Raw genomic sequence first — 122,118 nt, forward strand, 5'->3', positions numbered from 1 at the left:
GAGTCCATAGTCATCACCGGATCTTACAGTATAGAGTTCATAGTCTCACTGCTCTTACAGTATAGAGTCCATAGTCTCACCTGCTCCTTACAGTAATAGAGTCCATAGTCTCACCGCTCTTACAGTAAGAGTCACTAGTCACTGATCTTCAGTATAGAGTCCATAGTCTCACTGCTCTTACAGTACAGAGTCCATAGTCTCACTGCTCTTACAGTATAGAGTCTATAGTCTCACTGCTGTTACAGTAAAGAGTCCATAGTCTCACTGCTCTTACAGTAAGAGTCCATAGTCTCACTGCTCTTACAGTAAAGAGTCCATAGTCTCATGCTCTTTACAGTATAGAGTCCATAGTCTCACCGCTCTTACAGTATAGAGTTCCATAGTCTCACTGCTCTTACAGTATAGAGTCCATAGTCTCACTGCTCTTACAGTATAGAGTCCATAGTCTCACTGCTCTTACAGTAAAGAGTCCATAGTTTCTCACTGCTATTACAGTAAAGAGTCCATAGTCTCACTGCTCTTACAGTAAAGAGTCCATAGTCTCACTGCTCTTACAGTAAATAGTCCATAGTCTCACTGCTCTTACAGTAAAGAGTCCATAGTCTCACCGCTCTTACAGTAAAGAGTCCATAGTCTCACTGCTCTTACCGTAAAGAATCCTCTTCTATGTTTGTGTACAAACCTTCTTTCCTCCAGACGCAGAGGATGTCCCCTCGTCACAGTCACAGTCCTGGGGATAAATAGATGATGGGAGTGATCTCTGTACTGACCCCTGATATAATTATACATAGTTATTAGATCTCCCCTCAGTCGTCTTTATTTAATAAAACACGTAAACTTGTGATGCGATTCTTCTCCCTCCAACCCCAGCAATATAATGATGCAGGAAAGGCAGTAATATTTCTGTCTGTGGTGTAATTTGCGTTAAATTTCACTGGTCTAAAATGGCGATATTGTCATAAAATGCTTTAGCTATAATGCAACATGTTTAACCCCTTCAGTGCCAGGCCCCTTTTAAAACCTAGGCTAACCTTTTTGCTAATCTGACAAGTCACTTTTTTGTGGTAATAACTTTGGAATGCTTTTTCTTATCCAGGCCATTCTGAGACTGTTTTCTCATGACATATTGTACTTCATGTTAGAGATAAATTTGAGTCAATATGTTTTACCTTTATTTATTTAAAAAATCCCCAAATTACAGAAAATCAGGAAATATTCACTATTTTCTAAATATCAATTTCTCTTATTTTAAGGCCGATATTGATACCTCACAAAATAGTTATTACTTTACATTCTCCGTATGTCTACTTTATGTTTGCATCATTTTGTAAATGTCATTTTATTTTTTTATGACGTTAGAAGCCTTAGAATTTCATAAGCAATTTTATAAATTTTCAATAAAATTCCAAAACAGTTTTTTTATTAGCACCAATTCAGTTATAAAGTTATTTTGAGGGCTTACATAATGAAAAGCACCCATGACTCCATTTTAGAAACGACTCCCCTCAAATTATTCAAAAATGATGTTACAAACTTTGTTAACCCTTGAGGTGTTCCACAAGAATTAAACGAAAATGGAGGTGAACTTTCAAAATATAATTTTTTTTGTAGATTTTTTATGTTAATCAATTTTTTTTCTTGCAACACAGCAATGGTTACAGAACCAGTGAAGCTCAAACTCACCACAATGACGGGGAGAGACACATTAGTGAGCAGTCAAAGGGTAAATGGACTGAGAGTTAGAGGACTTCATTCAAACTTCACATTGGATCTACCTCCAGCTTATACAAAAGACGATATACCTCTAGATCGAGATCGCATACCTACCTGTGAAACAGCCAATGACTGGGAGCACCTACCTGTCATATCTCAGGAAATGTCCCCGCTGAAGGAGTTTGGTGTTGGACTGTTGATAGGTTACGATTGTCCCGAAGCCTTGGTACCACGAAAGGTAATCACAGGAGGAAAGGGTGAACCCTACGCTGTTCAAACTGATCTAGGATGGGGTGTTGTTGGAGGAAAACAGCAGATCGCAAACTCAAGATCTGGACTGCGGTGGGGGAGGACGGTTTTGGGGCATATTTGCAATGTCGGTGGTGTGTAGGGGAGTGGCTGATGCGATGGCAAAAAGAAGGCTTGTTGAAGAATTTGGTGTTGTTGGAGCTCTTTCCCATTGTATTGGCGGTGCCCATTTGGGGGGATTTTTTCCGAAACAGGAAGGTGCGATTCCAGTGTGACAACTTGGGTGTAGTGGAGGCCACTAATCGCATTTCGGCTTCGTCACCGCCAGTTGTGTGCTTGCTTCAACATTTGGTTTTGAGTAGTTTATTATTGAATGCTTGGGTAGTAGCGACCCACGTGCCTGGGGTTAGTAACTCAATTGCGGATGCTTTGTCTGGTTTTAAGTGGGATCATTTTCGGGTGCTTGCACCAGAGGCGGACGAGCAGGGAGCTAGCTTTCCCCAGGAGCTGTGGAATCTTCCATTTTGTCGGTTGGAGAGTTGGTGAATGGTGAGGGGATCCTTGTCGGCGGGAACCTGGGCGGCATATGATGATGCATGGGGGTTATGGGAGGTATGGAGGCAGCGTTTTCAGGGGTGTGGGTTAGAGGAAGGGGCTTTGATGTTGCTGTTTGTGGGGCACTGCAGAGAGGAGGGGTGGTCGGTGTCCAGAATAAATACATTTATGGCAGGGGTGACTTTAGGTTGTAAGTGTCGGGCTACAGCGGATGTGACAAAATCATTTTGGGTGTTGCAGGCATTAAAGGGTTGGAGGAGGCGGTCGGTGGGGGTGGATCATCATAGACATATTTCCTTCTCATTGTTGGTAGATATATTGGAACAGTTGGGGCGGGTTTGTGTGTCAGTTGGTGAGGTTATGTTGTTTAATGACCTTCTTTTGTTTTCTTTGGGGCGTTGCGCATTGGAGAATTGGTTAGTCCTAGTAAGAGCTGAGCTGTTGGGCATTAGAGAGAGAAAGTGGATTTATTTAATGATAGGGTGGAATTGTGTATTCAGAGGTCGAAAATGGATCAGTTGGGTCGCGGTTGTTGGGTGGTTTTATATCAGGTGGTTGGGTCGGCCATGTGCCCGGTTTGGTGTCTTAGGGAGTTTGGGGGGCGAGAGATTGGGGGGATGGACCGTTGTTGGTTCATGAAGATAGGTCGTTTATTTCTGGTTGCCAGTTTATTGCTGTACTGCGAGCTTGTTTAAAAGGGTTGGATACAGACCCCTTGTTGTTTGGGGTCATTATTTTCGGATCAGCACGGCCACTGAAGTGTATAGCAGTGGTCAGGCTAGACGGAAGACAATTGGGTTTTCCAAGAGAGGTGGCGGTGATTCGTTGGTTGGGGAAGAGAGGAATGCATAGCCAATCAGAGGGGGTTTTACAATTTACCAATTGAAAGACGTGTTCCAACTGTCAATATAAATATATGTGCGGTATTTAATAAAGAATTTTGTCAGTTTGAACTCACATACAGCCTGACTGGTGTTAGTTCTGTGAGAATTAAAACGACACGAGCGGTCGTTTGAGGTCGGATCATCAACGTCTGAACCAGCAGATATTGTGGTCACATCAGGGAGTGCCGTGAGAGCAGAATAGAGCGAGCAGGAGCTCGTTACATTGGTGGCAGCGGTGGGATTGGCTCTCCAGTTACTGGGACACTCCAAATCACAACTAGGAATGACCAGCTACGCAGCCTGCAGGAGAGACGCGCTGAAAGATTTACTTGAGAGCCGAGGAGGGATCGCTGGGACAAAGAACAAGGCCACCTTGATCTGTGAGTTAGCTGAGATGGATCAGAGGGATGGTGATGCTGGACCTCGGTCCGTGGAAGACTTGTTTCAGCAACGAGTTAGAGAGCGGTTGGCATTATATGGTGCCAACCCATACAGAATGCCATCAGAGACATCCAGCTGCAGGATAAGCGGCAAGAGAGAGAACTAGAGTGACAAGAGAGAGAATTGGATTGACAACATGAGTGGAGAATGGCGGAAATAAGGAGATCAGAGACAACACCTAGAGATACAGCACCTGTCCGTAAGTTGCCCTTTCACACATTTAAATTATTTAAGGAAGGAGAGGAGGAAATAGAAGAGTTCCTCCAGGACTTTGAGAGACTGTGCCAGATACATAAAGTGCCGTCCCAAGATCGGGTCACCTTACTGGCGAGTAACCTAACTGGCAAAGCTGCGGATGCGTATCGGGGCATGGAGGATGAGGACGCCATGGATTATGACCGGGTAAACGAAGCCCTGCTAGCCCGATTTGCCATTACCCCTGAAGCCAGCCGAATTAAGTTTTGAGAATCCCTGAAACAAGGCAACCTAACCTACGTGGAGTTGGCACATCGTCTGCAGCGGAACCTCAAGGGCTGGTTCCAGGTAAGCCATGCTCATACCATAGAGGACATCACCCAGCTAGTTCTCTTAGAGCAGTTCTTTGACCACACCCCTCCGATAGTACGGGATTAGGTACGAGATAAGCGGCCACAGACGGTACAGCAAGCGGCGACTTTGGCCAATGAATATCTGGACCCTCGGAGATCCATTGGAGGCCAGCGCTATCCACTACCGCGGCCCAGTGTACCGACCTCGAGCCCAACTCCAGTATCTCATTGGGCTGCCTCTAGACCCTTAGCCCGATCAAAACCTTCTACCGGGCCTAAGTGCTATACATGTAATCAGACGGGTCATCTGCAGCGTTATTGCCCTAACCGATCCCCGAGGTACCAAGAGACTGCCCAGTCATCTAGGTCGGCGACTTATTGCCTCCAGAACGAGGCCAACCCTCTAGATGTTCAGGAAGAGTTTGGTGAGCTGTTCGAGACTGATCCCGTCCAGGCTGCAGCTGAAGATAATCGACAGCACCATCGTCAGGCGGTATGGGTTAATGGGCAGCCGGCCCAGAGACTTCGTGATTCCGTGGCTACGATTACCCTTATTCAGCCTCACATGGTCCCTCAGTCGGCCCGAACCGGCCAGACTGTGGCAGTCAGGATAGCAGGGGGCAAGGTGCTGAGTTTATCAACTGCCAGAGTTTACCTGGATTGGAGCTCAGGGAAGCGACAAGTGCGAGTAGGGATATTCCGTGAGTTACCTGCGGAAGTACAGAATAGAGTGGGAGGGAGGGCTTCTTTATCGTTACACTGAAGGGGTGGGCAACGGGAAGCACGAGGGTGCCCCACAAACAGCTAGTCGTACCCTAGAAGTACAGACAGGAGCTATTGAGGCTGGCTCACGATATCCCCTTGGCCGGACATTTAGGGATAGCTTAGACCTGGAGTCGGTTGTCTCGTGCTTTCTTCTGGCCTAGGTTAAATGCAGAGGTACGAGAATACTGCCGGACCTGTGAGACCTGCCAGAGGGTAGGAAAGGTGGGGGATCATCCAAAAGCCTCCCCATGCCGATAATTAGGGAACCCTTTAGCCGGATAGCAGTAGACATTATTGGCCCACTGGCCCGCCCCAGTGCCACTGGGAAGAAGTTTATTCTTACAGTGGTAGAATACGCCACCTGCTACCCGGAAGCCATTCCCCTATCCAATATCCAGGCTGACACGGTAGCTGATGCCTTACTGCGGGTGTTCACTAGGGTAAGATTTCCCCAGGAGATATTGTCTGATCAAGGAAATCAGTTCACCGCTGAGCTGACCCAGCAGGTTCTGGCGCCTCTGTGGTATTAAAACCCTCCAGAGCACACCCTACCACCCCAAACGAACGGGCTGTGCAAGAGATTTAACAGGACCCTAAAGCAGCTACTTCAGGCCTTCGTGGAGAGTAGGAAGGATTGGGAGAAATATCTTCCCCACCTACTGTTCGCCTACAGAGAGGTACCTCAAGAGTCCACAGGGTTTTCACCATTTGAGCTGTTGTATGGGCGAAGGGTTAGGGGACCCTTAGACTTAGTGAGGGCCCAGTGGGAAGGGGGAGAGGATCCAGAAGGCCTCCCCATCCTTAGTTACGTCTTGGAACTCAGGAAGCGACTGCGGGAACCTACCGAGCTAGTCCATGAGAATATGCAATCAGCCCAGAGTTAGCAGAAGGTTTGGTATGATCGATCTGCTCAGAATCACACTTTTTGTGTCGGACAGAAGGTCCTAGTACTAAAACCGTTAAAGCAAAATAAATTACAGGCCTCCTGGCAGGGCCCCTGTCAGGTGGTAAAACAGCTGTGCAACACCACCTACGTGGTCGCCAGCTCTGCAGACACAAGAATTAAGAGGACATTCCATATCAATATGATGAAGGTCTATCACGAGAGGGCTGAGGCAGTAACCGCCATATGCGCTCCTGCCACCGGGGACTCTGAATACTTGCCGATGCTGGAACTTCCCACAATCAGTAACCGTTTTGGGGGGGGGGGTGGAAGATGTTCAGTTAGGAGATGGGTTAGGACCCCAGGAACAAGAACAGGTCAGGGGGTTACTCCAGGACCGGAAAGAGATGTTCTCAACACTCTCTGGATACACTCACTTGGCAGTGCACAAGGTGGAGACCCTCGGGCAGAAACCCCTGAGACAATCAGCCTATAGGATTCCTGGAGCTGTGCAAGAAGTGATGAGAGCAGAGATTAGGGAGATGCTTGAGTTAGGGGTGATCGAACCATCAACAAGCCCCTGGGCTTCCCCTGTAGAATTAGTTCCAAAACGGGATGGCACGACCCGATTTTGTGTGGACTATAGGCGACTAAATTACTGTACTGTGACAGACACCTACCCCATGCCCCGAGTGGACGAATTGTTGGACAAAATAGCTCAGGGACATTATCTGATGACTAGTGACCTGTGTAAGGGCTACTGGCAGATTCCCCTGGAGGCGGACGCCATTCCTAAGTCGGCTTTCATCACCCCGTTTGGCCTTTACCAGATCCGGGTAATGCCATTCGGGATGAAAAATGCTCCGGCTACCTTCCAATGAATGATAGATCAACTCCTCGGTGGTCTGCAGGATTTTGCATGCGCATATCTTGATGACATCGCAATCTATAGCCAGACATGGGAGGAGCATCTCAGACACCTGGGCATAGTGCTAGACAGAATCAGAGTTGCAGGCCTGACCCTGAAGCCAGACAAGTGTAAAACCGGGATGTCTGAGGTACAATATCTGGGACATAGAGTGGGATGTGGGAAGCAGAGGCCGGAGCCTGCAAAAATCAAGGCCATCCTAAACTGGCTGGTTCCCAGAACCAAGGCCCAGGTACTTGCATTTTTAGGGACAGCTGGGTACTACAGAAAGTTTGTACCTCACTATAGTGACATAGCCAAACCACTGACGAACCTGACCAAAAAGAATCTCCCTAGACAGGTCCTGTGGTCCCCGGAGTGCGAAACAGCATTTCAACAGTTGAAAACCACCCTAACACAAGCTCCCATACTGGCGGCACCAGATCCTAACAAACGCTTTGTCGTACATACAGACGCCTCCATGTTCAGACTGGGAGCCGTACTAAGTCAAGTTGGTGACGATGGGAAGGAGCACCCGGTGGCGTATCTCAGCCGCAAGTTGTTACCCCGTGAAGTTGGATATGTTGCTGTGGAAAAATAATGTTTGGCTTTAGCCTGGGCTTTAAAGAAATTGCAGCCCTATGTGTATGGATGCTCTTTTACCGTCATGACGGACCACAATCCCTTGATATGGCTAAAACGGGTGGCAGGAGAGAATGGCCGATTACTAAGGTGGAGCCTGGCTTTGCAACCCTACAATTTCACCATACAATATCGGCCAGGGCCTCAAAACGGGAATGCGGATGGATTATCCCGGCAGACAGACCTGGAATCTTAAGACTACTTTTTCAACATCCTCGAGTTGACCCGGTGAGGGTCCCACTGTGGCTGTTGGTCTGTTTCCCGGGAGGGGGGGTAATGTCATGGTTTGAATCTCTCTGTGACAATGGCCACACCCATCTGCCTCCCAGCCAAGCTCTTGTCACTGATGGTGTAACAGAAAACAAGAAGTTACAAATAAGGATCCGACTGGCTTGATCCGAAACTAAGGAACAAAAGGGTGACCCCTATTTAAGCCCTAAAACTCTCCCTGTCTTCTCAGCCCATGCAAAGATCTCTATGATAGAAAATTGCATGCCCTCGTGCCTCGACTGTATGACACCTGAACACCCTATAATAGTGAGGGAACACGACCACGGCTCCATACACTTAATACGGAGGGAGCCAGGGTCACCTAGGATCAAGGCAACAGGAAAACACAAATAAATGAACAGACTTATCTGTAGAAGTATCATTGCAGCTTGCAGCATGAGCACACTCCAGGAAGTTGTATAAACCGCAAGGTGAGGCAGTATGGGGAGGAGATATATAGGGAGGCAATCACTGCTAATAGATGACAGCTGGGAGAGGGAGGAGAGATGTCAAAATGAAAGCAAAACAAAAGAAGATCATGCAGGAGGTACTGAAGAGCGTCTATCAGAACTTCTCAAAGATCTGGTGGTGACAGTACCGCTCCCTCTATGAGTGGACTCCGGACACTTAGAGCCCACCTTCTCAGGATGGGACCTATGGAATGCCCTGAGATGACGAGTGGCCTTAATGTCCGCCACTGGAACCCACATCCTCTCCTCAGGACCATAACCCTCCCAATGAACGAGGTACTGAAGAGAACCGCGGACAATACGAGAGTCCAAAATCCTAGAGACCTGAAATTCAAGATTACCATCAACCACAATCGGAGGAGGAGGCAAAGAGGAGGGTACAGTGGGTTGGACATAAGGTTTTAATAGGGACTTGTGAAAAACATTATGGATCTTTCAAGTCTGAGGAAGATCAAGACGGTAGGCAACGGGATTGATGACGGACAAGATTTTGTAAGGCCCAATAAACTTCGGACCAAACTTCCAGGAGTGAACCTTCAATTTGATATTCTTAGTAGACAACCATACCAGATCACCAACATTCAGGTCCGGACCAGGCACACGTCTCTTATCCGCCACACGCTAATATCTCACACTCATGCTTTTTAGATTATCCTGAATCTTTTGCTAAATAGATGACAAAGACGAGGAGAATCTCTCCTCATCAGGTAAACCAGAAGACCCCTCTCCAGAGAATGTCCCAAACTGCGGATGAAACCCATATGCACCAAAAAATGGTGACTTATCAGAGGACTCCTGACAACGGTTATTTAAAGCAAACTCAGCAAGGGAGAGAAAAGAACACCAATCCTCCTGATTCTCTGCCACAAAACAACGCAGATATGTCTCCAGATTCTGATTGACGCGCTCTGTCTGGCCATTCGACCGAGGGTGGAAAGCAGAAGAGAATGACAACCGAACCCCCAAGCGAGAACAGAAGGCCTTCCAGAATCTGAAAACAAATTGCGTGCCCCTATCAGAGACTATGTCTGAAGGGATACCATGCAGTTTGAGAATTTGATCAATAAATGCCTGCGCCAGCGTTTTAGCATTGGGCAAGCCAGGAAAAGGAACAAAATGTGTCATTTTGCTAAAACGGTCCACCACCACCAGAATCGCAGTCTTTCCTGAGGAACGAGGCAGGTCCATAATGAAATCCATGGACAGATGTGTCCAAGGACGGGAAGGAATGGGTAACGGAAGGAGAGGACCCAATGGCCGTGAATGAGCGCAGGTCTCGCAGGCTGCCACAAAACCCTCAACCGACTTACGAAGAGCCGGCCACCAGAATCTCCGAGCAATGAGATCCACTGTGGCTCTACCCCCCGGGTGCCCAGCAAGGACAGTATCGTGGTGCTCCTTAAAAACCTTGTGTCGTAAAGCGAGAGGCACAAACAACCTCCCAGGAGGACAAAGATCAGGAGCCTCTGCCTGGGCTGCCTGAACCTCTGCCTCCAATTCAGGATAAAGAGCCGACACAACCACCCCTTAAGCCAAAATGGGACCCGGGTCTTCAAAGTTCCCCCCTCCCGGAAAACAACGTGACAGGGCATTTGCCTTCACATTCTTAACCCCAGGGCGGAACGTGACAACAAAATTAAACCTTGAAAAGAACAAAGACCATCTGGCCTGTCTCGGTTTCAGACGCTTGGCTGACTCCAAGTAGGCCAGATTCTTATGGTCGGTAAACACGGTAATAGGGTGTCTGGCTCACTCTAGCCAATGGCGCCATTCCTCAAAAGCTAACTTGATATCCAACAACTCCCTATCACCCACATTGTAATTTCTCTCTGCGGAGGAGAGTTTCTTCGAGAAAAAGGCACACGGTCGCCATTTGGCAGGAGAGGGACCCTGAGACAAGACTGCACCCACACCCACCTCAGAAGCGTCCACCTCAACTATGAAAGACAGAGAAATATCAGGTTGTACCAAGATGGGAGCGGAAGCAAAACTCTTCTTGATACTAGAAAAGACCTTACGCGCCTCTACCAACAAGGAGGAAAAATCTACCCCCTTTCTAGTCATATCAGTGAGTGGTTTAACAACAGAGGAATAATTGAAAATGAACTTCCTGTAATAATTGGCAAAACCCAAAAAGCGCATCAGTGCCTTCTGATTCTCAGGAAGTTCCCACTCAAGCACAGCGCGGACCTTCTCGGGGTCCATGCGAAAACCAGAAGAGGAGAGAAGAAACCCCAGAAATTTAATTTCTGGAACCGCAAACACACATTTTTCCAGTTTAGCGTACAATTTATTCTCCCGCAGGATGAGCAAGACCTGATGTAGGTGGTCCTGATGAGTTTTGAAATCAGGAGAAAAAAAATCTAAATGTCATCTAGATACACTAGTACAAATTTCCCCATTAAATGATAAAAAATGCTGTCCACAAAATGCTGAAAGACGGCTGGAGCATTCGTCAAACCAAAAGGCATAACCAAATTCTCAAAATGGCCCTCAGGGGTATTGAAGGCCGTCTTCCATTCGTCTCCTTCTCTGACCCTGACCAGGTTGTATGCCCCTCTTAAATCCAACTTGGAAAAAACTTTAGCCCCAACAATCTGGTTAAACAGGTCCGGGATCAGAGGAAGCGGATAAGGGTCACGAATTGTGATACTGTTCAGCTCCCTGAAATCCAGACATGGTCTTAAAGAACCATCTTTTTTCTTAACAAAGAAAAAAACAGAGGCAACAGGTGACTTCGAGGGTCGTATGTGTCCCTTTCTCAGGCTCTCAGAGATATAAGCACGCATAGCGACCCTTTCAGGTTGGGAGAGATTGTATAAACGAGATTTAGGCAGCTTGGCGCCTGGGATGAGATTAATAGGGCAATCGTACTCCCTGTGAGGGGGAAGCTCCTGAACACCACTCTCAGAAAACACATCCGAAAAAATTCAGAGAAAAAAGATGGTACAGTCTAGAAACCTCAGAAACAGATGTCGTGAGGCAATTCTCTCTGCAAAAGTCACTCCAACCATTTATTTGCCTCGCTTGCCAATCAATGGTGGGGTTATGTTTAGTGAGCCAGGGTAGCCCCAACACTAGAGGAGTAGGCAACCCGCTTAGGACGAAACATGACACATCCTCAACATGAGCATCACTCACAATTAAATGGATATTGTGAACTATGCCCATTAACGATTTCTGAGAAAGTGGAACGGAATCAATAGCAAAAACAGGTATATCCTTTCCCAAAGTGCCTACCTGGAAACCATGTGTTATAGCAAATTGATTATCAATGAGATTGACAGCTGCTCCACTATCTACAAAAATCTCACAAAGAATGTTCTTGCTCTCTAGCGCCACCCTGGCAGGTAGGACAAAACGGGAACTACAAGCAAACGGAAAACCTTCAATTTCCGCATTAACCTTGCCAATAGTAACAGATGGAACGTTTTTAGAGGACTTTTTTCTTTTTGTTTCTCTATTACTCTAAAAAAAACTGCCTTAATCTCCTAGAGGGACAAACATTTGCCAAATGATTTATACCTCCACAACAGAAAGAAACCTTCCTATGAGAGCTGAATCCTCTGTTGTCAGAGACAAGCAAACCCAGCTGCATGGGCTCCTGCTCAGAGAGGATTGAGAGAGACTGAGGCTCCTGTGCACTGAATGAGACCGCCGCACTGTCCTTAGACTGAGTATGAAAGGAAGGAGTGATCTCTCCTCTCTCTCTAAGACGCCTGTCAATACGAACAGCCCGAGACATGGCAGACTCCAAGGAGGTAGGTCTCTCATGAAAGGCAAATTCATCTTTCAATCCCTCTGAAAGACTATGGCTAAATTGACTTCGGAGTGCAGCATCATTCCAACCAGTATCAGCTGCCCATCTCGGAAATTCTGAACAGTATATCTCTGTGGACTGTTTACCCTGGCATAATAGACGTAGTTTAGACTCAGCCAGAGCAATACGATCCGGATCATCATATATCTGACCCAGGGCTACAAAAAACTCATCCACCGATCGGAGGGGCCGTGCCCCCACCGGCAGCAAAAAGGCCCACGACTGAGCGTTATCCCTGAGTAGCGAGATGATTATCCCCACCCTCTGCTCCTCATCACCAGAGGAATGGGGAAGTAGGCGAAAATGGAGTTTGCAAGCCTCTCTGAAACTAACAAAATTCTCACTACCCCCGGAGAACGTATCCGGAAGCGAGATTTTAGGCTCAGAACAAATTCTATGAACGCAAGCAGAAACGGTCACCTCAAACTGAGAGACAGTTTTCCGGAGATCTGCTACCTCCAGTGAAAGACCCTGCATGCGGTCAATTAAGGTTGAAACCGGATTCATGCTTAAGATGGTTTTGGCGGTTTATAATGGTGTAACAGAAAACAAGAAGTTACAAATAAGGATCCGACTGGCTTGATCCGAAACTAAGGAACAAAAGGGTGACCCCTATTTAAGCCCTGAAACTCTCCCTGTCTTCTCAGCCCATGCAAAGATCTCTATGATAGAAAATTGCATGCCCTCGTGCCTCGACTGTATGACACCTGAACACCCTATAATATTGAGGGGACACGATCACCGGCTCCCTACACTTAATACAGAGGGAGTCAGGGTCACCTAGGATCAAGGCAACAGGAAAACACAAATAAATGAACAGACTTATCTGTAGAAGCATCAGTTGCAGTTTGCAGCATGCACACACTCCAGGAAGTTTTATAAACCGCAAGGTGGGGCAGTATGCGGAGGAGATATATAGGGAGGCAATCACTGCTAATAGATGACAGCTGGGAGAGGGAGGAGAGATGTCAAAGCGAAAGCAAAACAAAAGAACATCATGCAGGAGGTACTGAAGAACGTCTATCAGAACTTCTCAAAGATCTGGTGGTGACATCTCTTGAACTAATCCCTGCTTACCTCATTTGCATAGCAAATCAGAGGGGGTTTTACAACTTACCAATTGAAAGAGGTGTTCCAACTGTCAATATAAATATATGTGGGGCATTCAATAAAGAATTTTGTCATTTTGAACTCACATACAGCCTGACTGGTGTTAGTTCTGTGAGAATTAAAACGATATGAGAGGTCGTTTGAGGCCGGGTCATCAACGGCGGAACCAGCAGATATTGTGGACACATCAGGGAGTGCCGTGAGAGCAGAATAGAGCGAGCAGGGGCTCGTTACAGTAGTGTTTTCAGAAATACCACCAGTGCCACGAGCGTCACCAGAGATACAAGGGAGCTTAGGGAGTTAAATAAGTGGCTCAGAACCTGGTGCAGGAAGGAAGGGTTTTGGTTCATGGAGAACTGGGCCGACTTCTGTTGGTTACAGGCTCTACCGTGGGGACGGCTGCACCTCAATGGGGAGGGTGCAACTGTCCTGGGGGAAAAAATGGTTAGACGGCTGGAGGATCTTTTAAACTAGGATCTGGGGGAGGGTGGGGGGGTCATACTAATAAGGGGGTAAATAGTGTAGATAGAGAGGGAGATATAGTTAGGGACAGAGGGGATTTATTAGGGGCTGGGGTTAGTGAGGAAAGTAAGGAGAAGACTGGGCAGAACTATACACCAATGAAATACAGAGCTGCTGGTAACAAGAACCTGTTACATACAAACATCAACCAAGTAACTTAAAAATCCCAGATAATCACTTTACAGGTAATAGTAAATTAAAATGTATTTTCACAAATGCCAGAAGTCTAGATAGAAAAATGGGGGAGCTGGAGGCTATGGTACTAGAAGAACACACAGATGTAGTTGGTGGGGCTGAGACATGGTTGACTCCTCACATGACTGGGCTGTTAATATTGAGGGTTTTACACTATTTAGGAAAGACAGTCAATAGAATAGGAGGTGGTGTCTGTGCCTGTATGTGAGGAGGGAAGAGAAGTGTGAAAGAGGCAATGGTGGGTGAGGATGGTGAGAATGTGGAAAACTTATGAGTGGAAGTTCGATATAAACACTTGAAAAATAATACTTGGTGTAATCTATAGACCCCTAACATCACAGCAGAGATAGAAACACAACTGTATAACCAAATAGAGCGGCTGCACAGGCGGGTACAGTGGTCATAATGGGAGATTTTAACTTCCCAGACATTAACTGGGGTCATGGTTCTGCCTCAACCGCAAAGGGGAGAAGATTCCTCAACTTGCTGCAAGACCACTTTATGGGCCAGTTAGTAGAAGCTCCCACTAGAGGCAATGCTCTGTTGGATCTGGTAATTTGCAGAGCTTGTTGGTAATGTTACTGTTCGAGAAACCCTAGGTAATAGTGACCACAATATACATAGCTTACAGCTAATGTAAAAAGGGCAATAAAAGAAAAATAATGGGCATTTAAAAAATACAAATCTGAGGGGTCAGCTGTAGCGTTTGAAGATTACAAAGGGCTCAATAAAATCTGTAAAAAGGAGATAAAATTAGCAAAAATAGAAAACGAACAGCAGGTAGCAAAAGAAAGCATAACAAATCCCCAAAACTTCTTTAAATATATGAATGCTAAAAAAAAGGTCTGAGTAGGTAGGTTCCCTAAATAATGGTAAAGGGGGGTAGTCACTGAAGATAAGGAAAATGCAGAGTTACTAAATGTGTTTTTTAGCTCTGTATATACAAAAGAAGAGAAAGGAACTGATATCTGTGGAGCCGGGGCTGTTAGTACATCCAGTAATATACTCAATTGGCTAACTGTAGATATGGTCCAAGAGAAGTTAAATTGGGTAACTGTGAACAAGGCTCTGGGTCCAGATGGATTACACCCAAAAGTGCTTAAAGAGCTCCGTTCAGTAATTGCTGTGCCCTGTTTATAATTTTTTAAGATTCTCAAGGTACTGGTACAGTGCCAAGTGATTGCTGCAAGGCAAACGTGGTGCACATATCCAAAAATAATCTTGGTCCTTCACAGATAATTATAGACCAGTTAGTTTAACTTCTGTTGGGGAAAAAAGGTTTGAAGGACTCTTAAGGGACTATATACAGGAGTATATGACTGTAAATAATATTCTAAGTAATAACCAACATGGGTTTACCAAGGAAATACGTTGTCAGACTAACCTGATTTGTTTTTATGAGGAGGTGAGTAGTATCCTGGACAGAGGGGTGGCTGTGGATGTAATGAGGTAAGCAGAAGCCTGGACAGAGGGGCAGCTGTGCATGTAGTAAGGTAAGTAGAAGCCTGGACAGAGGGGCAACTGTGGATGTAGTGAGGTGAGTAGAAGCCTGGACAGAGGGGTGGCTGTGGATGTAGTGAGGTGAGTAGAAGCCTGGACAGAGGGGTGGCTGTGGATGTAGTGAGGTGAGTAGAAGCCTGGACAGAGGGGCGGCTGTGGATTTCGTGAGGTGAGTAGAAGCCTGTACAGAGGGGCGGCTGTGGATGTAGTGAGGTGAATAGAAGCCTGGACAGAGGGGCGGCTGTGGATTTAGTGAGGTGAATAGAAGCCTGGAGAGAGGGGCGGCTGTGGATTTAGTGAGGTGAGTAGAAGCCTGGAGAGAGGGGCGACTGTAGATGTATTGAGGTGAGTAGTAGCCTGGACAGAGGGGTGGCTGTGGATGTAGTGGGATGAGTAGAAGCCTGGTCAGAGGGGCGGCTGTGGATGTAGTGAGGTAAGCAGAAGCCTGGACAGAGGGGCAGCTGTGCATGTAATAAGGTAAGTAGAAGCCTGGACAGAGGGGCAACTGTGGATGTAGTGAGGTGAGTAGAAGCCTGGACAGAGGGGTGGCTGTGGATGTAGTGAGGTGAGTAGAAGCCTGGACAGAGGGGTGGCTGTGGATGTAGTGAGGTGAGTAGAAGCCTGGACAGAGGGGCGGCTGTGGATTTAGTGAGGTGAGTAGAAGCCTGTACAGAGGGGCGGCTGTGGATGTAGTGAGGTGAATAGAAGCCTGGACAGAGGGGCGGCTGTGGATTTAGTGAGGTGAATAGAAGCCTGGAGAGAGGGGCGGCTGTGGATTTAGTGAGGTGAGTAGTAGCCTGGACAGAGGGGCGGCTGTGGATGTAGTGAGGTGAGTAGAAGCCTGGACAGAGGGGCGGCTGTGGATGTAGTGAGGTGAGTAGTAGCCTGGACAGAGGGGCGGCTGTGGATGTAGTGAGGTGAGTAGTAGCATGGACAGAGGGGCAGCTGTGGATTTAGTGAGGTGAGTAGAAGCCTGGACAGAGGGGAGGCTGTAGATGTAGTGAGGTGAGTAGTAGCCTGGCAGAGGGGCGCTGTGGATGTAGTGAGGTGAGTAGTAGCCTGGACAGAGGTGCGGCTGTGGTTGTAGTGAGGTGAGTAGTAGTCTGGACAGAGGGGCGGCTGTAGATGTAGTAAGGTAAGTAGTAGCCTGGCAGAGGGGCGGCTGTGGAAGTAGTGAGGTGAGTAGTAACCTGGACAGAGGGGCGGCTGTGCATGTAGTGAGGTGAGTAGAATCCTGGACAGAGGGGCGGCTGTAGATGTAGTAAGGTAAGTAGTAGCCTGGCAGAGGGGCGGCTGTGGATGTAGTGAGGTGAGTAGTAACCTGGACAGAGGGGCGGCTGTGGATGTAGTGAGGCGAGTAGTAGCCTGGACAGAGGGTGGCTGTGGATGTAGTGAGGTGAGTAATAGCCTGGACAGAGGGGCGGCTGTGGATGTAGTGAGGTGAGTAGTAGCCTGGACAGAGGGGCGGTTGTGGATGTAGTGAGGTGAGTAGTAGCCTGGACAGAGGGGCGGCTGTGGACGTAGTGAGGTGAGTAGTAGTCTGGACAGAGGGGCGGCTGTGGATGTAGTGAGGTGAGTAGTAGCCTGGACAGAGGGGCGGCTGTGGATGTAGTGAGGTGAGTAGTAGTGTAACGGATCTCCTAGCACCCCGACCGGGTACCTCCGTTAATGGATGCTCCCAGTGCCTCTCGGGGACTCCAAGCACTCCGCTCGACACCGATACCACCACAGGAACCAGGAACAGGAACAGCTCTTACAAGAGCTAGTAGTAATAGCCAGGAGAGTATACACGTATAGCAATCCCCACACACATGAGACGAGGCTCTATGTTGAATGTAAAAACAGCAACCCTTTATTGAGGGCTACCCGCCCGTATTTATGCAGGTCCCCATCTGGTTGACACGCCCCTAGGGGACCAGAAGGAAGACTGCGACACAGGACAGATACAACACATCCCCACAATGCATCATGGTTTCCTCCTCTCTGTCCTAGAGACAACCGAGGAGCAATCCAATTATCTCTCAGGACAAAGGGAAATCGCCAATACACATGTGGAGACAACAGGACAGACATCCCCATTTAAACACACGATGGCACAATGGGACAATAGAAACACGGGACAATAGAAACACACCCAGCATATTCCTCCCCTCTGTCTATCCACTCAACTATCTCCCAAGCTGACAAGTTACACTTATTATAAATTGTTACAACTTTGTGAGGTTACATTGTCCATACATATAACTTACATCAATTTAACCAGTATAACTTGGGGACAAACCTATCCAAAATTCACTTGAATAGGTTCAGGGGTTTAAAAGTTAGCAAAAGTATCTCAAAGGGCCGTAATCCTAGGGCAGGAGGCTGGCAAACAGCCCCCTCCAAAACACAGTGGCGAGGTTGGTTTCATCACAAGTAGTCTGGACAGAGGGGCGGCTGATAATGTAGTGAGGTGACTAGTAGTCTGGACAGAGGGGTGGCTGTGGATGTAGTGAGGTGAGTAGTAGTTTGGACAGAGGGGCGGCTGTGGATGTAGTGAGGTGAGTAGTAGTCTGGACAGAGGGGCGGCTGTGGATGTAGTGAGGTGAGTAGTAGTCTGGACAGAGGGGCGGCTGATAATGTAGTGAGGTGACTAGTAGTCTGGACAGAGGGGCGGCTGTGGATGTAGTGAGGTGAGTAGTAGTTTGGACAGAGGGGCGGCTGTGGATGTAGTGAGGTGAGTAGTAGTCTGGACAGAGGGGCGGCTGTGGATGTAGTGAGGTGAGTAGTAGCCTGGACAGAGGGGCGGCTGTGGATGTAGTGAGGTGAGTAGTAGTTTGGACAGAGGGGTGGCTGTGGATGTAGTGAGGTGAGTAGTAGTTTGGACAGAGGGGCGGCTGTGGATGTAGTGAGGTGAGTAGTAGCCTGGACAGAGGGGCGGCTGTGGATGTAGTGAGGTGAGTAGTAGTCTGGACAGAGGGGCGGCTGATAATGTAGTGAGGTGACTAGTAGTCTGGACAGAGGGGCGGCTGTGGATGTAGTGAGGTGAGTAGTAGTTTGGACAGAGGGGCGGCTGTGGATGTAGTGAGGTGAGTAGTAGTCTGGACAGAGGGGCGGCTGATAATGTAGTGAGGTGACTAGTAGTCTGGACAGAGGGGCGGCTGTGGATGTAGTGAGGTGAGTAGTAGTTTGGACAGAGGGGCGGCTGTGGATGTAGTGAGGTGAGTAGTAGTTTGGACAGAGGGGCGGCTGTGGATGTAGTGAGGTGAGTAGTAGTTTGGACAGAGGGGTGGCTGTGGATGTAGTGAGGTGAGTAGTAGTTTGGACAGAGGGGCGGCTGTGGATGTAGTGAGGTGAGTAGTAGCCTGGACAGAGGGGCGGCTGTGGATGTAGTGAGGTGAGTAGTAGTCTGGACAGAGGGGCGGCTGATAATGTAGTGAGGTGACTAGTAGTCTGGACAGAGGGGTGGCTGTGGATGTAGTGAGGTGAGTAGTAGTTTGGACAGAGGGGCGGCTGTGGATGTAGTGAGGTGAGTAGTAGTCTGGACAGAGGGGCGGCTGTGGATGTAGTGAGGTGAGTAGTAGTTTGGACAGAGGGGCGGCTGTGGATGTAGTGAGGTGAGTAGTAGTCTGGACAGAGGGGCGGCTGATAATGTAGTGAGGTGACTAGTAGTCTGGACAGAGGGGCGGCTGTGGATGTAGTGAGGTGAGTAGTAGCCTGGACAGAGGGGAGGCTGTGGATGTAGTGAGGTGAGTAGTAGTTTGGACAGAGGGGCGGCTGTGGATGTAGTGAGGTGAGTAGTAGTCTGGACAGAGGGGCGGCTGTGGATGTAGTGTTTCTGGATTTTGCTGAGGCTTTTGATCCTGTCCCTCATAGACGTTTAATAGGTAAAGTTAGGTCTATAGGCTTGGAAAGTATAGCTTGTAATTGGATTGAACTGGCTGAAGGACCGTGTCCAGAGAGTTGTGGTCAATGATTCCTATTCAGAATGGTCCCCGGTTATAAGTGGTGACCCCAAGGTTCAGTGCTGGGCCCTTTATTATTTAGAAACATAGAACGTGTCGGCAGATAAGAACTATTTGGCCCATCTAGTCTGCCCAATATTATTAAATTTATTTATTAATGATATCGAGGACAGGATTAATAGCACCATATCTTTTTTTGCAGATGACACTAAGGCTACTTTCACACTTGCGGCAGAGTGATCCGGCAAGCAGTTCCATCGCTGGAACTGCCTGCCGAATTCATCAAAACGGATGCCAACTGATGGCATTAGTAAGACTGATCAGGATCCTGATCAGTTTTAAAAATGCCTGATCAGTCAAAAAAAATGCATTGAAATGCCGGATCCGTCATCCGGCAAAACGGATCTGGCATTTATTTTTTTCACCTTTTTTTCGGTCTGCGCATGCAGAGACTGGAAGGCCGGATCCGGCATTCCGGTATTTTGAATACATTTCTATGGGAAAAAATGCTGGCATTAAGGCAAGTCTTCAGTTTTTTTCGCCGGAGATAAAACCGTTGCATGCTGCGGTTTTCTCTTTTGCCTGATCAGTCAAAATGACTAAACTGAAGACATCCTGATGCATCCTGAACGGATCGCTCTCCATTCAGAATGCATGGGGATATACCTGATCAGTTATTTTCCGGCATTGAGCTCTTTTGACGGAACTAAGTGCCGGAAAAGAAAAACGCTAGTGTGAAAGTACCCTAAGCAGTGTAGTACTGTGCAGTCTAGGGAAGATGTCCACAAACTACAAGCTGACTGGGACACTCTGAGTCATCAACTTGGAAAATGAGGTTCAATGTGGATAAATGTAAAGTTCTGCATCTTGGTAGTAATAATATCTGTGCTTCATATGTCCTAGGGGATGTAACACTGGGAGAGTCACTTATAGAGAAGGATTTGGGTGTCCTTATGGATGGTAGGTTAAATGACAGCACACAATGTCAATCAGCTGCTTCTAAGGCCACCAGGATATTGTCATGCATTAAACGAAGCCTGGACTCGCGGGGCAGGGATGTGATATTCCCACTTTACAAAGCGCTGGTGCGGCCTCATCTGGAATATGCAGTCCAGTTCTGGGCACCAGTCCATAGAAAGGACGCCCTGGAGCCGGAGAGAGTACAGAGGAGAGCAACTAAACTGATAAGGGGCCTGGAGGGTCTAGTTATGAGGAAAGACTAGAAGAATTACATTTATTTAGTCTTGAGAAGAGACGTCTAAGGGGGGACATGATTAACCTGTACAAGTATATAAATGGGCCATACAAAAAATACAGAGAAAAACCATTCCATGTAAAATGCCCTCAAAAGACAAGGGGGCGCTGCCTCCGACTGGAGAAGAAAAAGTTCAGTCTCCAGCGTCAAAGCTTCTTTACTCTAAGAACTGTGAGGCTGTGGAATAGACACCTCAGGACGTGGTCACAGCAGGAACAGAAGACAGTTTTACAAAGGGTTTAGATTAATTCTTAAAAGTAAATGAGTCTCACTTCCTTCTGGGATTCACGTCCCCACCTATTCCTTGGTTGAACTTGATGGACTCATGTCTTTTTTCAACCGTATAAACTATGTAACAGTGTCATCCACAGTGCCCTGCCCCTTTAAAGCTCACCTACAGCAGTGAAGATAAATGGCTGGGTTGTTATGGAAACCTGGTGTAAAACTGTGTATGTGGAGACTAAGGGCCTGCGAGCTTCTATTGGCTGATAAGGGACACGTGACCATTGTTTTGGCTAATGCATTTGTTGGGAATATCTTAGGAACGGTACGCCCTAGAGAGCTGAGCCCGGTCTAAAACCTTCCCGGACACCTGATGTACCTGTGTGCCAATTTTAGTGATTGTAAATGCAACGGTGCGGATTCCTTTAGCGGACACACACACACAGACACTCAACTTTATATATTAGATTTTTTACTTGGAACATTTTTTTATTTTATTATGTAAAACACTTTTTCTGTTACTTTTTTTGTCCCACTGTGGGACAAGGGAGTCTGATCCCCTGTACAAGGCATTATAATATGTCAGCATTGTAATGCATTGGCTGTCAGTGTATTACCATTGTGCTATACTTACAGCCTGCTTGCCTGTGAGACCCAGGGGGCTGGGAAAGCACTACCATGCCTATCGAAGGCATCAGGCTGTCTTCCCAGTTATCAGGTCCCCGTCACCGCAGCACGGAGACGCGATGGGGACGGGGAGGGAGCTCTCTCCCTCTACACACCCTGAACATGCCGCAGTCAGCACTGACTGTGGCGTAGCAAGGGTTTCACCAATGCCGGCGCATACAGAAGGGGCACGGCTACCGACTACCAGAGGACACGCCCATGCCACCAGTGAGAACAGCAAAACTAATCAGACAGCGCCAAGTGTTATTATGTGCTACCGCCAACTGTCCCCCGGCTACTCACAGCTGTAGATGACACTCTGAGGGTAATAATGCCTCTGGGTGCTAAAGAGCTGGAAAGGGTTAGATATAGTCCTAGCAGTTGGATACAGTCTTAGGGGTTGGATACAGTCCTAGGAGTTGGATACAGTCTTATGGGTAGGATACAGTCCTAGGAGTTGGATACAGTCTTAGGAGTTGGATACAGTCTTATTGATTGGATACAGTGTTAGCAGTTGGATACAGTCTTGGGGGCTGGATACAGTCCTAGGAGTTGGATACAATCCTAGGAATTGGATACAGTGTTAAGAGTTGAATACAGTCCTAGGGGTTGGATACAGTACTAGGAGTTGGGTACAGTCTTAGGAGTTGGATACAGTCTTAGCAGTTGGATACAGTCTTGGGGGCTGGATACAGTCCTGGTATTTGGATACAGTCTTAGGGGTTGGATACAGTCTTAGGAGTTGCATACAGTCCTAGGAGTTGGATACAGGGATAGGTAATGGTGGAGGTGGAGAATGAGGGGGCAGCTGGACTTTCGGTCTGTTCTGTGGAGTGGGGTGCCTTTGGTTGTTGACCCGCTGATGACACTCCGTAGATAAATCTGTAAGGAGTCATGGTGCTCTATGAGCTGCTTTCCTCTGGAGAGACTCCTGCTGCAGGAGAGGGGCCTCCCCTAGCTGCTACATCTTTGGCATGTCTGCATCTGACGTTTCTGTCGCTTAGAATGACTAGACTCTTCCTGCTGCCCCTCCCTTGGTAGGAAATGGGAGTAGCCCACTTCCGCCCAAAAGGGGGAGAATGGAATGGTAAGTTCCATTCTATCTAAAGATCTCTCTGCCATATATCTGCTGCCACCTGCTGGTGAACCTGGCATATTACATGTACAAAACCGTTTCCTAACAACATTAGGAATGCACAATGTAGGAGGACCTGGAAGAAGTACATAGATGACATTATTGTTAGCAGTCAAATAGAGTAGCAGGGTGAAGAAATGGTAATACCTCTCTGGGGTATTATTACATTAGTATTTTCAAACAATGAGAATGACTGTAGATTTATTTATATACTGAGACTTCTTTTTAAAAAGTCATTAAAAAAGTTACGAAGTCATTCTAGCCGGCAGTGGTGTAAAATCGTTGAATAATGTCTCTAGATGAAAGTGCGAGGCAGATGTGCCAGAATTATCAACCAACGTACATTTGATAAATTTGCCACAAAGTGTGCAAACACATTCCCCTCGCGATGCACCCACCATGTGTCTTGTGCTGCACATCAAGGTGGTTAAGAATTGCTGTTATTTAACCACCGGCGCTGCGGTCCCAGAATGGCCACCGACCCATTCATCATCGGTCTCATCTGACTAACACTGCGGTCAAACTGTGCGTGCTGTACGTCCCTTTAATGTCTGCAGTGTAAGTCAGTAGTTGTGGATGAAATCAATTTCTCACATGACCCTCCATCAGTGGCCATTTTGGGACTGCAGCTCCGGGTTGGAGGTAAAAAGAATTAGGCACATTAACCCATCAGACATCAGCTCCAGTGATGAGCTAACCGCCTTCATGTGTGACAATAACCTTGTGGTGGCATAACCTTAATGAGATAAATGTTGGGGCACTTGATGGTACCTCCATGGGACTCATCTATCTTTACATTTTGTTCTAGATTCTCAGGTTGAGATGCATGAGCTGGGATTACATGAAGAGAACGTCCATGAAGTAGAAGCTCTGTCCACCTTCCAGTGCAAAGAAGCCTATCAGTAGGAATCAGATGGCACCCCTTCGTATCTGTACTATAAACATGTGGCGGGACTCCCTTCTGGTTACCTTCTTTCCAATCTTTCCACCTTCTGACAACTTTCTCATTTTTCCTTGATGGTTGAATTCATTTATTCAATGACCTCAGGAGTATGGTGGAAGGGAGGCAGAAGATGTAAAAGGGTAAAAAAAGGGGCACATAGTTTATTCAGAGTGTTTAGGCCGGGAGTTCTGGAGTCGTAGATTGTGGTTGTGTGGGTGCCCTGTATGGTAATTCTGACATGTTAACTTCATTTTCCAGGGCATTACAATCCATACTTTTAAAGTTTTAGTTATGTTTTAATGTCTTAAAAAAATAAATAAAAGACCTTGAAAAAAATCTTCGAGTTCACCTACTTGTAAGGAAATGCGACCAAAAACGGCAATTCAGCTATTTTTATTTTTTTATCCATTACAGCCCAATACAGGGTTCTTGTGTATACAGGATAAAAACTGTTATATTTTGATAGTTTGGGCATTTTCAGATGCAGTGATACCAATGATCTTTACATTTCTCCTAATTCTTGGTTCTCTCTGAGCTGGTGGAGGAAACTAGTTTTTATCATGTCTCCGCATAAACTACAGGAGACAGGAGATTCTGCTCACTAACCCTCACTCGGAAGCTCCATATAAGAAAATATAGAAAAGTAATAAGCAGTATAGATGTGAATAAAACACCAGGGGTGAGATATAACACTTACTATTAGCTGTAATAATGTCTCTACATAGACTACACATGTAAGCATCAGATTCTGCCCCTAACTTTCACTCCGTATCCCCATATAGGACATTATAATGGAGTACTGAGCAGCATAGATGTAAATAACACACCTTGGTGAGATATAACACTTACTATTATCTATAATAATGTCTTCCCATAGACTGTATCTAGAGATGATTCTTCTCCGTTTCACTCAGAAGCTCCATACAGGACATTATAGAAAATAAATAAGCAGTGTAAATGTGAATAAAACACCTGGAGTGAGATATAACACTATTAGCTGTTATAATGTCTCCCTATAGACTGCACATGGAGACAGAGGATTGTGCTCCCTCTCACTCAGAAGCTCTATACAAAAGTTTATACTACTGAGCAACATAGAGCTGAATAAAGCACCTGGGATGAGATAAAACACTATTAGCTGAGAGAATCTAAACTCTATTTCTCAATCAGAAGCTTTATATAGGCCATTAGAGAAAAGTACTGAGCATGATTGATATGATTAAAGCACATTCTGCTGAAAGGTCACACTTATTAGCTGTTATCATGTTTCCCCATAGACTGCACATGGAAACAGAACATTTTGCTTCCTAGCTCTCACTCAGACGCTCTATATTGAACATTACAGAAAAGTCCTGAGCAGTATAGATGTAAATGAAGCACTTAGGGTGAGAAATAATACTTTCTATTAGCTGCTAAATCATGTCTGTCCTATGGAAATGTTAGTTTAGAAAAGGGACAGGTTGAAGTACATAGCTGGAAAGCGAGGCATCCTTCTCTAATAAGATAAGTTACAGAGCTTATATCCACTTGTGCTATACTTATATGTAAAGTTAGCATCAGCGCCCATTTGAACTTTGACCTTAAAAGTCTGTGAATTTGTTATTTCTGACCCCACACCATATGCACAGATGTCAAGAACAGTTGCCTCTGAACTCAGCCATCTAGGAGGGAAGCTGTGCCCATTACAGTAGCTACTCTTAGTTTTAGTTTGTTTTGAATGTTTTTTTCTTGTACCCTTTAGAACTTTTTTGGACTTTTTCCCCTCCATTGTTTGTGCTGCTGTTGTATGTTGGACCACTGCGGGATGGAGAAGCACATGGAAGCCGGATTGCGGCCTGTCCAGAATTGTTGGATTGAGAGCAGTGTCAGCCGCAGATTGTGCTGCACATGCTTCAGTGGCTTGAAGAGCAGAGAGGCAGGAGAATGACTACCAGGAAGGTCCAGAGAGGTCCATCAGAATGGTGTCCAGCCACGCTGGGGTGTACACACTACAAAGTAGTGATGAGTGGCATAGGCAATGTTCAAATTCACAATATTTCAAAAAAAAAATTGGCCATATTCACCATAGGTTCAGAATTTGAGAATTCATAATTGCTAAATATACACACAATTGCATTACCTATAACATGTCATAAACAGACAATCAGACAATGGCTGTATGCCAAAAGTAAGATGCGTGCAAGCCAATAACCTATCCATGAGACAAGTACAGTCAGCATACCTTACAATGGCAGTACTTTGCTTTTTGAGACATTCAAATCCAACTCTAATCTGACTGAGAGCCAGTAAGGCTACTTTCACACTAGCGTTCGGGTTTCCGTTCGTGATCTCCGTTTGAAGGGGCTCACGAGCGGACCCGAACGCAGCCGTCCAGCCCTGATGCAGTCTGAATGGAGGCGGATCCGCTCAGACTGCATCAGTCTGGCGGCGTTCAGCCTCCGCTCCGCTCGCCTCCGCACGGACAGGCGGACAGCTGAACGCTGCTTGCAGCGTTCGGGTGTCCGCCTGGCCGTTCGGAGGCGTGCGGATCCGTGCGGATCCGTCCAGACTTTCAATGTAAGTCAATGGGGACGGATCCGTTTGAAGATGCCACAATATGGCTCAATCTTCAGGCGGATCCGTCCCCCATTGACTTTACATTGAAAGTCTGGACGGATCCGTCCCAGGCTATTTTCACACTTAGCTGTTCTATGCTAAAAATAATGCAGACGGATCCGTACTGAACGGAGCCTCCGTCTGCATTATTATGGGCGGATCCGTTCAGAACGGATCCGCCCGAACGCTAGTGTGAAAGTAGCCTAAGCTGCAAACTTGCTTAGTTTTAGTTGGATGGCCTGGTGGGATCTATGCACCTAGATCATTATCATTAGGGTGACAACATTTTTAATTTTTTTTGGGAAGCCAGCTAACTCTTCTCTCACTGCTTAGGAGGGCTGCATGAAAATTCTCCGTTTTCTAATTGTCCTAATATTATATTCAGTAACCTTTCTATACTGTTTTGTCATCTAAACTCATTTGCATAAACTTGAATATGACATGCAAATGTGCAGAATCTGCCTTGTTTTTCAGCTGAAACACTATTTGCATGTCTTTCCCATATGCCCAGGCTCATGCAAATTAGTTTACATGACAAAACAGTATAGAAAGGTTATTGAATATAATATTAGGACAATTAGAAAACTAAATTTTTTATTGCAGCCCTCCTAAGCAGTGAGAGAAGAGTTAGCTGGAGCTGGCAAAAAAAAAAAAAAAAGTTAAATATTTGTCACCCTAATAATAATGATCTAGGTGCGCAGGTCCCCCCAAGCCACCCAACATAAACCAAGCAATTTTGAGGCTTATTGTCTCTTAGTCAGATGAGAGTTGGTCCTGGCAATGTCCTAGCCCATGAGGTTTATTTGAGGTGTGATTATTGCTAATTGTCTCATAGTACACAAGGCTGCCATTGTAAGGTATGCTGACTGTACCTGTCTCATGGATAGGTTGTTAGCTTGCACATACCCAGCTTTTGGCATATAGCCTTTGTGTGGTTGACTGTTATATGTTGTGTGCTATATGTAATGATTTAATAATATAGGATCTATTAAAAAAATAGAATTGATAAATAGAAAAACACTTTTATTAAAAATGTATTAATGATAGGTAAAAAAACACTAATAAAAATCTATTAATGATAAGGTAAAATAATAACTATAAAAGAAAAAAGGTATGGATGATAGATAGCACGGATAAAAAAAACTAGAATATTCGCAATTACGAAGATATAGCACTATATTCTAGATCTTTGCGAATTCTCGAATATTCGCAATAAAAATTTGCGATTAGAATATTCGTGCTCAACACTAGAGGGAGCACAGCGGTGAGAAGGTTGGATTATAATGCCTCCACCTTTATCAGCTGGGCAAGAAAGCATACATGGTACCAGACATAGTGGTTATGGCCGGTGACAAAAACAGAGAATTCTCAAGGATGGAAAATATTGGTTACGTCTAGTGGTTCATATGACATTACTCTTACTGGGGACAGATAGACTAAGGGGTCCCAGGACCTTCACAGGAGGTAGTAATTGAGGTCAACTCTTGTGTGGGCGGTGGAGATAAGAATACTGAATGCCAGAAGTGGCCTATGTGCTCCAGAGCCACCTTGTGCTTGGTCCTCAGCCTGGCCAGATCTTGACAAATTTCTGTGGGGTCCTCTGTGACCAAGCGTAAGTGAAGAGGTGACACTCCCTGGGCCCTAAAGACACAAGCCTTATAGCGGCAGTGAGCTTATTACAAACTCTGCATTTTTATCAGTTTTTCTCTGTGCTCTCTGAATATCTGGGTAGTAAAATGCACAGCCCTACACAGATGAAGATCACCGCACCCTGAGAAGAACAGAAAATAATGGAAAAAAAAAACTATCCAGAAGATATATTGACGACTAGAGTTGAGCGAACACCTGGATGTTCGGGTTCGAGAAGTTCGGCCGAACATCCCGGAAATGTTCGGGTTCGGGATCCGAACCCGATCCGAACTTCGTCCCGAACCCGAACCCCATTGAAGTCAATGGGGACCCGAACTTTTCGGCACTAAAAAGGCTGTAAAACAGCCCAGGAAAGAGCTAGAGGGCTGCAAAAGGCAGCAACATGTAGGTAAATCCCCTGCAAACAAATGTGGATAGGGAAATGAATTAAAATAAAAATTAAATAAATAAAAATTAACCAAAATCAATTGGAGAGAGGTTCCATAGCAGAGAATCTGGCTTCCCGTCACCCACCACTGGAACAGTCCATTCTCAGATATTTAGGCCCCGGCACCCAGGCAGAGGAGAGAGGTCCCGTAACAGAGAATCTGTCTTCATGTCAGCAGAGAATTAGTCTGCATGTCATAGCAGAGAATGAGGCTTCACGTCAGCCACCACTGCAACAGTCCATTGGCATATATTTAGGCCCAGCACCCAGGCAGAGGAGGGAGGTCCCGTAACAGAGAATCTGTCTTCATGTCAGCAGAGAATCAGTCTGCATGTCATAGCAGAGAATGAGGCTTCACGTCAGCCACCACTGCAACAGTCCATTGGCATATATTTAGGCCCAGCACACACACAGGCAGAGGAGAGAGGTCCCGTAACAGAGAATCTGGCTTCATGTCAGCAGAGAATCAGTCTGCATGTCATAGCAGAGAATGAGGCTTCACGTCAGCCACCACTGCAACAGTCCATTGGCATATATTTAGGCCCAGCACCCAGGCAGAGGAGAGAGGTCCCGTAACAGAGAATCTGGCTTCATGTCAGCAGAGAATCAGTCTGCATGTCATAGCAGAGAATGAGGCTTCACGTCAGCCACCACTGCAACAGTCCATTGGCATATATTTAGGCCCAGCACACACACAGGCAGAGGAGAGAGGTCCCGTAACAGAGAATCTGGCTTCATGTCAGCAGAGAATCAGTCTGCATGTCATAGCAGAGAATGAGGCTTCACGTCAGCCACCACTGCAACAGTCCATTGGCATATATTTAGGCCCAGCACACACACAGGCAGAGGAGAGAGGTCCCGTAACAGAGAATCTGTCTTCATGTCAGCAGAGAATTAGTCTGCATGTCATAGCAGAGAATGAGGCTTCACGTCAGCCACCACTGCAACAGTCCATTGGCATATATTTAGGCCCAGCACCCAGGCAGAGGAGGGAGGTCCCGTAACAGAGAATCTGTCTTCATGTCAGCAGAGAATTAGTCTGCATGTCATAGCAGAGAATGAGGCTTCACGTCAGCCACCACTGCAACAGTCCATTGGCATATATTTAGGCCCAGCACACACACAGGCAGAGGAGAGAGGTCCCGTAACAGAGAATCTGGCTTCATGTCAGCAGAGAATCAGTCTGCATGTCATAGCAGAGAATGAGGCTTCACGTCAGCCACCACTGCAACAGTCCATTGGCATATATTTAGGCCCAGCACCCAGGCAGAGGAGGGAGGTCCCGTAACAGAGAATCTGGCTTCATGTCAGCAGAGAATCAGTCTTCATATCATAGCAGAGAATCAGGCTTCACGTCACCCACCACTGTAAGAGTCAATTTTCTTAAATTTAGGCCCAGAACCCAGGCAGAGGAGAAAGGTCCCGTAACAGACAATCTGGCTTCATGTCAGCAGAGAATCAGTCTTCATATCATAGCAGAGAATCAGGCTTCACGTCACCCACCACTGTAAGAGTCAATTTTCATAAATTTAGGCCCAGAACCCAGGCAGAGGAGAAAGGTCCCGTAACAGACAATCTGGCTTCATGTCAGCAGAGAATCAGTCTTCATATCATAGCAGAGAATCAGGCTTCACGTCACCCACCACTGTAAGAGTCAATTTTCATAAATTTAGGCCCAGAACCCAGGCAGAGGAGAAAGGTCCCGTAACAGACAATCTGGCTTCATGTCAGCAGAGAATCAGTCTTCATATCATAGCAGAGAATCAGGCTTCACGTCACCCACCACTGCAACAGTCCATTGGCATATATTTAGGCCTAGCACACAGGCAGAGCAGAGAGGTCCCGTAACAGACAATCTGGCTTCATGACAGCAGAGAATCAGTCTGCATGTCATAGCAGAGAATGAGGCTTCACGTCAGCCACCACTGCAACAGTCCATTGGCATATATTTAGGCCCAGCACCCAGGCAGAGGAGGGAGGTCCCGTAACAGAGAATCTGTCTTCATGTCAGCAGAGAATTAGTCTGCATGTCATAGCAGAGAATGAGGCTTCACGTCAGCCACCACTGCAACAGTCCATTGGCATATATTTAGGCCCAGCACCCAGGCAGAGGAGGGAGGTCCCGTAACAGAGAATCTGGCTTCATGTCAGCAGAGAATCAGTCTTCATATCATAGCAGAGAATCAGGCTTCACGTCACCCACCACTGTAAGAGTCAATTTTCATAAATTTAGGCCCAGAACCCAGGCAGAGGAGAAAGGTCCCGTAACAGACAATCTGGCTTCATGTCAGCAGAGAATCAGTCTTCATATCATAGCAGAGAATGAGGCTTCACGTCAGCCACCACTGCAACAGTCCATTGGCATATATTTAGGCCCAGCACCCAGGCAGAGGAGGGAGGTCCCGTAACAGAGAATCTGTCTTCATGTCAGCAGAGAATTAGTCTGCATGTCATAGCAGAGAATGAGGCTTCACGTCAGCCACCACTGCAACAGTCCATTGGCATATATTTAGGCCCAGCACCCAGGCAGAGGAGGGAGGTCCCGTAACAGAGAATCTGTCTTCATGTCAGCAGAGAATTAGTCTGCATGTCATAGCAGAGAATGAGGCTTCACGTCAGCCACCACTGCAACAGTCCATTGGCATATATTTAGGCCCAGCACCCAGGCAGAGGAGGGAGGTCCCGTAACAGACAATCTGGCTTCATGTCAGCAGAGAATCAGTCTTCATATCATAGCAGAGAATCAGGCTTCACGTCACCCACCACTGCAACAGTCCATTGGCATATATTTAGGCCTAGCACACAGGCAGAGCAGAGAGGTCCCGTAACAGACAATCTGGCTTCATGACAGCAGAGAATCAGTCTTCATATCATAGCAGAGAATCAGGCTTCACGTCACCCACCACTGTAAGAGTCAATTTTCATAAATTTAGGCCCAGAACCCAGGCAGAGGAGAAAGGTCCCGTAACAGACAATCTGGCTTCATGTCAGCAGAGAATTAGTCTGCATGTCATAGCAGAGAATCAGGCTTCATGTCAGCCACCACTGCAACAGTCCATTGGCATATATTTAGGCCTAGCACACAGGCAGAGGAGAGGTTCATTCAACTTTGGGTAGCATCGCAATATAATGGTAAAATGAAAATAAAAATAGGATTGAATGAGGAAGTGCCCTGGAGTCCAATAATATATGGTTATGGGGAGGTAGTTAATGTCTAATCTGGACAAGGGACGGACAGGTCCTGTGGGATCCATGCCTGGTTCATTTTTATGAACGTCAGCTTGTCCACATTGGCTGTAGACAGGCGGCTGCGTTTGTCTGTAATGACGCCCCCTGCCGTGCTGAATACACGTTCAGACAAAACGCTGGCCGCCGGGCAGGCCAGCACCTCCAAGGCATAAAAGGCTAGCTCTGGCCACGTGGACAATTTAGAGACCCAGAAGTTGAATGGGGCCGAACCATCAGTCAGTACGTGGAGGGGTGTGCACACGTACTGTTCCACCATGTTAGTGAAATGTTGCCTCCTGCTAACACGTTGCGTATCAGGTGGTGGTGCAGTTAGCTGTGGCGTGTTGACAAAAGTTTTCCACATCTCTGCCATGCTAACCCTGCCCTCAGAGGAGCTGGCCGTGACACAGCTGCCTTGGCGACCTCTTGCTCCTCCTCTGCCTTGGCCTTGGGCTTCCACTTGTTCCCCTGTGACATTTGGGAATGCTCTCAGTAGCGCGTCTACCAACGTGCGCTTGTACTCGCGCATCTTCCTATCACGCTCCAGTGCAGGAAGTAAGGTGGGCACATTGTCTTTGTAGCGTGGATCCAGCAGGGTGGCAACCCAGTAGTCCGCACAGGTTAAAATGTGGGCAACTCTGCTGTCGTTGCGCAGGCACTGCAGCATGTAGTCGCTCATGTGTGCCAGGCTGCCCAGGGATAAGGACAAGCTGTCCTCTGTGGGAGGCGTATCGTCATCGTCCTGCCTTTCCCCCCAGCCACGCACCAGTGATGGACCCGAGCTGCGTTGGGTGCCACCCCGCTGTGACCATGCTTCATCCTCATCCTCCTCCACCTCCTCCTCATCCTCGTCCTCCTCGTCCTCCAGTAGTGGGCCCTGGCTGGCCACATTTGTACCTGGCCTCTGCTGTTGCAAAAAACCTCCCTCTGAGTCACTTCGAAGAGACTGGCCTGAAAGTGCTAAAAATGACCCCTCTTCCTCATCCTCCTCCTCCTCCTCCTGGGCCACCTCCTGTTCCATCATCGCCCTAAGTGTTTTCTCAAGGAGACATAGAAGTGGTATTGTAACGCTGATAACGGTGTCATCGCCACTGGCCATGTTGGTGGAGTACTCGAAACAGCGCAACAGGGCACACAGGTCTCGCATGGAGGCCCAGTCATTGGTGGTGAAGTGGTGCTGTTCTGTAGTGCGACTGACCCGTGCGTGCTGCAGCTGAAACTCCACTATGGCCTGCTGCTGCTCGCACAGTCTGTCCAGCATGTGCAAGGTGGAGTTCCACCTGGTGGGCACGTCGCATATGAGGCGGTGAGCGGGAAGGCCGAAGTTACGCTGTAGCGCAGACAGGCGAGCAGCGGCAGGATGTGAACGCCGGAAGCGCGAACAGACGGCCCGCACTTTATGCAGCAGCTCTGACATGTCGGGGTAGTTGTGAATGAACTTCTGCACCACCAAATTCAGCACATGCGCCAAGCAAGGGATGTGCGTCAAACCGGCTAGTCCCAGAGCTGCAACGAGATTTCGCCCATTATCACACACCACCAGGCCGGGCTTGAGGCTCACCGGCAGCAACCACTCGTCGGTCTGTTGTTCAATACCCCGCCACAACTCCTGTGCGGTGTGGGGCCTGTCCCCCAAACATATGAGTTTCAGAATGGCCTGCTGACGTTTACCCCGGGCTGTGCTGAAGTTGGTGGTGAAGGTGTGTGGCTGACTGGATGAGCAGGTGGAAGAAGAGGAGGAGGAAGCCGAGAAGGAGGAGGTGGCAACAGGAGGCAAAGAATGTTGCCCTGCGATCCTTGGCGGCGGCAGGACGTGCGCCAAACAGCTCTCCGCCTGGGGCCCAGCTGCCACTACATTTACCCAGTGTGCAGTTAGGGAGATATAGCGTCCCTGGCCGTGCTTACTGGTCCACGTATCTGTGGTTAGGTGGACCTTGCTACAGATGGCGTTGCGCAGTGCACACTTGATTTTATCGGATACTTGGTTGTGCAGGGAAGGCACGGCTCTCTTGGAGAAGTAGTGGCGGCTGGGAACAACATACTGTGGGACAGCAAGCGACATGAGCTGTTTGAAGCTGTCTGTGTCCACCAGCCTAAATGACAGCATTTCATAGGCCAGTAGTTTAGAAATGCTGGCATTCAGGGCCAGGGATCGAGGGTGGCTAGGTGGGAATTTACGCTTTCTATCAAATGTTTGTGAGATGGAGAGCTGAACGCTGGCGTGTGACATGGTTGAGACGCTTGGTGACGGAGGTGGTGGTGGTGGTGTTGGTGGTACATCCCCTGTTTGCTGGGCGGCAGGTGCCAACGTTCCTCCGGAGGCGGAGGAAGAGGCCGAGGCGGCAGCAGCAGAATAGGCCGAGGCGGCAGCAGCAGAAGAGGTAGCAGGGGGAGCCTGAGTGACTTCCTTGGTTTTAAGGTGTTTCCTCCACTGCAGTTCATGCTTTGCATGCAGGTGCCTGGTCATGCAGGTTGTGCTCAGGTTCAGAACGTTAATGCCTCGCTTCAGGCTCTGATGGCACAGCGTGCAAACCACTCGGGTCTTGTCGTCAGCACATTGTTTGAAGAAGTGCCATGCCAGGGAACTCCTTGAAGCTGCCTTTGGGGTGCTCGGTCCCAGATGGCGGCGGTCAGTAGCAGGCGGAGTCTCTTGGCGGCGGGTGTTCTGCTTTTGCCCACTGCTCCCTCTTTTGCTACGCTGTTGGCTCGGTCTCACCACTGCCTCTTCCTCCGAACTGTGAAAGTCAGTGGCACGACCTTCATTCCATGTGGGGTCTAGGACCTCATCGTCCCCTGCATCGTCTTCCACCCAGTCTTGATCCCTGACCTCCTGTTCAGTCTGCACACTGCAGAAAGACGCAGCAGTTGGCACCTGTGTTTCGTCATCATCAGAGACATGCTGAGGTGGTATTCCCATGTCCTCATCATCAGGAAACATAAGTGGTTGTGCGTCAGTGCATTCTATGTCTTTCACCGCTGGGGAAGGGCTAGGTGGATGCCCTTGGGAAACCCTGCCAGCGGAGTCTTCAAACAGCATAAGAGACTGCTGCATAACTTGAGGCTGAGACAGTTTCCCTGGTATGCATGGGGGTGATGTGACAGACTGATGGGGTTGGTTTTTAGGCGCCATCTGTGCGCTTTCTGCAGAAGACTGGGTGGGAGATAATGTGAACGTGCTGGATCCACTGTCGGCCACCCAATTGACTAATGCCTGTACCTGCTCAGGCCTTACCATCCTTAGAACGGCATTGGGCCCCACCATATATCGCTGTAAATTCTGGCGGCTACTGGGACCTGAGGTAGTTGGTACACTAGGACGTGTGGATGTGGCAGAACGGCCACGTCCTCTCCCAGCACCAGAGGGTCCACTAACACCACCACGACCATGTCCACGTCCGCGTCCCTTACTAGATGTTTTTCTCATTGTTATGGTTCACCACAACAACAAATATATTATTTGGCCCAATGTATTGTATTCAAATTCAGCGGGATATAAATTTGAGGCCTAGTATTTAGGCGCTGGGTGACCGGTATGGATTTAGTGACAGAATTAGACTTGGAAATGCACAGAAGCGTGTGTGTGAAGTTATTCTGAATGACCCAATGTGCACCTTGAATATTATATACCCTTTTTGGGATAGATTTCAAATAGCTCTGATATAGCAAAAACCACTAAATTATGAAATTGCTAAATTGGGAATTGTACTTCAACCCAGAACAAAAAATGTGCTTTGACGGACACTAAATAACTTTCCCAGCTACAACAGGACAACGGTAACGAGAGATTTAGAGGGATTTAAATTTGAGGCCTAGTATTTAGGCGCTGGGTGACAGGTATGGGTTTAGTGACAGAATTAGACTTGGAAATACACAGTAGCGGGTGTGTGTGAAGTTATTCTGAATGACCCTATGTGCACCTTCAATATTATATACCCTTTTAGGGATAGATTTCAAATAGCTCTGATATAGCAGAAACCACTAAATTATGAAATTGCTAAATTGGGAATTGTACTTCAACCCAGAACAAAAAATGTGCTTTGACGGGCACTAAATAACTTTCCCAGCTACAACAGGACAACGGTAACGAGAGATTTAGAGGGATTTAAATTTGAGGCCTAGTATTTAGGCGCTGGGTGACAGGTATGGGTTTAGTGACAGAATTAGACTTGGAAATACACAGTAGCGGGTGTGTGTGAAGTTATTCTGAATGACCCTATGTGCACCTTCAATATTATATACCCTTTTAGGGATAGATTTCAAATAGCTCTGATATAGCAGAAACCACTAAATTATGAAATTGCTAAATTGGGAATTGTACTTCAACCCAGAACAAAAAATGTGCTTTGACGGACACTAAATATCTTGCCCAGCAACAACAGTACAGCGGTGGGTAACGAGAGATTTAGAGGGAATTAAATTTGAGGCCTAGTATTTAGGCGCTGGGTCACCGGTATGGATTTAGTGACAGAATTAGACTTGGAAATACACAGTAGCGGGTGTGTGTGAAGTTATTCTGAATGACCCTATGTGCACCTTCAATATTATATACCCTTTTTGGGATAGATTTCAAATAGCTCTGATATAGCAGGAACCACTAAATTATGAAATTGCTAAATTGGGAATTGTACTTCAACCCAGAACAAAAAATGTGCTTTGACGGGCACTAAATAACTTTCCCAGCTACAACAGGACAACGGTAACGAGAGATTTAGAGGGATTTAAATTTGAGGCCTAGTATTTAGGCGCTGGGTGACAGGTATGGGTTTAGTGACAGAATTAGACTTGGAAATACACAGTAGCGGGTGTGTGTGAAGTTATTCTGAATGACCCTATGTGCACCTTCAATATTATATACCCTTTTATGGATAGATTTCAAATAGCTCTGATATAGCAGAAACCACTAAATTATGAAATTGCTAAATTGGGAATTGTACTTCAACCCAGAACAAAAAATGTGCTTTGACGGGCACTAAATAACTTTCCCAGCTACAACAGGACAACGGTAACGAGAGATTTAGAGGGATTTAAATTTGAGGCCTAGTATTTAGGCGCTGGGTGACAGGTATGGGTTTAGTGACAGAATTAGACTTGGAAATACACAGTAGCGGGTGTGTGTGAAGTTATTCTGAATGACCCTATGTGCACCTTCAATATTATATACCCTTTTAGGGATAGATTTCAAATAGCTCTGATATAGCAGGAACCACTAAATTATGAAATTGCTAAATTGGGAATTGTACTTCAACCCAGAACAAAAAATGTGCTTTGACGGGCACTAAATAACTTTCCCAGCTACAACAGGACAACGGTAACGAGAGATTTAGAGGGATTTAAATTTGAGGCCTAGTATTTAGGCGCTGGGTGACAGGTATGGGTTTAGTGACAGAATTAGACTTGGAAATACACAGTAGCGGGTGTGTGTGAAGTTATTCTGAATGACCCTATGTGCACCTTCAATATTATATACCCTTTTTGGGATAGATTTCAAATAGCTCTGATATAGCAGGAACCACTAAATTATGAAATTGCTAAATTGGGAATTGTATTTCAACCCAGAACAAGAAATGTGCTTGAACGGACACTAAATAACTCGCCCAGCTACAGCACTAGGGACAGATTTAGCTGGATATAAATTTGAGGCCTAGTATTTAGGCGCTGGGTGACCGGTATGGATTTAGTGACAGAATTAGACTGGGATATGGCCAAAAAATGAACAGACTATTGCTGGTTAAATGCACTTGGTGTGACAGCTTCACCCTGATGTAGGCTTTAGCCAAAAAACAACCACACCATTGAGGGTTAAATGCACTTGGTGACAGGCGCAGCTTGCCCCTGATTTTGTATATGGCCAAAAAATGAACAGACTATTGCTGGTTAAATGCACTTGGTGTGACAGCTTCACCCTGATGTAGGCTTTAGCCAAAAAACAACCACACCATTGAGGGTTAAATGCACTTGGTGACAGGCGCAGCTTGCCCCTGATTTTGTATATGGCCAAAAAATGAACAGACTATTGCTGGTTAAATGCACTTGGTGTGACAGCTTCACCCTGATGTAGGCTTTAGCCAAAAAACAACCACACCATTGAGGGTTAAATGCACTTGGTCGCAGCTTGTGCTGGCGCACCACAAGACACAAAATGGCCGCCGATCACCCCAGAAAAATGAGACTGACAAACGGTCTGTGCAGCCTAAAAACAGTGAGCAATTGAGGATCAGCAGCTCAATGATCCACAGCTGCAGATCGATCAGTTAATCAAGTCCTTTGGAGGAGTTAATCTGCCTAATCTCGCCCTACTGTCGCAGCCGCAACCTCTCCCTACGCTAATCAGAGCAGAGTGACGGGCGGCGCTATGTGACTCCAGCTTAAATAGAGGCTGGGTCACATGGTGCTCTGGCCAATCACAGCCATGCCAATAGTAGGCATGGCTGTGACGGCCTCTTGGGGCAAGTAGTATGACGCTTGTTGATTGGCTGCTTTGCAGCCTTTCAAAAAGCGCCAAGAAAGCGTCACAAAAGCGCGAAGAAAGCGACGAACACCGAACCCGAACCCGGACTTTTACGAAAATGTCCGGGTTCGGGTCCGTGTCACGGACACCCCAAAATTCGGTACGAACCCGAACTATACAGTTCGAGTTCGCTCATCCCTATTGACGACCTCTTTGTTTGGTGACCTAGCAACTTCTCTGAACTTCACTTCCTCTGAAATCGAATTCTTGGATTTTATCATTATTAGTTTTAGTGATGGTGTGTTTTAGAAACAAGCAGATTTCTTTAAAAAAGGATTTTTTTAAAAAAAAATGCCACCCCCCTCATTAAAGAAGCTTAAAATAAAACTAGCTCCTTGAACTAACGCCAATGTTTGCAACTGAAAGTGGAAGGGAAGGAGGGTGAGGAAAGCCACCAGAGAAGAAGGAGCTTTATTACATGTTCCACCTCCTGCAGCCTCTGTTACTTAAAGGGGTATTCTGTTGTTTTTCTAAAGTTATCCCCTAGGAAACAGGATAGGGAAAAACTATTAGATCTGTGGGGTTCTACTGCTGGGACCCCACCAATCATGAGAATGGAGGCCCAGTACCCCCTTCAGCCCCCCTCAAACGAACGGAGCGGCCGGTCGCACCTGCACATGGTCTGTGCATTTATTCCTATGGGAGTTCCAGGGAAAGCCAAGTACAGCGCTCAGCTATACCCAGAATTCCCATAGAAATGAATTGACAGGCCACGCGCATGTGCGACCGGGGCTGCAGGGGATACTGGGCCCCCATTCTCATTATTGGTGGGGGTCCCAGCAGTAGGACCCCACCAATCTAATAGTTATCCCCTATCCTGTGGACTTAATGACCCCGATCTGAGCAAAGCTCTTCCTTCAGTACCCACAATCACATATAAGCGGGCCCCGACTTTTCACAGGGCGAGACAGCAAGCTACAAGGCAGGATCCCCCTGTGAGGAGCCACCCGGACCCTCGGAGGCTGGTCTGTTCTACATCCGACCATAAAATCCATGTCACATACCCAGGCATGGGATTCAGCCGGTTCTCCAGAATCGGTTGTTAAAATTACAGCCGGATTGTAGAACCGTGTTACCGGCTGAATCCCGATCCGGTGCGGAGGGAGATGAGCGCTTGCATTGTGGAAGCGCTCATCTCCCTACATTCATCTGTTTTACCTTCCTCAGGACGGGGAAGCAGATGAACACTGCAGCAGGGCAAGGGAGAGGCTTCGCCCTTCGCTGTTCCTCTGATAGGCTGCAGACACTAGGCCGGAAGAGGCCTGCATCGCATCGCTGACAGTGTGGAGGTAAGTTTTTTTTTTCTTTTCTGTGGCACACTGGGGGCATTGTTGCCACATGGGGGACACTATGGGGATATCTACTGGGGGCATGGCTGGCATATGGGAGACACTATGTGGGCATCTACAGGGGCATTGCTGGCACATGGGGGACACTATGGGGGCATCTCTTGGCACATCCTTGGGGTCACTATGGGGGGCATCTACTGGGGACATTGCTGGCACATGGAGGACACTATGGGGGCATCTACTGGGGGCATTGCTAGCACATGGGGGACACTATGGGGGCATTACTAGCACATCATGGTATCAATCTCCTGTCATCCCTGGGAACGCCCCGTACAGTTTAACACCGGTGTCATCCCTGGGAACGCCCCGTACAGTTTAGCACCAGTATCATTCTCCTGTCATCCCTGGGAACGCCCCGTACAGTTTAGCACCGGTGTCATCCCTGGGAACGCCCCGTACAGTTTAGCACCGGTATCAATCTCCTGTCATCCCTGGGAACGCCCCGTACAGTTTAGCACCGGTGTCATCCCTGGGAACGCCCCGTACAGTTTAGCACCAGTATCATTCTCCTGTCATCCCTGGGAACGCGCCGTACAGTTTAGCACCGGTGTCATCCCTGGGAACGCCCCGTACAGTTTAGCACCGGTATCATTCCCCTGTCATCCCTGGGAACGTCCCGTACAGTTTAGCACCGGTGTCATCCCTGGGAACGCCCCGTACAGTTTAGCACCGGTATCAATCTCCTGTCATCCCTGGGAACGCCCCGTACAGTTTAGCACCAGTATCATTCTCCTGTCATCCCTGGGAACGCCCCGTACAGTTTAGCACCGGTATCATTCCCCTGTCATCCCTGGGAACGTCCCGTACAGTTTAGCACCGGTGTCATCCCTGGGAACGCCCCGTACAGTTTAGCACCGGTATCAATCTCCTGTCATCCCTGGGAACGCCCCGTACAGTTTAGCACCGGTATCATTCCCCTGTCATCCCTGGGAACGCGCTGTACAGTTTAGCACCGGTATCAATCTCCTGTCATCCCTGGGAACGCCCCGTACAGTTTAGCACCGGTGTCATCCCTGGGAACGCCCCGTACAGTTTAGCACTGGCATCATTCCCTGGGAACGCCCGTTTTCTTCTTCTTTCTCCATTTCCCTTCATCGTTATTTGTTAATTTCTTCATTACATGTATCTATGTCCCTTTGTTTCCAGATTACAGGGGAAACGCCGCCCCCTTGTGGTCTTTCCTGCCTTCACAGCTATGAATCCCACCCAGGGTGTGATTAGCCCCCCGTAGGTGAGTGGCTATTTGCAGTGGAATATAGAAGCGTCACCTCCTGATTCTCACCGCTTTTTCCTACTCCTGGCGCAGCAGAAATCTTCTGGATCATATATTCCATTTATTCATCTTTTCTCATATGTTCAGTGTTTTATGTTATGGTGACATTATGGTGACATTATGTCTATGAGCTTTTATCTCCATCGTGGACTCTTTTACATTGTGTTACGTTTTTCCAGTCAGGCAGACATTGTATAAGGCTGATTGTGCGATCTTCCAGGACACGCCCCCCTCGCGCCCCTCGGTTTGAGAGTGAACCGTTAAATCAGCGCACCTTTGCGTTTGTTATGTTGATTTCAGTCTGGGGCCGTTGTCCACCAGCCAGGGGCGGACACAGACAGCAGAGGGCCCCTGTGCAAAGAATGTGCCTGGGCCCCTCCACCCCCCATTCCAAATTCTCAACCTAACCTATTCCCTCCTAATATTACATCCAGCAATACAGAACATACAGGGTAAGGCTACTTTCACACCCGCGGCACTACCATCCGTCTGGACACAAACCACAGCATGCAGCGGTTTGCGTCCCGCTGATTCTCTGCATTTCTGCCAGATTGTGGCCGGATCTCTACCGTACCGCATTATGGTTAATGGGGCCGGCGGGCATTCCGTCTGCAGTGCCGGATCCAGTGAATTCGGTGAAGAGCCTGCCAGAATGACTAATGCAGATGTGAAAGTAGCCTAATACAGCGCCACATACCTTGTACATCCAGTGACGTCTTCTTAGATCTTCTCTTTCCTTATCTTCTCCATTCAGACCAGACCACCATGATGATTACTTTCAGCCGTCTCTTCTCTCTGCAGAGTTTGACAGTCAGACATCTTAGTTTCCTACTTTTCCAACATCCTCCAACCTTCTGAACACCCCATCCTGTGCCGCTGTGCTCCCCAATACTTTCCTGCAGAAACAGACAAACCCCCTGAAAATACTAGTACCAGATAGTGCCCCTTCAATAATTATTGGCACACAGTGCCCTAAAAAATAACTGCGCCCAGCAAATAGTGTCCCTGACACTAATAAACATAATGTCCCCCAAGAATAATTATATAAAAAAATGCCCTGTTGTGTGGCAGTAAAGTGAATACCTCCCCTTAGTGCCCCTAATAGACCCCAATGTCCCTATAGTGCCCTCATAATGTGTGCCAATGCCCCCTACTGTGTGTCCCAACAAACCCGCTTAGTGTCCCCACTTGAGCTAATGTCCCCATAGTGCCCCATAATTTTGCACCAGTATAAAATACTCCTATATAGTGCCCCCAGTAGATGCCCCCATAGTGCTCCTCCCGTTCCATGGTGCCTGAAATAATGTGCCAGTATAAAATGCCCCTAAAGAGTGCCCCAAGTAGATCCCCTGATAACGTTCCTCTCCCCCCTTCCCCCTTCCCCATAGTGCCCATATAATGTATGCCAGTATAAAATGCCACTATGGCACTCATCCCAACCCCCATATTGCACATATAGTTTGTGCCAGTATAAAATGACCCTACATAATGCCCCCAGTAGATGCCTCCATAGTTCTCCTCTCCCCCATGTGTGCCGGTAAATAATGCCCCCTAGTAGATGTGTAACACCCCAGAGTTGTGTTACTACACGCCTCTACTTCGCTACTATCTTCTAGGAGCCTTTATATTGTCATCTGGTGTGATTTTGCTCATGTCTTCCACAAATGTGCATGTAAAACCATGTTAAATACATTTGTTCCTTGTAATTTTCCAGGTTTACCAGCAGGGGGCAGCAATGCATTGGCCAGGTACTAGTCCTAGTTTAGTATATCTAGGCTGGAGTGGATTATTCCAGTTTAGTCCCCCTCTGTAGAGGTGTGGACTGTTCCTGCATCCTGCAGCATGGGTGGAGAAGGAAGTTAGAGTCAGTGTAGCCTCCCCTGCTAGGGGAAGGCTGTGTGATAGCGTTCAGGAGATCCCCTGCATAGGGAAGACAGCAAAGATCTTGTCTTGGCTTAAACCTGATTAAATACCCAGCCTGAGCAACTTCAACCTCAGCTGGATGGAAGAAGCAGACAACCTCCAGAGTTCCAGGAAGAAAGCATCCCCTGAGAAACCATCTGAGAGTAAGTCCAGAGACCTAGGAGAAGCCATTTCTCCTCAGCTAGTCTGTCCCCACAAAGCAGAAGTTACAAAGAAGTGCAGAAGATTAATTCCTGCCACAATTACAGAGCTACCAAGCAGACGAATTATCCTGCAAGCTCTAGATTTAAAGTGCAGAAGATTTATTCCTGCCAATGATTGCTAAAACCTGCTGGGACCAGAGACCAAAGCTGTATACTGCTTGGATACAAGTTATCTTCAGTAAAGAAATGTTTGAACTTCATCTAAACATCTGGACATCATTTCTGCTGCAAAATTCCTCTATTACTCCAACTATCACTACACTCAAATTTATTTCCAGTGAGCCAGGAGTCCGGCCGTACCCAGGTAGGAGACACCGCTGACACAGTTATCACCACCCTATAGAGACATTATAGGCCATTACCCCACTCTGGCATTCCTAACCTGGGACCTGCATTATAACACCTTGGAAGGGCCCTGGGGTAGTACCCTGCGCCCGCTGCAATTGGCGTCACAAACAAATATAGACTATTATCCACCCGTATCCTGACCCACTGCATAAGTGGCGTCAGCGTTACCCCATATCCTGCTCATTGCAGATGCCCCCATAGTGCTCCTCCCTCCCATGTGTGCCAGTATATAATGCCCCCTTGTAGATGCCCACATAGTGCTCCCTCCTATCTGTGGCAGCAAATAATGCCCCCTAGTAGGTGCCTCTATAGTGCTCCTCTCCCCCCTTCCCCATTCTGGGCAACAGCATAGTGTTAATAAAAAAAAATAATTGACTCACATACTTACCTCCATGACACTCTCAGTGAAGCGGTGAAGGCCTCTTCCGGCCTGTGTCTCGCACTGTACGGCTTAGGCGGCGAGATGAGGTCACCTGCACCAACTTCTCAGGCACTAGGCCTGCAGCCTATCAGAGGAATGGGTAAGGAACACCTCTCCCCCGCCCCGCTGCAGCATCCATCTGTATCGCTGTCCTGAGGACGGCGACACAGATGAATATAGAGATCAATGATTCCACAATGGAAGCGCTCATCTCTCCCTGCCCTGCCACGGAACCTCTCACGGGCCCCCCTACCGCACTGGGCCCCTGTGCAGCCAGACCGGCTGCACAGGCGGTGTGTCCACCCCTACCACCAGCTCTTCTCCTGATCTTTCCATCCTGGACTTCTACACTAGCCTGGGGTTTAATGTTCACCCCTTTCCTGATGACCGCAGATTAGCGTTGGCCTAGCGGTTCGCCCAGTGGTCATTTTGCTACGAACTTTGCTCATTCGCGATTCGCAGAACATGCGAACATATGGCGATGTTCGCATGCTCTATATTCTTTTGCATTGTGCCAAACTTTGACCCATGACACATCCATCAGGTGGTACAGGACAGGCAATTGAGATGTTTCAGCACATGGTCACCCCCCCACCGTATCACAGAACCTGATCATTTTGCATTCAGTGTTTTGCCAGTGTAGGGAGAGGTTGCTGTGTGGAGCAGGGACAGGCTGTTAGGGACACCAAACACTAGCTAATAGGGCCACAAAAGTCCTTGTAAGCACTGGTATAGGTGTGCTATCGATAGGTGTGACTTACTGAGGGGTGTGATATACTTATAATAGATATTAGATTATAGTGGATTTGTATTGTGCAGCAGTTGTGTGCGGTTCTGCTGCGATACTGCAGCTAGACAGAGGGACAAACGCTTTGGAACAACTAATTGCAACTGGTGTTATTTACTTGTTGCTCCCCCCAAAAAATTATTGAGGGGTGTGATATACCTATAATATAGTTTCTAGTATAGAAGGTACAAACCGGATTTCAAAAAAGTTGGGACACTAAACAAATTGTGAATAAAAGCTGAATGCAATGATGTGGAGATGGCAAATGTCAGTATGTTATGTGTAATAGAAGGTAGATGACGGATCAAACGTTTAATCCGAGTAAATGTATCATTTTAAAGGAAAAATACGTTGATTCAAATTTTCACGGCGTCAACAAATCCCCAAAAAGTTGGGACAAGTAGCAATAAGAGGCTGGAAAAAGTAAATTTGAGCATAACGAAGAGCTGGAAGACCAATTAACTCTAATTAGGTCAATTGGCAACATGATTGGGTATAAAAAGAGCTTCTCAGAGTGGCAGTGTCTCTCAGAAGCCAAGATGGGTAGAGGATCACCAATTCCCACAATGTTGCGCAGAAAGATAGTGGAGCAATATCAGAAAGGTGTTACCCAGCGAAACATTGCAAAGACTTTGCATCTATCATCATCAACTGTGCAGAACATCATCCGAAGATTCAGAGAATCCGGAACAATCTCTGTGCGTAAGGGTCAAGGCCGTAAAACCATACTGGATGCCCGTGATCTCCGGGCCCTTACACGACACTGCACCACAAACAGGAATGCTACTGTAAAGGAATCACAGAATGGGCTCAGGAATACTTCTAGAAACTGCCTACTCCAAGATCTCTAATGTCAGTGGTGGTGAAGGTGACAATGATGACGTGTCGATGGATGTCACTTGGGTGCCCACAAGAGAGGAAGAGGAGGGGAGTTCAGAGGGAGAGATGGAGCAGCAGATAGGGAGGAGAAGCAGGAAGAACTCGCAGTGCACCGGAGGCAAAAACCAGACTGCTAATGTATCTGGAGCGAGCCATCTACCATGCACGGTCACATCTTGCGCTCCCAGGACGCCGGCACATGGCTCCGCAGTGTAGGCTTTTTTTAACGTGTCCGCTGCTGACAATAGTGTTGCCATCTGCAGCCTGTTCTGTCAACGCATAGGTCACAGTAACCCCAACACTCACCTAGGGACGACCGCCTTAAGAAGGCAAATGACCTCCCATCACCGAGCCCAGTAGGAGCAATGCCGTCAGAACCCACAAAGCCACACTCCCGGCACTCCACGTCCTGCCTTTTCTCCTTCTCCTCCTATTTGTCCTCCACTCCACCTTCCACCGTGCCGTCGTCGCGTTCATCTGGCAGAAGGCAGGCTTCCATGGCCCAAAAGTTGATGACGCTGGATAACCCTCTTGCCCAACGGCTGACCGCTGGCTTGTCAGAACTGCTAGCCCACCAATTACTGCCATATAAACTGGTGGACTCAGAGGCCTTTAAAAATTTGTGGCCCATGGCACACCGCAATGGAAGGTCCCACGAAGGAAATATTTCTCCCAGAAGGGCATCCCAGAGCTATATGGCCACGTTCAGCGGGAAGTTAATATATCTCTTGCACACAGGGTCAGTGCCAAGATACATCTGACCACAGACACGTGGTCTAGCAAACACGGGCAGGGAATGTACATAACTTTTACTGCCCACTGGATGAACCTTCTGATGGCCGTCAAGCATGTAACCTGTGGAACCCGTGTGGATTTGGTGTTACCACCACGGATTGCATGCAGGCCGGCCTCTTCTTCTCCTCCATCCTCCGTCTCCTCCTAGGCTAACTCCTCCTTTTCCACTGCTACTGTCTCTTTCACTGCACCCCCCTAAGCTCCCCAGAACCTATTTGACGTGCCAGGTGAGACGTTGCCATGCTGTGCTGCAGCTGTTGTGCCTGGAAGCCAAGAGCCACACCGGTCCTGCACTCCTTTCAGCTCTGCGGTCACAGGCCGATCAGTGGCTAACCCCGCTCAATTTGACAGTTGGTAAAGTGGTGTGCGACAACGGTCCCAATCTACTGAGCGCGCTGAAACAGGGCAAAATGACACACGTGCCGTGTATGGCACACGTCCTGAACTTAGTCATGCAGCGATTCGCTGCCAAATACGCCGGGGTCCAGGAAGTCTTGCGGCAGGCCAGGAGACCGAGGACAATATTCTCCTGGACGATGAGCAGGAGACAGTGCGCTCCACCGCTTCCAATTTAATGCAAATTGGGGCCTTCATGCTCCAGTGTTTGAAGAGGGACCCCCGTATAAAAAGCATAAAGGGCAAGGACCAGTACTGGGTGGCAACGTACTTCGACCCCCGGTACAAACACAAAATGGCGAACATGTTACCAGCATCACAGAGGGCTGTCAGAATGCAGCATTTCCAGGCCTTGTTTCCAAAGATGCTGCATTCTGGTGTTGCGGGCGCTGGCAGAGGAATTTCCACCCACAGAGAAACAGTTGCGGGTACCAATCCAAACCAGGGCGGTTTGGAGATGTGTTGGTTACTTTGGATATGAGATCATTCTTGTAGCCAACCCATCGACAGCCGCCCTCCAGATCCAGCCTCAGGTAACGCCTAGACCGACAGGTGTCCGACTACATTGGGTTAACGGCCAATGTAGACACTCTGAGAAGCGAGGAACCCCTGGACTACTGGGTGTGCAGGCTTGACCTGTGGCCAGAGCTGGCACAATTTGCCATGGAACTCTTGGCTTGCCCCTCGTCGAGTGTCCTGTCTGAAAGGACGTTCAGGGCAGCAGGGGGGATCGTGAATGATAAGTGCACTCGCCTAGCTCACGACAGTGTGGACTACCTCACATTTCTAAAAATGAATGAGGCATTGATCTCTGAGGAATTCTATACCTGTGACCACCACATGCAATTGAATTTCCTCATGCCAGCCCACACATATCCGCCACCACCCAGAACAAGTAATGGTCCTTGGCTTATGTATATACAGCGGCATAAAAGGCCTTTTCTGTCCAGTGAATGCCAAATTTTTGGGGCCTCTACTCCAGTGGCCTACAGTAAAAGTTTTATCCAGTGACCGCCTAATGTACCTCCAACCACATCATCACAAGTTCTTTTCTGTCAGGTGAATGCCTAATTTTTGGGGCCCGTACTCCCGTGGCCTAAAATTAAAATTTTCTAGGGCACATTTTTGAGAGTTTCAATTTAAGACGCAGAAAAATAGCCCCTGATTAAAATACATATTTTTTGTGGGAATTTTTGCCATTGATCCCCCTCTGGTATATCACTCCATGTTGTGGGACTATTTGTGCACTTCTAGTAAGTATTTGGTGTCTGAAAATATGACCTAAAGGTTTTTCAGGTTTGCCTGCCATTAAAGTGAATGGGGCCTGCAGCAAACTTGCGGTTCGCTAATATTTGATCGTGAACGCGCATTCGCGAACCGTCCCGGCCGATGTTCATCCATCACAACCGTGGAAGAGCCTCTCTGCAGAACATATGCGGGTGGGCTTCCCTGTGGCAGCCCCGGCGGTCTTTTCAGGGGTTCTGCCCGTACGTTAAGGATTAAGGATAAGGATTGCATGTGAATACTTCTATGGGCAGTGGAAAATTCAGCAAATATTTCAAACCTGTAAGTAGAAGCCTCTAGGTGACTTTTGAGAAATCACACAAACCACATACTGACAGGAACTGGCCGGACTCTTCCTCTTCTCTGCAGCAGATGCCACTATCTTTCAGATTCTTATACGGCGGCATGAAGTCCATCCAGCTTCTTGTCTACATCTCTCTTTTTATTTCTGGAGCTGTTGGTGAGTATCTATTTATTCATATAGTGCAAACATATTCTGCAGCGATGTACACGGACTGACGCCGTTCACATTAGTCCTTAGGCCTAATTGTGCGTACTACCGTGTCTCATACCCACATTGCGGTACACTTCATCACAAAACATCTAATCAGACCATTCATACACATCCCAAACGCAGCAGATTATATCACAATGAAACTATCCATTATTTACTATGACATAATATTATAAGGAGAGAGGAGACACAGCAATGTATGAGGAGAGAGGAGGCACAGTATTGTATAAGGAGAGAGGAGACACAGTATTGTATGACGAGAGAGGAGACACAGCTATGTATGAGGAGAGAGGAGACACAGTATTGTATGAGGAGAGAGGAGACACAGCATTGTATAAGGAGAGAGAAGACACAGTATTGTATAAGGAGAGAGGAGACACAGCAATGTATGAGGAGAGAGGAGACACAGTATTGTATAAGGAGAGAGGAGACACAGCAATGTATGAGTAGAGAGGAGACACAGTATTGTATGAAGAGAGAGGAGACACAGTATTGTATAAGGAGAGAGGAGACACAGTATTGTATGAGGAGAGAGGAGACACAGTATTGTATGACGAGAGAGGAGACACAGCATTGTATAAGGAGAGAGGAGACACAGCATTGTATAAGGAGAGAGGAGACACAGCATTGTATAAGGAGAGAGGAGACACAGCAATGTATGACAACAGAGGAGACACAGTATTGTATGAGGAGGGAGGAGACACAGCAATGTATGAGGAGAGAGGAGACACAGCTATGTATGAGGAGAGAGGAGACACAGCTATGTATGAGGAGAGAGGAGACACAGCTATGTATGAGGAGAGAGGAGACACAGCTATGTATGAGGAGAGAGGAGACACAGCTATGTATGAGGAGAGAGGAGACACAGCTATGTATGAGGAGAGAGGAGACACAGCTATGTATGAGGAGAGAGGAGACACAGCTATGTATGAGGAGAGAGGAGACACAGCTATGTATGAGGAGAGAGGAGACACAGCTATGTATGAGGAGAGAGGAGACACAGCTATGTATGATGAGAGAGGAGACACAGCTATGTATGAGGAGAGAGGAGACACAGCTATGTATGAGGAGAGAGGAGACACAGCTATGTATGAGGAGAGAGGAGACACAGTATTGTATGAGAAGAGAGGAGACACAGTGTTGTATCAGTAGAGAGGAGACACAATATTGTATGAGGAGAGAGGAGATACAGTATTGTATCAGTAGAGAGGAGACACAATATTGTATGAGAAGAGAGGAGACACAGTATTGTATGAGAAGAGAGGAGACACAGTGTTGTATCAGTAGAGAGGAGACACAATATTGTATGAGGAGAGAGGAGATACAGTATTGTATGAGAAGAGAGGAGACACAGTATTGTATCAGTAGAGAGGAGACACAATATTGTATGAGAAGAGAGGAGACACAGCATTGTATGAGGAGAGAGGAGACACAGTATTGTATGAGAAGAGAGGAGACACAGTATTGTATGAGAAGAGAGGAGACACAGTGTTGTATCAGTAGAGAGGAGACACAATATTGTATGAGGAGAGAGGAGACACAGCATGTATGAGGAGAGAGGAGACACAGCATTGTATGAGGAGAGAGGAGACACAGCATTGTATGAGGAGAGAGGAGACACAGTATTGTATGAGGAGAGAGGAGACACAGTATTGTATGAGGAGAGAGGAGACACAGTATTGTATGAGGAGAGAGGAGACACAGTATTGTATGAGGAGAGAGGAGACACAGTATTGTATAAGGAGAGAGGAGACACAATATTGTTTGAGAAGAGAGAAGACACAGTATTGTATGAGGATATATGAGACACAGTATTGTATGAAGAGAGAGGAGACACAGTATTGTATGAAGAGAGAGGAGACACAGTATTGTATGAAGAGAGAGGAGACACAGTATTGTATGAAGAGAGAGGAGACATAGCATTGTATGAGGAGAGAAGAGACACAGTACTGTATCAGCAGAGAGGAGACACAGTATTGTATGAGGAGAGAGGGGACACAGTATTGCATGGAGAGATGAGGCACAGTATTGTATGAGAAGAGAGAAGACACAGTATTGTATGAGGAGAGAGGAGACACAGCATTGTATGAGGAGAGAGGAGACACAGTGTTGTATCAGTAGAGAGGAGATACAATATTGTATGAGGAGAGAGGAGACACAGCATTGTATGAGAAGAGAGGAGACACAGTGTTGTATCAGTAGAGAGGAGACACAATATTGTATGAGGAGAGAGGAGACACAGCATTGTATGAGAAGAGAGGAGACACAGTGTTGTATCAGTAGAGAGGAGACACAATATTGTATGAGGAGAGAGGAGACACAGTATTGTATGAGGAGAGAGGAGACACAATATGTATGAGGAGAGAGGAGACACAGTATTGTATGAGGAGAGAGGAGACACAGCATTGTATGAGAAGAGAGGAGACACAGTGTTGTATCAGTAGAGAGGAGACACAGTATTGTATGAGGAGAGAGGAGACACAGTATTGTATGAAGAGAGAGGAGACACAGTATTGTATGAGAAGAGAGGAGACACAGTATTCTATGAGAAGAGAGGAGACACAGCATTGTATGAGGAGAGAGGAGACACAGTATTGTATGAGAAGAGAGGAGACACAGTGTTGTATGAGGAGAGAGGAGACACAGTATTGTATGAGAAGAGAGGAGACACAGTGTTGTATCAGTAGAGAGGAGACACAATATTGTATGAGGAGAGAGGAGACACAGTATTGTATGAGGAGAGAGGAGACACAATATGTATGAGGAGAGAGGAGACACAGTATTGTATGAAGAGAGAGGAGACACAGTATTGTATGAGAAGAGAGGAGACACAGTATTGTATGAGAAGAGAGGAGACACAGTATTGTATGAGAAGAGAGGAGACACAGTGTTGTATGAGGAGAGAGGAGACACAGTATTGTATGAGAAGAGAGGAGACACAGTGTTGTATCAGTAGAGAGGAGACACAATATTGTATGAGGAGAGAGGAGACACAGCATTGTATGAGGAGAGAGGAGACACAGTATTGTATGAGAAGAGAGGAGACACAGCATTGTATGAGGAGAGAGGAGACACAGCATTGTATGAGGAGAGAGGAGACACAGTATTGTATGAGAAGAGAGGAGACACAGTATTGTATGAGGAGAGAGGAGACACAGTATTGTATGAGAAGAGAGGAGACACAGTATTGTATGAGAAGAGAGGAGACACAGTATTGTATGAGAAGAGAGGAGACACAGTATTGTATGAGAAGAGAGGAGACACAGTATTGTATGAGAAGAGAGGAGACACAGCATTGTATAAGGAGAGAGGAGACACAGTATTGTATGAGAAGAGAGGAGACACAGTATTGTATGAGAAGAGAGGAGACACAATATTGTATGAGGAGAGAGGAGACACAATATTGTATGAGGAGAGAGGAGACACAGTATTGTATGAGGAGAGAGGAGACACAGTGTTGTATCAGTAGAGAGGAGACACAGTATTGTATGAGGAGAGAGGAGACACAGTATTGTATGAGGAGAGAGGAGACACAATATTGTATGAGGAGAGAGGAGACACAGTATTGTATAAAGAGAGAGGAGACACAGCATTGTATGAGGAGAGAGGAGACACAGCATTGTATAAGGAGAGAGAAGACACAGCATTGTATGAGGAGAGAGGAGACACAGCAATGTATGAGGAGAGAGGAGACACAGTATTGTATGACGTTGTGGAAATTCGTTTGCATCAGACGCACATATCCAAGCTGCGCTAAAAGTTCTCCAACCACAAAGAATTTCCCCCGTGCTTAAAAACACATGTATGAAGCTCCTTTGTGTAAGGCAAGGCAACCCTCTTCAAGACTCAGACACGGTCAGGGCCGTCTTTGCCGCAGGGCAAAAGGGGCAGCTGCCCCGGGCCCAGTTGCTCCTGGGGGCCCAAGGTAGCTCAGCTCCGTTTCCCGAGTCCCGACTCCCATCCATTCACAAATTTTATGCAGCAAGCAGCAGCGCAGCAGTCTTCAGAACAACTTACAGCTGCGCTGCTTAGTTGGAAAGCACGTCGGCGCCCCGCCGTCACACACCCCCTTTTACCACGTGACGGTGGGGCGCCGACGTGCTTGCCAACTTAGCAGCGCAGTTGTAAGTTATTCTGAAGACTGCTGCGCTGCTGCTTGCTGCATAAAATTTGTGAATGGATGGGAGTCGGGACTCGGGAAACGGAGCTGAGCTACCTTGGGCCCCCAGGAGCAGCCAGCAGCAGGGACTAAGTCTCCGCCTCCGGACCGGTCCAGAGCTAAAGGGATTGGGTAGTGAGTCACGGCCTCATGTGACCAGACCACCAGTGACTCACTCACCTTACCTTACACAGCCAGACCAGACCTGCCACTGCCGCGCCAGGAGGGGAGGACTTGGTAGGTAAAGCAAAAAGCTTTATTTTATATTAGAAATTTAGACCTGTCAGGTCACCAAATTAATAATTAACCCCAGATCCGTTCATAAATTAGTGGGGGATTATCACCCTAAGTTCACACCTGAGCGTTTTACAGCGCGTTCAAACGCGCTGTAAAACGCTCAACACGTGAAAACCAATGCTTCCCTATGGCCCTGGTTCACACTTGAGCGTTTTACAGCGCGTTTGAACGCGCTGTAAAACGCCCGACGCATAAACAAGTTCTTGAGCTTTTTGGGGGGCGTTTGTCGCGCGTTTTGGCCATAGACTCATTGGACAACACTGCAATCACACAAACGCGCGTTTACTATTGCAAAAAACGTGCATAAAAACGCGCGACAAATACGCGCGTAAAACGCGCGTCTCAGAAACGCTCAGGTGTGAACCCAGGGTCATAGAGACAGACGGCTCCAGGAGACATAAGAGGTTGGGTTGGGTTCTCTCCGTCTGCTGCTGAACTGTGGCCTGGGGGCTGGGGCCACCACCAGCCACATTTACTAATCTTTGCTCAGGGGGGCCCTCATGGTGTGGACTGGACTGGTCATTTTCACTAAGGAATATAGTTTAACCATTTATGTGCAAAAGAGAAAATAAGAAGTCAGCTCCAATCAGATATCTGCACATAGACCAAGACTCTTGGTCTATGTGCAGATATCTGATTGGAGCTGACTTCTTATTTTCTCTTTTGCACATAAATGGTTAAACTATATTCCTTAGTGAAAATGACCAGTCCACACCACACAATGAGAGCCCCCCTGAGAAAAGGGTGACACCAGCCATAGCAATGCCACTGCCTCTATCTGTAAGTCGCTGGAGTGCACGGCGGGCTCGCTTTTCTGAAGGAAGCGGAACTGTCTGAACTCTGAATGGCTGTACAGTCAGTAGTGGCATGTGACACATGTGGCAATAATAATGTGTCTGCTGGCCTGCAGCCTGGTGAAGACCTGTGTCATGTCATGTGTGATGTGCATCCCAATTATGCCATACATACGTGTGCAGATACTGGTCCTGTACTCCTGTGAGGCTGCAAGGCAGGGGTGATGTGTGGACCACTCCTGAGACTGCATGTGCTTAGGCCTCATGCACACGGCCGTTGTTTGGGTCCGCCTCCGAGCCACCGTTTTGGCGGCTCGGATGCGGACCCATTCACTGTGTGTTGTGGTGGAGGGCGTGATTGCCTGCTAGGGTGTGTGAAGGCGGGATCCAGGGGGCCCAAGTAAATTCTTGCCCAGGGTCCAATCAATATTAAAGACGGCCCTGGACACGGTGCTTCATTGTAGACTTCTTCTGAGCACTGCCCCCCCACCTCCTACCTAGTCTCCTCCCTTTTATCTTATAGCCAAAGGGGTAACAATAGAAAGGGGCCGGTCCGTCACCCGACCACTTCCTTCATGTAACAAACATAGCGGCTCTCCCAATTGGTGGCTCTGGGTTGGTGCTCTGTCCTAGGTGACTCACCCAGCCACTGAGAGACGTAAAATATGTGAAATATTGATAGGCAGGCACGCTATATCTACCACACAAATTATATTTATTAATAAAGGTTAATATAAATTTAAAATAGGTAATTTATTTGAATGCTTTTTAAAATATATGGATATCACGTCTAAAAAAGGAATTAGGTTTTGATTATAAGTGTCTATCGATAGTCCAAGTCGCGTTAAGCTTGTTGTGCGCAGGTTCTTCTAATGGCATTTGTAATCCAATTACATATATGTTACTAGTAGAGATGCTGTAAATATTTTATATATTAGAATAAAAGAAAGTTGAACAGAAGCTTCCTGTCTGTGGCTGCCTTCATCTTTCACCATCTTGAGGCGATCCTGGCTGGGGGGTATTGGTTTACCGATGTATTATGCTTATCCGAGTAACACCCCCCCCCCCTCCCATGAAGTCAGTAGTATCTCATTGTCCAGACATACACAGAAGTGTATATATACTTCCCACGACAGAGGTGATTTTTAACTTTTTACAACAACTTTTTACATTGATTTTAACCGTACATATATTGTTTTTATTAGATTTTTATTTGATATATATTATTGTTTCCATTTGATCTATATATTATTCTGCACATCATTGTACTGCCTTCCAGCTCCTCTTCTGTTAGTACCACCGGCCAACACACCCAGTTCCCGCACCCTTTTTGCTCATAGTCTCTGTAATGAAAGGTAATGCCAGGTAATTTCAGATGCGTTTTGAGGTACTCCAACCTCTTCCTCAGTGGCCATGTTTGAACCTTTAGGACTGCCCTCTTTTATACCCACTTCGTCAAATAACCCACCAAACACCCGACCTGGAGTCTGTTCACTGGGATTTGTTACCCATATTATGTCTTTATTAGGACATTTCAATGTTGTGCTTGTGTTTTCTTGGTATACATATCTGTATGCGTATATATAGCTGAGAACATATATTCTTGCTGGTTGATATTTGATATCGATTCATTCGAGAATTATTAAGTAGTTGGTACTAAAAGTATAAAATATATAAAAATAATAAAGAATATACAAAAAAAATTAAATAAATAATTATAAAAGGTAATAGTGATGAATTCCTATGGAGAAATATGGAGAAGGTAGTGGTGAATATCTTAGTCATGTAGTTGTGTCTAACTTTATATATCTAGCCTTTGAGAAAGTGGAAGAGGGGGAGACCACATCTCACAGATGTCAAGACAGGAATCAAGGAGGATTTATGATTTCGAAACGTTAATACCTGACGGTTTAAATGCTGAATTCGAATTCGAATAAAAAGGGAAGAGGGGGAAAAAAATTAATACAGGGAGTAGGAAAAAAGGAGAGAACCCAACCAGAATTAAATACCTCGATTTCCCTAATGTTTATGAGCAGAAAGATCGAAACAACAATTACTGACTAGCATGAAAATTGTCAGTTACATTTTCCGGTGAAATTCACCAATTTTTGGGTGTATAGTACCACTGCTATACCTAGTAGGCCGGTTAAAAAAAATACAAATTGTCATTAATATTTTTGGGTGAAATTAACCAATTTTTGGGTGTATAGTACCACTGCTATACCTAGTAGGCCGGTTAAAAAATAAAATAAAATTGTCATTAACATTTTTTGGTGAAATTAACCAATTTTTGGGTGTATAGGACCACTGCTATACCTAGTAGGCCAGTAAAAAAAAAGTAATTAACATTTTCTGGTTAAATTAACCAATTTTTGGATGTATAGTACCACTGCTATATCTAGTAGGCCGTTTAAAAAATAAAAAATAAATTGTCATTAACATTTTCGGGTGAAATTCACCAATTTGTGGGTGTATAGTACCTCTGCTGTACCTAGTAGGCCGGTTAACAAAAAAAATAATAATTTGTTAGTTATATTTTCAGTTGAAATTCAACATTTTTTGGGTGTGAAGTACCACTGCTATACCTAGTAGACAGGTTAAACAATAAAACAATTTGTCTGTTACATTTTATGGTGAAATTAACCAATTTTTGGGTGTGATGTACCACTGCTATAACTAGTAGGCCGGTAAAAAAAAAAAAAATTGTCAGTTACATTTTTGGGTGAAATTAACCAATTTTTGCGTGTGAAGTACCACTGCTATACCTAATAGGCTGGTTAACAAAAAAAAATAATTGTCAGTTAAATTTTATGGTCAAATTCACCAATTTTTGGGTGTAATATACCCCTCCTCTACCTAGTTGACAGCTTAATAAATTTCAATAATTTTTATTTTACATTTTCGGGTGACAATAGACAATTAGACAATTGTTTTCTGTCTTAGACCCCGCTCTACCAAGTAGACGGGTTAATACATTTCTGTAATTTTTCTGTTACATTCTTGGGTTGACATTATACAATTTTAGATGTGAATAAACCCCGGCTCTGCAGGTGACAGGGAATAATATATCTGAAATGCTTCTTTCATTGATGCGCGCCACCTGCTTTGATTCAATGCTTAAACTTAAACAAGTTGTACCACATTTAAGCTTCAATACTTTGTCCCACATTTCCACTATACTCATTTGGCCAACATTTGCGCCTCAATAGCTTTTCCCACAATTCCGCTTGACTCTTTTGGCCCACATTTGGGCTTCTGTAATTTGTCCCACATTTGCGCCCCCAATTTTTTTATAAATTTATCTCCCTTAAATTTGGTCTCTTTTTCCCACACTCCCTCTCCGGCCTGGAACCCTGATTCCCCGCCACCCGTAATCAACATGGTCGGCGCATAAAAGAACATGGAAAGTTGATAGAGCAGATATCAAATTGGATGGTGAACATCACGGGGACGTGCAACATGGTGGGGCAGTAAGTGTGCACACGCCTACATGGACTGACTGAAGGGTCAGCCCCTGCAACTTCTGGGTCTCCAAATTGGGCACATGGCCTGAGCTTGCCCTTCACGCCTTGGAGGTGCTGGCCTGTCCTGCAGCCGGTGTATTGTCTGAACGTGTGTTTAGCACAACTGGAGAGTTATATTTCCCAATGTTTTGGGGTCTACCCTAATTTAAAAAAATACATTTTAAAACAAAAAGCAGTGTAGGCTACCTCCTCCTCCACCGCCGCTTCCACCTACACCGCCGCATCCACCGCCTCCTCAACCTGCTACTCCATATGGACCTGGTCCTCCTAGAGCAAGATTATTATTTTTTATTTTTACGTATTTAATGCTATTTAAAGTCATTTCCCTATCCACATTTGTTTGCAGAGCACTTGCCATGCTCTTAACCGCATTTTGACGCCATTTGCAGCCCTCTAGCCGTTTCCATGACATTTCTACAGCCATTTTAGTGCTCAAAAGTTCAGGTCCCCATTGACTTCAATGGGGTTCGGGTTTGGGGTCAAGTTCGGGTCAAGTTCGGGTCCCGAACTCGAACTTTTTTCTGAAGCTAGAGGGAATTACCTTATAAGCAGCTAACCTGCGTAGGAAATAGTACAGACCCGTCAACTCCACACAAGAATTTCTGACGGTCACGGACTTCCAGTAATAACTGAATAGACTGGGGGATCGCTCCATCAGTCTGAACGTCACATCCTTCTTTCCAGAAGATATAATCTGGTCTATGGGTGCTATTAAAGAGATCAGGGTTTTCATTAGTAAGGTTGACCGTTATACCTTCCTCACAACTGGAGGATCCCACAAACGTTTGCCCTTTACCACATCTACGGGCCGCCTAGCTGCCTGGACACCCATACAGGATTAACAAGCGAGGAGCCAGAGCTACTATTAAACCTATATCTGATATTACCCTATAGGAATGTATCGTTATGTGCTATCAACAAATGTCTCCTTGTGGCCCTGGCTAGTTTGAGGTGAGTTTCCCTTCCTAAAAACTAAACGAAATAAATAAACAAAAGTGATACTCTTCATTCTTTGATGTAGTTGAGCAGCTTCTTGCAGTGACGGTGTGGATCCAGTTGTCTCATCCCTCGAACTTCAGAGAGGTTGGCGTCATCAGCAGCACCTGGAATAGCCCAAGATATCTCGGCTCTAGTCCCGTCCTCGGATGTTTTTTTAGCACGACCCAATCATCTGGTTGACTAGAATGAACACTGGTTATTGAGTCTGGGTCCGGGAGAGACTTCCGAACCCGGTGGTGGACACCGGGTGATAACCCGTGGGGCTGCCTGGGGGCATCCCTGATGGAATAAAGGGTTACAGCGGAACATTCAGGCCATGAATCGGCCGTGATTTTTCTTTCTTCTTTTCAAAAATCGGACCCAAGTACCGTTAAAGAAAAGGCAGTCGTGATGGTTCTCGATGTGATTCCCTACTAGGTTAGAAAATTGATTGACAGTTGAGAGGTTAAAATGGTTAGTAAAAAGCTAAAAAATTGTTGTTTTCTGCACCACTCCCCCCCCCCCCCCCCCATCGTCCTCAAAACCAGGAAGAAGAGAAGCTGGACTCAACATAGTGCATTGTCTTAAGGTTAGAGGGAGGAATGAGAGAGAGAGAGTGAGAGTGAGAGAAGCGACCTTGTCAGTAGTGGAGGTGGAAGTGACAGTTGGAGACTCACTTACCTCGGGTACTGGTTGTGTTTCAGTAGGCCCGGGTTCAGTGGTTCTGGCCTGTTTCAACAAAGTCAGCCCAGATAGAGCCTTCTCTGCTTCCTGCATCGGATCCCTAACCTTAATTTTCCCCTCAGGCCAGGCGTACATCACTCGGTTCTTCCGGATTGAAACCGCCTTCTGTACGCCCTGCTTACTTACCACGATTGACTTTTCCAGCCACCATTGCGCTACCTCCAACATTTTTGCCGACGGGAGCCTGGGCCTGAACTCTGTAATAAATTTTTCCCATCTCCATACGTCAAAAATACCTTCCAGAAGGATACTCCAATTAGTTCCCTTGGACCACCTACTCCATTCTTTAAGGGGCTTTGTGGCCTTCACCTCATAACTAGATCTCATGTATTGAGCAGCCGTCTGACCCCTCGAGGGGACTATTTTTTCCCCTCCGAACATGGATCTGCCACAACCCATCCTTGGTTAACCAAGCCGTTACTAGTGTTGCCTGCGTCTAGGGACACGCTTTTGACCGTACACGGAAGGTACCGCCCGGCTCCTTCTCACGGTAAGTCTGTCCGACTCTGACTTTTACACAGCCAATGTCAGACAGCTAGAAATCTCCTGCACTGAGAGCGGCCTATTGCTACTCTCAATGCTATTTCCACTCCTGCAGGGCCTTTAGGCCAGAGCTCCTTTTGTTGGTTTTCCAGTATGCCTCCTAATGGGCTATACACAGCTGAGCTACGCCTGTGTTTGACCAGCTGAGGCTACCCAATAAATAAGACTCGCTTTTCTCCAACTTAATGTGGCTCCTCCAGTCAATCTCCTGCTGATAAAATAAAAAGAAATACGGGGTTAACCTCTGGTTGTTAAAGAGAGTCAGGAGTGGAGAACTGTCACTTGGAAAAAGAGAAATAGAAGGAAGAAAGTATGCTAAGATCGAATATAGAACTGCAGAAAAAGGTCAATATAAAACTTGCCTCACTATACAAAGGTAAATCCTGTAATCAATCAAAGAAATGGCCAAAAAAAAATAGACAAAAATTACTGAAAATAAAACCGGAAAAAGATGCCAAAATATGAAAAAGGAAAAAACTGAAAAAGAACTTGATTACAACAATAAAAATCTAAAAATAAATATGAGTTAGTAAAAAGAAACCCTGTAAAAAGGAGAGAAAAAAACAATGTAGCCTTCTCAAGAATCAAAAACGCCCAAACAATAACATGAAAAAACCCACCACTGAAGCACATTCTCTACAAAAAAAAACCTCAGTTACAGGAAGTCTTGCTATAAACATTGAGATTCAGTAAAAAGTACATTTTTACTTAAAACCGAAACTCAAATACAAAAATCCTTTGGAACACATACAATTGCATAGGACTGAACTAACACATCAATGTCTTGGAGGGTTCGCCTGAAACCGTAAGCACTGGCAGGAGAATTTCTTGGTAAAGATAATTGAAACTTGGCAGTCAGGAATTAAACGTCACAAACTGCGCTCACCGACTAACAAGCTTGCAAGATGGAACCATACAAAGTGGGAGAACAAAAGAGAAAGCGCCACTCTCTACGCAACCAAAGGAGAAGAATTTGTGGTAGCCCAGGGATCAGGATTATCAATAAATCAGGTGCAGTAGTTGATCCCCGAAAAATCCCAAAGAGATACTGTACTAATAGTAGTAATAGAAAAAGCTTTGAGAGCGCCAAATGTGCAGATTAGAACCACAATATTAATGTAATACTCTATTAAAAAATAGGATAAAAACAAATCCAGAGTAAAACTTCAGTTAACTCACTTCGCTGGGGGGTTGCCACCAGGATAAAACTCAAGACACCTGGAGCAAACCCCCCGGGCTGAGATCGCCTGTAGTCTGGTGGAGATTGAAGTCAGCGCTCCAGTCGTGCAATAGAGATGGCAATCGGGGCGCGGGTCAGCAACTTCTTTGTCAATCGCTTTATTTCAAGGATATGCTGCTCAACGCGTTTCGGGGAAGACATAAAAACCCCTTCATCAGGAGAAATAATAAGAAACGGGTACAGGTAGGACACATATATATATATATATATATATACATACACACATACAGAACATAAAATGCCTGCCTAAGTTTCCGGGCAAACCGGAAGTGGTGCGTTCCACTGTGGAACGCATATTATACATTAGAAAACAAGTGATGAATATATATGTATTAATATATTAAATGTTGAAAGAACTTAATAGTAGCAATGTGGGTTAGTAAGAGGGCGGAGCCCAATTCAGGAAGATGAATAATTAATGTTAAGAAACGGCGCTCACCGGGGAACAGGAAGCCCAGAAGTACAGTGACTTCCGGTCCAAACCCGGTGAAATACACAAGTGGAACGCACGAGACCCAATGCGTTCCTTTGGAGCACATGCGCACGGGCCCTCGTGCGTTCCACCGGGTTTGGACCGGAAATTCACTGTACTTCCGGGCTTCCTGTTCCCCGGTGAGCGCCGTTTCTTTACATTAATTATTCATCTTTTTGGCTCCAAATGCAGAGGATTACAACGGCGGCCAAGACACACGGAGATGTAGACGTGTATGAACGCCAATGAGCTCATGGGGGCGGGACTTAGAGTAATAAAGTAAAAACAGAGGGGGGGATAAAATTATAAAGGACATCTATATGCAAATAAGGGTGAAACAAATCTCATGTGTATAAAGACCCTAGGGGTGCCGGTAAAAACGAAACAAAATCTAACAGTACCTAAAAAATATTATATATTAAAAATAATGATAATAAATGATAATAAAGGATGATAAATGATACGCACTAGAATATGCACGGTCAACAGGGACTAGGTTAAGAACTAATCAGACGAATAAAACCAGAAATGTACAAAAGAGGACAAAGTGGAGTAAAATGGAATAAAATAACAGCATCTGAGCACATAATAAAACATCGGTGTCTGTGCTCAAGATAAAGATATGCGCGTAGTCAAACTAAATTAGTAAAAACACCAATAGATACAGTGAAAAGTACACATATATCCTAGTGAAATGTACGATTAACCAATGTACATAGAGAGTAATGGACTCATGAAGGTGTTACAACCACAGTACAGTGGGTAAATCATGGATGTGGGGGGGTGGTACGTGTTGTGTGTTGATGAGGACACAAAAAAGCCGATTCCAGGGGCGTTACTCTCAATGAGGATGGGCCCCCGTCATGGTGCAGTGAGAAGTGACGAGATACTCTATGTGTTACTATTTTTCGTCATATGTTCGAACGGTGTTCATTCATCCGTTCTCTTAAACACTGGGTTGTCCGTCCTACGTACAGGAGATCACAAGGACATTGTAGAAGGTATATAACATTTGAGGTGCTACAATTCATAATGTGGCGTAGTATAATTGGTTCTCTAGGAGGTGGTAGTATGACCCGTTCCGCATAGCGGCTGATAATATCGCAGCATTTACACCTTTTGATACCGCATTTGGAAGAGCCTGATCTTGGGTGGGTCTTGTTGGTTTTGGGTCTAAGGGTAGAGGGATCGTTATATAGTTTGGTTAGAGATTTTTGGAATTGTCGCGCCTATAACGGGGTCTTTTAGGAGGATTTTCCAATGTTTATTAAGAATCTTTCTGATCTCGGAATGTTTGTAGTTGAAGTTGGCATGTGAGGGGTCACTCTGTTTTCTCTCTTTACCTTTCAAGCTATCTCTTTGACTTTCTTTAAGGACCCTACTCTCTGATTCCTGTATAAGTTTATTGGGATAACCCTTATCTGAAAATCTTTTTTTGAGAATGGCAAGTTGTTCTTTACAGACTCCGTCATCAGAACAGTTTCTGCGGATCCACCTCATTTGGCTGTACGGGGTAATTTTTTTCCATCTCTTGTGGTGGCAGCTCTTAAAATCAAGGTAACTGTTCGTGACCACTTTTTTGAAGTGTGTCCTAGTAGTAATGTTGTTATTGATGATCTTTAGATCCAAGTCTAAGAAGGTGGCTTCAGAGGGATGTTGTTCTAACGTTAGGGTAATATTCCAGGTGTTATTATTGGTATGGCTTACAAAAGATAACAGAGTTTCGGATTCTCCCTCCCATATGAGGATTATATCGTCGATGTATCTCTTATAAAACCTAATATTTAGGTGGGTCAGGAAACCGTGTCCTCCTCAATAGCTCCCATGAATAAATTCACATAGGTCGGGGCAAATTTAGTGCCCATTGCCGTCCCTTTTCGTTGCTCGTATACAGTGTCTTGGAAAATAAAGTCATTGTGGTTGAGGATGAAGTGAATGGAATTAGTAATGAAGGTTCTCTGAGATGGGGGCATCAGGGGATCCGCAAGAAGTGTTCTTTTGACTGCTTGTATACCAAGGGAATGGGTTATGTTACTACACAATAAGCTCAAATCCGTTTGACCACAGCACTCTTCCTTAACCTGGCAAAATTGGCTCCACCACAAGAACGGTATACATCGTATGGATTTAGACACTCCAACAGCAATTATGATGCATAGTGAATTTTATTTCATATTATTTCCGCCGGGCACAGTGGTACACCAGAAGCAACGTTTCGGGCTAGTATAAGTCCTTCATCAGGCAGAACCGTGACCACATTAAGAATGCAGCCGGCTTCAGATTCATTTTACCAAAGAAGCAGGATTTAACATTACAAGGTCCCAAAACCGGTTTCCAGGGGAAGGGAAAGGTCAATTTAAATTAGGTCTTAAAGTTCCTCTTTTCTTTTTCTTTTTTACAAACAGTAAAATGGTTTACAAAGACCTCAATAACATCTCGTCATTTCCCCTTCTCTGGCACACAAAATTAGAAACTCTGCTGAATTCCAGGAACCGATCTCTTTCCTCTCTGAGTTTCACATTTTAACCATTCATATTGGGATTTAAAATCTGCTTCCTGGATCCATGACCTTGGCTGTCCCTGGGTCCTATACCTTTGCAAGGAACCATGTCTGGGACTATTACCCCACCTTGCTGAATAAACCACTCTACTTCTAGGAGGTTCTGGTGGAACTTAACATGCCTGTGTCTGTTGCCATTAGCGACGTCACAATATCTTGCAATGTGCTAAAATCTCCTGCATGCAAAACAACGAATAGCTTGTCTCGCGCACAATACCTTCTCTGGGCACATGGTGATCTGCCTTGCTGCACAACATTAACCATCCCAGCATGACTAGATCCCACACTACTATCTGTATTGAGTCCACTTACCACGGACTCATCTGAGGAATCTTCTTGCCTTGTGTCAACACTTCCAACTCCAGGGTCAGACACATTGTCCATCTCCATCCCTGAGTCGGATCCACTATGTGACCCACAGTCCTCAGACTTCTCCATACCTACAGCCCATACATTGCCTCTAACCCCAGACACATTACTCTCCAACAGTTGTCTCAATGACTCCGGCTGCACTAAGCACTGAGAATGTTCATCCTCTGTCCTCCTGCAGAGAGCAGACAATTCCCTTACAGCACCCTGTGCATGCGTCAGGCTTTCAGATAGCCATTCATTCTCCCTGCGCAGCGCAGTATTACACCTCACAGTACATTCATACTCAGGGCTAGCTTCAGCTGCCTGCTGGACAAGAGATCTCAATTTAACAATTTCCACTTTTAAATCTTCCACTTCTCCTTCCAAACTCAGCTTCAGCCTACAAGACTCCTGATATTTATCCGCTATCCACCCAGCAGCAAACATCAGAGCATACTTGCCTTTCCTTTTGCGACATTTTCTGGTACCGATCAGGTTTGCTACACAATTCTGGGCCTGCAGCCATGGATCAGTAGATCCCTGCATAGCCTGAAGAATGGCCGCCGTGTCCTTCAACTTTGCAACTTCTTTAAAAATGCTTTCCATTGTACAAACACCACAATGGTTGCTACAAAAAAAAGACACTGGTACTGATCTCTAGGAGTTGTCCTAATACTTTTGGCACAGAACTACAAGCACCTCCTTTCTACACTGTAGTACCCGTATTAACTATGCCAAACAAGTCTACAATCCAGTGTAACAGCCACAGATATACAAACATTAAGCAGAATCCTCAACTATAGGACAATTTCACCGCTAAACTGCCACTAATGTTCACACAAAGTTATGGCCGGACAGGTAGTAAAGGGGGGCAGATTAAGAGGAATCACGGGGGTTATGGATTGGATAATTTGAGTTTAGGGGTGGGGGTTGAGGGGTTAAAAGAATGAGGCAGGTAGAAGGAAGGTGCCATTTTAGGTAGAAGAAAGAAGAGTCCCACCCACCTACCCTTTCCTTTATGATGGGAAGGAGGGGGGTATGGCAGATTACGGGAATGGTCGGGGGTAAGTGGGTTTGGTCGGTGAGGTGTGGAGATAAGGGGGAAGGTCTTGTCACGGTGGCTGTGGCGGGGGGAGGTCCTTGAAGTTGGATTATTCACTGGTGAGGATGATAGGAGGGCTCCATGGTTGGGGCTGGACTCCCAGTGGTGGCGGCATTGAAGTGGGGGCCATTCCGGGGTGCTTCCGAGCTGGCAAACAATGGGTGGAGGCAAGATGGCACCCCAGTGGGGTATTTCTGTTATTTGTGGCTTCAAGGACCTCCCCTTGCAAGGAATTGATTATTAGCGTTATGGTCACTTATATGGTTATTTATATTTTATGTGGCTGCTGTGGCTGATTTATTCCAGCCTGGTTTTTGATAAAGGTAAGGGGTATGAGATGCTGGGAGGGGATGGATTGGTGAAAAGGTGGGGGGATGGCCTGTGTGTGGGGTGTGTGTGTTTCAAAGGACAGGTGAGTATGAGTAAGGAGTCGGCCGTCAGGTAGCAGATATCCCTGCCATGATTCCAGTATCAGACTGGTCACTGAGCTATACCATAACCGAACACTCAACCGATATCCAGCACAAAACTTGCCAAAACAAAATCAAACTGTACATAGAAAGGTTACAAAAAGACAAAATAACTATTCTGGACAAAACTGACATTTGAGGCAAAAACAAACAAATCGCTTTCCATAGACACCAAAACTAAAAGCTAAAAGTCAACCAGCTCAAACTAAAATGAATTCCTTGTTAAAACCTGGAGCACCAAACTAACCAAGATGTCTGCCAAAGCCACATGGTCTTCACACAAAGGAAATCAAAGATGTCTGCCAAAGCCACATGGTCTTCACACAAAGGAAATCAAAGATGTCTGCCAAGGCCACATGGTCTTCACACAAAGGAAATCAAAGATGTCTGCCAAAGCCACATGGTCTTCACACAAAGGAAATCAAAGATGTCTGCCAAAGCCACATGGTCTTCACACAAAGGAAATCAAATATGTCTGCCAAGGCCACATGGTCTTCACACAAAGGAAATCAAAGATGTCTGCCAAGGCCACATGGCTTGACACACAAAGGAAATCAAAGATGTCTGCCAAAGCCACATGGTCTTCACACAAAGGAAATCAAAGATGTCTGCCAAAGCCACATGGTCTTCACACAAAGGAAATCAAAGATGTCTGCCAAAGCCACATGGTCTTCACACAAAGTAAATCAAAGATGTCTGCCAAAGCCACATGGTTTGACACACAAAGGAAGACAAGATGGTGTCTCCAAAATAAAGCAATAGAAAAACCAAATTAAACAAAACAGTTTCTCTATTCCCTGTGCCCCACCCCCGAAACCAGAGCAAACCTCCACTCTGCGGGTGATAAAAGTTACACAAAAACAGAGAAAAAACACGATGCTCTGTACTGCTCAGCACACACATCACAATCTCGCCATACAATCCCTGTACAATCAACTCAGATCCACCAAAAACAACACAATGGAAAAGCACTTACCTCGTCCTTACACAAAGAGAGCGAAAACGTTGTTTCCCCACGCCGAAATTTCCTCTGACGCAGCAGACAAAATTACAGTTTACTTTCACTCCCCCTTATCTGCTGTGCAGAGGAAAAAATCAGTCGGTTCCCTTGTTATACCTGGCTCGCCACTTTTTTGTAGAACTTCGCTTGCGTCAGATGCACATATCCAAGCTGCGCTAAAAGTGCGCCAAAGTACTCCAACCAAAAAGAATTTCCCTGTGCTTAAAAGCAGGTGTATCAAGCTCTTTTGTGTAAGGAAAGGTAACACTCATCAAGAGTAGGGATGAGCGAACTCGAACTGTATAGTTTGGGTTCGTACCGAATTTTGGGGTGTCCGTGACACGGACCCGAACCCGGACATTTTCGTAAAAGTCCGGGTTCGTGTTCGGTGTTCGTCGCTTTCTTGGCGCTTTTTGAAAGGCTGCAAAGCAGCCAATCAACAAGCGTCATACTACTTGCCCCAAGAGGCCGTCACAGCCATGCCTACTATTGGCATGGCTGTGATTGGCCAGAGCACCATGTGACCCCGCCTCTATTTAAGCTGGAGTCACATAGCGCCGCCCGTCACTCTGCTCTGATTAGCGTAGGGAGAGGTTGCGGATGCGACAGTAGGGCGAGATTAGGCAGATTAACTCCTCCAAAAGACTCCATCCAGTGATCGATCTGCAGCTGTGGGTGATTGAACTGCTGATATTGAATTGCTCACTGTTTTTAGGCTGCCCAGAGCGTTTTTCAGTTACTTTTTTCTGGGGTGATCGGCGGCCATTTTGTGTCTTGTGGTGCGCCAGCACAAGCTGCCACCAAGTGCATTTAACCCTCAATGGTGTGGTTGTTTTTTGGCTAAATCCTACATCAGGGGCAAGCTGTCACACCAAGTGCATTTAACCAGCAATAGTGTGGTTATTTTTTGGCCATATACTACATCAGGAGCAAGCTGCGCCCGTCACCAAGTGCATTTAACCCTCAATAGTGTGGTTGGTCAAGCTGTCACACCAAGTGCATTTAACCAGCAATAGTGTGGTTATTTTTTGGCCATATCCCAGTCTAATTCTGTCAGTAAACGTATACCTGTCACCCAGCGCCTAAATACTAGGCCTCAAATTTATATCCAGCTAAATCTGTCGTTACTGGTGTGGCTGGGCAAGTTATTTAGTGTCCGTCAAAGCACATTTTTTGTTCTGGGTTGAAGTACAATTCCCAATTTAGCAATTTCCTAATTGAGTGGTTTCTGCTGTATCAGGCCAACTTTAAATCTATCCATAAAAGGGTATATTAGATTGAAGGTGCGGATAGGGTCATTCTGAATAACTTCACACACACCCGCTACTGTGCATTTCCAAGTCTAATTCTGTCAGTAAACGTATATCTGTCACCCAGCGCCTAAATACTAGGCCTCAAATTTATATCCAGCTAAATCTGTGGTTACTGCTGTGCCTGTATTAGTGTAATACGGCACCTAAATAGATGCCAGATAGTGTTAGGTGTCTGTAAAAAAAGGCCTGAATTTGAATTCAATACATTGGGCCAAATAATATTTTTGTTATTGTGGTGAACGGTAACAATGAGGAAAACATCTAGTAAAGGACGCGGACGTGGACATGGTCGTGGTGGTGTTAGTGGACCCTCTGGTGCTGGGAGAGGACGTGGCCGTTCTGCCACAGCCACACGTCCTAGTGAACCAACTACCTCAGGTCCCAGTAGCCGCCAGAATTTACAGCGATATATGGTGGGGCCCAATGCCGTTCTAAGGATGGTAAGGCCTGAGCAGGTACAGGCATTTGTCAATTGGGTGGCCGACAGTGGATCCAGCACGTTCACATTATCTCCCACCCAGTCTTCTGCAGAAAGCGCACAGATGGCGCCTGAACACCAAGCCCATCAGTCTGTCACATCACCCCCATGCATACCAGGGAAACTGTCTGAGCCTCAAGTTATGCAGCAGTCTCTTATGCTGTTTGAAGACTCCGCTGGCAGGGTTTCCCAAGGGCATCCACCTAGCCCTTCCCCAGCGGTGGAAAGACATAGAATGCACTGACGCACAACCACTTATGTTTCCTGATGATGAGGACATGGGAATACCACCTCAGCACGTCTCTGATGATGACGAAACACAGGTGCCAACTGCTGCGTCTTTCTGCAGTGTGCAGACTGAACAGGAGGTCAGGGATCAAGACTGGGTGGAAGACGATGCAGGGGACGATGAGGTCCTAGACCCCACATGGAATGAAGGTCGTGCCACTGACTTTCACAGTTCGGAGGAAGAGGCAGTGGTGAGACCGAGCCAACAGCGTAGCAAAAGAGGGAGCAGTGGGCAAAAGCAGAACACCCGCCGCCAAGAGACTCCGCCTGCTACTGACCGCCGCCATCTGGGACCGAGCACCCCAAAGGCAGCTTCAAGGAGTTCCCTGGCATGGCACTTCTTCAAACAATGTGCTGACGACAAGACCCGAGTGGTTTGCACGCTGTGCCATCAGAGCCTGAAGCGAGGCATTAACGTTCTGAACCTGAGCACAACCTGCATGACCAGGCACCTGCATGCAAAGCATGAACTGCAGTGGAGTAAACACCTTAAAACCAAGGAAGTCACTCAGGCTCCCCCTGCTACCTCTTCTGCTGCTGCCGCCTCGGCCTATTCTGCTGCTGCCGCCTCGGCCTCTTCTGCTGCTGCCGCCTCGGCCTCTTCTGCTGCTGCCGCCTCGGCCTCTTCTGCTGCTGCCGCCTCGGCCTCTTCTGCTGCTGCCGCCTCGGCCTCTTCCTCCACCTCTGGAGGAACGTTGGCACCTGCCGCCCAGCAAACAGGGGATGTACCACCAACACCACCACCACCTCCGTCACCAAGCATCTCAACCATGTCACACGGCAGCGTTCAGCTCTCCATCTCACAAACATTTGAGAGAAAGCGTAAATTCCCACCTAGCCACCCTCGATCCCTGGCCCTGAATGCCAGCATTTCTAAACTACTGGCCTATGAAATGCTGTCATTTAGGCTGGTGGACACAGACAGCTTCAAACAGCTCATGTCGCTTGCTGTCCCACAGTATGTTGTTCCCAGCCAGCACTACTTCTCCAAGAGAGCCGTGCCTTCCCTGCACAACCAAGTATCCGATAAAATCAAGTGTGCACTGCGCAACGCCATCTGTGGCAAGGTCCACCTAACCACAGATACGTGGACCAGTAAGCACGGCCAGGGACGCTATATCTCCCTAACTGCACACTGGGTAAATGTATTGGCAGCTGGGCCCCAGGCGGAGAGCTGTTTGGCGCACGTCCTTCAGCTGCCAAGGATCGCAGGGCAACATTCTTTGCCTCCTGTTGTCACCTCCTCCTTCTCGGCTTCCTCCTCCTCTTCTTCCACCTGCTCATCCAGTCAGCCACACACCTTCACCACCAACTTCAGCACAGCCCGGGGTAAACGTCAGCAGGCCATTCTGAAACTCATATGTTTGGGGGACAGGCCCCACACCGCACAGGAGTTGTGGCGGGGTATAGAACAATAGACCGACGAGTGGTTGCTGCCGGTGAGCCTCAAGCCCGGCCTGGTGGTGTGCGATAATGGGCGAAATCTCGTTGCAGCTCTGGGACTAGCCGGTTTGACGCACATCCCTTGCTTGGCGCATGTGCTGAATTTGGTGGTGCAGAAGTTCATTTACAACTACCCCGACATGTCAGAGCTGCTGCATAAAGTGCGGGCCGTCTGTTCGCGCTTCCGGCGTTCACATCCTGCCGCTGCTCGCCTGTCTGCGCTACAGCGTAACTTCGGCCTTTCCGCTCACCGCCTCATCTGCGACGTGCCCACCAGGTGGAACTCCACCTTGCACATGCTGGACAGACTGTGCGAGCAGCAGCAGGCCATAGTGGAGTTTCAGCTGCAGCACGCACGGGTCAGTCGCACTACAGAACAGCACCACTTCACCACCAATGACTGGGCCTCCAGAGTTGCCCACATTTTAACGTGTGCGGACTACTGGGTTGCCACCCTGCTGGATCCACGCTACAAAGACAATGTGCCCACCTTACTTCCTGCACTGGAGCGTGATAGGAAGATGCGCGAGTACAAGCGCACGTTGGTAGACGCGCTACTGAGAGCATTCCCAAATGTCACAGGGGAACAAGTGGAAGCCCAAGGCCAAGGCAGAGGAGGAGCAAGAGGTCGCCAAGGCAGCTGTGTCACGGCCAGCTCCTCTGAGGGCAGGGTTAGCATGGCAGAGATGTGGAAAAGTTTTGTCAACACGCCACAGCTAACTGCACCACCACCTGATACGCAGCATGTTAGCAGGAGGCAACATTTCACTAACATGGTGGAACAGTACGTGTGCACACCCCTCCACGTACTGACTGATGGTTCGGCCCCATTCAACTTCTGGGTCTCTAAATTGTCCACGTGGCCAGAGCTAGCCTTTTATGCCTTGGAGGTGCTGGCCTGCCCGGCAGCCAGCGTTTTGTCTGAACGTGTATTCAGCACGGCAGGGGGCGTCATTACAGACAAACGCAGCCGCCTGTCTACAGCCAATGTGGACAAGCTGACGTTCATAAAAATGAACCAGGCATGGATCCCACAGGACCTGTCCGTCCCTTGTGCAGATTAGACATTAACTACCTCCCCTTAACCATATATTATTGGACTCCAGGGCACTTCCTCATTCAATCCTATTTTTATTTTCATTTTACCATTATATTGCGAGGCTACCCAAAGTTGAATGAACCTCTCCTCTGCCTGGGTGCCGGGGCCTAAATATCTGACAATGGACTGTTCCAGTGTTGGGTGACGTGAAGCCTGATTCTCTGCTATGACATGCAGACTAATTCTCTGCTGACATGAAGCCAGATTGTCTGTTACGGGACCTCTCTCCTCTGCCTGGGTGCTGGGCCTAAATATATGACAATGGACTGTTACAGTGGTGGCTGACGTGAAGCCTGATTCTCTGCTATGACATGCAGACTGATTCTCTGCTGACATGAAGCCAGATCCTCTGTTACGGTACCTCTCTCCTCTGCCTGGGTGCCAGGGCCTAAATTTATGACAATGGACTGTTCCAGTGTTGGGTGACGTGAAGCCTGATTCTCTGCTATGACATGAAGACTGATTCTCTGCTGACATGAAGCCAGATCCTCTGTTACGGGACCTCTCTCCTCTGCCTGGGTGCTAGGCCTAAATATATGCCAATGGACTGTTGCAGTGGTGGGTGACGTGAAGCCAGATTCTCTGCTATGGGACCTCTCTCCAATTGATATTGGTTAATTTTTATTTATTTTATTTTTATTTTTATTCATTTCCCTATCCACATTTGTTTGCAGGGGATTTACCTACATGTTGCTGCCTTTTGCAGCCCTCTAGCCCTTTCCTGGGCTGTTTTACAGCCTTTTTAGTGCCGAAAAGTTCGGGTCCCCATTGACTTCAATGGGGTTCGGGACGAAGTTCGGTTCGGGTTCGGATCCCGAACCCGAACATTTCCGGGAAGTTCGGCCGAACTTCTCGAACCCGAACATCCAGGTGTCCGCTCAACTCTAATCAAGAGTCAAAGTGTTTCTTCGTAGAGCTTCTGTTTAGCGCTGCTCCTCCTCCTGCCCAGTCTCCTCACTTTTATCTTATAGCCAAAGGGTTAACTATAGAAAGGGGCCGGTCCATCACCCTACCACTTCCTTCATGTAACAAACATACAGGAAGATGAGAAACCACCATCACTTCTTCAATACAATACAATAACCGCCAGCTAACAAAACACATGTACACAATAATCTCCCATTACCACTGGAGTGCTCCAGTGATCCAGCCTTGCTCAGTGATCAATGCCCAATAAAGTTACTATGATCCTCATGCGTGCTTCATCTCCACGTCCACAGGAAGATATCCACTCCAATGGTTTACCCTGACACTGAGAGACATGATGACAATACACAATATATTAAAGAAACATCCTAATAAAATTTCCACAACACCGCCAGATGGTGATTGAGGTGCCCTTGGTGGTGTGAGTTTAAGGTGCTGTCGAGGCAGGGTCCCTGGTGTCCGTGATGCCACCACCGTAAGGTGCAAATAGGTGATAAGTTTGCACAATAAGGAGACCAGTTCTCTTAACAAATTCCCAGTACTTTACTGAAGCTGATCCAAAGGTCATCAATGTGCGCAAAAGTAATTTACAGCAAGGCGGCTTCTACAATGGCTCAGGTTAGTTCCCAAAAATTGCATAAGAGGCAGTTTTCCTCTATAACAATCAATCTTCCTCCCTGGTTTCTCCAGGCTGGAGCGATGGACTATCTCTGCTGTACTGTATATAATATACTTCTGTATCCTCTCTAGGAATACTATCTCCTGACAGGTGGCCTTTCTGTCTTTGGTTATGGTGGGCAGCCGTTAGCTTAGAATTTCTCCACCTAATGCAAAGGAGACTGGAGCCTGATAAATGACAGTTACCTTCCTTTGCCAATATTCTCACTCCCTCTCTGGATCGCCTGTAATCTTTTCCTTCTAGAGGCTGGTGCATGGAGCTAACTCTGGAGTCTAGATAACTCTCCACAATGAGGTGTTTCTTCTCCCTCAGACATCACACTCTCCTTCCTCTCTTCTCAGAGAGCGGAGTCAGCCCTGGGAGGGTTGTTAGAACCTCCACCTCCCTGTGCAACTTTATGGGAACTCAGGCACAAGCGCATTTTCATGAAACACAAGCACAATATTAAGCAGTGTGTTTCAGTGAGTCACGATGGCACTAATACAGTCCCTACCCACTGTGGTGTCAATCCAGATTACAGTAGTGGTGGCCTCCACCACTGCACCCATGACACACACCAGGCACATAGCTGCCATGGAAGCAGTGGAAGTGGCTGCTATGGGGCCTAAACACAGGAAGGGGCCTGGGAGGAGAACAAATGGGTTTATTTTCAGGGCCCAGGAAGCAGTATGGTGCTCCTAGTCCTAGCACTGGTATTACTCACCGCTCTCTGGTCTTATTCTCCTAGTGCCTGTGCTGCACTAAGTCCTGGAAGCACACAGCTTCAGGATGGGACATATTGTGAGTATGACTTGACGTTGTTTGATCATGGTGTAGTGCATGCCTAGACAAGATCTGTGCTTGCTGTCAGTGAATGGAAATAAAGACTGAAAACATGGCCTAACCTAGTCCAGCTTTACAATGTTTTAGAGCAGGTAAAATGTATCAGCCTGGTCTACAGGGGTAGATAAAGTGAAGTAAAAAGTCTGTTATAAATCTGCCGAATATTATTCTGCTATCTTCCCTCCTGTCCATGCCCGCAGCTGATGGCTATGTTCTGCTCTCTTGGACCTTGCTGCAGACTGTATAATGGGCTGTAATGTATATACTTCTGCCTCTAATATATGGACCTTTCTCTTCCAGCCCTTGTCCAGGACATATTTGCAGCCAGTGGTGGGAAGATTGTGATCCCCCTGGACACGAGGCTGGAGTACACGAGTGGCATACTATGTAATAGGTTTGTATGGACATTCAAGAGACCGAGGCAATTCCTCAGACAACTGGCGGGTGTGGATGATTACTGCAATAAACGAGACTGTAATAACGAGCGGAGACCACACTGTTCACTGTCCACTAATGGAAGCCTGCAGCTGCACGATGTAAAGCCGGACGATGCCGGAGAGTACATCATCACCACCTACCATGTAAACAAAGCAAAAAGCACAGAGGACACCTTCAACCTCCATGTCCTGGGTGAGTCCAGCAGAATGACTGATCTGCTACAGGGATTCTAAAATATGCTGCTAAACATTGGTTGGTAGGACTGGTGTCCATGTGAATGCTATATCACCTTTCTTGGTCGACCCTGTTTTAAAAGACCTTCCTCAGAGACTGATCCCCCCTTTCGGAACCATGTCTAACAGAGGTTCACTTTGGGTCGGTGGGAGACTGGACTAAATGGATGTTGTCCGATTAGAGGGCAATATCCGTTTAAGGACAGGTGGATTCATTTGGAGGCATTTGCACGTGTCCTGGGATTGGTGGTGGATTGTGATCAGCAGGCCACATGAGCATGTTTGAGCTCCACTCACCGGCACTCTCAGGAGGTGTCCAAATATGTCCCTTCCAGTTCTGAAATGTATTCCTATTGGTTAAGGCATGAGGTGGATTGTACCTGCCTGACTGTAATATTATTGGGCGGCCATGTGCCATGGAGGGTGGGGTTAGCCTAGTAAAAGGTCTGAGACATGTTAACAGAGACACAGATTTTTCTTGGAAACTAAGCAGACTGTACGCGAGTCTTCTTTCATCGGTGCTGGTTGCTTACACTTGCAAGTCTCCTTATATCTAAAAGAGCTAATAGTACTTCACAAGGATCGGGATTCGACAGTACCAAGGGACCCGGACTACTACTACAAGAGTCCATAGTCTCACTGCTCTTACAGTACAGAGTCCATAGTCTCACTGCTCTTACAGTATAGAGTCCATAGTCTCACTGCTCTTACAGTAAAGAGTCCATAGTCTCACTGCTCTTACAGTATAGAGTCCATAGTCTCACTGCTCTTACAGTATAGAGTCCATAGTCTCACTGCTCTTACAGTATAGAGTCCATAGTCTCACTGCTCTTACAGTATAGAGTCCATAGTCTCACTGCTCTTACAGTATAGAGTCCATAGTCTCACTGCTCTTACAGTATAGAGTCCATAGTCTCACTGCTCTTACAGTATAGAGTTCATAGTCTCACTGCTCTTACAGTAAAGAGTTCATAGTCTCACTGCTCTTACAGTAAAGAGTCCATAGTCTCACTGCTCTTACAGTAAAGAGTCCATAGTCTCACTGCTCTTACAGTATAGAGTCCATAGTCTGACTGCTCTTACAGTAAAGAGTCCATAGTCTCACTGCTCTTACAGTATAGAGTCCATAGTCTCACTGCTCTTACAGTATAGAGTCCATAGTCTCACTGCTCTTACAGTATAGAGTCCATAGTCTCACTGCTCTTACAGTAAAGAGTCCATAGTCTCACTGCTCTTACAGTACAGAGTCCATAGTCTCACTGCTCTTACAGTATAGAGTCCATAGTCTCACTGCTCTTACAGTAAAGAGTCCATAGTCTCACTGCTCTTACAGTAAAGAGTCCATAGTCTCACTGCTCTTACAGTATAGAGTCCATAGTCTCACTGCTCTTACAGTAAAGAGTCCATAGTCTCACTGCTCTTACAGTAAAGAGTCCATAGTCTCACAGATCTTACAGTAAAGAGTCCATAGTCTCACTGCTCTTACCGTAAAGAGTCCACAGTCTCACTGCTCTTACCGTAAAGAGTCCATAGTCTCACTGCTCTTACAGTAAAGAATCCTCTTCTATGTTTGTGTACAAACCTTCTTTCCTCCAGACGCAGAGGATGTCCCCTCGTCACAGTCACAGTCCTGGGGATAAATGGATGATGGGAGTGATCTCTGTACTTACCCCTGATATATTTATACATAGTAATTAGATCTCCTCTCAGTCGTCTTTTTTCTAAAGTGAATAACCCTAATGTTGATAATCTTTCAGGGTACTGTAGTCCCCCCATTCCAGTTATTACTTTAGTTGCCCTCCTCTGGACCCTCTCCAGCTCTGCTATGTCTGCCTTGTTCACTGGAGCCCAGAACTGTACACAGTCCTCCATGTGTGGTCTGACTAGTGATGTGTAAAGTGGTAGGACTATGTTCTCATCACCGCCATCTATGCCCCTTCTGATGCAACCCATTATCTTATTGGCCTTGGCAGCAGCTGCCTGACACTGGTTTTTGCAGCTTAGTTTGCTGCTCACTAAAATTCCTAGATCTTTTTCCATGTCAGTGTTACCGAGTGTTTTACCATTTAGTATGTACGGGTGACTTGCATTATTCCTTCCCATGTGCATAACTTACCAGTGTTAAACCTCATCTGCCACTTATCTGCCCAAGCCTCCAATCTATCCAGATCGCTCTGTAGTAGTATACTGTCCTCTGTAGTATATATACAGTATACTGTCCTCTGTAGTATATATACAGTATACTGCCCTCTGTAGTATATATACAGTATACTGTCCTCTGTAGTATATATACAGTGTACTGTCCTCTGTAGTGTATATATACAGTATACTGTCCTCTGTAGTATATATACAGTATACTGTCCTCTGTAGTATATACAGTATACTGTCCTCTGTAGTATATATACACAGTATACTGTCCTCTGTAGTATATATACAGTATACTGTCCTCTGTAGTATATATACAGTATGCTGTCCTCTGTAGTATATACAGTATACTGTCCTCTGTAGTATATATACAGTATACTGTCCTCTGTAGTATATATATATACAGTACACTGTCCTCTGTAGTATATATACAGTATACTGTCCTCTGTAGTATATATACAGTATACTGTCCTCTGTAGTGTATATATACAGTATACTGTCCTCTGTAGTGTCAATTACTTTACACAGTTTAGTGTCATCTGCAAAAAATGATATTTTACTGTGCAAGCCTTCTACAAGATCATTAATAAATATATTGAAGAGAATAGGGCCCAATACTGACCCCTGAGGTACTCCACTAGTGACAGTGACCCCTCCAGTACTGACCCCTGAGGTACCCCACTAGTGACAGTGACCCCTCCAGTACTGACCCCTGAGGTACCCACTAGTGACAGTGACCCCTCCAGTACTAACCCCTGAGGTACCCCACTAGTGACAGTGACCCCTCCAGTACTGACCCCTGAGGTACCCCACTAGTGACAGTGACCCCCTCCAGTACTGACCCCTGAGGTGCCCCACTAGTGACAGTGACCCCTCCAGTACTGACCCCTGAGGTACCCCACTAGTGACAGTGACCCCTCCAGTACTGACCCCTGAGGTACTCCACTAGTGACAGTGACCCCTCCAGTACTGACCCCTGAGGTACCCCACTAGTGACAGTGACCCCTCCAGTACTGACCCCTGAGGTACCCCACTAGTGACAGTGACCCCCTCCAGTACTGACCCCTGAGGTGCCCCACTAGTGACAGTGACCCCTCCAGTACTGACCCCTGAGGTACCCCACTAGTGACAGTGACCCCTCCAGTACTGACCCCTGAGGTACTCCACTAGTGACAGTGACCCCTCCAGTACTGACCCCTGAGGTACCCCACTAGTGACAGTGACCCCTCCAGTACTGACCCCTGAGGTACCCCACTAGTGACAGTGACCCCTCCATCACCCTGTGTTGTACCCCACTAGTGACATTGACCCCTTCAATACTGACCCCTGATGTACCCCACTAGTGACCCCCCTAATACTGACCCCTGAGGCACCCCACTAGTGACAGTGACCCCTCCAGTACTGACCCCTGAGGTACCCCACTAGTGACAGTGACCCCTCTAGTACTGACCCCTGAGGCACCCCACTAGTGACAGTGTCCCCCCCAGTACTGACCCCTGAGGTACCCCACTAGTGACAGTGACCCCTCCAGTACTGACCCCTGAGGTACCCCACTAGTGACAGTGACCTCTCTAGTACTGACCCCTGAGGTACCCCACTAGTGACATTGACCCCTTCAATACTGACCCCTGATGTACCCCACTAGTGACCCCCCTAATACTGACCCCTGAGGTACTCCACTAGTGACAGTGACCCCTCCAGTACTGACCCCTGAGGTACCCCACTAGTGACAGTGACCCCTCCATCACCCTGTGTTGTACCCCACTAGTGACATTGACCCCTTCAATACTGACCCCTGATGTACCCCACTAGTGACCCCCCTAATACTGACCCCTGAGGCACCCCACTAGTGACAGTGACCCCTCCAGTACTGACCCCTGAGGTACCCCACTAGTGACAGTGACCCCTCTAGTACTGACCCCTGAGGCACCCCACTAGTGACAGTGTCCCCCCCAGTACTGACCCCTGAGGTACCCCACTAGTGACAGTGACCCCTCCAGTACTGACCCCTGAGGTACCCCACTAGTGACAGTGACCTCTCTAGTACTGACCCCTGAGGTACCCCACTAGTGACAGTGACCCCTCCAGTACTGACCCCTGAGGTACCCCACTAGTGACAGTGACCCCTCTAGTACTGACCCCTGAGGCACCCCACTAGTGACAGTGTCCCCCCAGTACTGACCCCTGAGGTACCCCACTAGTGACAGTGACCTCTCTAGTACTGACCCCTGAGGTACCCCACTAGTGACAGTGACCCAATCTGAGTCTGTACCATTAATAACCACCCTCTGTTTTCTATCACTCAGCCAGTTACTTACCCACATACAGACGTTTTCTCCCAGTCCGAGCATTCTCATTTTATATACTAACCTTCTATGTGGTACAGAGTCAGATGCTTTGGAGAAGTCCAGATACACGACATCCATTCATTCGCCGCTGTCAAGTATAGAACTTACCGCGTCATAGAAACTGATTAAATTAGTTTGACATGACCGATCCCTCATGAAGCCATGCTGATATGGCGTTATTTGTTTATTTTCATTAAGGTACTCCAAGATAGCATCTCTTAGAAAACCTTAAAACAGTTTATCCACAACAGATGTTACACTTACCGGCCTATAGTTTCCAGGCTCTGCTTTTGGACCCTTTTTGAATATTGGTACCACATTTGCTATGCACCAATCCTGTGGAACATTCCCTGTCAGTACAGAGTCCACAAATATCAGAAATAAGAGTCTGGCTATGACATTACTTAATTATCTTAGGATACGGGGGTGTATGCCATCTGGTCCTGGCGATTTGTCTATTTTAATCTTTTTAAGACGCTGCTGTACTTCTTCCTGGGTCAGACAGGACACTTTTAATGGGGAATTTACTTTTATTTTCCTCAGTGAATACAGTGGAGAAAAAAATATTTTATATCTTTGCTTTTTCCTCATCGCTCTCTGCAACTCTCCCCTCATCACTCTGTGCCAACACCTTAAAGAACTGCAGCTGAAAATCTTGATGCCACTTGAGGCCGATCTATAAACAGGGGTAGATAGGATGGGGCCACGGAGTTCTGACGGAGGAGGAACTGCAGACAGATCACACTACTGTGGCAGCAACAGGAGACAAGATTTATAACGTAGCTATCATTATAGATGTACTGATCTGAATATTTAAACCTTTGGAGATATCAAGAGGAAAGGTAAGGAAGGGAACATCTGGATGTACAGAGTTCTCATCTCTGCATGCTTGTGCCACTTATAGTCGTGGAGAATAAATTGCCCAGATATGTTCAACCCTCCACAGTCCTTGTATTGTAGGTTGTGTTGCTGCTGGGAGATGCCCCTATACTTTCCTTCTGTCTTGACCTGATAAACTCTTTGATTTCTCTCTTTGCCACAATAGATGCCGTCTCAAAACCGGTCATCAGTCTCTCATGTGTCTCGGAAGGTCAACCAGTGGTTTTGTGCAGGGCAGAGAAAGGGACAAATGTCTCAACCTCAATTATAGCAAATGGAGAATTGTTACTGGAGAAGGCTGCTTCTGAAGGAGAGGGTCAACTCTTCAAAGTGTCATCTTCTGCTCCCTGGAATATCAGCTGCTCCATAACAAACAAGGTCAGCCAGGAAACCATCAATGCTGAGTACTCCATGTGTCCTGGTGAGTACAGTGGCCTTGTGTGACCCTATATATACTCAGAAAACACCACCAACTTTTGTTTTAGCTAACATGGGGTGGAAATCATCAGAATTATCACATTTCTTACATTGAGGCTGCTCTTGAGATGGTCAGCTGATAAGTGTCTAGTCCTGAAAACATCTAGACTTGAATAGAAAGTCTTATCAATGAGAGAGGTGTTTGGAGTAACTGGTATCTGTAGTGCTCCATCAGCCATCATTATAACGACCAGTGATGGTCCAATATATTGGTGGATACTGGCTAAACAAGTGGTCTAAAACAACAATTTGACTGTAAGTGATATTATGAAGCCAGTAGTGTCATCTCCCCTCTATATCTAGAATGATCCGATGTGACCTGATGGGGCCATGTAGAGTGGTGTCATGTCTCATGTCTATTCCTAGGAGGATCCTACATGACTTGATAGGGCCATGTCTTACCTCTATTCCTAGAATGATCCTGTGTGATCTGATGAGGCCACATAGTGTCATGTCTCAGTTCCATTTCTAGGATGATCCTCTTTGACCTGATGGGGCCATGTGGTGTCATGTCCTACAGATGTTTCATATTTAATATTTAAGTGTGTGTTAACCCTGCTACATCTCTACCTCTATTCCTAGGAGAATCCTATATGGCCTGATGGGGTCACATAGTGTCATGTCTCACTTCTATTTCTAGGATGATCCTATGTGAAATGAAGGAACCTCATGGTGTCATGCCTTAGCTTTACATCTGAGATGATCCTATGGTGTCAGGTCAACCTCCTTCCTTATTAACAGAGGAGACACATTTGATGATACTCCTTTTCATATACTTCTCCAATACTCTTTCAGAGATTTGTACAAATACAGAAGATGCTTGTTTTTTACTTTGGGTTTCTCCCATGAGTCACATTTTTGGGGAAGCTCCGTTGTCACATGATTGCACCAGCAGATCGACACTGGTATATTAAAGGAGAAGGGGACTGAGCCTGATGCAGGTTGTGTTTGCCGTGCGAGTTAAAACACTTCACTGTCATGTCTTCTTCTTCTCGCTCCCCTCAGTCCCTTCTGATATAGGTTGTGTTTGCAGAGAAGGGTTATAATTAGCAGATGAGCGAATAGAAGTTGACGAATTAGAATTCGATCCGAATTTCCTCACGCTTCGTGGTAACGAATTGCACTTTTTCCTAAAATGGCTGCTGCACGTGTGAGGACATGGAGCAAGGAACTCTGGGAAGGCGGGATCACCCACAATGCCATGCATGCAGCCAATCAGCAGCCAGCCAGCCTGTGATGTCACAGCCCTATAAATAGCGGCAGCCATCTTGTATTCAGCCATTTTCCAGTGCACTTTAAACTTTAAACGTTTATTTTGCTGTATAGAAGTTCAGGGAGAGGACAGGGAGGAATCATCCACAGCATTTCTGTAGAACAGGGTTCAGTCGGGAGGTTACATCCTGGGGAATACAGGAACAATCCTATTACACCTTGCTGCACTGACTGAGGATCCACATTACCAGTATACAGCTCTGTAATTCCAGCAAACCGCTCCTGTTATTGGGGTGCAGGTTCTGTGTGATACCGGCATTAACTGGGGTTATTAAAGGAGATATTTCTACGTTATCTTTGCCCTTGTGAGGGGCAGTTTTATGGTCTAAAGCATTTTTTGTAGTGTATTAGTGGGGAAAAAGGGCTTATTAGCCGTTGTGTGGTAAAGTGAGACATTTACAGACTTTTTGGGGTGTTTTAATTTCCTTTTTATTTATTTATTTGATCTAACAGTATGTCAGACAGAGAAGTGACAGGCCCTGTACAGAGGAGGGGGAGAGGCCTAAATGTTTCTGGCGCAGAGTGGCGTGGGAGCTGGTGTTGCGAGCGGTCAAGCTCCTGACCCAGAGACGGTTGAGGAGGACATCAGTGACGGGCAGACAGTACTCGATGATGATGATGTAGCTGATCACACTTGGGAGCTGGGTGAATTAGGGTTTCCTCATCATCAGGAGAAGAGGGTGGCAGCTTGCTCGTGAGGCAGCGGCGGACCCAGCAAGTTGCTGGCATGGCCGGGAGTCAGCAGGGTGGCAGCAGTGGGAGGTCGGGAACCAAACGTGCCGGGGTAGACCACCCGCTTCACAGGAGCCTATCTGCCCAGAAAGTAGCGGTGCAGGGTTTCACGGAAGCAGAGGCGGTAGCAGTCAGTCAGTGCGAAACTGTTGGGGGTAAAATTACCTGCTCGGCGGTGTGGCCATTTTTGTTAAGCCGCTGGATGAGGTCAAAATGGCCATATGTCGAATCTGTGAGCAGAAGGTGAAGCGTGGCCAGGGTGCCAATGTTGGCACCACGGCCCTACGTCAACATATGCAGCATCACCATAAAATGGCCTGAGAGAACCGTGGCTCCGATGTGGTGGTCCAGCCTGCCACAGCAACCGCTGCATCACCCAGTTGCATGCACCCGATTTCAGGCAGTCAAGGCTAGACCACCTCAGCCGAAGGGAGCTGTCTGTCCATCCCATTATCTGCTGGTCCTGATGCTCCTCCTCCTCCTCCTCGTCAATCATTCCGTCAACAATCGATCACCAAAGTGATTGCAAAGAGACAACAATATATGTGCACTCATCCAACGGCACAGAAGCTGAACGTGCTCCTGTCCAAGTTGCTGGTGCTGCAGTCCCTCCCTTTCCAAGTGGTGGACTCTGCACCTTTCAGAGAACTGATGGCTTATAGAACAGAAGGTGGGACAGTCCTTGAGCCTGTCGGTGTCTGCCAAAGTGCAGGGCAGAGCCAACGTGTAGAGCTGTAACTAAGGTCAGGGACAATACATGTCCTTTATGGCCCACTGGGTGAATGTGGTTCCTGCACAGCCACACCATCAACTTGTCTAGGTCACGCCGCTTCCGCCTCCACATTCTCACGCTGTTGGTCCTGCGACAATGTCCGCCTCTGCCTCCTCATCCTCCACCTTGTCCTCAGCCTCCACTGCAGGGACAATTCACAGCGCCCCTCCAGCATACCACATGTGCAGGGTACGGTGGTGTCACACTATTCTGCACCTCGTTTACCTGGGCGAACTGAGTCACACAGGGGAGGAACTGCTTCGTGTCCTTCATCAAGAAATCAAATCCTGCCTTTCTCTGCGACAACTCAAAATCGGAACCATGGTGACCGACAATGGGAAGAACATGGTGTCTACACTGCGTCAAGGAGGGCTATGCCATGCGCCCTGCATGGCACACATGTTTAATCTGGTTGTCAAGCGGTTCCTGAAGTCTACCACCCATCTGCAAGACATCCTAAAAATAACCAGGAAACTTTGCATGTGCTTCAGCCACTCGTACACCGCAAAGCACACCCTCCTTGAGCCGCAGAGGCAGAACGGCATCCCCCAACATAGGCTGATATGTAACGTTTCCACCCTTTGGAATTCCACTCTTCATATTTTGGTCTGAACGTACGAACAGAGAAAGGCCATAAACGACTTCTTGATGATCCAAGCGGACAGGAGTACTCCCCTGTGTAATTTCGATGTCAGGCAGTGGCAGCTCATGCGTGACACCTGCCGTTTTCTCAGGCCCTTTGAGGACGCCTGTTACAGTTGTTACAGTTACACTCTGGCTGATACTTTGTTGCAACCATGTATTTCAGGTTTTTTAAGACATGAAAGCCGGGTCATTTGGTACTTGCCCGATTTGAACAGTGATACCCCAGATTAGCTATTCCATAGGACCCCATTCCAATAACGAAAGACTATGTGAAAGTAAAGACTTTGGCTCCATGGCGATTCTACTGTATTCGTGTAGTACTGAATGCCATTTACCTAATAATATGCACTCAGACCGGAGCTATCTGCGGATGTGTTACATGTCTATGTTTACTGTAATGGTTGTGACATTGTATGTTGGAGTAGTGATGTCTGTCCTATTGTCTCCACATGTGTATTGGCGATCTCCCTTTGTTCTGAGAGATAATTTTAATTACTCCTCGGTTGTCTCCGGGGCAGAGAGGAGAAAACCAGAATGCATTGTGGGGATGTATTGTGCCTGCGTGTCCTGAACTGTTGTTTATCTGTCCTGTGTCACAGTCTTCCATCTGGTCCCCTAGGGGAGTGTCCACCAGATGGGGACCTGCATAAATACGGGCGGGTAGCCCTCAGTAAAGAGAGATTCTGCTTATTACCCTCAATTCATGCTTTGTAGAGCGTCACTAATTACTAGCCCTTGTAAGAGCTCTCTAGATTTCATCTACACCTACAGGAGCATGGATGACTACTAAAAGGAACCTAACAGCGCTCTCTAGAATTCATGGACAAGGACATCTAAGCGGTCCAACCCTCAGCAAGCCTGAGGCAACCATAACAACGCCACGTTATTTTTCAGTCGCCAGGACTACAAAATGAACAACGTCATTCCATTGCTTCATGTCCTGGAACAGATGCCGATAAATCTGGCTGGTCAGGGGACTGGAGACGTGGTGCCTATATCTCACGGCCACATGAGAGGGGGCTAAACTGATGGAGAGGAAGTACATTGGAGCACAAACAATGTGTGGTGAAATGGGTGTTTTTTTACACAGGTAACAGGAGAGGAGGAGCAGCAGTGGGAGGTCGGGAACCCTTCTCATGTCACTTGAGCTCCACTCTTCGGGCCAGGCTACTAGGTATCACTATCTGCCACCTTTCATCGAGATCGGTAGGCAGAAACACCTTCCAGTACATGATTCCATTTCGGTTTCGCATCAGAATTGACTTATGATTTGGTAGCCAAAAGCAGGAGTGGGTACAAAACACAGAAGACATGGAAATATTCTATTAACGTGTCATCTCTGTTTTGGTTCCACTCCTGTTTTTTTGGCATTAGCAATACTGATGGATTACTGACCAAATGCTGACCGAGTAAAGGCGGATGCATCACAGACAGGATTCGTTTTCTGTGGGTTATTGTTCTGACGGATCAGAGGAAGCGCAAAATAATTAGTGTTGTCAACACAAACTTAATGCTGACACCCTTTCCACTCTGTCGGGGGTTCTACTTGTATAAGTGTTTAATAGAACAGGTTCTGTAGACATCTATGTGGAATCAGCTGACGAGGGTGTAAAAGGAGTGCGCTTCTTCTTGATGCTAACATCGACCTGTAAGGCTGAGTTCACACTTGAGTTATTTGGTCAGCTTTGGCCCCGTGACTGCCCAAATAAGTGATGTGTGTAGTGATTCTAAGACTGACGCCTGTCATCTGCATGTCATACGGACTCACAGAATTATTTCACTACCACAGCAGACTCCCTATTTGTGTTACTGCAAGGCACAGTGTTCTACACCACTATAAGGCTCTCTACAGCCAGGAAATTTTTTAACGCAATTTGCTGCAAATAAATTCGGATTGAAATGAATTTTTACGAAAAATTTGGCGAACTGGACGAATCAAACTTTTCAGAAATTCGCTCATCTCTAGTGGTAATGAATCACATTTTTTCTAAAGCTTAGAGATAGTGTAGGGATATAATAGGGAGGCTTTATCCACACTATATGGAGAGAGCAGGGACAGCTTAGAGATAGTGTAGGGATATAATAGGGAGGCTTAATTCACACTATAGGGAGAGAGCAGGGACAGCATAGAGATAGTGTAGGGATATAATAGGGAGGCTTTATCCACACTGTAGGGAGAGTGCAGGGGCAGCTTAGAGATAGTGTAGAGATATAATAGGGAGGTTTTATCCACACTGTAGGGAGAGTGCAGGGGCAGATTAGAGATAGTGTAGAGATATAATAGGGAGGCTCAATCCACACTATAGGGGGAGAGCAGGGACAGCTTAGAGATAGGGAGAGAGCAGGGACAGCTTAGAGATAGTGTAGGGATATAATAGGGAGGCATTATCCACACTATAGGGAGAGAGCAGGGACAGCATAGAGATAGTGTAGGGATATAATAGGGAGGCATTATCCACACTACAGGGAGAAAGCAGGGACAGCATAGAGATAGTGTAGGGATATAATAGGGAGGCTAAATCCACATTATAGGGAGAGAGCAGAGACAGCTTAGAGATAGTGTAGAAATATAATAGGGAGGCAATATCCACACTATAGGGAGAGAGCGTGGACAGCATAGAGATAGTGTAGGGATATAATAGGGAGGCAATATCCACACTATAGGGAGAGAGCGTGGACAGCATAGAGATAGTGTAAGGATATAATAGGGAGGCAATATCCATACTATAGGAAGAGAGCAGGGATAGCTTATAGATAGTGTAGGGATCTAATAGGGAGGCATTATCCACACTATAGGGAGAGATCAGGGACAGCTTAGAGATAGTGTAGGGATATAATAGGGAGGCATTATCTGCACTATAGGGAGAGAGCAGGGACCAATAAGTACACCTTGCTGCACTATTTGGGGTTATTAAAAGTGATCTATTACTACAGATTTAATTTTTTTTTGCATTCTTTCATACATCAAGTAATAGTGATGTATGAAAGAATGCAAAAAAACTCAAATCTGTAGTTCCAATAATCCTTGATTCTGTTATTGGGGTGAAACTATGGTCTGATACTACAGAATTTGGGGTTTTCACAGTGTTTTATATATATTTCAATCAATCGATTGTCTAATTGGGGTGATAGTGCGTCCGGATACTACAGATTTTTGGTTGCTCAAGTTGTAATATACATAAGTATATCTGTCAATCCCTTATTGTGGAATTGGTGTGAAAATGCAGGGTGATACAAGTTTTGAGGTGTATTTAGTGTATATATAAGTACATTCATTCCTCCTTGATTCTGGGGAGAAATTACGGTCTGATGCAAGTTTTGGGGTGTTTTTTTTAAATATATAAGTAAATCCATTCCTCCTTGATTCTGGGGTGAAATTGCGGCCTGATACAAACAGTTTTAGGGTGTGTTTATTTCATATAAATATATAGGTGCATCTAGTCATCCTGGATTGTGGAGTGAAATTGCGGCTGGTTACTACAGATTTTAGGTAGCTCAAATTCTATTTTACAAAAATATATCCATTAATCCCTAGTTGTATATTTGGTGTGAAAGTGCTGCCTGACAGTACTTCTCTTTTACCCTTACAGTTACAGTAAAGTATGTCCAACAGACAGGTGACAGGCCCTTTTAAGGGAACGGCCTGTGGCCAAGATGTTTCTGGACCTGGCGGAAGTAGAAGCAGAAGAAGGGGGGTGGCAGCAGCAGTCACAGCAAAGCTGCCAGTGTCATCCAGCAGTTGTGTTTTGACCAGCAACCCAGCTGTCCTTAAATGGATGACTCTGTCTTCTACCTTATCTCAAGTGACATCAGACACCTCCAGCCAGGAGTCGGTGGGTTCCTCTGACACAACGCTTAGTTGGCATTGCCCAAGAACAAGCTCTGTGCCCCCACCTGTCCTAAACCTGCCTCTTTCATTTTCTGTTCCTTCTGCTCGAGAAGTATTGAATGCCATCGGCTCAGCTCCACTTTTAAGCGGGGACAAGCTTCTATCTGACAGTAAGCAGCTACTGCCCAGTCAAGATCTGGAGGAGAGATCCGCTGCATCCTCCGGTAGGCGGGCAAGTAGTGATGATAAGAGTCATGTGGAAGCTGGTGTTGCGAGCTGTCAGGCATGTGGCCCTGAGACCATTGAGGGGGACTTCAGTGACGTGCAGACAGTAGCCAATGATGATGTAGCCGATCGTAAGTGGAAGCTGGGTGAACTGGTTCATTTTCATTAGGAGAACTTGGTGGCAGCTTGCGCATGAGGCAGCGGCTGAGCCAGCAGGGTGGAGTGTCGGCGTGGGTAAGCAGGGTGGTAGCAGTGTGAGGTCTGGAGCCAAACATACCAGGGGTAGACTGCCCGCCATGCAGGAGCCTACCTGTCTGGAAAGAACTAGCGGTTCACGGGATCGTGGTGGCAGCAGGCAGTCAGCACTGAGTGTTGGGAGGTAAAATGCCCTACTCGGTGGTGTGTAAATTTTTCATCAAGCCGCCGGAGGACATCAGCGTGGCCATTTGTAGAATTTGTGGGCAGAAGGTGAAGCATGACCAGGGTGCCACAGCCCTGCATTAATACATGCAGCATCACCATAAAGTGGCCTGGGAAAACTGTGGCGCTAATGTAGTGGTACAGCCTGTCGCAGCAACCGCTGCATCTCCCAGTGGCCAGCACCCCTTTCTCCAGCAGTCAAAGCTCCACCACCACAGCAGAAGGGAGCTGTGTTTCCTTCCCATCATCTACTGGTCCAGATGCTGCTGCTCCTCCTCGTCACTTGTTTCCTCAGCAATTGATCACCGAGGTGATTGCAAAAAGACAACTGTATGTGTAAGCTGAACATGCTCCTGGCCAGGTTGCTGGTGCTCCAGTCCCTCCCTTTCCATGTGGTGGATTCCCCACCTTTCAGAGAACTGATGGCTGGTGCTAAGCCAAGGTGGAGAGTCCCAAGCCGTCATTACTTCTCGGAAAAGGCAGTACCAGCCCTGTTGAACAGAAGGTGGGCCAGTCCTTGAGCGTGTCTGCTAAAGTTCATGCCAGCACCGACGTGTGGACCTGTAACTACAGTCATGGACAATATATGTCGTTTATGGCCCACTGGGTAAATGTGGTTCCTGCCCAGTCACACCAGCAATTTGTCCAGGTGACGGGACTGCCGCCTCCGCTTTCTTAAGCTGTGGGTCCTGCGCCAATGTCCTCCTCCGCCCTCCTCATCCTTCAGCTTGTCCTTAGCCTTCACTGCAGGAACAATTCAGAGTGCTACTCCAGCATACCACCTGTACAGAGCACGGCGGTCACATGCTGCTCTGCACCTGGTTTACTTGGGTGAACAGAGTCACACCATGAAGGAACTGCTTCACGTCCTTCAAGAGGAAATTGAATCCTGGCTGTCCCCTCAGCAACTTAAGATCAGAACTATGGTCACCGACAACGGGAAGAACATTGTGTCGGTGCTGCGTCAAGGAGGGCTGATCCATGAGCCATGAATGGAGCAAGTCTTTAATCTGGTTGTATAGTGGTTCCTGAAGTCTTTCACCCAACTGCACGACGTCCTGAAAATGACTAGGACACTGCATGCACTCCAGCCACTCTTATACTGCAAAGCACACCCTCAGAATAGCATTCCCCAACATTGCCTCATATGCAATGTTTTCACCTATTGGAGTTTCACCCACGACATGTTGGACCAACTATACGAGCAGAGAAAGGCCATAAATGTTTTCTTGATGATGCAGGCAGACAGGAGCACTCCCCTGTGTAACTTCAATGTTAGCCACTGTCAGCTCATGCGTGACACCTGCTATTTGCTCTGGCCCTTTGAGGAGGCCACTTTATTTGTCAGTCACCAGGACTACTGGATGAACAACGTCATTCTACTCCTTCACGTTCTGGAGCAGATGCTGATAAATCTAGCTGGACAGGGGACAGGAGACATGGCATCTACATCTCACGGACACCTGAGCCCTGTAGGGGCTGAACTGGAGGAGAAGGACATTCAATTCACTTACAAGCAATGTGTGTTTTTTCTTCACAAGTGACAGGAGAGGACAAGGAGGAGGTAGAGGGAGATGAGGAAGACCAGACAGATGCATACCGAGTCCCTTGCGCAAATTACCAGATGCCTGCTGAGTTGCTCTACATAGTGACAGTTGTATAATCAGCATTCAGCAGAGGGATGACTACTGGCTCTCCTCCATGTTAGACCCTCGCTACCGCTCCAAAATGGGGGCCTTTTTTCCATCCGCTGAGAGGGAGGATAAACTCAACTACTACCCAGACATCCTATGTATTCAGTTGGCAGCTGCCTATGTGCACCATCGTCCATCCTCACAAAGGTCTAAGAGGGGGCCCTCTGCGCTCATAGCTGCTGGAGAGGGGGGGCAGGAGCAACTTATGGCTAGAGTCTCTAATGAGCAGTTTTCTTCACCCAACTACTGATGAAACCACCCACCAGCAGCAGCAGAAAGACATGGAGCAGAACCTGAATCAGCAGGTGGTGGCATACTTAGACTTTACCCTGCTAGCCGACATCCAATATCCCCTGGACTACTGGGAAGCCAAACTTGATTTGTGGCCGCAACTGGCTGAGTTTGCCCTGGACAAGCTTTCCTGCCTGGCCAGTAGTGTGGCATCAGAGCGGGTGTTTAGTGCTGCTGGGGGCTTAGTTACCTTAAGGAGAACTCGCCTTTCCATGTGGAGCGACTGACCTTTGCGAAGTTGAATCAGACATGGATCAGCCAGGATTTCCACACGCCAGTGCCTGATGCATCAGAGTAGATAATTCTAGGTGCCACGCCCAAACTTTATGAAAAGAGTCCCATTTCTTCTGGCCACCTGCTTCAGCCACTATTCTGATGCTGCCACCCGCCTGATGACACACACCTGCTGCCTCTGCTGCCATGTTATCCTACTACCACCCACCATCTTGTGCTGGTACTGCCACTGCTGTTGCCACCCCACCCTGTGACTGGGTCACAGTGTGGATTCCCCTGGCTCCTAGCAGCGATTGTTCCCCTCCTTCATATGCACAAAAGTACCGAATAGCGCTCTTCTAGCTATTCGGTACGTATAGATCCAGCGTTCGTTTGTTTTGAGACCGGTGTTCGGGGAGTTGAGTGTCCGATTTTAGTTCCAGACACTCGACGACCAAGTCCCGCTGCCTTTGTTCGGCTGAAAGAAAGATGGCCGCAGTCTCCTCAGCCACGTGGCGTTCGGTAGTACGAACGCTGGCCGCACACGAAGAGGGCTTAATTGAAGCGGGTTTTCAGGTTTAACGAGCCAGGGAGGGTGGTCTTCGTTCGGTAGTTACACCTACCGAATGGCATAGGAAGAAATATTGACAGAAAAGGGGGATTTCTTCACATCAACCTGTCAGCATTTTCAGTTGACAGTCGGATGTCAGTTATTATGCCCCCACCGGCACTAAATACCCACTCTGACAAAACGCTGGTAGCAGGCAGGCCAGCACCTCCAAGGCGTAAAGCGCCAGTTCGTGCCGTGTATCCAACTTGGACACCCAGGTGTTGTAAGGCACAGAGGGATCATTGAGGACGATGACACGGTCTGCTACATGTAGGTGGTGTCGGAAATCCTGATGGAAGTAGGGCCCGCAATCCTTGGCGTCGGTAGCACCTGTGTGATCCTAGGGTACGACTCGCTCCCAGCCTTCACAACGTTCACCCAGTGTGCCGTCAGGTAAATGTAGTATCCCTGGCCGAATGCACTTGTCCCTGAGTCAGTCGTTAAGTGGACCTTCCCAATAACTGCGTTTGTCAGGGCACTTGGCTTGCCACCTTCCCAGGTTGGGTCAGTGCTTTCATCGTCCATCTCCTACTCTTCCACTTCCTCACTCTGATCATCCTCCTGACTTGTTGACCTAACAACAACCTTACTTATTGACAACTGTGTCTCATCCTCATCATCAACATCTTGAGACACTAATTGTCGTTGACGTATTGGCAACTGTGTCCACCTTGTGAAACACTAATTGCCATTCCCCACCATCATCTTCTTGTGACTGTGGATGTTCAAGAGTTTGGGCATCAGTGCACACGATCTACTCATGTCCCTCTTCAAGCAGGCTTGGCGAGAGACCCAAATCAAGGAATGGCGATCAAAAGAGCTCCTCGGAATATCCGAGTGTGGGATCACTTGTTTGCCAAGACTCTCTATTGTGGGAGAAAGGAGGATTGTAACGGACCGTTTCAGCAGACAAGGGGTTAAAATCCATTTAGGCGATATGCCCCTTTCCGAGAGACAGGCACAGCTACTGCAGAACACCAACCTCCCGAACTGGATACAAAATAGCACTCCAAACTGGAACCTCGCGAATAGCTGTCAGCAGACGAACAGGAAAAGCGTATCAGTCAGCTTACACTCCTGGCAATCAGTCTCCAACAGCATACAGGGAATCCCCCCAATAACGAGACAAGGCTCCGTGTTGAGGGTCAAGCAGTGCTCTGATGTGCTGGCACACCCAGCCTGGTTTTTATTACAGTTTTGCAAATACAGAACAGATACAACACATCCCCACAATGCATCATGGTTTCCTCCTCTCTGTCCCAGAGACAACCGAAGGCAATCCAATTATCTCTCAGGACAAAGGAAGATCACCAATACACATGTGGAGACAACAGGACAGACATCACCATTTAAACACACAATGGCACACCCCCATAGCAAACACAGACATTTAACATATCCCCAGATAGCTCAAGTCTGAGTGCATATCATTAGGTGAATGGCACTCAGAATACACGAATACAATAATATTAGCTATCTGGGTGCCCTCACATAACATACAATTTAACTGAACGCATAATAACATAAAATACAATTCTACAGACAGATTTAAGCTGTGCGGCCGGTCTGTCTTCTCCTTTAAAGTTACTATGGGCCATAATCCTGAGGCAAGAGGCCTTCAAACAGCCCTCTCCAAAACCCAGTGGCGAGGTTGGTTTTGCCACACATCTCCCCCCCCCCCCCCCCCGGGAAGACTAACCAGATACCTGACCTCACGCCGGTCGGTACCTGAGTTAGTCTGGCAGCCCACCCACAACCCAATACTGGACCTGTTGAATTTTGGGGCCTGGCTCTGTTCTGTAGGTCCCCAGCTGTTGAGTGTGCATCTGCTACTCCTTGCTTTGTGGTTCTCCAGCTTGGAGCTGTAGGTACTTGGTGGGCAGAGGCCGACTGTGCTCTGCCCAGATGCCAGCTCTTCCGCTGGGGTGAGGGGGGTACAAGCCAGTCCTGTAACAAGGGGGTTGGTGGAGCAGAGGCTAGCGGCTCTCTGCCCTGATGCCAGCTCTTCCGCTGGGAAGGGATCAGTGGGTATTGCAGGCTCATCCCCTGCCCCCAGAACTCGGTTGGGAAGTAGCTGGGAAGGGGAGGGCTCGCTTACCTCCTCCTCCTGGTATCCCTGCGGAGATGGCTGGAGATCTGGTTGTTTGAGGGGGAGACCGACTGTCTCCTCTTTGGCTAAACAGCCCTGTTGCTGGGGGACAGGACCGACTGTCCCTACCCCCTGTGCTGTGAGCGCAGAGACCACGGTCCCATCTGCACAGTTGTGGGGCTTACTGTCTCCCCCTGGTGCGTTAAGCTGCCGCTGGGGAATGGAGACTAGGCTCCCAGTTCCCAACAAATCCTGCTGCTGCTGGGGGACAGGACCGACTGTCTTTGCCCCCTGTAACTCCGCCTGCCGCTGGGGAATGGAGACTCGGCTCCCAATTCCCTGTACATCACACGGCCGCTGGGGAATGGAGACTAGGCTCCCAATTCCCAAAAAATCATGCTGCTGCTGGGGGGCAGGAACAACTACCTCTGCCCCCTGTAACTCAGCCTGCCGCTGGGGAGGGAGGCCGCTGCTCTCCCCTCCCTGCACTTCACACTGCCGCTGGGGAATGGAGACTAGGCTCCCAATTCCCAAAAAATCATGCTGCTGCTGGGGGGCAGGAACAACTACCTCTGCCCCCTGTAACTCAGCCTGCCGCTGGGGAGGGAGGCCGCTGCTCTCCCCTCCCTGCACTTTACACTGCCGCTGGGGAATGGAGACTAGGCTCCAAATTCCCCAAAAATCATGCTGCTGCTGCTGGGGGGGCAGGAACAACTACCTCTGCCCCCTGTAACAGCCTGCCCCTGGGGAGGGAGGCCGCTGCTCTCCCCTCCCTGCACTTCACACTGCCGCTGGGGAATGGAGACTGGGCTCCCACTGTCCCGCAACCGTAACTTCCGATGGAAGTCCACCCAACGTGGCAGCTGACCGTCACCTTCTGCCCGGTTTAGTAGGGTCTTAGACACTAGACTCCTCACGAACTTCACGTATTTCTCAGCTGGATTTGGTCCGAAGAAGTTCAGCCGCAACCACATCATACGGTCAAATCCCTTACAGAGTATCTGTACTCCACTGCTGGTTCCATCCTGGTGCTTTTAGGGTCACTGTACTGAGACATGCGTTGCCCTTAAATTGTAGAATCCACAGAAATGGTGTCTCCTGTAGCTGTCCTTCTGGCTGTAGGAACGATCTCGCTGCTTGCCACCAATGTAACTTACCGTTTCAGCAGACAAGGGGTTAAAATCCGTTTAGGCGATATGCCCCTTTCCGAGAGACAGGCACAGCTACTGCAGAACACCAACCTCCCGAACTGGATACAAAATAGCACTCCAAACTGGAACCTCGCGAATAGCTGTCAGCAGACGAACAGGAAAAGCGTATCAGTCAGCTTACACTCCTGGCAATCAGTCTCCAACAGCATACAGGGAATCCCCCCAATAACGAGACAAGGCTCCGTGTTGAGGGTCAAGCAGTGCTCTGATGTGCTGGCACACCCAGCCTGGTTTTTATTACAGTTTTGCAAATACAGAACAGATACAACACATCCCCACAATGCATCATGGTTTCCTCCTCTCTGTCCCAGAGACAACCGAAGGCAATCCAATTATCTCTCAGGACAAAGGGAGATCACCAATACACATGTGGAGACAACAGGACAGACATCACCATTTAAACACACAATGGCACTCCCCCAGACAACCCCACAAACACAGACATTTAACATATCCCCAGATAGCTCAAGTCTGAGTGCATATCATTAGGTGAATGGCACGAATACAATACTATTAGCTATCTGGGTGCCCTCACATAACATACAATTTAACTGAACGCATAATAACATAAAATACAATTCTACAGACAGATTTAAGCTGTGCGGCCGGTCTGTCTTCTCCTTTAAAGTTACTATGGGCCATAATCCTGAGGCAAGAGGCCTTCAAACAGCCCTCTCCAAAACCTAGTGGCGAGGTTGGTTTCGCCACAAGGATCAGGGTGAGGATTGTGTTGACCAGACTCTTGGCTACTGAGACTGGACTTTGTGGAAGACAAGGTGGTGCTTAACCGACTGGAAGCATTATCTGCTGCAATCCAACCGACCACCTGGTCGCACTGGTCTGACTTCGAGAGTGGTGCCCTGCAAACTGGGACATGAAGCTAGGTATCATGGATGAGTGTGTTTCTTGTGCTCTGGCAGCGGACACAGTTTCACCACGCCCAGGGCCACTGCCTCTGCGTGCACCATCAGCATCACAGCCACTTCCCCGTCCCTTACTGTTCGCCTTCTGCATATTAAATGGTATATATGCTTGCAAGTATGTCACACGTACAGTAGCGCAGGTTTTGTAAGTGTATGTGCAAATAAAGTACACAGAATGTCACTGATATTTATGATGCGCGAATGTCATACAGGAGATGTAGCGCAGGTAATGTCGCTGCCACTAGCAGCCAAAAAATTAGATGGAAAGTGTCTTTGATATTTCGGATGCACAAACGTTATACAGGAGATGTAGCGCAGGTAATGTAACTGTCCACAGCGGACACCGTCTACAGAAAGAGTACACTGGATGTCGCAGATATTTTTAGGCCTTGCACATGTTACACAGGAGATGTAGCGCAGATAATGTTGCTGTCACCAGCGGCTAAAAAAAATTAAACTGAATGTCACTGATACCGTATTTCGGATGTGCTAACGTTATACTGGAGATGTAGCGCAGGTAATTTAACTGTCACCGGACACCGGATGTCACAGATATTTTGCAGCTGTGCACATGTTACACAGGAGATGTAGCGCAGATAATGTCGCTGTCTGCAGCGGCCAAACAATTGCACGCTATTTAGTCCGTAAAAGGACTTTTGGGTCTCTAACACCAACCCTGCCTAACCAAAAAATACAATTAAATTCCCTACACTATCTGTCCCTTCTGCTGGAGCTCTCCCTGACTAAGACTGGACGAACCACGTGTCATCGGGTGCTTTATAGCACCCGATTACACGTTCCAGTCAATCTGTAACCAACATGGCTACGGCATTACAGTCAGTGGCAGTACTTACCAGCACGTTTTTTTTTACTGCGTAGTAGCCAATAAAAGTGCAAGGAGGAGACTTGAACGTGGCGCTCGAGCACACGCGGTATTCGGCCGAACACCGCGATGTGCCGAGCATTGCGATGCTTGAGCCGAACTAGTGTTCGCCGAGCATGCTCGATCATCACTACTTCGGATCGGAAGAAGGGAAATAATCAGTGACGTCACCACAACCTTACTGCTGACCCCCTCTCCACTCTGTCGGGGGCTCTACTTGTGTAAGGGGTTAATAGAACAGGTTCTGTAGACATCTATGCGGAATCAGCTGACGGCGGTGTAAAAGGAGCGCGCTTCTTCTTGGCGCTAACATCGACCTGTAAAGCTGAGTTCACACTGGAGTTATTTGGTCAGTTTTGGCCCCATGACTGCCCAAATAAGTGACGTGTGCAGTGATTCTAAGAGCAAAACTAACGGAGACCCGTATCTGGGAAAGGAATTTCCAAAATCAGTATCACTTGGCCTAAATAGGCTAATTTCCTATCTTATCCTAGATAATAGAAGTAATAAAGCTAACTCTTAATGTGAATGACTAAGTGAGCACAAACACATGTGGGTAAAACTAGCTGGTAACCATGGTTGTGTTTGGCGCAGAGGTGCTATATAGTTGCACTTTGCCAATGCCGTCTCACTTTCTGTACGCTATCACTCTGAGAGTCTGAAATGGCGCACACATACAATGGTGACCAGAACTTAATACCTAACTCATGCCCTCTAACAGCTAATCTGGCTTCATCAGGGGAATCTCTGCCCTCCTGATACAGGTTGTGTTTGCAGTGTGGGGTTAGGCTAGGTCTACACGACGACATTTGTCGCGCGACATTTTGTTGCACCAATGTCGCGCGACAATTTTTATAATGGCAGTCTATGGTGTCGCACTGCAACATGCGACATGCTGCGACTGCGACGCGACAGTCGCAGAAAATCCATTCTTCTGCGACTGTCGCGTCGCAGTCGCAACATGTCGCATGTTGCAGTGCGACACCATAGACTGCCATTATAAAAATTGTCGCGCGACATTAGTGCAACAAAATGTTGCGCGACAACTGTTGCGCCCTATCTGTCGCGCGACTTTTTGTCGCGCGACAAATGTCGTCGTGTAGACCTAGCCTTATAACACATCACGGCCATGTCTTCTTCTTCTCATTCTCCTCAGTTCCTCTCTCAGAGCTCCATCTGGAAATGTTGTGCCATCTGGATAGATCTGTGGAGATCACCTGTAAGGCAGAAAATGGCTCTGAACCTTCCTTCTCCTGGTTTGTAGATGGGAATCCTGTAAGATACTCATCATCATGGAAGGTTACTGAGAATGTCCTGTCTGGATCTGCTCGCACCGCTGTGAACATCACCTGCTCTGCCAGGAACGCAATTAGTTCAGTCCAGAGTTCTGTGACCTCCGTGTCCTGTCCAGGTGAGTAGCTTCCATGCACACGTCTAAGGTGGAGGCTTTGAGGAAATCCGACCACTAGAAAATAAAGAAACAAGCAGCAACATTACTACAGGCGTCAGCAGTCGCAGCTCCATTTTACACATAGAAGAACACTAATACATATATACATACTTTATGTACAATATATATATACCCTATATACAGTCGGGTCCATAAATATTGGGACATGGACACAATTCTAACATTTTTGGCTCTATGCACCACCACAATGGATGTGAGATGAAACAGACAACATGTGCTTTACCTGCAGACTGTCAGCTTTACCTGCAGACTGTCAGCTCTACCCGCAGACTGTCAGCTCTACCCGCAGACTGTCAGCTCTACCCGCAGACTGTCAGCTCTACCTGCAGACTGTCAGCTCTACCTGCAGACTGTCAGCTCTACCTGCAGACTGTCAGCTCTACCTGCAGACTGTCAGCTGTACCCGCAGACTGTCAGCTTTACCCGCAGACTGTCAGCTTTACCTGCAGACTGTCAGCTTTACCTGCAGACTGTCAGCTGTACCCGCAGACTGTCAGCTTTACCCGCAGACTGTCAGCTCTACCCGCAGACTGTCAGCTTTACCCGCAGACTGTCAGCTTTACCTGCAGACTGTCAGCTTTACCTGCAGACTGTCAGCTCTACCCGCAGACTGTCAGCTTTACCTGCAGACTGTCAGCTTTACCTGCAGACTGTCAGCTCTACCCGCAGACTGTCAGCTTTACCCGCAGACCGTCAGCTTTACCCGCAGACCGTCAGCTTTACCCGCAGACCGTCAGCTTTACCCGCAGACCGTCAGCTTTACCTGCAGACTTTCAGCTTTACCCACAGACTGTCGGCTTTACCTGCAGACTGTCGGCTTTACCTGCAGACTGTCAGCTGTACCCGCAGACTGTCAGCTGTAATCTGAGGTACTTACATCCAGATCAGGTAAACGGTGCAGGAATTACAGCAGTTGCATCTGTGCCTCCCACTTGTTAAGGGACCAGAAGTAATGGGACAATTGTCTTCTCGGCTGTCCCATGGCCGGTGCGTGTTATTCCCTCATTATCCCAATTACAATGAGCAGATACAAGGTCCAGAGGTCATTTCCAGTCTGCTATTTGCATTTGGAATCTGTTGCTGTCAACTCTCAAGATGAGATGCAAAGAGCGGTCACCATCAGTGAAGCCATCATTAGGCTGAGAAACACCACAAACCCATCAGAGAGATCGCAAAAACATCAGGCGCGGCCAAAACAACTGTCTGGAACATTCTTACACAGAAGGAACGCACCGGTGAGGTCAGCCACACCAAAAGACCTGGAAGACCACGGAAAACAACTGTGGTGGATGAGCAAAGAATTCTTTCCCTGGTGAAGAAAACGCCCTTCACAACAGTTGGCCAGATCAAGAACACTCTCCAGGAGGTAGGTGTATGTGTGTCAAAGTCAACCATCAGGAGAAGACTTCACCAGAGTGAATACAGAGGGTTCACCACAAGATGGAAACCATTGGTGAGCCTCAAACAGGAAGGCCAGATTAGAGTTTGCCAAACGACATCTAGAAAAGCCTCCACAGTTCTGGAACAACATCCTATGGACGGATGAGACCAAGATCAACTTGTACCAGAGCGATGGGAGGAGAAGAGTATGGAGAAGGAAAGGAGCTGCTCATGGTGCTAAGCATACCACCTCATCAGTGAAGCATGGTGGTGGTAGTGTCATGGCGTGGGCATGTATGGCGGCCAATGGAACTGCTTCTCTTGTATTTATTGATGATGTTACTGCTGACAGAAGCAGCAGGATGAATTCTGAAGGGTTTCGGGCAATATTATCTGCTCATATTCAGCCAAATGCTTCAGAACTCATTGGACGGCGCTTCACAGAGCAGATGGACAATGACCCAAAGCATACTGCAAAAGCAACCAAAGAGTGTAAGGGAAAGAAGTGGAATGTTCTGCAATGGCCGAGTCAATCCCCGGACCTGAACCCGATTGAGCATTTCACTTGCTGGAGACAAAACTGAAGGAAAAATGCCCCAAGAACAAGCAGGAGCTGAAGACAGTTGCAGTAGAGGCCTGGCCGAGCATCACCAGGGATGAGACCAGCGTCTGGGGATGTCTATGCGTTCCAGACTTCAGGCTGTAATTCACTGCAAAGGATTTGTAACCAAGTATTAAAAAGTGACAGTTTGATGTATGATTATTATTCTGTCCCATTACTTCTGGTCCCTTAACAAGTGGGAGGCACAGATGCAACTGCTGTAATTCCTGCACCGTTCACCGGATCTGGATGTAAATCCCTCAGATTACAGCCGACAGTCTGCGGGTAGAGCCGACAGTCTGCGGGTAAAGCCGACAGTCTGCGGGTAAAGCCGACAGTCTGCGGGTAAAGCCGACAGTCTGCGGGTAAAGCCGACAGTCTGCGGGTAAAGCCGACAGTCTGCGGGTAAAGCCGACAGTCTGCGGGTAAAGCCGACAGTGTGCAGGTAAAGCTGACAGTCTGCGGGTAAAGCACATCTTGTCCGCTTCATGTCACATCCATTGTGGTGGTGTATAGAGCCAAAAGTGTTACATTGTGTCCATGTCCCAATATTTATGGACCTGACTGTATAGACACACAGCACGGTGGCTCAGTGGTTAGCACTGGTGCCTTGCAGTGCTGGGGTCCTAGGTTGGAATCGACCAAGGACAACATCTGCATGGAGTTTGTATATTCGTCCTGTGTTTACATGGGTTTCCCCCCACATTTTAAAGATATATTGATAGGGAACTAAGATTGTGAGCTCCTGGGGACAGCAAGTGATTATAATGCCTGTACGATTTGTGGAATATGTTAATGACATATAATAGAGTAAATAAATATATGCCAGTATATTTGCCGGTTCCCATTAATGAGGCTGGTGGGCACTGCAGTAATATGTGGCAAAGCTGGATCCAGAGACCTCCTGCAGGCCGCTCTCTATTAGTACATTCTGCCAAAACTAATAACATAAGGGTGAACTCAGCCTTACTCAGAAAACACTCCACAGAACATGGCCCAGCACCAACTCCCAAGCCGTAATCTAGAAAGAAAAAAAAAGAAACAAATCCTGGGGGCTAGCCGGTACTACATGACAGGAAATCAGCCCACAATAGCCCATGGAACTCTACCACTTGAAAGACTACTCCCTTTCTCCAGTGGTGGGCAGCATACGATCCTCAGTTTCTACTTTTGTGGCACCAACTTCCGTGCTCAGCATCAGATCTGACACTTCTAAATCACATAATCTAATACAAAAAAAAAGCAATCTCCTCTGATTGATCAGCCCATGGGCAGGTAGGGCATGAATAGTTACAAGCCCCCAACCAACCTTCTGCTGATTAATCCAGCATCTTCTAGAACAGTGTTCCTCAGCTCCAGTCCTCAGGGCCCACCTGTTGGTCATGATTTGAGAATATCCCAAAGAATAAAGACCTGTGGTAATTTTTGATGCACTGACACTAATTGTATCACCTGCTCAATACTAAGGAAATCCTGACCGACAGGTGGGTCCTGAGGACTGGAGTTGAGGAACACTGTTCTAGAAGATCCCTGAGCAAAAGGTGAAAAGTCCAAGCCATATTCCTGCCAGGAATGCACAAAAGATTACAGGTCCTTCCCCTGAATGTTTTTAGGACACGTGACCCTAAAAGATAGATTGGTAGATCCATGGCTGATAGGAGCAAGATGGAGGTGATGCATTGACACTAATTATACTACACATAAAAAGTTTGTGATATTTGGCTTGTGGGTTATATTTCTGGATGCACCTAAATTGCTCTCTAACCTTTACAGTTGAACTTAATGTGACCTTTCAAAACATTTGATTGCACATGTCCAATTGTTCAGTGTTTCAGGATTCTTTGCACAACTTGCTGTTCTCTAACAAGGAGCTTAATGGCAAAATTCACACCAGGTGTTTGATTCATGAAGTTCAGAAGGCTGTGGACGTGGCGGTGTAGGTGGAAGAGGTGGGGGAAGAAGCCCACATTCTGTTTTTTTTTTATATGTGTCTGTTAATTCTGTGTGTGACCTTTAGCTATTTTTGGGGGGGTGCCCGGTATACTTCTCTACTCTACCAATATAAGACATAATAATCTTGAGCCTGGAGGCAGAGGTCCCAGTGGAGGAGGAGGTGGACGTAGCGGTACAGGCGGAAGAGGCGGCGGAGGTCACCAACCTTTTTTTTCTGTTGTTTTTTTTTCCTATTTTTTATTTATTTTTGGTTTGTGGAGAGCCCAAAACATTGGGAAATAGCAAAGAGAACGCACAAACTGTGCTGGAGTATAACAATGGCTGAGTGCGTGTGGTATACCTCTGTACTCTGCCCAAGGTATGGACAAGTTCTGTGGGATCCATGCCTGGTTCATTTGAATGAACGTGAGCTTGTCCACGTTAGCTGTGGACAGACGGATGCGCCTGTCCGTGATCACCCCCCACCCCTGTGCTAAATAGAGAAGAGCGAATTCCTCAAAAATTAGATTCGGTCGGTTTGCCAAATTTTCCGAAAAAATTCGATTCAATCTGAATTTATTCATGGTGAATCACGATAAAAAAAACTGCTATTTCCTGGCTGCAAAGAGCCTGTATAGTGGTGTAGAACACTGTGCCTGTATAGTGGTGTAGAACACTGTGCCTGTATAGTGGTGTAGAGCACTGTGCCTGTATAGTGGTGTAGAACACTGTGCCTGTATAGCGGTGTAGAACACTGTGCCTGTATAGTGGTGTAGAACACTGTGCCTGTATAGTGGTGTAGAACACTGTGCCTGTATAGTGGTGTAGAGCACTGTGCCTGTATAGTGGTGTAGAACACTGTGCCTGTATAGCGGTGTAGAACACTGTGCCTGTATAGTGGTGTAGAGCACTGTGCCTGTATAGTGGTGTAGAACACTGTGCCTGTATAGTGGTGTAGAACACTGTGCCTGTATAGTGGTGTAGAACACTGTGCCTGTATAGTGGTGTAGAACACTGTGCCTGTATAGCGGTGTAGAGTACTGTGCCTGTATAGCGGTGTAGAACACTGTGCCTGTATAGTGGTGTAGAACACTGTGCCTGTATAGCGGTGTAGAACACTGTGCCTGTATAGTGGTGTAGAACACTGTGCCTGTATAGTGGTGTAGAACACTGTGCCTGTATAGTGGTGTAGAACACTGTGCCTGTATAGCGGTGTAGGACACTGTGCCTGTATAGCGGTGTAGAACACTGTGCCTGTATAGCGGTGTAGAACACTGTGCCTGTATAGTGGTGTAGAACACTGTGCCTGTATAGTGGTGTAGAGCACTGTGCCTGTATAGTGGTGTAGAACACTGTGCCTGTATAGCGGTGTAGAACACTGTGCCTGTATAGTGGTGTAGAGCACTGTGCCTGTATAGTGGTGTAGAACACTGTGCCTGTATAGTGGTGTAGAACACTGTGCCTGTATAGTGGTGTAGAACACTGTGCCTGTATAGTGGTGTAGAACACTGTGCCTGTATAGTGGTGTAGAACACTGTGCCTGTATAGTGGTGTAGAACACTGTGCCTGTATAGCGGTGTAGAACACTGTGCCTGTATAGCGGTGTAGGACACTGTGCCTGTATAGCGGTGTAGAACACTGTGCCTGTATAGCGGTGTAGAACACTGTGCCTGTATAGCGGTGTAGAACACTGTGCCTGTATAGCGGTGTAGAGCACTGTGCCTGTATAGGGTGTAGAACACTGTGCCTGTATAGCGGTGTAGAACACTGTGCCTGTATAGCGGTGTAGAGCACTGTGCCTGTATAGTGGTGTAGAACACTGTGCCTGTATAGTGGTGTAGAACACTGTGCCTGTATAGTGGTGTAGAACACTGTGCCTGTATAGTGGTGTAGAACACTGTGCCTGTATAGTGGTGTAGAACACTGTGCCTGTATAGCGGTGTAGAACACTGTGCCTATATAGCGGTGTAGAGCACTGTGCCTGTATAGCGGTGTAGAACACTGTGCCTGTATAGTGGTGTAGAACACTGTGCCTGTATAGTGGTGTAGAACACTGTGCCTGTATAGTGGTGTAGAACACTGTGCCTGTATAGTGGTGTAGAACACTGTGCCTGTATAGCGGCGTAGAACACTGTGCCTGTATAGCGGCGTAGAACACTGTGCCTGTATAGCGGTGTAGAGCACTGTGCCTGTATAGCGGTGTAGAGCACTGTGCCTGTATAGCGGTGTAGAACACTGTGCCTGTATAGCGGTGTAGAGCACTGTGCCTGTATAGCGGTGTAGAACACTGTGCCTGTATAGCGGTGTAGAGCACTGTGCCTGTATAGCGGTGTAGAACACTGTGCCTGTATAGTGGTGTAGAACACTGTGCCTGTATAGTGGTGTAGAACACTGTGCCTGTATAGTGGTGTAGAACACTGTGCCTGTATAGTGGTGTAGAACACTGTGCCTGTATAGTGGTGTAGAACACTGTGCCTGTATAGCGGTGTAGAACACTGTGCCTATATAGCGGTGTAGAGCACTGTGCCTGTATAGTGGTGTAGAACACTGTGCCTGTATAGTGGTGTAGAACACTGTGCCTGTATAGTGGTGTAGAACACTGTGCCTGTATAGTGGTGTAGAACACTGTGCCTGTATAGTGGTGTAGAACACTGTGCCTGTATAGCGGTGTAGAACACTGTGCCTGTATAGTGGTGTAGAACACTGTGCCTGTATAGTGGTGTAGAACACTGTGCCTTGCAGTAACACGCATAGAGAGTCTGCTATGGTAGTGAAAAAAATACTGAGTCAGTATGACATGTAGATTACAGGCGTCGCTCTTAGATTCCTTTCACACTTCATTTATTTGGGCAAAACTGACCAAATAACTCAATGTTAGCATCAGGTATAAAGAACCGTGCAGAGGCCCAAGATCCTACTATAGTGTGAAAGAGCGCACTCCTTTTACACCATCGTCAGCTGATTCCACATAGATGTCTACAGAACCTGTTCTATTAACCCCTTATACAAGTAGAGCCCCCGACAGAGTGGAGAGGGTGTCAGCAGTAAGTTTGTGTTGACATCACTGATTATTTTGCCCTTCCTCTGATCTGGCAGAACAATAACCCCCCAAAAAACGGATTATGTCTGTTGAGCATTTGCCTTCACTCGGTAAACATTTGTTCAGTAATCCATCAGTATTGCTAAAGCCTAACAAAACAGGAGTGGATCCAAAAGAGAGATGACACGTAAATGGAAGGAGACCACATGAGGAGACCACAGAGTGACCCAGTGACATAGTGTTGAGGTAGCAGTAGCATGAGGAGACAACAGAGTGGCCCAGCGACAGAGTGGTGAGGTGGTGGCAGCATGAGGAGACCACTGAGTGGTGAGGTGGACGCAACATGAGTAGACCACAAAGTGGCCCAGTGACATAGTGTTGAGGTGGCAGCAGCATAAGGAGAACACAGAGTGGCCCAGTGACATAATATTGAGGTGGCAGCAGCATGAGGAGACCACAGAGTGGCCCAGTGACATAGTAGTGGGGTAGCAGCAGCATGAGGAGACCACAGAGTGGCCCATTGACATAGTTTTGAGGTGGTAGCAGCACAAGGAGACAACAGAGTGGCCCAGTGACATAGTGGTGAGGTAGCAGCAGCATGGGGAGACTACATAGTAGTTATGTGTAAGAGGCATGAGCAGACCACAGAGTGGTAAATTGGCAGCAGCATGAGGAGACCACAGAGTGGCCCAGTGACATAGTGTTGAGGTAGCAGCATCATGAGGAGACCACAGAGTGGTGAAGTGGCAGCAGCATGATAAGACTAGTAAGTGGCCCAGTGACATAGTGGTGAGGTGGAAGCAGCATGAGGAGACCACAGAGTGGCCCAGTGACATAGTGGTGAGGTAGCAGCAGCATGGGGAGACCACAGAGTGGTGAAGTGGCAGCAGCATGAAGAAACCACAGAGTGGCCCTTTGACATAGTGGTGAGGTGGCAGCAGCATGAGGAGACCACAGAGTGGCCCAGTGACAGAGTGGTGAGGTGGTAGCAGCGTGTGGAGACCACAGAGTGGCCCAGTAACATAGTGTTGAGGTGACAGCAGCATAAGAGACCACAGAGTGGCCCGGTGACATAGTGGTGAGGTGGCAGAAGCATAAGGAGACCACAGAGTGGTAAATTGGCAGCAGCATGAGGAGACCACAGAGTGGCCCAGTGACATAGTGTTGAGGTAGCAGCATCATTAGGAGACCACAGAGTGGTGAAGTGGCAGCAGCATGAGAAGACTAGTAAGTGGCCCAGTGACATAGTGGTGAGGTGGAAGCAGCATGAGGAGACCACAGAGTGGCCCAGTGACATAGTGGTGAGGTAGCAGCAGCATGGGGAGACCACAGAGTGGTGAAGTGGCAGCAGCATGAAGAAACCAGAGTGGCCCTTTGACATAGTGGTGAGGTGGCAGCAGCATGAGGAGACCACAGAGTGGCCCAGTGACAGAGTGGTGAGGTAGCAGCAGCATGGGGAGACCACAGAGTGGTGAAGTGGCAGCAGCATGAAGAAACCACAGAGTGGCCCTTTGACATAGTGGTGAGGTAGCAGCAGCATGGGGAGACCACAGAGTGGTGAAGTGGCAGCAGCATGAAGAAACCACAGAGTGGCCCTGTGACATAGTGTGAGGTGGTAGCAGCGTGTGGAGACCACAGAGTGGCCCAGTAACATAGTGTTGAGGTGACAGCAGCATAAGAGACCACAGAGTGGCCCGGTGACATAGTGGTGAGGTGGCAGAAGCATAAGGAGACCACAGAGTGACCCAGTGACATAGTATTGAGGTGGCAGAAGCATGAGGAGACCACAGAGTGGCACAGTGACATAGTGGGTAGGTGGCAGCAGCACGAGGAGACCACATAGTGGCCCAGCGACAGAGTGGTGAGGTGGTGGCAGCATGAGGAGACCACAGAGTGGCCCAGTGACATAGTGGTGAGGTGGCAGCAGCATGAGGAGACCACAGAGTGGTGAGGTGGCAGCAGCATGAGGAGAACACAGAGTGACCCAGTGACATAGTATTGAGGTGGCAGAAGCATGAGGAGACCACAGAGTGACCCAGTGACATAGTATTAAGGTGGCATAAGCATGAGGAGACCACAGAGTGGCACAGTGACATAGTGGGTAGGTGGCAGCAGCACGAGGAGACCACAGAGTGGCCCAGCGACAAAGTGGTGAGGTGGCAGCAGCATGAGGAGACCACAGAGTGGCCCAGCGACAGAGTGGTGAGGTGGTGGCTGCATGAAGAGACCACAGAGTGGCCCAGTGACATAGTATTGAGGTGGCAGAAGCATGAGGAGACCACAGAGTGACCCATTGACATAGTGGTGAGGTGGCAGCAGCATGAGGAGACCACAGAGTGGCCCAGTGACATAGTATTGAGGTGGCAGCAGAATAAGGAGAACACAGAGTGGCCCAATGACATAGTGGTGAGGTGGAAGCAGCATGAGGAGCCCACAGAGTGGCCCAGTGACATAGTGGTGAGGTGGCAGCAGCATGAGGAGACCACAGAGTGGCCCAGTGACATAGTGTTGAGGTGGCAGAAGTATGAGGAGACAACAGAGTGGCCCAGTGATATATAGTTGAGGTGGCAGCAGGATGAAGAGACCACAGAGTGGCCCAGTGACATAGTGGTGAGGTGGCAGCAACATGAGGAGACCACAGAGTGGCCCAATGACATAGTGTTGAGGTGGCAGAAGCATGAGGAGACCACAGAGTGGCCAGTGATATAGTGTTGAGGTGGCAGTAGCATGAAGAGACCACAGAGTGGCCCAGTGACATAGTGGTGAGGTGGCAGCAGCACAAGGAGACCACAGAGTGGTTCAGTGATATAATGGTGAAGTGGCAGCAGCATGAGGAGACCACAAAGTTGCCCAGTGACATAGTGTTGAGGTGTCAGCAGCATTAGAAGACCATAAATGGTGAAGTGGCAGCAGCATGAGGAGACCACAAAGTTGCCCAGTGACATAGTGTTGAGGTAGCAGCAGCATGAGAAGACCACAGAGTAGTGATGCGGCGGCAGCAGCATGAGGACATCACAAAGTAGTGAAGTGGCAGCAGCATGAGGAGACCACAAAGTGACATAGTGTTGAGGTATCAGCAGCATGAGATGGCCACAGAGTAATGATGTGGCATCAACATGAGGAGACCACAGAGTGGTGAAGTGGCAGCAGCATGAGGGGACCAAAAGGTGTCCCAGTGACATAGTGTTGAGGTAGCAGCAACATGAGGAGACCACAGAGTGCTGAAGTGACAGCAGCATGAGGAGACCACAAAGTGGCCCAGTGACATAGTGTTGAGGTGGCAGCAGCATGAGGAGACCACAGAGTGGCCCAGTGACAGAGTGGGGCGTTGGCTGGCAATGCCAGTACCAGCTGAAGATGGTGGCTGCAGGTGTGGCATCAGGCAGGTGGCAGCATTAGAATAGTAGCTGAAGCAGGTAGCCAGAAGAAACAGTTCTCTTTTGTCAAAGTGTAAGTGTGACACCATGGATGATCTATTCTGATGCATCAGGCACTGGTGTTTGAAATTCCTGGCTGATCTATGCCTGATTAATCTTCACAAAGGTCAGTTTCTGCACATTTTGGGTGGACAGGTGAGTTCTCCTTGGGGTAACTATGACCCCCGTCGCACTAAACACCCACGCTGATGCCACAGTGCTGGCCGGACAGGAAATAATGTCTGTCCAGGGCAAACTCGGCCAGTTGTGGCCACAAATCAAGTTTGGCTGAAGTCCAGGGGATCTTCAATGGAGGGTGGCAGGGTGCACTCCAGGTATGCCACAACCTGCTGCTTCAGGTTCTGCTCTACGTCTACCTGATGCTACTGGTAGGTAGCTTCTTCAGTAGGCGGGTGAAGAAAACTGATTATCAGCGACTCTACACTTAAGTTGCTGCCAATGGGGCTGGTACTGCTTCACCTCCTCCAGCGGCCTAACAAAAAATTGCCACACCGCATAGTATGGGATTTTCCCCCCAACACTCTGCGTTGACTGCCTGCTACTGCTGCCTCCGTGAACTTGTGCAGCGCTATTTTCCAGGTCTACCCCGGGCAAGTTTGGCTCCCGACCTCCCACTGCTGCCACCCTGCTGGCTCAGCCGCTGCTGCCTCACGCACCAGCTGCCACCCTCTTCTCCTGATGATGATGAAGCCTCTTCCTCACTCGGCTCCTAAGTGTGATCGTCTACAATATCATCATCCGCTACTGTCTGCACGTCACTGATGTCCCCCTCAACGGTCTCACGGGAGGTGCCGTTCAGCGGTGAAGTTACATTGTACTACAGCCATTTACGTGGTGTAGTAAAAGGAAATATACATTCATACCATTAGCCATTCTGCGGTGAATTGTGATTGTTATACTTCGTTTTTTGGGTGTAATAATAGGAAAAAGAATACGTCTTAATTGACCTGCGGTGAACTTAAATAATTTTTTTTTTTGGGGGGGGTTTATTAATCAGAAAAAAAAAAATATATATATCTTAATTGCCATTCAGCTGTGAAGTAACATTGTACTACAGCCTTTTTTGGGGAGTATTACTTAAATTTTATTATTTTATTATACGGTATGTCAGACAGACAAGTGACAGACCCTTCAAAGGGAACGGGCAGAGGGCAAAATGTTTCTGTCGCAGGCAGCAGAAGAAGGGGCCGTGGTAGCAGGAGTCGCAGCAAGAGGACTGAGCTCCCGATGTCAGCTAGCGGTCGTGTCGCGACCAGCCACCCAGTGGTGCTTAAGTGGTTGACTTGATCTTCGACTTCTATGCAAGTGACATCACACACCCCCAGCCAAGAGTCGGTGGGTTCTTCTGACACGACGCTTAGTTGGCATAGCCCGGGAGAAGGCCCTGTGCCCTCACCTGTCTTCGACCTGCCTGTGTCATTTTCTGTCTTCTCAGCGCGGGAAGTATTAGATGCTGTAGCCTCGGCTCCACTTTTCAGCGAGGAAGAGCTACTAGAGGACAGTCGGCAGCTACTGCCCAGCCAAGATCTGTAAGAGACATCCGCCGCTTCCTCCAGTAGGCGGGCAAGTAGCGAGACGTATTCTTTTTCCTATAACTACACCCCAAAATAAGAAATATAATAATGGCTGTAGTATAATGTAACTTCACCGCTGAACAGCAATTATCACATATTTTATTATCCCCCCCACCCAAAAAATTTAAAACAATGTAAAATCAACGCTGAACGGCTAATGGGACGTACGTATCTATCCTATTAATACACCCCGTAAATGGCTGTATCACACAGAACTTGCACCCCAATAACAAGCATGGTTTGCTGGAATTACTGATGTATCATGTAGTGCAAACAACCTAAAGGCAGCAGTATACCTACAATCTGGACCCGCAGTCAGTGCAGCAAGGTGTAATAGAATCGCTCCTATCACCCAGGCTGTACACTCTCCTATTGCACCCTGTTCTCCTTTTATAGTGTAGATGATTCCTCCCTGTCCTTTCCCTACACCTTGAATAATCTTTCCCTGCACTTGTAAATCTTTTTCTTAGCACAATGAAGTATTTCCTCGCACTGTCCCTAGCGTCTGCTGACGTCTCTCCCTGCACTAAGTACACTGGAAACTGGCAGAATCCAAGATGGCTGCTGCTATTTATAGGGCTGTGACATCACAGAGCTGTCTGGCTGCTGATTGGCTGCATGCATGGCATTGTGCGTGATCCCTCGTTCCCAAAGTTCTTTGCTTAATGTCCTCACACGTGCAGCAGCCATTTTAGGCTTTACACCTCCAAGGCGTAAAGGGCAAGCTCATGTGCCCAATTTGGAGACCCAGAAGTTACATGGGGCAGACCCTTCAGTCAGTATGTGCAGACGTGTGGACACGTACTGTTCCACCATGTTGCTGAAATGCTGCCTTCTGCTAAGATGGTCCATATCGGAAGGTGGTGCTTGATGTTGTAGCGTGCAGAAAAAGCTTGTAGCGGGGATTCTGCAGGGTGGTCACCCAGTGATCAGAACTGGTTAGAATGTGGGCAACTCGTCCTTAGTGGGAGGTGTATTGTCTGTGTCCTCTCTATCCCCCCCCAGCCACGCTCCAGTGATGCCCGTGAGCTGATTTGGGTGCCACCCTGCTGTGACCACGGTTCCTCCGTCTCATCCTGCAGAGCTGTGTCCTGGCTGGACAGTTGGGTACCTGGCCTCTGTTGGTGCAGGAACCCACCCTCCGAGCCACCTGTGGACGACTGGCCTGATAACCGTGGAAATGATTAGTGTTGATCACGAATATTCAAATTGAGAATTTTAATCGCGAATATCGGCACTTCGAGAATTCGCTAATATTTAGAATATCTAAAAATGGATTCGTAATTGTGAATATTCAGTTTTTTTTTTTAAATACCAGTTCATGCAAATTTTTTTCATGCAATTTTATGCGGATTTTCGCAATCATGAAAAAAATGCCTGGAGATCACCAATTTGCGAATTCTCGAATATATGGCGAATATTCGCCCAAATATTCACGAAATATCACGAATTTGAATATTGCCCCTACCGCTCATCACTAGAAATGACCCCTATTCCTCCTCCTCCTCCTCCTGTGCCACATCCTCTTCCATCATCGGCCAAAGCGTTTTTCCAGGAGGCATATAAGTGGGATAGTAACGCTGAGAACGGCGTTATCGGCACTGGCCATGTTGGTGGAGTACTCGAAACAGCGCAACATGGCACACACGTCCCACATGGAGTCCCACTCGGTGGTGAAGTGGTGCTGTTCTGCAGAGCGACTCACCCGTGCGTGCTGCAGCTGAAACTCCACATGCTGCTCGCACAGTCTGTCCAGCATGTGCAAGGTGGAGTTCCACCTGGTGAGCACGTCGCATATGAGACGCTGAGTAGGAAGGCCGAAGTTATTCTGCAGTGCAGACAGGTGAGTAGCATCAGGGTTAGAACGCCGAAAGCGCGCACAGACGGCCCTCACTTTCTGCAGAATCTCTGACATATCTGGGTAATTTTTTAGGAACCTCTGCACCAAGTTCAGCACATGCGCCAGGCAAGGGATGTGTGTCAAACCAGCTAGGCCCAGAGCTGCTACGAGGTTTCACCCGTTGTCGCACACCACCAGGCTGGGCTTGAGGCTCAGCAGCACCAACCACTCATTGGTCTGTTTTTCCATGCTCGCCCACAGCTCCTAAGTGGTGTGGGGTCTTTCCCCCAAACAGATGAGTTTCAGAAGTGCTGAAGTTGGTGGTGCAGGTGTTGCGCTGACGTGATGAGGAGGTGGTAGAGGAGGAAGCGGAGGAGGATGCGGAGTAGGAGGAGCAGGCTCAGAGAAATGTCTAGCAATCCTCAGTGGTGGTAAGACGTGGGCCAAACCGCTGTCTGCCTCAGGCCCAGCCGCCACTACATTTACTCAGTAGGCAGTTAGGGAGATATAACGTCCCTGCCCGTACTTACTGGTCCACGTGTTGGTGGTTATGTGGCCCTTGCCACTGATGGCGTTGTGCAGTACGCCACTTGTTTGTGCAGGACAGGGACGGCCACCTGGAAACGTAGTGGCAGCTGGGACCCACGTACTGTGGGACAGCTGCCATCATGATGTTTTCAAAGCTGTCTCCACCAGACGGAATGGCCAGGAATTTGTAAATGCTGGCATTGAGGGCCAGGACTCCTGGGTGGTTAGGGGGTACTTCCTCTTTCTCTCCAGTGTTTGCGGGATGGACAGCTGAACACTTCTGTGGGACAGTGTGGACATGCTGGGTATAGCTGATTGGTCGGCACTCCTGGTCGATACGGTGGTGCTCAGTGATACAAAAGTCAATTAGATCAAGTATATCAAAACCTCGACACTCAAAGTAGTTTAAATCGATCAGAGTAATTTATGAATTCCAGTCAATGAAGTAATTATACAGATGGCCAACGTTTCGTCCAATCCTAGACCTTGTTCACGGCCTATATACAAAATAATTTGAGGAAAGTGAGGAAGCAGCACACTGTATAAGCAGGGGGTGCACGTCTGGCCAGTGTGGACCAGCACCTAGGTCCAATGTACTAGAAGTGAAAAATAGCCAGCAGCACTCCTAGGAGTGCTGCTGGCTATTTTTCACTTCTATATACAAAATAGGTATAAACAGAACTTAAAGACAGAGTAGTAATTTGAAATAGCATATGATGGTAGTGTAAGGGATCGCTGTACTTGGGGGGTCATTCTCACAAGAATTGTCGTCCACCGCAGCTTTCAAGGCGAAACATTGCATTTATTGGAACATTTTTCATACACGGAACAGTCCAGTTAATAATCACTGGGGTGGTGAGGTTCCCACATACATCAAAACAAAACAAATACCTGCCGGGCTGGGCTCTCAATACACCTGTTAACGTGGTCCTGACTCAGCTACAGAACCCTGTTCACACACGGAACCCATATGCGGCTTTTTCTCAGCCCGTAGTTCCCCAGCCTCTCCGGCTGTAACCAGTCCCGTACCTGTATGGGGAAGTGTGGCCCAACAGTCCTCCCGACTCCGGCCTTGTGACCCTTGAACCCCGGCGTTTCCCAAACTTCGGGCTGTCACAGTGCCCCAGGGTCCCTCAGCCTGGCAAGCTGAGACCACGCACAGAGCCTCTGCTCTGGGTCTCTGTATCTACCAGTGTATCTCTCCCTAGACTGACCTCCTCTGAGGCGCTTTATGCCAACCTGATTACAGCAGGCCTCACCTGCGTTTACCTCAGGTAGAAAGGAAATCCAGTACTGGAAGGGTGTGGACTGGCAACTCCCTCTACCAAGCCTAGCCACCAGTCCAAGTAAAATCCAGCCCAGAAAATGTATACAGAAATGTCTCAGCAAACTGTGCTTTACTGAGACCACTGCCAATCTCTGAATTGTATCTGTCTCACCCATCTGAGGTACCTGAAGTGGGACAACACCCCTTCCAGCACTGTCCACATTACCACAGTAGATAATAACTATGCATGATGGAAGATGTATCGCAATAACGGTAAGCCCAATCAAATGTCCTCCAGAATATAGAGGCAAGGAGATCTGTAATAGAAGAGTAACAGCTAACTGCATCATGTGGGCAAAAGAATACTAGAAGTGGTAGCGCCAAGTAAGGGTTACAGTAGATCGCGCTCCAGTGGTACAATATATAGTTATTATATAAGCAGTAGATAATATTGTTATCAGTCAAGATAAAGCACATTGGTGGCCAGTGGGCGTCACATACCGCACTTTCATAGAGGAAGATTTGCAGAGAGGATGGTGTACCACTGCGGTGAAGCCCGTGATGTTAGTAAAAGAAAGTGCGCTATGCGGCTTCTGACTTCATGTCAGACGGGCACATGCACTTTATAGAAGGTGAAGCGCAGAAGCGGCAGGGCCATGTTGTAGGTTGTGCCTGCGCAGTATAGCGCAGTGATTGGGACGAGAGGTGGCTTAGCTGGCTGTAGAGACGGGGACTCCGAGTACTTGGGGTCCAAACTGGGGCCCTCTTATTCCATTATAGACGCATGTTAAATAGTTATGGGGCCAAAGTAAAAATAATAATCATCACACAGTAAACATCAGCGTGACAGTACAATCAGTGCACTAAATGCATGAAATATAAGGAATATTAGTAACAGGATTTTTTTAACAAAAAGCGAACTGAAATCAGGGGCCCAGGGTCCGAATGTGTAACGACGGCTGTGAAACAAAAGAGACGCAACATCAAATCTAATGAAATAAGGTCAACTGAATAATAAAGACGTGTGAAGCACAAAATGGGGGCGATCACAGACGGCGCTGCCTGCTGGTAGCAATTCACTTCGTCTGAAAAGAAAATGGACGATAAGATGTTATTGAAGCACAGAGTAAAGGGCCGATATCAATCATGAGATACAGAGATACAGTATGAGGCACAGGAGGCAGCGCTGTCCGTGATCGCCCCCAATTTGTGTTTCACAGCCGTCGTTACACATTCGGACCCTCGGCCCCTGATTTCAGTTCGCTTTTTGTTAGACCTCAGTTTCTTTCCCCCTTTTTATAATTTTGGTTATGTCTTTGTTAAAAAAAAATCCTGTTACTAATATTCCTTATATTTCATGTATTTAGTGCACTGATTGTGCTGTCACGCTGATGTTTACTGTGTGATGATGATTATTTTTACTTTGGCCCCATTACTATTTAACATGCGTCTATAATGGAATAAGAGGGCCCCAGTTTGGACCCCAAGTACTCGGAGTCCCCGTCTCTACAGCCAGCTAAGCCACCTCTCGTCCCAATCGCTGCACTATACTGCGCAAGCACAACCTACAACATTGCCCCGCCGCTTCTGCGCTTCACCTTCTTTAACCCTTTCTACCCTGGGCCAGTTTTCACCCTCCTGCCCCGGCCATTTTTTGCAAATCCGACATGTGTCACTTTATGCAGTAATATCTTTGGAACACTTTTACTTATCCAAGCCATTCTGAGAATGTTTTCTCGTGACACACTGTACTTCACGACAGTGCTAAATTTGAGTCAATCTATTTTTCCTTTTAGTTCTAAAAATGTTTTAAAAATGAATCAAAAATTTGGAAAAATTCACAATTTTCTAAATTAGAATTTTTCTACTTTTAAGACAGATAGTTGCCTTATAAAATGGTTATCAATCATCTTCCCACACATGTCTGCTTTATGTTGGCATCATTTTGTAAATGTAATTTTATTTTTTTAGGACGTTAGAAGGCCTCTTTCACACTTGCGTTGTCCGGATCCGGCGTGTGCTCCACTTGCCGGAATTACACGCCGGATCCGGAAAAACGCAAGTGTACTGAAAGCATTTGAAGACGGATCCGTCTTCAAAATGCGTTCAGTGTTACTATGGCAGCCAGGACGCTATTAAAGTCCTGGTTGCCATAGTAGTAGCGGGGAGCGGGGGAGCAGTATACTTACAGTCCGCGCGGCTCCCGGGGCGCTCCAGAATGACGTCAGAGCGCCCCATGCGCATGGATGATGTGCCATGCGATCACGTCATCCATGCGCGTGGGGGGCCCTGACGTCACTCTGGAGCGCCCCGGGAGCTGCACGGACTGTAAGTATACTGCTCCCCCGCTCCCCACTACACTTTACCATGGCTGCCAGGACTTTAGCGTCCTGGCAGCCATGGTAACCATTCAGAAAAAGCTAAACGTCGGATCCGGCAATGCACCGAAACGACGTTTAGCTTAAGGCCGGATACGGATCAATGCCTTTCAATGGGCATTAATTCCAGATCCGGCCTTGCGGCAAGTGTTCAGGATTTTTGGCCGAAGCAAAAAGCGCAGCATGCTGCGGTATTTTCTCCGGCCAAAAAACGTTCCGGTTCGGAACTGAAGACGTCCTGATGCATCCTGAACGGATTTCTCTCCATTCAGAATGCATGGGGATAAAACTGATCAGGATTCTTCCGGCATAGAGCCCCGACGACGGAACTCTATGCCGGAAGAAAAGGACAACGCAGGTGTGAAAGAGCCCTTAGAAGTTTAAAAGCTATTTTAAAAATTTTCAACAAAATTTCCCAAACCATTTTTTTAAACACCAATTCAGTTATAAAGTGATTTTAAGGGACTTACGTAATAAAAAGCCACCCATAAATTACCCCATTTTAGAAACTACACCCCTCATATTATTCAAAACTGATGTTACAAACTTTGTTAACACTTAAGTTGTTCCACAAGAATTAAAGGAAAATGGAGGTGAAATTTCTAAATTTCCTTTTTTTGCAGATTTTTCATGTTAATAAATTTTTTCTTGCAACACAGCAAACTACACCTCAATATACATTACTCTGATTCTGAAGTTTACAGAAATACCCGATATGTGGCAGTAAACTGCTCTATGGGCACCTGGCAGTGGTCAGAAGGAAAGAGCGCCATATGGATTTTGGAGGCAGATTTTGCTAGAATGGTTTTTGAACACCATTTTGTATTTGAAGAAACCCTGATGTACCCCTACGGTGGAAACTCTCAAAAAGTGACCCCATTTTGGAAACTACACCCTTCAAAGAATTTTACTGAATTTGAAAACACTTGGCTGTGAAAATGAAAAATTTAATTTCTTCCAATAAAATGTTTCTTTAGCCCCAAATTTTTCATTTTTACAAGGGGTAACAGGAGAAAAAGCTCCCTATAATGTGTTACCCATTTTCTCCTGAATACGGCAACACCCCATATGTGGTGGTAAACTGCTGAGGGGGCTCATGGCAGAACTCAGAACGGAAGGCATGCCATATGGCTTTTGCAGCTCAGTTATTGATGGATTGGTTTATGGGCGCCATTGGTTTTTATTTTTTGAGCGATTGTCTATGTGGGGGCTCATTTTTTGCGGGATGAGGTGATATTTTTATTGGTACCATTTTGTGGTACATAAGACTTTTTTTATCGCTTTGCATTACACTTTTTGTGAGGCATCATTTTTGAAAAATATTTTTTACAGTATTCACCTGAGGGGGCATATAATGTGATATTTTTATAGAGCAGGTTGTTACGGACGTGGCGATACCTAATGTCTATCATTTTTATTTATGTTACGTTTTACACAGTAAATGCATTTTTGAACAGAATGAAATCTTGTTTTTGTGTTGTCATTTTCTGACTGTCCTGTTTTTTTTGTTTTTTTTTTACTTTTCTGACAATTGTCTTAGGTAGGGACTCATTTTTTGTAGGATGAGATGGCGGTTTGATTGGTACCATTTTGGGGTACATAAAACTTTTTGATCACTTGGTATTACATTTTTTGTGAGGCAAGGTGACAAAAAAATTGCTGTTTTGGCATAGTTGAAAAAATAAATAATTTACAGCATTCACCTGAGGGGGCATCTCATGTGATATTTTTATAGAGCAGGTTGTTACGGACACGGTGATTCCTAATATGTCTATAATTTTTATTTTTGTTACGTTTTACTAAGTAAATGCATTTTTGAACCAAATTAAATCTTGTTTTTGTGTTGTCATTTTCTGAGAGCCATATTTTTTTATTTTTTGGGCGATTGTCGCAGGTAGGATCTCATTTTTTGTGGGATGAGATGACGGTTTGATTGGTACCATTTTGGGCGAAATACGCCTTTTTGATGGCTTGGTATTACAACATTTTTGTGAGGGAAAGTGACCAGAAATATATTTTTTTTTTTTACGGTGTTTATCTGACAGCTTGGGTCATGTGACATTTTTATAAAGCCGGTCGATACGGATGCGGAAATACCTAATATGTATATTTTTCTTTTCTTTTTAAAATTTTCATTACTTAATTAAGGGAAAAGAACACTTTTTTTTTTTACTTGAAACTTTCATTTGTATTTATTATGCAAATTTTATTAAAACTTTTTTTTTCCCCCACAACTTCTGGGGGTCTGATCCCTTGTACAATGCATTATGATACTTCTGTATTGTGATGCATTTGATGTAAGTGTATTACCAGTGTATACAGGGGGCTGGATCTCACAGGCTCTCAAATCCGGGTTCAGGATCGGTACCCAGACACCATAACGTTCGGTACGGTCCCGAACGTGGTGGTCGGGTTTCGCTCATCACTAATGTTGAGGAACACTGTTCTAGAAGATCCCTGAGAAAAAGGAGCCTGGCAACATGAGGTTAATACATGTTTTTTTTATTCTTCTGCATGGTGTCGGCTGCAACACTTTTTCTTGGTTTCAGAATTACAGCATTGTGACAACTCTACTGCACATGGGAATTCCGGAGAAAGGTGAGCGCTGTACTCGGCTGTCTCCGGAACTCCCATAGAAATTAATGGAGCAGCCATGCGCATGTGCCACCGGCCGCTCTACTCATTACAGAAGGGCTGCAGTTGGTACCCTGTTCTCATGACCAGTGAGGGCCCCCGTTCTCGTCGGACTCCCATTGATCTAAGTTATGCCCTATCCTGTAGATAGGGAATAACCTGATCTAAACAGAATATCCTTTTAAGGGCATCCAAAGAGAACATTTCAGGTGACCCACTATGCAGCATCTCCAGGGTCACTCCCTCCGACCTCCAGCCCACTGTCTTTCCCACAATGAACAAGTCGTTCCAGCTTCCAGACCAGCAACATTTCCATGGGGAACAAGCCTCCCTGGTCTCACGTAGCCACTTGCAGGTCTTCTAAGCCTCACACACAGGATACCCATGCTCCACCCTTATACCCATGCTCCACCCTTCTCCAGAAGCTTTCAGCTGCATTACTTGAGCCTGGTCACCAGGGCCTATAACCTAAAGGCTGAGCTGTACAGGCTCCTCTCCACCACATGTGGCTTCAGCCACGCACTGATGGAACCTCCTGATAACAGCTCTGCGTATAACTGTTCTCTGCTACAACAGCGACATCTAGTGTCCACAGCTATACTGCAGTCTAAACTCTTATATATACATAGACACACATAGTAACAAGTTACTAAGGATCTGCCAACAGGGGGAGGGAGTGCAACATTTACCCCACGTCTACTGTGCTGGGTCTTCACTGAGCACAGACACCAGTACTGTCATCATCATACCCATCACAGCCATCATCATCAGCCGCCATTTACACGCCACCCAAAAATGCAATAAATAAGATGATTTATGGTTTATTTCTTCATCATTTTTGATATCTGTGCTTGCTGTCAGTGAGTGAGAACACTCCTGTTTGCATCAAGAGGCAGTAAACCTGTACATAGCTTGTCCTGCTCACAGCTGAGAGTTTGTTACAATTTTATCCAGTCTAAACAATGCTCTAGGTCAGGAGCTGAATAGCCTGGACTCCAGACTGATACATTGTAACAAACTAGAAGAGAGATGTGTGTGGCGGCTGCTGTGCTCGACTCACATCGACGCACTTGTAGCAGACCCTCAGCTGAGAGCAGGACTAGCTGCTAGGACTTTTCAGCTTCAGTCCCAGGAGTCTCTGCTGCATTAACTCTGCTTTGTCTTCCAGCAGACGCTCACTCTTGGACTCTGTCGGTTTTCTGTAAGGGTCTGCTGTTTCTCCAGTACAACGTTCTGCTGATATCTCTGATCTACGACGTAATCAGGAGCAACAGGATCGGTGACCTGGAGAAGCCCTGAAGACGAGGACCCCTCTGAGGAGGAAGAAGAGGACGACTTGCACCCCGATGGCCACTTCTTCACCTTGGACCTGGTGTCATCTTCCCACCGTGTACAGATATGTTCAGGAAATCAGAAGTCAAAGAGACGGTGAACGCTGGGGCGCGATGCCATAGTTATACCAGGAAGGCGGCCATATTGGTTGTCACTTTACAATCTGCTGATGGTGATAATTTAAAGGGGACAATCACTATGGCCGCGCTTCCTGCAGTGACACATGATGACCGGGCTGCAGACTACAGTGCCTCCTCCATGGATGTGCTGTACGAGGACTTCATTCTTAGAGCTACAGATAGGGGGCAGTATGGCCTCTCCACCTCTACAAAGTCTGGGGTCTAGGACCTGATCCATAATGCAGCCCCTATATTAGTCCATGTGCCCCTCCAGGTGACTCCAATTCAATTCAGCAACTGCAGTGTCCTACTCCGTATTCGTAGTGGGGCCTTGTAAGTTTAAGGGTATTTGTCGCATGTCATTCTATGCTGTCTATGTATATTGCTGTAATTCCATATAACAGGCTGGTAACCACCACTTCACATCAGTCACCACTAGATGGTGCTGGTACTTCCCCCTATAAAAGGGACAGGCACAAGAAGGGAGGAAGTGTGCAGAGTTAGGAGAGTCAGAGGTAAGTCCACCATGTAGCTACCTCTTTAGCCCCATTGGCAGCGACCAGGCTGAGGAAGGCGGGAGGAGGAATCATCAGAAGCTACCCAGCACAGACCAGTGTATAGATGGGTACAAAGTGAGTCTAGTGGAGATAGCCGCATTTTCTAAGTCATGGACCCCACAGCACCTAGTAACCAGGAGAAGCCTCAAGTACCTGGACACACCATTACAACTAAGCTCAAAGTTGTGTTTTACCACATTCCTCCATGGACCGTGTGAAAAGATTTCTATTAGCAAGCAGTACAAAGAATGGAGCAGAAGTCGCATGCCTGCTGCTAGGGAGAACCAACCTGTAGGGTGCAAAAAGGAAGAAAGAGAGAGAAAGACATAGAGAAGAAGATGATATTATATCCAGTACCTGGCTGTTAGCAAGTGGACCAGTTAGGCCTTGTTCACACTTCAGTTATTTCATCAGTTATTTCCATCAGTTATTGTGAGCCAAAACCAGGTGTGGGTCAAAAACACAGAACAGGTGAAGATCTTTTCATTACACCTGATCTCTGTGTAGCCTCAACTCGTGGTTTTGGCTCACAAAAACTGATGGAAATAACTGATCAAATAACTGAAGTGTGAACAAGGCCTTACCCAATAAGCACAGATAAAGGACTCTGAAACCAGCAGAAGGAAGTATATGAGTATAATCAGCACATTAAAGCCTGTTAGTACCACATCTGAGCCTGTAGTGCCTCACCTGAGCCTGTTAGTACCACATCTGAGCCTGTAGTGCCTCACCTGAACCTGTTAGTACCACATCTGAGCCTGCAGTGCCTCACCTGAGCCTGTTAGTATCACATCTGAGCCTGTAGTGCCTTTACCTGAGCCTGTTAGTATCACATCTGAGCCTGTAGTGCCTCACCTGAGCCTGTTAGTATCACATCTGAGCCTGTAGTGCCTTTACCTGAGCCTGTTAGTACCACATCTGAGCCTGTAGTGCCTCACCTGAGCCTGTTGGTACCACATCTGAGCCTGTAGTGCCTCACCTGAGCCTGTAGTGCCTCACCTGAGCCTGTAGTACCTCACCTGAGCCTGTTAGTACCACATCTGAGCCTGTAGTGCCTCACCTGAACCTGTTGGTACCACATCTGAGCCTGTTAGTACCTCACCTGAGCCTGTTGGTACCACATCTGAGTGATAGAGATGTGGATATCATTCATGATATTACCGTGAAGCCATTACAATACGGCGATGTCACCTAGATGTTTACATAGTTTACATAGCAAAATTTGTAAAATAATGCACAATGTGCAGATGCCAAGTGTTATCTCTTTTCTTGTTTTTGTATTTTAGCCAATGAAACGTGAGCCTCAGGAGAGGAACGCCCTCTCTGATGATATAAAAACTGCTTAACTGACTGTAATAAATGAGAACTGCTTTGACCCTTGCCTGGTGTCAGAATGGTTTCTTCCATGAATGTAAAATCCTAGGATTAAGACAATTTGGAGCAGTAGAGCAAATACATTTGGCTCTGATTGAGAGCAGCTTTAACAGTTTGGCACCCAACGTGGGGCTCGAGAGAAAGTAACATCGGTAGCCGAAGGTCTGGGTTCCCGGAGCACGGTGGATGACACTTGAGGACGGGGACTGCAGCCCCAGAGACAAGGTAAGAAAACTAGTTTTCTTGCCTGCCTCACGGTTAACAATTAAGCAGAGCAAGAGAATTCCCCTGGCAGGGGGGAAGCTCAAGGACATGGGCTACAATAAATGTCTGCCTACGTTGGCAGATGGATTAGTCCCGGGGAGGCTACAATAAACTTCTGCCTGAACTGGGGAATCTCTAGAGGCCCTTCAGAGGTGGTGGCAGAGGGATTAGTCCCGGCTGTCAGACCAGATGTGGGAGACAAGGTAAATATTCTGCCTGGGATAAGCACTGCTTGTTGGTAAGAAAGGGGAGGTGCCGGTTGTTTTTGTCTTGTTTGTGTTCGAGTGAGTAAACTCATGGGACAGTCCTTGTCCCTGGCTGAGGGCAAGTATACTGCCCCTCAGTTGTTGATTGTGTGTCTTCCCTGGGAGGAAGGGCTGTCAAGAGTCGAGTCCGGTTGTGACTGCCATCTCTCTCAGGGAGTGTCTTGTCTGTCTGCCTGTGTACCATGGAAGGTACCATGTCTTTGTTGCCCGGTGAATGTACCGCCCCGCAGCTGGTGGCTGAGGTGTATGAAGGGAGACAGCGGGGGTCACAGCTGTGAGTGGCGTGACATCAT

At 47.1% G+C, this 122,118-nt stretch overlaps 1 protein-coding gene across 3 annotated transcripts; it reads left to right on the forward strand.

Moving 5' to 3' along the window:
- Positions 1 to 48,017: 48,017 nt before the first annotated feature.
- LOC122930714 (hemicentin-1-like) lies at positions 48,018 to 120,686 on the forward strand. Of its 3 annotated transcripts, none has more exons than XM_044284276.1 (5): positions 48,018 to 48,165; positions 73,803 to 74,132; positions 79,712 to 79,966; positions 96,988 to 97,242; positions 119,082 to 120,686. In XM_044284276.1, exons 1-5 carry the CDS (start codon positions 48,078 to 48,080, stop codon positions 119,210 to 119,212), a joined length of 1,059 nt encoding a protein of 352 aa, XP_044140211.1. In that variant the 5' UTR covers positions 48,018 to 48,077; the 3' UTR covers positions 119,213 to 120,686. The 3 variants fall into 3 exon arrangements, with proteins under 3 accessions (XP_044140211.1, XP_044140213.1, XP_044140214.1); XM_044284278.1 differs by having other exon boundaries at positions 119,085 to 120,686; XM_044284279.1 differs by having other exon boundaries at positions 97,096 to 97,242.
- The last annotated feature ends 1,432 nt before the right edge of the window (positions 120,687 to 122,118 follow it).

This window comes from Bufo gargarizans, chromosome 3, assembly GCF_014858855.1.
Source record: "Bufo gargarizans isolate SCDJY-AF-19 chromosome 3, ASM1485885v1, whole genome shotgun sequence".
NCBI lineage: Eukaryota > Metazoa > Chordata > Amphibia > Anura > Bufonidae > Bufo > Bufo gargarizans.

Excerpts from the sequence above, each read along its gene's own strand:
- LOC122930714 (XM_044284276.1), top strand. The coding sequence starts at position 48,078 with ATGCCACTATCTTTCAGATTCTTATACGGCGGCATGAAGTCCATCCAG. Across the intron at positions 48,166-73,802 it reads TTTTATTTCTGGAGCTGTTG|CCCTTGTCCAGGACATATTT; the intron begins GTGAGTATCTAT and ends TTTCTCTTCCAG. Across the intron at positions 74,133-79,711 it reads CTTCAACCTCCATGTCCTGG|ATGCCGTCTCAAAACCGGTC; the intron begins GTGAGTCCAGCA and ends TTGCCACAATAG.